At 41.1% G+C, this 123,656-nt stretch overlaps 5 protein-coding genes across 12 annotated transcripts; 3 read left to right on the forward strand and 2 right to left on the reverse strand.

The window, feature by feature from the left end:
• Positions 1–7,789: 7,789 nt before the first annotated feature.
• LOC129185619 (histone-lysine N-methyltransferase ASH1L-like) lies at positions 7,790–51,716 on the reverse strand. Of its 5 annotated transcripts, XM_054782911.1 has the most exons (14): positions 51,228–51,715; positions 44,847–45,634; positions 38,240–42,059; positions 34,539–34,866; positions 34,188–34,364; positions 27,529–27,617; positions 27,373–27,446; positions 24,527–24,572; positions 22,256–22,296; positions 22,119–22,189; positions 21,850–22,025; positions 16,352–16,452; positions 16,089–16,252; positions 7,790–13,442 (listed from the first exon to the last, which is right to left on the reverse strand). In XM_054782911.1, the coding sequence occupies exons 2-13, from the start codon at positions 45,450–45,452 to the stop codon at positions 16,115–16,117; spliced, it is 5,667 nt and encodes a 1,888-aa protein (XP_054638886.1). In that variant the 5' UTR covers positions 45,453–45,634; positions 51,228–51,715; the 3' UTR covers positions 7,790–13,442; positions 16,089–16,114. The 5 variants fall into 5 exon arrangements, 3 of the variants coding, with proteins under 3 accessions (XP_054638886.1, XP_054638887.1, XP_054638888.1); XR_008572104.1 differs by lacking the exon at positions 7,790–13,442 and having other exon boundaries at positions 16,205–16,252; positions 21,837–22,025; positions 51,228–51,716; XR_008572105.1 differs by lacking the exon at positions 7,790–13,442 and having other exon boundaries at positions 16,232–16,252; positions 21,813–22,025; positions 51,228–51,716.
• Positions 51,717–58,247: 6,531 nt separating this feature from the next.
• On the forward strand, positions 58,248–78,892 carry dap3 (death associated protein 3). The gene is made up of 13 exons (XM_054781806.1): positions 58,248–58,395; positions 58,561–58,602; positions 58,707–58,820; positions 58,917–59,018; positions 63,398–63,506; positions 63,577–63,669; positions 66,619–66,749; positions 70,879–70,959; positions 76,032–76,196; positions 76,270–76,329; positions 76,406–76,495; positions 78,481–78,598; positions 78,677–78,892. Exons 2-13 carry the CDS (start codon positions 58,564–58,566, stop codon positions 78,760–78,762), a joined length of 1,188 nt encoding a protein of 395 aa, XP_054637781.1. The 5' UTR covers positions 58,248–58,395; positions 58,561–58,563; the 3' UTR covers positions 78,763–78,892.
• A 1,115-nt stretch (positions 78,893–80,007) lies between these two features.
• On the forward strand, positions 80,008–91,774 carry gba (glucosidase, beta, acid). The gene is made up of 11 exons (XM_054781805.1): positions 80,008–80,322; positions 80,382–80,576; positions 80,753–80,899; positions 84,272–84,405; positions 85,487–85,659; positions 85,736–85,825; positions 85,900–86,047; positions 88,316–88,540; positions 88,621–88,784; positions 88,850–88,966; positions 89,047–91,774. Exons 1-11 carry the CDS (start codon positions 80,208–80,210, stop codon positions 89,162–89,164), a joined length of 1,626 nt encoding a protein of 541 aa, XP_054637780.1. The 5' UTR covers positions 80,008–80,207; the 3' UTR covers positions 89,165–91,774.
• Positions 91,775–92,941: 1,167 nt separating this feature from the next.
• Positions 92,942–103,894, reverse strand: rnf115a (ring finger protein 115a). 2 transcript variants are annotated; one of them, XM_054781791.1, is made up of 9 exons: positions 103,773–103,894; positions 99,421–99,479; positions 99,293–99,347; positions 98,947–99,230; positions 98,803–98,871; positions 98,654–98,726; positions 98,481–98,574; positions 93,838–93,953; positions 92,942–93,766 (listed from the first exon to the last, which is right to left on the reverse strand). In XM_054781791.1, the coding sequence occupies exons 1-9, from the start codon at positions 103,848–103,850 to the stop codon at positions 93,647–93,649; spliced, it is 948 nt and encodes a 315-aa protein (XP_054637766.1). In that variant the 5' UTR covers positions 103,851–103,894; the 3' UTR covers positions 92,942–93,646. The 2 variants fall into 2 exon arrangements, with proteins under 2 accessions (XP_054637766.1, XP_054637765.1); XM_054781790.1 differs by having other exon boundaries at positions 92,959–93,766; positions 99,293–99,350.
• A 64-nt stretch (positions 103,895–103,958) lies between these two features.
• Positions 103,959–116,244, forward strand: polr3c (polymerase (RNA) III (DNA directed) polypeptide C). 3 transcript variants are annotated; one of them, XM_054781786.1, is made up of 13 exons: positions 103,959–104,054; positions 104,157–104,303; positions 105,670–105,934; positions 106,020–106,300; positions 108,094–108,198; positions 109,938–110,111; positions 110,194–110,245; positions 110,330–110,390; positions 110,467–110,617; positions 115,536–115,637; positions 115,719–115,768; positions 115,836–115,985; positions 116,056–116,244. In XM_054781786.1, exons 2-13 carry the CDS (start codon positions 104,157–104,159, stop codon positions 116,138–116,140), a joined length of 1,623 nt encoding a protein of 540 aa, XP_054637761.1. In that variant the 5' UTR covers positions 103,959–104,054; the 3' UTR covers positions 116,141–116,244. The 3 variants fall into 3 exon arrangements, with proteins under 3 accessions (XP_054637761.1, XP_054637763.1, XP_054637764.1); XM_054781788.1 differs by having other exon boundaries at positions 104,157–104,225; XM_054781789.1 differs by lacking the exons at positions 115,536–115,637; positions 115,719–115,768; positions 115,836–115,985; positions 116,056–116,244 and adding an exon at positions 111,081–112,862.
• The last annotated feature ends 7,412 nt before the right edge of the window (positions 116,245–123,656 follow it).

The following is a 123,656-nucleotide window of genomic DNA, read 5'->3' on the forward strand; positions in this document are numbered from 1 at the left end:
GAGACCAGCGGGTAATATCAGCATCGGATTGATACTAGCGCGAAGTGGTCGATATTTTACACTTCTCATCTCGTCTATTACATTATATTGCGATATTTACATGCTGTTAAATTGTCCACAAACAATTTTGTTGATAAAAATGTATATATTTTTTGTTTGCCGATTATAATCATGATCAACAAATAAAAGGCAAATTAAATTCAAGGATACCGAAACGTTTCAAGCATTGATGATATCATCGTCTAATTTGCATAATTTGCAAATTTGCAAAACTTTTCAAATGCTAATGTTTGTGAGTCGATATTATGTCTTATTTTCTTACTGTCAACTATGTTGCATAATATAAGTGTAAAGGTGAGTATAGGGGTGTTATTTCATACCTAATAGTGTTAAAACCTGCATTTAGAAGGCGATAAACAGGTTTTCTGTGCTCTAACTACGAAAATATTCTGTTTATAAATAAGGAATCCTACTTTGCGGGAATTCACTTATCACAGTTGGGAACTGGGTACCAATTAACCGCGATTAATAAGGAATGACTGTATGGGAAACACTGATATACTATTTTTAAATATCAACTTCAGGGTTTTCCCGTCAGTGAAAGACATACAGTGGTGTGAAAAAGTCTTTGCCCCCTTCCTTCCCCTTTCTTATTTTTTTGCATGGTTGTCACACTTAAATGTTTGAGATCATCAAACACATGTAAATATTAGTCAATGACAACACAACTGAACACAAAATGCAATTTTTACATGAAACGTTTTATTATTAAGGGAGAAAAAAATCCAAACCTACATGGTCCTGTGTGAAAAAGTGATTGTCCCCTAAACCTAATAAGTGGTTGGCACGGGTAGAAATTGCCAAAATCCAGTGGAAGCAATTTGTTGCTTGTAGATTTTAACTTTACAAGCAAATTGCTCATCTAAGAAGCAATTTTCAGGCAAAAAAAATCTTGCACGTCATGATCATTGATGTATACTGTACACTTATTGCTTGTGATCGAATCCACTGGTAATCAATCATGGTATATTGTATTTGTATGTTGATGATAATAAAAGTCCAATAACAAACTGTTTTAACATCAGTGCTTTCAGTTTTATAGATATTTTCTTTATTGAACTGTAACTTAGCAAACAATGAAAAGTCTGAGTGCCATGGACTATTGTCTGGGCCCATAAGGCACAGTGTTGGGTCTTTTCATTCTCTGTCCAGAGAGCCACCATCTGTTGACAGCAGGTCTGGGGTCATATTTGGATACATCTGGATCTTCAATCGAGATCCTCATGAGCATGTCCAAAGTCTCAACACTCAAGTTGCACCTCCAATCTGATTTAATTCGCATCATTACAGAGACCGATCTCTCACAAGCTGCGTTTGAGAGAGGGTACAGGCTGGTGAGATGAACAACTTTCAACATGTTCCTGAAGTCTCCCCTGTTGCTATCATCCTGACTGACTCATTGCCAGACCGCCAGAGGATGGATGTTTCTGAAGTGATCACTCTGTTTGACTAGAAATTTGAAATCCATCCATTCTCTCTGAGCCAAGAGCCGGTCACAATTTGCAGACTCCAACAGCGTGCTGAAGTGCTGGCATATCGTTGTGAGTTCATTGGTGCCGAATGTTACAAGGTCCTCTTCCTCCATTGGCCAGTTCTTGTGGTCAAAGATGTTGCAAGACACATAGATGGGTGATTCAAGCATCTCAAAGCGGGAATCAATACAGTCCAGTATTGCTTGCAAAATAGCCGTTTTCTGCCTCTACAGAACTTCCGGCTCCAACTGGTTTCGTAAAGTCTGGTTCTTGAACTGGTTGTTCTGGACGTCGTTTCCAAATTGATGCAGCTACACACCGGGGTTCTGCAACATCTCAGTCAGTGTTCGCCGAACACTTTGCAGTTTGCTCAAAGAGCTTGGAACGTTGATGTCTGCACGCTGAAAAAGCAAACTTACAGCAGCAGCCTCACTCAGAACGTCCTCGGTAAAGTACAGGTACAGGTAAACAAACTTGTACTGCACCATTTTGGTGATAATTCCTTTGGCATTGGCACGATCATCAGCTCTGTTAGAATTGTCCTCTGCATAGTTTGACAAGTGAATGTAGACGAGTTCCCAGTTTTTTATCATTTTGCTGATGGCTCTAAGTTTGTGGTCGACCCATCTTATTCCATTGGCTTTTTCTGGTTTCAAGAAATGGTCTTCCATAACTTCGGCGATTTGTTAAATTTCCTTGTTTCTCTTGGCAGATCCCTTGTAGAAGTAGGTAATGAGCGTGAGCACATCAACTACATTGTCCATGTAAGTCTTTTTGAAGGCATCCTTTACAGCGAGTTCCAACTTGTGTGCCAAGCACCACTGTGCAAGTATCCAATCAGCATCTCCCTGTTCTTTCATTTTTTGGATTACTCCGCCTCTTTTTTCCATCATTACGGAGGCACCATCACTGCAGAATCCGATCAATTTTCGTTTGTAATATGGCAAATCAAATGCAGCAAAAGCATTATTGATGGCTTCGACGATGCCGTTGGCTTTGGTATTGGGTGGCTCCTCCCATCACCTTGACCATGACACATTCCTTTTCCTTTTCCGTTCTGTCTGTGCTTCCATCACAGAAGACACTGAAGTAGTCACCTTCATTCAGTAATGTTTTCAAATCGTCAAAAATAAAACCGGCAATTTGGGCACAAAATTCCTTGGCTGCTTTTTCATTTTGGTAGGTGTCCCCCACATTAGCTCCGTTCAACTTTTGTAGTTCCAACAAGTCGGGGAAGTCAGTAAAAGGCTTTTCCTTTTTGACAATGTAATATGCTGTCAAGAATAATTTGTCCATTTTTTCCAATGTTTTTTCATCAGCCCTTTTCAAGCCGTCTTCCATTGGAGTTGCTTTCTTGTTTGCTTCCAAATATTTGGTGTGCCTGGTTGCTAACGACCGTTGGTGAAGTGTTGATTTAATGTGTTGCTGTATTGCCTCCTTTTTCACCCTGTTGCTACCAGTCACAAGAGCCGACCCACGATCTGAACCAGTACCATGTTCCTTGCACACCTCACACCAAATTTCGTAAACACAATCGTCGTCCTTGACTTTATAACCAATGTCCGTGTTCAATTCTTTCATCCACTTCCAAACTGTTTTTAACGAGCTGGTTATGGCGACATGAGATGCACCAGGTCTCGGTGGCAGCTGTCGTCCATGACTCACCGTCTGCGTCGTCGGCATCGTCGGCGTCGTCGGCGTCCAGGAACTGTCACTGGTGCCTGTGGAGGGGCCTGCTGAGGTTGAGGCCAACTGATAAACCGCGGGCTTATACAAGTCATCGGCCGTTGTTTTTTTTTTTTTTCTTAGGGTTCTTATTGTTATTGTTGTCCCACTCCGAGTGACATGAGTCCACCTTGGCAAAATACTTAGTAATCATCGTGTTCGGTCTGCAGATCACCAGCTAAAACAGCAGCAGGACCACCATATTTGTTTCCAACAGCAACAGACGATCTGCTGCAACACAGATCGTGATTGGATGGGAATATGTCTCACGACCAATCAGAGATCTGCTTTCATACGCAGCATGGCCATCCGTAATACCGTACTTTCCAATGCAATTTGGTTTTCGCAAATTATATTGCGCCCTTATTCCCGTGACCGAACTGACCCGATCAAACGGAAAATAATTTGTCTTAGATGAAAATTCTGCACGATTTTGAGAGTTTTTGCACGCATTTAGCATCTTGCGTCAGGTTAATTTTGGTCCATGGTTGGGCCACCCTTAGCAGCAACAACTGCAATCAAGTGTTTGTGATAACTTGCAATGAGTCTCTTACAGCGCTGTGGAGGAATTCTGGCCCACTCATCTTTGCAGAATTGTTGTCATTCAGACACATTGGAGGGTTTTCCAGCATGAAGCGCCTTTTTAAGGTCATGCCACAGCATCTCAATAGGATTCAGGTCAGGACTTTGACTAGGCCACTGCAAAGGCTTCATTTTGTTTTTCTTCAGTCATTCAGAGGTGGACTTGCTGGTGTGTTTTGGATCATTGTCCTGCTGCAGAACCCAAGTTGGTTTCAGCTTGAGGTCACCAACAGATGGCCGGACATTCTCATTCAGGATTTTTTGGTAGACAGCAGAATTCATGGTTCCATTTATCACAGCAAGTCTTCCAGGTCCTGAAGCAGCAAAACAGCCCCAGAACATCACACTACCACCACCATATTTTACTGTTGGTATGATGTTCTTTTCAAGCGGTGCTTCTTTTACGCCAGATGTAATGGGACACACACCTTCCAAAAAGTTCAACTTGTGTCTCGTCAGACCACAGAGTTTTTTCCCAAAGGTGTTGGGGATCATCAAGATGTTTTCTGGCAAAATTGAGACGGGCCTTAATGTTTTTTTTCAGCAGTGGTTTTGGTCTTGGGACTCTCCCATGCTGGGCCTCATTCACGCCTCATTCACGAAAATCTTCTTAAAAGTCTTCTTAAGAAGTGTACTTAAGAAGGCGCGGGTTGGAAACTGCGCCGCATTCACGACACGTTCTTAAGTAGGGATAATCGTTCGCACCGGTGTTCTTAGGTTGATGAATGCCAACTGCGATGCCCGTGCATGTGAGCCCTAATTTGCATAGGTCACCGCCTATTATTTCCCATACAAGGTAAAAAATGTGCCGTGCGCAACGGGCAGCTGGAGGCGGAGATGGCAATGTGCAAGGGCAAGACTGAGGAGCAGCTGGACAACAAACGAAAGAAAAACTTCAATTCTACAGAAATAGAGGTGCTTTTACAAGGAGTGAGCGAACACAAGACCACCTTATTTTCACGTGTATCCACCAGTCATCAGGCCATCCAAAAAGAGTCGGCATGGAGCACCATTGCAGGAAACATAAATGCCGTTTCCACGGAGAAACGCACCACCGCAGAGGTTAAAAAGAAGTGTTTTGACTTAAAATAGACTAAAAAAAAAAAAAGATTGGACTGCACCGGAGGGATCTGGAGGAAACGGGAGGTGGGCCATCAATCAGAAACCAAACCATTTTGGAAACTCTAGAAAATATTTACACAATCATGATGGAAAAATAAAGTCAAAATGCATAGTTTGTGTGTGACAATGTATTTTTTCTGTGGTTACATTTGATTAGACGCTGCCTAATTAATACAGCAGCCCCGTGCTCTGGCTCAAGACGTGGCTGGGGGTGCATGTCGTTATCTGGGGGTGCTCCGTGCGCAATAGACACACCACGTTTCATTGCAATGTTATTCTGATGATCCTGAACACCTGCAAGAACAGAGAGGGAAGCCTGAAGCCTGAAGCAGGACATCAAATATTCGTGGCTTTCAGCAAATAAATGTAATGGTCCCTTTACATTCTCTCTCTGCGCAGCGCACGTCCAGCCAGGTACTTTTTTTTTTTTTGATGAATTGGGATTTGAATATATATTTATCGATGGAGTATATTTTAGTTGTTTTGATGATAAATAATTGTTGGGATATTTTATTTGCACTACATTTTTTGGGATCAGGTTGCAAAATCCATCATGAGGGCGATTGCGCATTGAAAGTGCAAGCTTTGCTTGTGCGTAAGAGTCCTCCTGAGTGTTCGTAGAATTTGTTCTTAGATCTAAGAACTGTGAGTTAAGAACACGTTTCATGAATGCCAAAAATCTTCGTAAGAAGGCTTTAAGAACAGATTTGTACGTAAGAACGTTTCGTGAATGAGGCCCACTGACCTTAACTGAGGCAAGTGAGGCCTGCAGTTCTTTGGATGTTGTTGTGGGGCCTTTTGTGACCTCTTGGATGAGTCGTCGCTGCGCTCTTGGGGTCATTTTGGTTGGCCAACCACTCCTTGGAAGGTTCACCACTGTTGTTTTCATCATTTGTGGATAATGGCTCTCACTGTGGTTCGCTGGAGTCCCAAAGCTTTAGAAATGGCTTTATAACCTTTTCCAGACTGATAGATCTCAATTAATTTCACTTAAGCTATGTTTTAACAGGGGGACAATCACTTTTCCACACAGGGCCATGTAGCTCAGGATTTTTTGTTGTCCGTTATTATAAAAAGTTTCATTTACTTCATTTACTATTTCAAAACTGCATTTTGTGTTCAGTTGTGTTGTCATTGACTAATATTTACATGATCTGAAACATTTAAGTGTGATCAAACATGCATAAAAATAAGAAATCAGGAAGGGGTCAAACACTTTTTCACCCCACTGTAATTGTCTTATGGTTCCTTCTAGACAAGGGACGTCTAGAACTTTTTCCAGTTCGGACCACATAGTGAAAAATGCAATTTTGCTACTTTGATATTTTGTAAAGCAACACATGTAGATATGCTAACAAGTTATATTTCAAGATCCCAGCTTTGTGATGTAGGTGAAAAAGCCTATTATTAGCACAAACTTCACTCTTTGCTCTTTTTCCCCCATTTTTGCTGTTTTTTAAATTTTAATATTTCAACTTTCTTCTCAAATAATCTTTGTAAATTTTCGTCTTGTAATATTATGACTTTTTCCCCAACCTAGTATTCCAAAAATGACAACTTTATTTTGTTTTGTTTGTTGTTTCTCATAATATGATGACTTTAAAAAAATAATATTTTTACTTTAATATTTAATCTCTATGCTACTAAAATGACATTATTTTTCCTCACAATGTTATGAATTTATTCCCATAAAATTGCGACTTTTTTCCCTCGTTTAAAAATGACTAAAAAAATGTAAGGATGCAACTTTGCCACTTTGATATTTTGCAAAGCAACACATATGCTAGGAAGTTGTCTATATTTCAAGAAAAAACTACATCCCAGCTTTGTTATATAGGTAAAAAAAAAGCCTATTGTTAATATCAACTTCGCTGTTTGCTCTTCTTTTTCAATAAAAAAATCTAGATATTTCATGTTTCTTTTTGTAATATGACTTTATTCCCATAATATTTTGTCTTTATTCCCAAAATGTTATGACTTTTGTTTCCAAAGCTAATATTATAAAAAATGACAACTTTTTGTTTTGTTTTTGTCTTTTTCTTTAATATTTCTCTACACTCCTAAAATGACATTGTTTTTCTCCATAATATTACGAGTTTATTCTCATAAAATTGCGACTTTCTTTCTCGCTCGAATACGACTTTTTCTTGTTATATTTTGACTCTATTCTCGTAAAATTACAGCTGGGCTTTTCCATTTCTGCTGTTATTTTACTGTTTCAATTTTCTTCTTGTCCATTTTATTCTCGTAATTATGACTTTATCCTCATAAGATTTTGACTTTATGCTAAGATTATCACTTTTCCCGGAAACTAATTTTCCAAAAATTACAACTTAATTTGTTTTGTTTGTTTCTCATACGTAAAATCACAACCTTTTCTTTAATATTTCAACTTTATGCTACGAACATACCGTCATTGTTCCTAATTGCACCGTTATGCTTGTAAAATTATGACTTTTTGTCATTAGATTACAACTTTTTTCTCTTCATATTTTGACTTTATTCTCGTAAAATCACTGCTGTACTACAGCAATTCATTTTTGTTGCTGTTTTTTTATTTTCTTGTTATATTTTTAGAATAAGTCAGAATAAAAAACAGCCACGGCCCAGAAATGGCCTCCGGGCCGCACTTGGGATACCCCTGTTCTAGAAGCTCCAATAGCTGCCATGTTTTTTCTTTTCTTTTTAGGACAGCCAAAGGAGAAAAAGTCCCCTGAGTCATCCTCAGCCCTCCCCACCTTGTAGCTATGATTACACGTCCTCTATTGTGGGTCGTTATGGAGGACAAGACATTGTGTAATATGTAAATGAACACCACTAGACAGCACTGTTTGTCCAAGCGTGGTTTAGTTCTGAGACATAAAAGGTTTTTATTATCATTATCGGATATAGAAGCAAAAAAAAAGCTTACTTTCTATGGCAATTGACTTTTTCCAGATGCATTGAGAGGCAGCAGGCAAAGGTTACATGTCATGCAATCTAGATAAATAGCTTTTTTTTGTTGTTTTAGTTGTACCTTTGCTAGAAAGTTAATCATCACTTGCATTAAAAAAGGAAAGGGGAGGAAAAATATACGCAGGATATGTAAACAGTGAAAGAAATTGCACTTTCTTGGCTTGTTCATTAAATAAAAAAGCCACGCTACTTAAGAAAAAAGACAAGAAATAATAAGCACTGATTGTCTGACCAATAAAAAACATGCTTGTCTAAAAAGAAAAAAAGTATACAATCATAGTCTAATGACATTTAATGTATTGGTCAGTTGTAAAAAAAAAAAAAACAAAAACAAAAACAAAAAAAGATGATGTCTTATGTATAGAGCTTTATCTTCTATGTACATTCACATGAAACTAAATATGCCCTAGAAAGTGACAACTATCTATGCATTTGTACACAACCTCAATCGAACATGACAAAGATATACGATATGTATCCTAATATAATAGTCCTTATCACAGGAGATATTGCTTCGATCGACACAAGACAGCATGGCACTTCTACGTCAAAACCGCTTCCTGTCTTTCCTGGACGCCCCGGGACATTCTGATTGTCAATAAAACATTCTCAAAGGCAATCTGATGGAAATAAAGACACATTTCACCAGTCACATGTGGGCAGGGGAAGCAGGTGAGGCACACAAACATAAAATATTCATATTTGTCCATTGAAGTGGAACATAGATGTCTTTTCTTTATGATTCTAATCGTTTTTAACTTTTTATCAAAGCTAAGGTCACAACGGGATGTAGGATTTTTTGGACCGTGCGATTTTTGGTGTTCCGCAAATCGCTGCATTTTGTTTTGTTCATGGAGAACGTAGTTGTGGTGACCATGAAGGAGTAAGATGTTGACACGTGTGGAGGACAGGAAAAATCTGCCGCACTAACTATTGGGGATGGTCGGATAGATCAGCCGCCGATTAGTATCGGCCGCTTTCCGTAAAAAGCATGTGATCGGAAAATCAGAAAAAATTCGACAAACCGCTCGTCGTGCAGCCGCGACATGACAGTTCATGTCAGGACAACACAGACATGACATGAATGTGCAAGTGTGCTGTGTCACGTAGGGTTGACAACACCCATATTGAACCGACAAGAAACGCATTTGTCCCGTATTGCCGTGGCAATCAACACTAGTCTGTAAAACCTCAATGGTTTCAGTTTGACAGCTTGCCACAGGCTACGCCAATCCATGCCAGCGTGTTTGACCACTCCCTTATCAAACCTATCGCTGTTCGACTTCTCTTGCATCTTTCTTTACACGCTTTGCCTAGCTCCTCATCTTCGGACTCCAAATGTTACTTTTTACCACAGTTACATTTTGTTTTTAAAAGAAACAACAATGCTGTTAGTTTGGAGCTCGTTTTTGGCCCATGGGCTATTACGTTCATCGGGTACATACTAACTTTTTCAAGTGTCTATCGTTGTCATAATACTATATGTCTTGTCCTCCAAACAGTATTTGTGTGTGGTTGTTTAATGAATATGAAGTATTTGCCAGGGGCCCTTGGAATTGTCTAACGGCGGCCCTGGCCAATAGCACTCATCATCAATCAGAAATAAATTGCAAAATGTACAATTAATCCATGCGATCGGTATCGGTCGATGTCACTCATGGATGATTGGTATCGGAATCGGCAGCATAAAACCCTGATCGGAGCATCCCTACTAATTACGTATGCGGGGTGCACATGTGGTGCACGACACACAATAGGAGTCTACAAGTGCGACGTACGAAAAAAACTGCCCAAACCTGACACCAGCAAAACGTACGAAAGACACACGTTGGCACGAAGACGTACAAAGTGTCTCAGTTTGTCTTGCAACCTGAAAAAAATATAAGCGCCCGTAGTTTGTTTGACATCCCAAAGAACCTCTGTGGCTTGAAAATCTGCACGTCACACACACACCCTCGCGGACCGGCTGCAGGAGCTCGTACGACTGGTCGTGAGCTAGGCTTAAAGGAAAAGTGCACTTTTTTTTTGAATTTTGCCCATCATCCGCAACCCTTATGTGAGACATGAACACACGTCTTTCTCTGTTCTGTGCGTTCTAAAGATAAAAAAACAGATAAAAGGAGACACGTAATGGGATACACCTATGCCACCGAGACAGCCCACTATTAAAACACCTCCCACAAGGGTTTATGGTTGTTTATACATGCTGTGAGCATGTAGTAACAGTTACATTCATGATAACATATAATACATTTTAATCATCACCAGAACTTCCTTCCGGGCACATTGATTTCACATAGCAACGTAGAAAAGAACATCTACGCCTAGCATTAACTTTTCCAAACTCAAAAAATAAAAACACAGCAGCAGGTCCAATATGTAGCATTACCTGTTGGTAGTGGCCTGAGGCATTGGGAGCGAGTGTGTGGTGAAGCTAGTTGCTAGCCGGCTAGTAGCTAGCTGGTGTGGTGTGGCGAGGTGTCAATAACCTGGGGTCAGTAACATAGTTCGATCGGCGTAACAATGTTAATAATAATAACAATGTCGCTGTAGCTTGGTTAATATGCACGTCACATTGTATGTACAGTAAATGAAGTGTAAATGGAGCGTTTGGATTTTTTTTCAGAAGGCTTTATAGGCGGAACACGTGTTTCCCATTACGTGCATTCTGAGCTGCGTCTTTTTAGTTGTTTTATATCTTCAGAACGCACAAAAAAGAGAAAGACATATGTGTTCATGTCTGACATAAGGATTGTGGATGATGAGCAAAATAAAAAAAAAATGCAGTTTTCCTTTCAGTAAAAATGGTGGAATTTGCAGATTTCCTGATCAAATACAGGGAACAAACCTAAGTTGAGGCCACTGTGAGCGTGCCTTGCCGGCTTAGTGTGCAAGGCCAGCCTACCGTCTGAGTGCACACTGAGTTGGAGCAGGGTGTCTGCCAGTTTGGGTTTGTCAGCATGTGGCCAATAATATAATGTTGCAGAAACATGTTTTACACACCATGACTTTTACAGCCCGTGTAACATCTTTTATGCAAGTGTGACGCCATTATTCTTGCTGATCGGACAATGTGTTTGAAATTATTAAAAATGTTCATCAAATTAATCACAGTTGAACAAATGAATGAATCATGATTAATCACCATTTGCCACTATTTTGCTGTATTTTATGAAGAGAAAGATAAACGACAGGACAGGATTATATATATCTGTATGTATTTACAGCTTCAAATGAACTGAACATTTAAATCAAGATAAGTCACGCTAAAAGATAGCACACATCTGGAAATGTATTTGCCTAACACTAGTCTCTTAATAGTAGCACAACTTTAACCGTGTTATTGTGAGCCATGAAGGGTTGCGTGAAAGACATCACGTAACTTAAGTTGAATTGACATGTTTTGAGTGTAGATGTATTTTCCTGGATTTCCAAGCATACTTTAAATGCAGCAAATTGTACTCTGATTTTCGGAGTGTCAATGAATTCACCTTGCTGCCGTCTAGTGACAATGAGGAAGTGTCGTTTCCATGAAGAGCTGACTAGAGACTTGTGTGTGAGTTGGAGATACTTATACTATATGGCGCTGATGTGTTCAGGTCATAATAAAGCTATTAAAGAGGAGCAGTCTCTGTGTGACTGTGGAGACCCATTGTGGCTCCGTCTGCCATCATACCAGAGAGATGTGGCTCGACATGATGCGCATGCATTAATGATGCTGAAAATTAGGGCTTTCAAAAATAGCGCGTTAACAGTGGTAACTAATTTATTTAATCAATTACGTAAAATTTTTTATGCGGAATTAACTCACACGCATCATGTCAAGCCCCGCCTCTCTGTTATGACGGCAGACGGAAGCATAGTGTAGTTTCCCCACACAGTCACACTGAGTCTGACGCTCTTTTGTAACTTTATTCTGACCTGAGCACATCAACAGCAGTGCAATTCCAACACCATATACTGTATGTATCTCCACACTCCAAAAATCACAATAATGTCTTTATTAGGCGTGTATGTGTGGTCTAATTAAACAGAAAGACAAAAAAAAAACATGAAGTGGATATTCTTATCCACTTACGAACATAACTCTTACGACGGAAGTACAATTTCATGCATTTAAGTACACACGTGAATTCAACTTCAATTACTTGGTGTCTTTGACTGCAACCCTCCATGGCTCGTTATAACACAGTTTAAGTGTGATTCAGATGTTGTGCTACTATTAAAGAGACTATAAATACATTTTCAGACATGTGTGCTATCTTTTAGCTTGAGTTATAGTTTCAGTTCATTTGGTGCTGCTAATACATATAAATGTAATATAATTGTCTCCTGTCATTTATCTTTTTGTTCATAAAACACAGTAAAAATGGCCATATTTAGTTTCAATTAAATGAATTATAATGTTTAATAATTTGTCAGCCCACTTAAAATTTTAACGTAATTAATGAAACAAATTAGTTACCACCGTTAACGCGCTGTGTTTGACAGCCCTAATGAAAATACATAGAAATGTCATAAGGGAGGCACTTGCAGTACCACTGCATCCTGAAGGGGTGGGGGCGTGCGTGAGCTGGAAGGTGCTTGTCACTGTCCTTCCAGCTTTTTTTTTCTTTATGCTTTGCTGAATGAAGGAATTTGACTGCCACGATAGAGGATTACACACCCAAGCTCACCAGGAGGTGATCAAACTTTTACAACAAAGAACTTTTCGCGCATGTACTTCATATACAAATAAAAGGTCAAAACACAAATGTTTTTCAGCTTATGAAAAAAATAAACCAAAGTGAATTATTCTCCTCTTGTTTTGGTTATCCTCTTAATGAGCAACCTGTATTAACAAAGGAGTCAGTAACAGTGCCTCACCAGCCATGAACCTCACCACACGTCACTGCGTTTCACCCTCAGGAAGCAATACTGAAAAATAAACATTCCTAGTCTTCATAGAGTTCTTTAGCAGACAGCACAGAAAAATAACGTCTTTCTTTAAAACCTTATTAGAAATTCTTTTGCATCGATACCTAACCCCCCACCCCTGAAACTCCCACCCCCCAACCCTTGTCTTGAAGTGAAGAAAACCCAAAGGGGAGCTTTTCAGCTGGCGTGCTTCCTCCCTTTCCTCAAGGTGCAATGTGACTTTGGAAGCTTCCTTTCTGACCTACAGTAGTTAGTAGCCATGTTCCACTCTTAGGTCAGTCTTTCAAAGAAAGTGTGTTTTCTTTTGAGCCTGCACACAAGTTTTTAGCGTGCTCCGGCACTAGTGCAAATTCATTTTCAGCTGGCCTGTTTTTCCTTGATCCGCTCTCTCTTTCATGCCTCGCCGCCTGGACAAAAGAGGTGTTGCCATGGTTGCATCCTTGGTGTGATGCCCTTCAAAGCGCGCGGTTCAACATCTGTCACAGTGTGCCATGATGATGTCTTTCTTGCATTTTTCTGGCTTGTTGTCGTATCCCAGTGTCAAAACAGCACCTGTCCATGTGTCCTGGCGACGGGCCTGGTCCTACTTTTTCCTCTCAGTGCTCACACCTAACGCACAGAATGGACATACTGTCAACACATCAGCGTATGCACACGTCAACACACTCATTTTAAACTAGTCACAAATGTACGCCTCTCAGACTAACCCAGTGGAATCGACAGAAGCGCTTTTCGACGTAACCATAAATAGCCAGACAATGGGCAATAATAAAGGATTTTTTAACCTACGGCCATTTGTGCATACAGTAATCCCTCGCTTACCGCGGTTAATTGGATAAGTGAATTTTCCGCCAAGTCGCATTCCTCATTTATAAATGGAATATTTGCACAGTCAGGGCACAGAAAACCTACAATCTTCTGAATATGGTTTTTAACATTATTAGAGCCCTCTAGACATGAACTAACACCCCTATAGTCACCGTTACACACCTATTACCCAATATTATAAACATAATAAGAGTAAATTAGACATTGAAGACTTTATTAAGACTTGTACTCATGTGTGTACCATAAATGTGTTCTTGTGGGGCATGAGGGGCGGACAGGAAGTGACGTCAGGGGATCAGAGTTGAGTTTTAGTTTGGCATGGGTTACCCAACACTAGCCTCTGTTTTAATTAGTGGTTATCTGCCTGTTGTCAGATCATTCAAACCTGCAATGAAAGCTCGTGTGCCTCACCACAAGTACTGTAACATTACTGACACCTAGTGACCAGTGTACAATACTACATATCATCACAACATCTTTGCATGTCCTGAATGACTTATTATTTTAGCTCACTTAGCTATTTTTATGCTAGAAAATGCTTAATTTAGGCAAACAATACATAATATTTGCTTAAATATGCAATTTTTTTTTTACTAATAGTCTGTATTTAACCACACAAACAGCATGATTTAATATGTACAGTAATTGAGAAATCCTGTGATAGAGTGAAGCCGCGACATTCAAAGCATGAAGTGGCGAGGGACGACTGTATTTTTATTAGTATTCTTGTGTTTTCATATATTTTAGAATCTACAGCTTTCTTGACTACTTATATGACAATAAAAAAATAAAATGAATGGGTGCATTTTGGGCCATCTGTTCTCCCTGCAGTGATCTCATAGCCTGCAAAATGGGATGCAAAAAAAGAATAATAGGAGTGCAAAAGTGACTATAGGGGTGCTATTTCATGTCTACAGGGCTCTAGTAATGTTAAAACCCGTATTTAGAAAGTCATAAACAGCTTTTCTATGCTGTAACTATGAAAATATTACGTTTATTAATATTGAATCCAACTTCTAGGAAATTCACTTAACGCAGTCTGGAACCAATTAACCGTGATAAAGAAGGCACGACTGTACAACCTTTTCCACTTCCAATCTGATACCGATATTGCAGCCTTGAACATCGCCCGCTACATACTTTTATTTCTTCTTTTGTGGTGTGGAATGTTACAAAAGGCTTGATTACTCAAACAGAGAATAATAATCAGCAACAGCAGTTATGAGCCATTTACTTCTTTATGCATCTGGGATATAGTTTCCATCCATCCATCCATCCATCCATCCATCCATCCATCCATCCATCCATCCATCCACCCATCCATCTTCTATGCCACTTGTCCTCATTTGGGTTGCAAAGGTTTGTTCTATCCCAGGTGACTTTGGCCAAGAGGTACACCCTGAACTGGTCACCATTCACATTCATACCTATGGACAATTTAGAGTCTCCAATTAACCTAACATGCATGTTTTTGGAATGTGGGAGGAAATTGCGTGGAATATTTTGCAACGTCTTTTTTTGGTCTTTAAAATACACATCACTCCTACTCATTGCTACTCTGTTAACATGTCAGCACACGCTGTTGGCGTGATCATGTTGGCTCTGTCTGGCCGTTACTGGATAGACGTGTTGGGGCGGAGTCTGGAATTGACTGCCTGTATCGGACTGCCAATATCAGGGATTGGAGATGCAGTCCGATATTGATTTTTACCTCCACCAAGCACAGCACAAACCGCAAGCGCAGCGCGGAGGTTATGTTTTTGCCGGTGTTTATCTTTTTGTTTGTGTTCAAAATAACAAGAACCGTTCTACATGGATTTGGATGAAATTTTCAGGGATTGTTAGAAATGGGATATGGAAGAAATGATTCAATTTTGGGGGTGATCCGGATCGCTGTCTGGATCCAGCCATTTTTTTAAAGGATTCTTTAACATTGCGAGATAGGACCATTTTTGCAATTTGTGCATATAACTCCACAAAAAATGGAAAAAAAACCAGGACAAGTTTCCAACAAGTTCTCCAAAATATCAAAGACTGATCCAAAAAAATGTTGGATTATTATTTTGGTGTGAATCACAATACGGGAGCAACTATGGCGCTTTTGGTCTGTGCTCTCTGAGTGCTTCTCTAGTTTTTGCTGATATCAGCCCAATATCTGATATCAATATCGGATTGGGACATCCCTAGTATAAATGGTAAATAGCAAGTGTTTTGGTTCTGGGGGGGGCATGCAAAAGAGATGCCCTTCCGATGTGACACATTTTGAGTGGGCATTGAATATGAAAGAAAATGAAAGTGAATGAAAGTATTTGTTTTACATGTCATATGTGTTTTTGTTTCATTTTCAATGTAAATGTATGCAGAAAGTGCGATTCGTGTTCACTTGATAATGTGCATCCCAGTAGGTGTGCTCTTGTGTACACTTGCCTCCGTGTGTGTGTGTGTGTGTTAGCTTATGAATGCTGAAGGGTCAAAAGTAAATCGTTGAGCCGTTTTCTCCTCTGCTCTCTGCTGCAATCTCCCAGTTTGTCTTCCTCCTCTTCCTCCTCTTCTTCTCCGTCTTCTTCTTTTCTGTTCCGACTCTCAGTGGGCTGCGGATGAACAAGGTCACCACGTTAAAGAAGGAGTGGGGAAAAAGTGAAATGATATATGAAATTAATCATCTACTTTGCATGCATCTATGTACTCACACGGGGGCTGGCAGTGAGTGAGCTGGGGGTGTCGGGAGTCTCGCGGTGCTGGGGGTCACTGCTGGTGGAAACGGTCACCTCCACCACCCCCACTGGTACATCTGATAGGAGTGGAGAAGTTAAGGTGCAGTACTTTAGTGAAGGCGGTCCAGGAGGTAAGGGAAACATGACGGCACACTCACTGGTCACAATAATAGGTACACCTTGAATTCTGCCTGTACCTAATGTTGTGTCTATAGAGTCCTGATTTCCCTCTGATTGCAATCAATCAGGGAGACTCTTGGTGCAGAAATGGAGAAAGCTGATGCTTGATTGCTTGCTTGCTTGGCTTTTAGACAGCAAAGAGTGGGATGACAGAGATGGGGAAACATTTGTGCAAGCTTAGGTGCTGTGGTTGGAAAAGCACTTAAGTTTGTGCTGAGCTGAGTGCGATGCGGAGAGCCAGCTATGGGGATGGTGGCTTGCGAGAGAAGCACAGACATGCTTTTAAAGGGAAAAGACACAGGACACCCACGTCTGCAATCCTATGGCATAGTGTTAGTCCATGCCATTGAATGAGAAGCTGTCTCCAAACTTCTGTTTATTTGTATTTCTCTTGGTGGATTTATAAAGTACAGCAGAACCTCTAAATTCAAACACCCGAAATACCACATATTTGGAACCTGACCAACATTTTTGTGAAGTTCAAACAGCTTAGTGAGCCTTTTGCTTTTCTGTGTTTTAACGCGACGTCACCGCAGAGAGGCACCAGTAATGAGGAAAAATGTGATCATAACCATAGATAGGACCCTATGATTTCCGCGGAAAATCGGAATCGCGGACGGAATTAAAAACAAAATCTACTGTTGCCCATCATCCGCAATCCTCATGTGAGACATGACCACACATCTTTCTCTTTTCTGTGCATTCTAAAGACATAAAAACAGATAAAAAGAGGCAGCTTGTAATGCACGTAATGGGACACACCTATGCCGCCTACAAAGATCGCTATTAATAAACCTCCAACAAGGTTTTATGGTTTTCTATACATGCTGTTAGCATGTAAGTATAAGTAATACTTATAATGTTCTGTCTGATTTTGGTAATTTTAAGAATTAGTGGAACTTCTTCCTAGGTGCATAGCAACACAGAAACGAGTGTCAACATAGTATTAACTTTTCCAAACTCAAAACCAACAACACAGCAGCAGCTCCAATATGTAGCGTTAGCTTTCGGTAGTGGCTGATGCACTGTGAGAGCGGCACCAACGCGCTGTGAGCGAATGTGTGGTGATGCTAGTCGCTAGCCGGCCAGTAGCGAGTCGATGTGGCAAGGTGTCAATACACCAGTAATGTAGTTTGATCGGCATAACAATTTTAATAACAATAATAATAACAATGTCGCTGTAGCTTGGTTAATATGCACATCACATTATATGTAAATGGAGCTTTTTTGGCGCTTTTTGGAGTTTTTTTCAGAAGGCTTTAGAAGTGGAATAGGTGTGTCCCATTATGTGCATTCTTAGCTGTCTCTTTTTATCTGTTTTTATATCTTTAGAATGAACAGAAAAGAGAAAGATTTGTGTGTTCATGTTTCACATAAGGATTGTGGATGATGGACAAAATTCCCAAAAAAGTGACGTTTTCCTTTAAACGCGGAATCTCGTGGAAATTGACGTAATGTGAATGAATTGCTGTCATCGTGAGGAGAAGGAACGTTTGTGTGGGGAAGTATTTCCCCGGTGGACCGCTCAATCGTGGCGGAGTCTCATCACAAGCACAAGAACTAAACGTGTCCAAACAGCGACCTGAAACACTGGCAAAGGTTGGCGAAAAAACTTGGAAACTCCTCTCTTATGGAGCATGAATGGAAGCTAGCAGGGTTAGCTTAACTTAGAAGAGCATGCTAGTGGGGCAGTATGTGTGTGACTCGGGCTGTATGAGTGTGTTTACACAGTGTTTTCTTACTTGGTGTCCAAAGTGCGGCCCGGATGCCATTTGTGACCTGCCCCTGTTTTTTTTTATTAGCCCGCAGCACATTCTAAAATTACAATTAAACAAGAAAACTAAAAAAAAAAAAAAAAGCAGTGATTTTACAGGAACATTAAAAGAAAGACGTTGTAATCTAATGTGAAAAATTCATAATTTTACGGCAATAGCGTCGTATTCTTATGAGGAAAAATAAATCATAATTTTAGTAGCATAAACCTGAGAGATTTGGGTGGGGGTTTCCCGCCGAAGTTATATTATAGTGATAAAATCAAAATATTATGGAAATTAAGGCCCATCGGCCAATTGTGGCCCATGGCTGTTTTCTTATTGGTCTGTTGCACATTTTGAAAATACAATTTAATAATAAAAAAAAAGAAAAACAGCAATATAACAGCAAATAACAGCAAAAAATCTGCAATTATTATCCAAGAATAGTTAAAAGTTAAAATATTAAGAGAAAAAATATATATATATACCGTATAAGGAAAACTGTCATATTAATAGCATACAGTTGAAAAATTAAATAATTTTTTAAAACTCATAATATTACGATAAACAAACAAAACAACAAAATAAAGTTGTAATTTTTGGAAAATTAGAAAAAAAAATACAACAGCAAAAATGGAAAAAAGAGCTGTAATGTTATGAGAGTAAAGTCAAAACATGAAGAGAAAAAAGAGGTATTCTAACAAAATAAAGATTTCTCGTAAAAAAAAAAAAAATGTCTCGTGGGCATTAGGCTTGGGACAATAATAAATTAATTGACTAATAATTAATTTGTTAATCACACAATAAATGAAAATGAACTTGATCATTTTGCCGGGCTCAATATATTGCCATGTCCATGAGTGTCTGTTTTCCTAGTCTCTCTCGGACAAACAGGCAGGAAGAGCGTTCACTCTGTGCATTGGTTTCAGCACCTTGGCACGAATGGCAAGATGAAAACGCTTGCATCTTCTTCTGCTGTGGAACACACACGTAAACAAGATGGCTGCAGCGCTTCGTCGCTGAAGACCAATGCGAAAACGATGAACTCGAGATGTCCAGCGAGCTTCACAGTCACAATTATCTAACATGACAAGCTCGACCACAAATGTACAAGGAAGTTAGACAGACAGTTGCTAAGCCTGATGCAATTGACAGGTTGGTGTTCCTGGCACAAAATAAGGACATGCTTGTGTCTTCTAAAAATGTTTACCTAAAAAATACTATTGTTCAATTTAAAGTATTTTTGAGTTGCTAACATTTTAAAATTTCTTCTTAAACCGGGCACTCCTTCATATTTTTTTCTTTTGTTTTTAGCTGAGGATTTGAGCATAGCTAAAGGTTTGTTATAAAAAAGATTAGATTTGACTTTTTCTATATTTATTTCAAAAAGATAATGGCCTACTTTATTTTTGAGACTATTTTTAGATAAGGTTTTTTTATGTGCAAGCTTTAAAATATCAAAAAAGATTCAAGAGTTTTATTGCCATATGCACAGGAAAACAGGTAGTTCTGCTATGCAATGAAATTCTCAATGAAAAAACATCCTCATGTTAAGTATTTATTTGAATAAATCAAATTGGACAATTTGGCTTTGATTTTGTCTAAACTCACTTTGCGTAAAAAATATCAGGATATATATCGTATATCAATATTCAACCTAAATATATCGGGATATGAGTTTTGGTCCATATCGCCCAGCCCTACCCGTTAATATGTCATCTTTCACTCTGTAAAGTTGGGGAATTGCCGTTTGTGACGTGGACTTTCTCACAGACCATTCATACTGTCTAACATTTGCAGCATTTCTGGAAATACTGTATTGACTGTATTAAAGAGCAGCATTTCTTTTGCGATGACTTTCTGTGAACGCACACCATTTTGTGCTATTTACTTTGCCGACCAAACGTCTCAGTGAGTGTTGATTGTCGGAACAGTGTCTCTGCACTTCAATGTGTTGTCTTTTTACCAGATGGGAAAACTGGGTCGGGTGCATATTTGCCTTTGCAAGCATTTTTTTCCCTCCTAATTCCTAATACATTATTTTGCATTGCTCCTCACGAGGCTTCCTTGCCGCACTGTGTGTGTGTATGCTAGGGGCCCCGCCTCCCCCCACAGAGACAAAGCGACTGTATGACTGTCAAGAGGTCTCACTCTGTTTGCCGTTGTTCTATGAAGCGTCTAGGTGTTGAACCAATGCACAGAATGCCTCTTCCTGCCTTAATATTTATCATTGCACGACAGTTTTTTTCATATTAATCTCGCAAGCTCTCGTAACACCCCTAGTGTGAAGTTTTTTTTATTTTTATTTTGAAATCCAAATATTTACATAATATAATTCGGATTGGAATCGTCTTCCTTGGTGTATACAAATATGAATTAACTATTATTTTATGATAATCATTTTTTTTGTAGCTGACATAACTCCTCTTTAATATTGTGCCCTGAAACACATTTTGCGCATGTCATTGCGTGTGTCATTGCGAGTGTGCATGTGTTTTGAGGGCTAAAAATAAGTGAGCTCGCTTTACTGCTTTAAAAGTGGGTCACCCCTTAAAGGAAAACTGGACTTTTTTCTGGAATTTTGCCCATCATCCACAGTCCTTATGTGAGACATAAACACATATCTCTTTCGCTTTTCTGTTCATTCTAAAGATAGAAAAACAGCTAAAAAGACGCAGCTAAGAATGCACGTAATGGGACACACCTATTCCGCCTATAAAGCCTTCTGAAAAAAACTCCAAAAAGGGCCAACAATGCTCCATTGACATATAATGTTACGTGCATATTAACCAAGCTACAGCGACATTGTTATTATTATTATTATTATTAACATTGTTACGCCAATAAAACTACATTACTGGCGTATTTACACCTCGCCACACCACACCGGCTAGCGACTATCTTCACCACACACTCGCCCGCAGCGCATCACAACACACTCATAACGCCTCAGGCCACTACCGACGGGTAAAGATACATATTGGAGCTGCTGCTGTGTTTTTATTTTTGAGTTTGGAAAAGTTAATGCTTGGCGTAGGCGTTCGTTTTTTGTGTTGCTATGTGAAATCAATTCAAGTCAATTAATTCTTAAAAGGACCAAAATACCATAGGTATTACACGAATGTACCTGTTACTACATGCTCACAGCATGGATATAAAACCATAAAACCTTTTTGGAGATATCTCAATAGTGGTCTTTCTAGGTGCCATAGGTGTGTCCCATTACGTGCTGTCTCTTTTTATCTGTTTTTATATCTTTCGCACACACAAAAAAGAGAGAGACGTGTGTTCATGTCTTACATAAGGATTGTGGATGATGGGCAAAATTCCACAAAAACTGCAGTTTTCCTTTAATGGGAAAATGTTGACACCAGTGGAACGGATTATTTCTTGTACTATTATTTCCTTTGGGAGCAGACTGTGTTCGACCTTAGAGGTTCCATTGTACATTTTTTTTGTCTCATGATGTAGAAAGGAGCACGTATTGAGTGTGTGACACCTACAGAAACAAAAACTAACACACACACTTGCTTCATGGACCTGACTTGATGTGGCTATCGTCTCCACTGGCTCCGTCCCCGCAAACAACTCGCCAGTCCCTCTCCTCCTCCTCGCTGTCCCTCTCTGGCCTCCGCTCCATCCTCAGTCGGATCTGTCGCTCTCTCACCAGCTCCCAATTCCTCACCAGGAACACGCGATGTGTCACCACAAAGCTCCTGACCCACATTGGGAGGGAAAACAAAGATAGCAGCCATTGAGTAAGAGTAACAGATCAGGCTTCAATTAGTGCCGCTGCTTGAGTCCCATACCGCTCACTGCCAGTCAGAGGCTCCATGTCGAGGTGAGGAAAGAGGCTGGCCAGGTCACTGGAGCTCTCCTCCTGTGCATGTAGTTGCCATTAGCTTCACCTTTTGCACACAAAAGCATCAATTGTAGTGAGTCTTACCACTGCGTGCTGAGAGGGTATTGTCCTTTCCTTGACGCGGCCTGTGTGAACAAAAGAGACAACATGTTAGATGCGACATGACGACATTCATTTGAAAAACTGTGTACAGTGGAACCCCTTTATGTCGATACGCCTCAGACTGGCTGGCTCATGTCAACATAGGCGGTTGTTGGCATAACTGAAAGCGAAAGTCACCATTGCTCGCACGGAAGTTTGTTGACATGGTTTTCCTCCTCCTCCTTGTGTATATTTTTACACATTTTTACATTTCACATTTCAACCGATACCTGGTACCTGGGAATCGGTACAGGTCTCAACTGTAACACTTTTTGGTACTTCTGTGAGTGTTTCTGTGGTAAGGAATGCTAATTTAGTAATTTAATTATTACTGTACTTTTTTCAATATAAGATTTATCTCTCGATATATAAACTCTAACAAATATTTGAAAACAACATCCAACTGTTTGCATTGTAGTATCACAGCTGTTTCACAAATGTCTTCAACATGAAAACTCCTACTCCTATTCCTTTCCCTTCAGAAAAATTATGTGGTGGGGTGAATGGAGGGCAAATAAGTTGAAAACAAATGAGCAAAAGAGGATGGAGTAAAAATAAAGGTAGAATATTTTATAAACTGAAGTACTGTAATACAAACTCCGAAAGAAAATGAAGTACACTTGGGTGATTGTGGTGGAAGATGACTTTGTGTGTGGAAGAAGACGCAGCTACATGCTATTAGCTGAGAAGCAGTCCTTGCAGAGGTCGTTGGTCTAACGAATAATATAACTTTCTACAGCTCTTTGGTGTTGTGGGTAATGAACGTGTCATCTGTGACATCTGCTTTGGTTCTTGTGCTTGTGGTGCTCCTGAGACATAGAAAGAAATCGCCACTGAGGTAGATTGAGTTGGTTGAGTTGATATGGACATTCCAGGATTACTTACTAAATAAAGCATTACTAAAGATGCTGGTTGTAAATAGGTAGTGAAACATGGTAGCTTTTGATTTTACATGAATCGGTGCTCAATATTATTATTATTTCAGATCATCAAACTAATTTAAATATTAGTCATTGACAACACAACTGAACACAAAATGCAGTTTTTAAATGGAAGTTTTTATTAAGGGAGAAAAAAATCCAAACCTGCATGGCCCTGTGTGAAAAAATGACTGTCCCCTGGGCCACTGGTTGGGCCACCCTTAGCAGCAAAAACTGCAATCAAGTGTTTGCAATAACTTGCAATGAGTCTCTTACAGCGCTGTGAAGGAATTTTGGCCCACTCATCTTTGCAGAATTGTTGTCATTCAGCCACATTGGAGGGTTTTCCAACATGAAGCGCCTTTTTAAGGTCATGCCACAGCATCTCAATAGGATTCAGGTCAGGACTTTGACTAGGCCACTCCAAAGTCTTCATTTTGTTTTTCTTCAGCCATTCAGAGGTGGACTTGCTGGTGTGTTTTGGATCATTGTCCTGCTGCAGAACCCAAGTTGGTTTCAGCTTGAGGTCACCAACAGATGGCCGGACATTCTCCTTCAGGATTTTTTGGTAGACAGCAGAATTCATGGTTCCATTTACCACAGCAAGTCTTCCAGTTCCTGAAGCAGCAAAACAGCCCCAGACCATCACACTACCACCACCATATTTTACTGTTGGTATAATATTCTTTCTTATGGTGGAGTCGTGAACACTGACCTTGACTGAGGCCTGCAGTTCTTTGGATGTTGTTGTGGGGTCTTTTGGGACCTCTTGGATGAGTCGTCACTGCACTTTTGGGGTAATTTTGGTTGGCCGGCCACTCACCACTGTTCCATGTTTTCGCCATTTATGGATAATGGCTGTCATTGTGGTTCGCTGGAGCCCCAAAGCTTTAGAAATGTCTTTATAACCTTTTACAGACTGATAGAGTGCAATTAAGTATGGTACTGTACAGTATGTTTTAACGGGGAGGGGGCAATCACTTTTTTTACACAGGGCCATGTAAGTTTGGATTTTTTTTCTCCCTTAATAGTAAAAAGTTTCATTTAAAAACTGCATTTTGTGTTCAGTTGTGTTGTCATTGACTAATATTTTGATTTGTTTGAAGATCTGAAACATTTAAGTGTGACAAACATGCAAAAATAAAAGAAATCAGGAATGGGGCAAACACTTTTTCACACCACTGTATGTCGACATCAATTTAAGCGGTACTTTTTAGTAAGCAGGACCAGGACTTGACGAGTTGGTCGACATAGTCAACATAAGTGGGTTCCGCTGTAGTACTGAAAGACTTACAGTAACGGCGCTTCCTCTTCAGCGGGAAGGCAGGTTGCCTTTGAAGCTATGGAGAAAATGACAAGAATATGATGAAAAACTGCAATTCCTTCAAAGCAATCCCCCCGATAGCGTGCAAATATGCCCCCTTGCGGTACTACAGGGATGACTTCAGCGCTATCTGATTGGATGCTATTTTGCCCGTTCTTGCCTTTGATCCACTTGTCGTCCAATTTTTGGTTACAGTAAATGTTATCCAAAAGTTTGTAAATAAATGAAATGACAATTGCTGTTACGGCCCATTTAAAATGTGAGGTAATAATGAGGAACTGCAGTCTCCTCGGAAATTACACGTAAATGCATATAAATTGTAGACAAAAATTAGGGGTGCACGATAATTATCCAGTATGAGGATTTATGATGTCATACCGATAAATCTCAAATAACATAAAAAAATATTGCTGGTAACCAATAATAATAAAAAAAGCTCCAATGAGGCAAAATACCGTACTAGATACCCGTACTGTGCTGTAGGTGGGTTAGCGTGAGCAAATCAAGCGCTCCTTTTCTGTGACGTGCTGCCAACAGCTGAGCTCGCTTGTTAACAAACATGGCATCAATGGTATGAGACTCTGTGTTTCACAGGAAGACAGTTTGCCAAATGCTCTGCATTTTCACAGTTTTGCATTTTCACATTCCACCATGAGGGAAAACAAAAAATTGCACTTCAACAGATCAAAGTTTATCAGCCACCTGAAACACTGGCTACAACGCCCGAGGCTTGTTCCTATCGCTGCACCGTTTGCCAGAGACATTTCCAGAGCTAAGACAATCTGTGATTTCCTCATGGAAATGATGGCGCTGGATGACTAGCCCTTTAACATCATTGAAGATACCGGCTTTTGTCGGTGAGCAAACCACATTTTGTACTTTTGAGCCGCCGCTATTTTTTTAATGTTTTGTTAATAGCATTGATGTCATGATGTTTGCTAAGTACAAATCTACAGGTGCAGTTGGTCAAATCCAACTTGAGTCGCTCTTACTTTCAGGTGTGCACAAACTACAGTTACATCAACATTTTTTAAATAATAGATATAAAAAGTTATCGGTTATCGGTATCGGTCTTGAGAAGCAGGAAGTTATCAGTATCGGTTTGAAAAAAAACACTGTGGATCCCTAGTAAAAAATCCAATATACTGATTATGATCATGAAAAGTTATAGCTCACTTGTCTCGAAAAAGCTGCACATAAAAATAACACACCATAAAAATGTGAGACAGAAACAATGATAATTGCATGTACTGTAAATGCGGTGATCTTTTGAGAAAAATGTGTATGTTTTGGTAAGGATAAGTGCTAAGACGAAGAAATGTAATAGCTCACTTGTCACGAAAGAGCTACCGTACACATTTGACTCTTTATTGAGTTGAAACCCATTACGAAATGACAATGCCAGAGTGTTCAATAAAAACGTGCGGTAGAAATAACGAGAGATCGCAATCAGCTGAGCACTTCCGAGAAAAATTCCAATATTTTGGTAACGATAAATGCTAAGACTAAGAAAAGTAACAGCTCCCTTGTTGTGAATGAGCTACACATATTGTTCTTTATTGAGCTGAAATCTGTTCAGAAATGACAATGCTATTATGCGCCATATGAGAAACTGCAATCTTGCGAAGTGTGTATAAATGCAGAGCGCTTACTAGAAAAATTCCAATATTTTGGCAGCGGTAAGTACTAAGACTAAGAAAAGTAATAGCTCACTTTTCATGAAAGAACTACACTTTTTGTTCTTTAATGACTTCAAATCCATTAAGAAATGACAATGCTGTCACATTCCTTAAGAATGTGGGGCAGAAATAACGAGACATCGCAATCGGCTGAGATCTTCCGAGGGAAATTCCAATATTTTGGTAGTAACAGATACTAGGACTATGAAAAGTAATAGCTCACTTGTTGTAAAAGAGCTGTTCTCGTTTGCGTTGAAATCCGTTACTAAATGACAATGCTATTACTCTACGTTCAATAAAAATGTGAGGCAGAAATAACGAGAAATCGCAATCGACTGAGCTTTTCTGAGAAAAAAGCCAATGTTTTGGTAACGATAAATGCTCAGACTAATAATAGTAATAGCTCACTTGTTGTTTATTGGGTTAAAATCTGTTTAGAAACGGCAATGCTACCATGCGCCATAAAAATGATGACATAATGACAAACTGCAGTCTTGCTGAGTGTGTATAAATGCAGAGATCTTCCGAGAAAAATTCCAATATTTTGGGAGCGATAAGGACTAAAAGAAAAGTAATAGCTCACTTGTCGTGCAAGAACTACACATTTAGTTCTTTATTGTGTTCAAGTCCGTTAAGAAATGACAATGCTATTACACGCAATAAAAATGATTAAATAATGACAGACGGCATTCTTACCAATTGTGTGTAAATGCTGAGATCTTACTAGAAAAATTCCAATATTTTGGTAACAATAAATGCTGAGACTAAGAAAAGTAATAGCTCACTTGTTGTAAAGGAGCCACGCATATCGTTCTTTATTAAATTGAAATCCACTGAGAAATGACAACACTATTACGCGGCATTAAAATAACAGAAATAACGCCAAACAACAGTTTTCTCAGAAATTACGTGAATGCTGAGAGATGATGCGGGCTGAAATGCCATGTGAGTAAATAACCCAGGGAAGAATGAACGATAAAGAAATTACGACGGGCTTTCAGCGGCATTAGAGTGATTGATTCTCAGCATGCACACAAAGAACTCCCAGATTCCCTCAGTTGCCGGCTTTTTCCTCCCATGTTCCTCAGCTCAGGACTTCAATGTCCTAATGCGACGTTGCTTGTGGCTGTGTTGTACCTGGCTGTGCTGCCAAAGCCACATGACGTCATATGGTAACTGGAAATTAATCCTCTTCAGTCTCAAGTACTTCCCTGCAGGACACAAGAAGATGAATGGTCATGCGAGCATCCAACCTCATGACCACACTTTCTTCTTCTTCAGGTCTCCACTCACCAACATGGATGGGTGCAGGTAAAAGGCTGTATTCCCGCTCCCCTGGTTTGTATTCTGTACTCCCTCTGGAAAACAACTGGGAGGGGGGACTAAAGACAGAGGCCCATGTTGAACAAGTGAAGTCAGTCAAGGTATAGTGGAATCTCTAAAGTGGAATGCCCCTAAGGTCGTACATTTCTGAATTTAACCAATAACGTAATGAAAAATATCCTGCTAAAGTGGCACAAAACTTCAAAATGCAACATGGGGGGGATTTGCAGCACACAGCTTGTTTTCTATTGGCACATTCTAGAAATGCAATTAGACAAGAAAACTACAGTTGAGCCCCACTATTCGCGGGGCTTCCCTTCTCAGACCACTTGTGCCCACAAAAATGTCTGTTTCGACATGCTAACGCATAACGAACGCCTCCCTCACTAATGGAGTAACCAATAATAACACATGTGGAGCACACAATGTAACTGCACCACACTGACTATGCAGCTATCGAAATAAACGCTTACACACCAATATACAGTAATCCCTTGTTTATCACGGTTATTTGGCTCCAGACCACACCGTGATAAGTGAATTTCCACAAAGTAGGATTCCTTATTTATAAATGAAATATTTTCGTAGTAAGAGCATATAAAACGTGTTTACAACCTTCTACATACGTTCTTTAACATTATTAGAGCCCTCCAGACATGAACTAACACCCCTACACCTTTACACTCATATTACCCAAAATAGCATATATAATAAGAGTAAATAAGCCGTTTAAGACATGAATAAGACTCATGCTTGTGTGTATTGCTATAAATGTGTTGCCTAGGGGAGCAGAGTGAGTGGCGGACAGGAAGTGACGTCAGGGGTTCAGAGTTGAGTTTCATCTTGCCGTGGGTCTTTTTATTAGGGACTTTTAATAATTATTAATGTGTCTTTTTTTCAGATAATTCAAATCTGCATTGTTCTGGCAATCAAGTGGTGCTATAACATTACTGACACCTAGTGACTAGTGTAGTATACTACATCAACTTCTTTGAATGCGTCTTCTGAATGTCTTATATTTGTATTTTAGTTCATTTAGCCGTTGTTATGCTTGAAAATGCTAAATTTAGGTAAACAAATATGTAACATTAGCTTAAATATGCATCTGTTTGGACTAATAATGCACTAATAGCATGATTTATGAATTAATATATTTTTGAAAACCGTGATTGAGTGAAGATGCGAAATTTCAACCGCTAAGTGGCGAGGGACGACTGTACATGCAAAACAATATAATTTCATACTCATTTATAACCCACAACGTAGCCTTGATAACTTCCTGTAGAGGAAGTGTGCGCCTGGGCTTCCCAGCATGCCTTGTGGGTTATAGATTTGTATAAAAGAGCATTGTTTTCAATGTATATTAGTGTGTAGGCAATTATTTCGAAGCCTGCAGAGTGCATGCGGGAAAATTACAACGTATTTTCCACGTTACTGTTTTTGGTTGCACCGTGTGTGAGGTAGGCATTGGTCATGATAAGCTCCTGTTGGTTTGTGAAATGAAGCTGATTCAAACAAGAACATTTTGAAGAGTTAACCTTTTAAAACCTCCGGCCTCCTGTACTTGGGGGTAGCTACACATGCGGTACATCCACGCACACGGAAGAACGCCAGCGAAAAGCTCAACAAAATCAGTTTCAGGAAAACACAGGACAATTCAAACCACAAGCACTTCAGTGGGCAAATGTATGTCGAAATGAAGTAAACAGTCCAAGACCAGATTTTGTCACAAATCATTTCATGAATCAAAACACAAATCTGGCACAGTTTGAAAGTATCATCCCTCTCACTGAACATGCAGCTTCATTTATTCTTATCCACTAGCATGGAAATGTAAAATATGGAAAAAGCAGTAGCCCACAAGACAAGATGATGCACGAGATTGGGTCCACGAGACGAGATTTTAACATTAACTTGAAGAAAAGTACAATGAAAAAATATGACTGGACAAAGAAACTTTTATTTAACTTATATTTAACATTTTGTTTATGTATTCATTGTCCCACAAATTGACGCTAAATAATATTATTCTCCAAATTTTTGTAGACCAAATAAACCACTTATGCTATTTTAATATTGAATAAATAATAATAATGAATAAATTAAAATAATAATGTATCATAATAATGCAATATTTCCTGTAATATGTCATCTTTTACTGTTGTAAAGGTGTGGAACTGCAGTTTGTGACATGGATTTTCTTACAGACAATTCGTACTGTTAACATTTGCAGCATTTCTTGAAATGCTGGCTTTTCAACTGTATTAAAGAGCATTATTTCTTTTGCGATGACTTTTTGTGAATACACACAATTTTGCACTGTTCCATTTGTATTTACTTTGCCGACCAAGACCAAATATATTGACCGTCGGGACGAAAGCTCTGCATCTTGATGTGGACTTTTTTCCCAGATGGGAAAAGTGTTGTGTTTGAGGTGGGCAAGTTCGTTTTCTTTTATGAATTGATGATTAATATATCATTTATTTATTTATTTATTTATTGTCGCAAAGGAGTAATCTTCAATCCAAGCCAATCCACTTTATTTATATAGCACATTTTATAAACACAGTTTCCAAAGTCCTGCATCTTGTCACGGTTTAATCTCTCGAGGTCTTGTGACATTCCTAGTAACCACCAATGGCATCCATGTAGATCTTAGTTACATGGAAATGTTGTTTTCGAGCAAATTGGCCCTCCTGTGGCCAAGGTTTAGAGGTGAATATTAATATTTAATCCTAATAACACTAGTAGTAACACATATAACATGTTGGCTAATCTACGTGGAATGGCTTGCTTTATATGTATTTTAAAAATCTAACTCAAAATGGCCCCCCAGTCCTTTGATTTTTCTGTATGCAGTCCTTTTTTTTGGACACCCCTGACACCTAAGCATATCAGTTCAGAGAGCATCAAAGGATTGTCATGTTGTTTTGCTTTTTCTCGGCTTTCTGGCAACATTTATTGCAAAGAAGGCGCGGTCTCGTCAAGGAGTGTTAAAAGAAGGAGGACAAAACAAGATTTGACACCTAAGTTACCAAAGTTAAAGTAGATTGCTTTGTTTATTTATTTGTTATGCTTTACAATGGTTAACTTCTTTTTACACTTGTGTGACAGTTAAAGATGTTAAAAAGGGAGACGCATTAGATGCATCTGGGACGTGACTCGGCTTTAGGTTATGCTGTCGCCGTTAAAGGTAAGACCGCAGCGTTTTATTGCTCTGCCGTCCTAATATTACAACTGCTTAACTTATTTTTACACTTGAATGTCAGTTAAAGGTGTGATAATGTTACTTGAAATATTGACTGCACATTTTCATGATTCTGAAACAGATTACAGTGGAACCCGTTTATGTTGACGCCCCTTGGACTGGTTGAGAGATGCTGACTTAACCAAAATCAAAACGGAAACTAGCCACTGCTTGCAAATTTACTTGCGACTTTGTCCAGAGACATAAGGAGAAAACATTTTTTAACCTGCGACAGTTTGTGGACATGGTTTTCCTCCATTTGTGCATATTTCAATTTGAATTCTTCTGTTTTCACATGATATATATAGTCACTCTCCACTTGGCTTCAAATTTTGTGGCTTTACTCTGTCATGTTTTTTTCAGAAATATGTTAATAAATCATTGCTGTTTCATGGTTGAATACGGCCTAGTATTTGTAAAAAAAATAAACAAAAAAATGCATATTTAAGCACAAATTTTCCGTATTTTTTGCCTGAATAAACAATTTCAGGTATAAAAATGGCTAAATGAACTAAAATACAAATATAACGCATTCAGAAGACACATTGAAAGATGTTCTGATGAAATGTAATGTAAAAATGGTCACTAGGTGTCAGTCATGTTACATTGATGAGACAATAGCGACAGCAGGAAATACTGTACAGCAGTGGTCCCCAACCCCCGGGCCGCGGCCCGGTCATTTGGTACCGGGCTGCATAGAAAGAAAAAATAATTTCCATTATTTCATTTTTTTTATGTTTTATTTTGAAAAGTGGCCGTATTCTCTCTGTTCCATCCGTCTCACTTGACGCATGTCCATTGTGCTTTATCTCATGCCGCACACATAGACTACTAATGTATTTTTACCATTTTTCTTACACCTCATAATTGGTGTCAAATGCTGATACTATGTGGGATTGCATAAAGGTAAGTTTTGATGACATATTTAGTGCTAATGTGCACATTTGTCTCAAGTTAATTCATGCTAGCACACTGCCTTTTACCACACACGTCAAACAGCCATGTAATCATCTCTCTGGAAAACCTTGGCTGGAACTTGAACTGGTGGATGGTGGGTCGACATTCATTTTGTGCTTTTAATTTGATGTTATTCATGTCTTAGTTTTACACAATACATCATAAATAAGATAAATTACATCGCTATAATGTGAGAAATCCCCCCCACCGCCCCCCGGTCCGCGGGAGATTTGTGGGAACACAAGCCGGTTCGTGTGTCAAAAAAGGTTGGGGACCACTGCTGTACAGAACAGGAGGTAATAAAAAAAAAAAGAACAACACGGAACTCTCCCAATATTATTATGTGTGAGTCTATATACTCCTGATCACAATTTTAAGAGCAGTTGAAAAATTTAAAGAATTTACATTTTGCATTGTTGGATCTTTAGGAGGTTCGAAGTAGAGCTTCAAAATGCAAAAATAAGAAATGGGAGTGAGACAGAAAATTGTTTGAGTAAGCAATTTATTGCAAACAAGCATTAAAGTGAAATAGGCTGTTCATCAGCTGATCAAAAGTTTAAGAGCAGAGCCTTTAAAAGGCAAAATCTTGGCAAAAATGTGATTGAATGTCATTTTCTGTCTGGTATTTACATTGTCATGATCTTTTGATGGCAAAGGCAAAAAAAGTTTTCCATCTTTGAACGTGGTGGGATTGTTGAGCTGCATAAGCAAGGCCTCTCTCAGCACACCATTGTCAAGTCATTTGAAACTTCTTCAAAGGTCTTGAGGGTTATGGAATAAAAAAGTCAAGTCGTAGCCCCAAAAAAATGTCACCGGCCCTGAGCCGGAGGATCCCATTGGCTGTCCGTCAAGACACGGGACCATCCTCGGCCCAAATGAAGCTTGTTACTGGTGTCGAGTGCAGTCCAATAACCATCAGACGGCATCTGTGAGAGAAGGCTTTTAAGAACAAAAAACGTCTTCAAAGGCCTCGTCGCCTTCAACACCACAAAATTGCCCATTTGGAATTTGCATGAGAGCACCAAACATGGGACACTTAAAACGTGGGAGAAGGTTTTATTTTTTGATGACAAAAAATGTAACCTTGATGGTCCTGATGGCTTCCAATGTTACTGGCATGACAAGGAGATCCCACCTGAGATGTTTTCCACACAGCACAGTGGAGAGGGCGTCATCATGATCCCTCAATGGAAGAAATGGACCTTGCTTGTGCAGGGGCGTCAAACGGCAACTGGTTATGTGGAGATGTTGCAATGGGCATCCCTCATGACTGAAGGCCCTCGTCTGTGTGGTAATGACTGGATTTTTCAAAAGGACAACGCTGCACTTCATAAAGGACGTCTTCCTTAGGAATAAGCTCACTCTTTTGACCATCCTGCATGTTCCCCTCATCTAAATCCAATTGAGAACACTTGGGGATGGATGGCAAAGGAATTTTACAAAAATGGACATCAGTTCCAGACAGTGGATGCCCTCCGTGAAGCCATCTTCACCACGTGGAGCAACATTCCCACTAGCCTGCTGGAAACACTGGCAACAAGCATGCACAACCCCATTTTTAAGTTATTAGCTATGGTATTAAACTTTTGATCAGCCTATTTCACTTTAATGCTTGTTTGCAATAAAGTGCTTACTAAAAACATTTTTGTCTCACTCCCAATTCTTCTTTTTGGATTTTGAAGCTCTACTTAGAACCTCCGTTAGATGCAACAGTGCAAAAGGAGTGTATTATGTCCTATATATGTCTTCTTTTCTTTTATTATGTCTACTAAATTGGGTAGACATAATTGCGTTTTAAGCTCGAACTACAAAAATATTCCATTTAAAAAGAAGGGATCCTGCTTCAGGGAAATTCGCCAAACACAGTCGGGTCTGGAACCATTTAAGCGCGATCAACAAGGGATTACTATGTATACATTTTGCTGTATGTCTTGACTACAATGACAGTACAGTTTTCGCACATGCCCAAATCTTTCTAAAAATCGTTGTGGTTTCGTGTTGTTTAGCAATAATGATGACGTCAACAATACTACAACACATGTTGACCCATTTTCCATTGAAATGACCCCTTTGGCGCTCACATTTTATGTCGACAAAAGAGGTCGACCATGTACAGTATGTTGGCGTCGACTTAAGCGGGCACTTTTAAGCAATAAGATCACGCTGGACCAGGACGCAAAGAGTTGGTCGACATAAACAGGGACAACTTAAGCGGGTTCCACGGTAGTATTTTAGTAGTTTTTCATGTATGCTGGTCACCAGAAATGACCCCTTTAATGATGGGTTAAGCGGGTTCCACTGTATTCTATTAGTTCTTATGGGGGCCACACAAATCCGAGGTCAACTAGCATCCAGGAACAGATGGTGTTCGACCTTAGAGGTTCCACTGTATAAATATGGTGACAGACATGAGTAAAATGCTCACTCTGTAGTTTTGTAATCGTCCGAGTAAAGCCCCGCCCTCAAAAACGTCTTCCTTGGAGGACCGTCGCCCCTCTCGTCTCTTTGGATGCCGACCGGGTGCGATGCGGGCTGCTCCACGGCCGTATAGCTGTAACCTTCAGCGGGTGTGTCGCAACACTCCGGCTCCTCGTCTGCGACACTAAAAAGGAAAGCATGAAGCGAGAGATAGAGCGACAGGGAGGAAAAAAAAGAGAAAGAAGAGGCACTGGTTTAGCACACAGTGCTGAAATGTGGCTGGTTAATATGGGGATGTTACACAGGTGATGAAAGGCTGCTTTGTGAGTGCGAGTGTTTGGGAGTGGTGAGTGTTTACCTCTGGTGACAGGGAGAGGCGTCATGTTTTCTCTTCCGTCCTCGCTTCCTCTTGGCCTGCAGCTCAGAATCCGTCACCTGCTGCACCGATCTGACACCCACTCCATCTCGCTCCGGCCCGTTCCCCTCTCTCCTCCCTCTGGCGTCACTTTTATTATTATTATTATTATTATTAGGCAAGAGGTCAGGTGGCGGCACAGGGGGAGACAAAGCGGAGGGCAGAGGGCGTTTCCTGGGTCGTCCCGGTCTCCTTTTGTTTTTGCCATCCTCTCTGTGTGCTGTTGGCACACCTTTGAGCTGCCCGCGGCTTCTTGAGTCACCTTGTAAGCCTGCAGTCGGTGTAATGGAGAAGAGAGGGAAATGAGGAAATGAGACAGATGTGGCTCAGTGATGAGGCCCGCCGGAGGTGTGAGGTGAGGCCACTCTAGGCTGAGTCATGCAGATGGGCAACCGATTAGATGAGTCACAACCAGATTACTTCTGGGAAAGTAGTGATTTATGCACACGGTCGCTTTGCAGCAGGGAAAAGCCAGCACCACCGCCAGCACATGGTACCGTGGAGAAAAAAGTGTTACTTTTTCTGTCATCCCAACATAAAAGCTTCCCAAAGGAAAGCCTGGATCTCCACATTTTGACAGGTTTTTGTTTAATCTATCCGGAAAGGTCAGCTTATATAACAATATAACAACATAACAGTCTGACTCACGGTGTCATCTTTCAAAGAACACTTTACTAACAACACTAAATTCATCACACAGCAACTTAACACTTCAAAATGTGTTCCTGACAAATAAACAAACATATCCCAATATGATTTTAAATTAAAAAAAAACATTTTAAAGTTTTCCCAAAAGGGAATGCGTCTGAGCAACGCATTCATGGGGGTGCTGCAGTCAGCTTCCCTCTGGGCTTTGGGCTCCGGGTCCTCTGGCTCCCTCTGGTGGACAGAAGCAGCACTGCAGCCATTTCCTATGCTTTCTATGCTCCTCCAATGGTTTTCTCAAACAAAAAGCATTATGGGAAAACTTTAAAATGTTGTTTTTTTTCATATAAAACTCGTATTGATTGATGTTTGTATATTTCTGATGTGTAATGTTTGAGTGCTAGTTGCTGTGTGATGAGTTTAATGTTTGTAAGATGAAACCGTGAGTGACTGTTATACAGTGTTCCCTCACTACATCGCAATGCACCTTTCGCGGACTCGCCGTTTCACTGAATTTTTTTACAGCGTATGAGCGTGCGTTGCGTTCTCCTTCCTGATTGGCTAAGGGAGAACCCATGCATTGTGTTCTGCATCCTGATTGGCAAAGGGACTGTAGACCATTGTCAATTCCATTGACCATTGTCAGCCAAATTGACATAAATGTTCGATCACTAGCAGTCTGACTCTGAAGTGCTGATGTTTGCAAGTGTTATCCCCGACAACACCCACAATGTCGACAAAATTGCTGTACCGTCAAAGGCACCTGCGGTCGCACCCAAAAGGTGCAAAACATGAGTAATGTCGTGTTTAAATGCTTCATCGAGCATGGGGAGCCTCGCTACATTATACCTATTGCGGATAAAACTATACACCACATGCATCAAAAAGTAAATGATATCGGATCCCTGTCGGTATTGGCCAATAGTGGAAGTGAAAAAGTTGTATCGAAACACCCCTATATTTTATTTTGTATTATTTGGCAAATTCTGCCTAGCAACAAGCCAAACAACATGACTTGACATGACTTTGAAATGTATATTTTAAAAAACGTTATTTAACGTATTTAAAGGGACTGTTTGCAACCGCTAGGCAGCGGCCTAGAGGCCGCTAACTTTTGACTGTGCTGCAGTACGTAAAGTACAACCTACATGACACACACGCACACGTACTAGTTATTAGTTGGTTGTAAGCTTATGTTAACTGTCATTATGCAATCCGTAACGGAAGCACGATTGGTTCTGCACATGCGCAAGACCTACGTCACCTCCTCCTTTTGCGGTTTTACGACAGCACTTCTACGACTTCACATGCTTTGGTAGTTTTTTTTGTTTTTTTTATGTATGGACATAAATGGTCAATAACCATACTTCATATACATAATATGTTTTGCGGGATTATTTTATTAGTGACTTTTATTGAAAGACTTCGTTAGCATGCGGATGTTTTACCGGTAATCAAGATTCCTGGTCAATCAAGAGGATTCAGGAGGGTTTTTGTTTTTCTAAACGGAGAACTAGCATCCATCCAAACATATCTTGCTAGCAAATGCTTTTGTCTGTATTTTTTCAGTGGTGAAAAAAAAGTATCAATAATTTATGGAACCAATAAAAGAGGGCTCATAATTTATCCACTTGCACCATGGATCTGACATAAGAAAAAAAAAGATTGATCATGTTGTAATTTCTCAACGTATTGTTGCACATGCGTAGTAGAAATCTTGGTGGCCGACGTTTACGCTCTGCAACTGCCATAAAATAGATCAACGGATGGCGAAGATTTCACATGCGTAGTAGTAAAAATCGGCTTGCCCAAGACGTGACTGCGGAAAAATAGGCTGACATATTCTGTACATGCGTAGAACCGATTGCCTCTCTGAGACTGCTTTTGTGTGTGTGCACGCGCCAGTGACAGCCATGAATGGCAGTTATTTTAGCGAAAATTAATTAATTAATTAATTTGTAGTTCACTTATTAAAATGATATAATAATTGTCAGGGTAAAATTTTCTGCTGGCTTCAGAATCGACAAGAGACAAGACAAGTTCTTTGAGAATAATGAGTGGTACAATTTAATAAAACTTAAAGAATGAAAAATGCACCATGGACATGAGGAAAGAGTACAGAAGTTCTACTGTAGTTTTATGTGCACCACCATTTTTGTGTCATATAAAATTGGGTTTGCACATCCATGTATGTGGAACATATTCCCATGCAGCTGACCAGACTGTGTGCGCTGTATGTGCGTGCGTGCTATGCCTCAAAACACACGTGTGTTTAGTTTTAGATGGCCATCATGTTTTTTCCCAAACATTTTCCCCCCCTCACACGCTCTGTATACACCCCGCACTGACCTGCTAATCCTTCATCAATTACTGCTGAGCTCATCTTGCTTTTTTCTTTCCATTTTTCCACAGTCTCCGACAAGGCCGACCACTTTTTGCTTATTGAATCTCTCCAAGTCAAATAGGCCCTGTCGGCCAGCGGCGAGGGGAGGCGGGCTGGCTTTAAATAGCCAATGCGATGGTTAACTAATGACTGTGCTCTCTGGGTAGCCTTGAGCTACGAAACATTGTGCGGTTCACTCCAGCTTGGGGAAGATTTTTTTGGCTGGTTCCCATCAAGAAAATTGCTCTTATAACCGTAACACTTTTTTTTCTTTAGAATTCCAACAGAGAGCGGTTGATGAGTGGTTATGAGTGTGTAAAACACATCCGCTGCTCAGCACAAGGAGTTTGAACAAGGCTATAAAAAGACAAGAGTCTGATCTCCAGGCTTTGATGTGTGCCGAAAAAACATCTGAGTAAAAACAATGTCACTTTTTTCCCCCAGGTAAATTTGATCTTGACATTGTGCAAATTAAATCACTGTATCACTGAGTAGTGAAATGTAAGTCAAATTGCACAAAAAAACTTGATTGCCATGCTAATTTGCAAAGAAACAGAAGTACAGAACATTCTCATTGCTCATCACGAATAGAAACCGTGTCATTACAGTTGCTCACCTGCTTCCCTCCTCTCTGTCCAAGCCGGCTGGTCTTTCCTCCATAACCTGCCTCCACTCCCCAGGTTCCTAGCGGCTACCGTGCTCCCCAAGCCACGTCCTCCTCTCGCCACGGTGGATGATGTGAACAGGTTGGTGTGCGTTGGGGATGGGGACGTCCTGTTCAGGTGAAGGGGATGAATATCTTCCTCGTCATCGTCCTCATGCTCGGAGGGGATCATTCTTCGGCCTGTGTGCCCACTGAAGGATCCCCAGCTGGACTTTGGGAATGTTGCACCCCCAGGTTTTGTCCAACTGTGGGCCAGGCCGCCCCACCCTCCCCCAAATGAAGACAAGTGAGAGGAGCCCAGTCCCACGGAGAAGAGAGATGCAGGTCTGGATCTCTCTGATAAAGATGATGATGATGTGGCAGCGGAGAAGGAATTGTTTCCATTCTCACGTAGCCAAGGTGACTCTTTGGACAGCACGCCGCCCATTCCTCTTGTCCCCTTTTTTCCGCCTCCTTGTCCCATACTTAACCTTGACTTTGAACTGGAGAAGCTTTCTCTCGCTACCACTTCGCCCTCCTCATGATCATGTAATACCACCTCGTCATCCATGTTTCGTTCAGAAGGCCTCTCCCTATGTTTATGTTTGTGTTCACTCCGCCCACAGTCACATGGGAGGCTTGACGTGTATCCTAAGTTTAGGCCTCCTCCGCTTCCTTCAATCTCCCCCCCTAAAGCTCCCTCCCTCAGCAGCCTGCTCCTCCGCCTGTGGAATCTGGCAGGGTTGAGCAGGAAGTGGGCATGGTGGGGCTGTTGTGGGGCATACTGGTGAGGAGTGGGAAGTGGGTATGAGCCGGGAAGGTGGTGGTACAGCGTTGTGGCTGGAGGGTAGTTGCTGTAGAAGCCCATGTTCTCAATGCTCTCCGGGAACTTTGATGGGCAGCCACACTGCCTGCGCTCTGGCTTCCTGTTACAATGCACCGGCTGACAGGGGTAGAAAGGCTGTGGCGGGAAGGAGGGATTTGCGGCAAAAGAGGGAGGGTGAGGTGAATAGAAGCCATTCAGATTGATCCTGAAGACGTTGGAGCGGTGAGCATGAGAGGAGTGATGGCGCCTGCCCCCGAGCATGTTCCCGCTTCCCTCAAAACCCTGTGTCAGCTCCGCCCTAGCCCAGGCTCTCCGACCGATGTGAACTTCGCTGAATTGACCGATGAGCTCTTCCAGTTCAGTCAGAAACTCTGGATCCTGCATGAGTAGCTGCTGGTGTTTCTTTTTGTGTTTATTTTTCTGTTTCTTCAGTGCGTTGTGACCAAGGCAAGGGAAGAAATCTGAATGAGTGCACTTGTTATTGTGTCCAGGGCAGGGGCACAAGCAGGCACAGGAAGAGGGGCAGCTGTAATCCCTCCGCTTGTGCCTATGTCGGTGTCGCTCCATGGTTGTTGAGTTGCTGACTGGATTCTTGTGTCTGGCCATAAGAAAATGAGAGGAGCTGTCTACAAGAGAAGCATTTTTCGGACCACCTACAATTCCCCCTGACCCTTGACCCAACCTGAGCATGCCTCTAGCACCCCTCATCTCTGCTCGCTCACAGACACTGTTGTTATCCGTTCCGATCCCACTATCGCTGGGCAATGTCTCCTCACTGTGAGATTCACTCCTGGGTGAGGGGGTCGGATCTTTAAGGTGGCCGGGGGAGCCGGGAGTTGGATGGAGTGGAGGGGTGGGAGACGAGAGCTTACATGACGACTGGTGAAAAAGGAAGTGGTGCCTGCCCTGGCATGGACAACTCTTCTTCACAAAGGGGGAGACAGAGGAGCAGGATAGGGGACGGGGTGAAGTGCAGGAGGAAGATGGGGATGGGAGAGAGAACGGGGGAGGAAAGACCAGAGTGGATGTTGGCTCTGTGACACTTCCTTCACTGTAAGGACTCTGGGCCCCACTGGAGTGTGTGAGAGACGGAGAGGGAAAGGGGTGGGCGGGAGGTTGCTGGGACTGCTGAGAAATGAAGAGAGATGTTTCTGTGGGATGGGTAAACAAAGATGACTGAGTGAAGCTGTTGGATTTCAGATGAGCCGTTTGGGCTTTAGGCTTGCGCCCTCTCCTCTTGCCCATGTAGATGGTTCCTCTTTTGCTCACATTGATCAGAGGGCCCAGCTTGGTCCCAAAGGAGGAGGACAGGGCAGAGAGCGTGGGCACTATCAACTCAGACGACTTATATGCTCTTGGATTGTTCTCTGCACCTTTAATTCTACTGGCTTCCTTCCCTGTAAAGCCGGACGTTACCTTGTGAAGCCGCCTCTTCTTCCTTTTCTTCCTCTCATTAATGAGCTTCCTGATCTTTAGCTGCCTGTTTCCCTTTTCGGAAGAAGGATGAGGATCTCTGCTCTCATCTGTGACGTCTGTTGGATTCATAGGTTGTTTGCGAGGACGACCGCGTTTTTTTGGGCTCGACTCCGGTATGGGGTTTTGCGGAACATTGTCACACCCCAGAAAGGCGATTTCCTCAGGTGAAAGTCGAAGAGGAGGTTCATCGTAGATCATGGAGTGGGATTTGGGGCGGCCTCTTTTTCTGGTAGGAGTCGCAGGGCTTTTGGGAGCAGCAGGCGGACTGGGTTCTAATGTGGAATGATTCAGTTTCGGGGATGATGGTTTGATCGGGGAAGACACAGAGGGCGCGCTGTTGGTCGGGGAACGAGTGGGAGACGAGTGAGTCAGCTCATCAGTCTGACGATTAGGTGCCTGGGGATTCTGGAAGAAGCTGGTTTGAGAATCATCTTTCTGATTTTCTGCCCTCTGAGCTCGATGCACCAACTTTGTCCAGCTAGGCCGTCTAGCTTTACGTTTCTTCAGCGGCCTGCTGTCCTGCTCTTGCAAGGACTGGGGAGAAAGAGGAGGCAGAGCAGACAAAGATGTGGGATGTTTTGGCAGCACAGTTGAACGTCTCAAGCCTTCCTTCTCTTTTGACTTATTGTCATCGCATGCTGTTGCTTGGTGCTCAGCTTCTTTGACTGGCTTGCAAATATTATCTCTCACATCCCCCTCATCTGATCTACTTTTATATGTTTTGTCTAATTTATCGCTGTTGCTCGATTTGGCATCGTCTTTTCTGATCTTGTCCTTGTTTTTCTCAGCTTTTTCTCCATTCTTCAGTTCCTCAACACCTTTATGGTCAGACATTGGTCGCTCTTTGCTGTGTCTCGATTTACCATCTTTTCCTTTGTCTTTTTTCTTCCTTTTCATTTCTTCCTTTCTGCTATCACCTTTCACTCTCTCTATTTCCAGTCCATCTCCCTTTGGTTTTCTCTCTTTCCGTTTCTCTTTCCTTATCTTCCGCTCTTTGTCTTTCTTTTTGTCTTTGGAGCGGTATAGTGAAGGATCCCGAACTGGTAACTGGACAGAAGACATATCCAAAGTGGGGGAAGATTTTGATTTTGCTGTAGTCGAGGGAGAGTTACTCCTATCCGGCAAACAGCGCTGTGTTTGAGAGGAACTTGTAGGTGTTTTGGACGTGTCCACAGAAGGAACAGGGGAAGAGCTGCTGTGTTTCCCAGCTTTGATTTTTGGGGTATCGCCAATGTTGTCTTCAGAGCATCTCCCATTCGAAAGCCCTTTCTGGTTCTTGGTCTGCACCACACCATTGTGTTTCTTGTTGATTCCCCTTTCAAGAGGCGTTTCGGTGCATGGCGTGGAAGATTTCTGGTCTGTTGAGGGCAAGGAAAGTTTGAGACCTGCAGGGACTGGCTGGTCATCGATGCTTGGAGTCTTCTCTTTCTTTACGCTCTCAGACGGACCAGCTGACGTTGCCTCTGTGTCAACGGCCAGTTTGAGTGGAACCTGGGAAGTCGGGAAAAAGAAGCAATCTCTGATGATGTGACATCATACAGCTGCTTTTGATAACAATTCAACTGACAATTGTGGGAGGAAGACAATAACAGAAATGCTTTTGTTTTTGTCCACCCATTAAAGTCGAGACTGAGGACAAAGTGACTCAATCAGGCAGAGAAAGGAGGGCACATCGAGGAGGAGACAGAGCGAGGTGACGGAAATGGGAAACGGAGGGGGTGACACAGAAAGGAAAGACGCAAAGCAAGGGACAGAGGAAGAGAGCGGGACGGGGACAGAAGGGGAGTGAAAGATAAATGAGAGCAGGTAGAGAAACGAGAGGATGTAAAAATAGAAGAGAGGGACAGATATAGAATGTCAGGCAAAGAGAAAACGCTTGTGCTATTGGTTACTATAAATTGCCACTAATACAGATGAGAAGGCCTGACATTTTGTACTTGTCCTGTAATTTTGGTACGCAGCAGCTTGAGTGGCGTTTGTGCAGCTCAAGCAATAAGCTTCCCCTTGGGCGATTGTCAGAAGGACTGATGGACCAATGCCTGTAATGGCCAAGCGGTTGCTGTGCCGCCGTCCTATTTATAGGCCAGTTTATTTAAATGTGCTGCTTGCTTTTAAGGACTGAAACAATTGCTCATTTGACCTTATAACGGTGCACCACAAGGCTAAGCGATTTTACTCCATGGGTGCACTCCTGGTGGTTCGCAACAAAAACCAAAGCACAGCTACAGCACATATGTGCCATTAATACTGTCTGAATACTTGTCTTTTTAATCCTTTTGGAACTAACTTCAGCTAACTAGGATTTCCTACTTTAGTTCTAGCTAGCCAGGATTTCCTAGTTAGAACTAGGATTTCATAGTTAGCTTATCCAAAAAAATAATGCATATTAATACATCACAGCATATAACTGCAATCTGGATACCATGCTTTCTCTCAGCCTTCAACAATTCGGAAATATGTGTGGGTAGTAGGGCTGTAACGGAAGAGGGTCTCCAGGCTGTGGCTTCTCCTTGGCACCATCGCTAGTCATGACTCCCACGAGGCAAAGCTTATTTGTTTACCAAGTAGACGTGTGACGCGAGAAACACTTCATGTTCCTGACTTTTAACGATGCGCCTCTGTACCGAACTGAAGGTTCCATACTGAAAAATCTGGTATAGTGAGTAGTATTGGACTGACATTTATTATGTGACAGGCCTTTGACTACATTTCCTGGATTGACTATTTGGCAAATTAACATTTATATATATATACACACACACACACTCAGTCCCCTACTAACGAACATCCGATGTGCGAACTTTCGGAGATACGAACAAAGCCGACTACTCTATATTTTCATGTGTTTTGCCTTATAAAGTCCATATTTATACTGCTACATGCTTGACCAGCAGAGGGCACTGTGACACTGCTAATGGGACCAACAGTGGTAGAGAGAAAGCTACATTGTAGTTGTATAATACAACCTGGACAGAGCGTGTGATTAAAGTTTATGAAGAGTTAATAGGCCTGCTTAATTCTACACCACCCACAGAACACTACCTCTTTTAGAAGAGTCTAACGATGACGACGATTTGTCCTTTTTTTCAATATTTCCTCCTCCAACTCCACCACAACGACGTATGCTCGACCACTCCTCTTCAAAGGTAAATAACATTTATCATTATGTATTATTATATATTTTATTATTGTTTTTTTCATTCATTATCCTCGTTTAATATTACTACTGCATCCAAACTCATATTTACATACATACACATATACTGTATATGTATACACGTACATGTAGTACCTATATCATTGGTAATATTACCTTTTCCCCTACTTAAGAACAATTTGACATAAGAACGGTCGTCTGGAACCAATTGTGTTCGTTAGTTGGGGACTTAGTGTATATTGAAAAAGCTATTACATTACTTATATATATATATGTATATATATATATATATATATACACATATATATATATATATATATTTTTTTTTTTTTACAGTATCTGACATTTTTTTTCCTGAATGTTCTGAACTCCTGTCTCAATGCTAGTGTTGTGTTGAGCAGCTGTGTGTCATTGCGTGGATGTAGTTCAAAACCTAACATCATGTTGTACTTCTTTAGACAGCAAACCAGTTACGACCGAACCAACAGCGCCTTTGCTGGTTGCAACCAAATATGATATTACTCAAGATATGAGTAATAAACAATCAATTCCACGCAATCAACAACCAAAGTCTCAACTTTTAACCAATTATTATGCCCATCTCTAAACATATTGTATAACAAATGCAACATTTTGATTTGGATAAGTAACTAATCAAAAGCAGCTGCACATTTTATTATTTGCATGCTTTTGCTTTCTAATTTGTTGAGAAATGAGTCAGAACATGGTTTTGAGTGCACAGCAGCATTACTGCTAGCCATTAAATAGCTGTAATATCAGCAGCCGCAGAAATGCCACTCATAGTGACGAACCTACAGAGAATTATTGCCCGTCTCTGTGGCTTCCATCAGCTTCGCCGGGCTTTAATAGTGAGTTACAGCTCATTGTTTTTGCTCCATCGACAACAGCTTTATTGTTTTGGACTCGTCTCCCTGCTCTCATGTCTGTGTTTACAGCCCTGTCCCAGTGGGACTTAGACACATGAGTGAATGTGTTCCTCAAATGCTGAATGTAAGCAACAGTTTACATCAAAGGTCAATGTATTGTAAACGGTAACGATTGTTTTGTTTACAGCTTGTTTACAGTGTGTTAAGCCGCCATTGAAGAAGGTTTTAACTCACCTGTTTGGCAGACTTGGTCCCTGAGCTGGCAATGGCTGACGCTGAGGCGGAAGCTGTAGGGCATGCTGCCGATAAAGACGGTGATAATAGCGGCGATCCAAGCGGTGACGAGGCAGCAGTTGCAGTTTGTTTGGATGCGGTCTGCACGCCGTCCGAGCCTGAGAGGGTCTCCCTGTTTGCGTCGTCTAGGTTAGAGCTGCTCCTGCTGGGCAGCGCCCCCCCTCGGACTTGCCTCTGATAGGTTCTGATGGTGGGCTTGCAGACGTAGCTCTCCAAGATCTTAGGCGGCTTCTTGGTGCGCTTGGCCTGGACTCCGATCCGGAGTCGCACATTCCCGTCGGGGCAGCTCGTGTCTTTGCCACATATCTGAAGCTGCTGCTGCCCCGCGCCTCCACAGCGCCCCTCGATGAGCAATTCCAGTACTGCGCCCTTGTCCCCTTCTCTTTTTTTCCCTCGTCTCTCCTCTTTCCTACAAGTGTCTGAATCCTCCCCCTCTACTTTCCGCTTTCGTTTATCTTGGTCCTGCTCCAAGTTCTCAGGTGCAGGGGAGGCATCCAGAGTGGAGTCTGTCGTTGGAGGGGTACCCCCCTTCATTCTCTGGTCCATCAGAGAAGTCAGGGGGGAGGAGGAGAGGGCTGTGCACTTCCCAGTATGTCACCGACCTGAGTGGGCGGATTTGCTTGCAGGTGGAGTGACAGATTGGAGAAAAACACTCTGTCTAAAGACAGTTGAGCTTCTTCATCTGGCAAAGAACGATCTTGTCCTTTGGGCTTGAGCTCACAAAACGCCTATTAAGATAGTGAGAGAGAGAGAGAGAGAGAGAGAGAGAGACAGAAAGAGGGTGGGGGGGGAAGAAAGATAGAATCCAGTGATTAGTCACTTCAGTGAGCACAGATGCTGAGTAGCAGCAGCACAGAAACTGGAAGGAAAGTCCCCTTCCATTCGGGCAGCTGCAGAGTGGCGCGAGTGTGTGTGTCCACAGAGATGATCTCATCACGCAGAGGACCCCGGGGGCTAATCAACACGGCCGATTCCCAGAATGCCTGCACTTACTGGAAGAAAGTCTTAGTCACATTCTTCCAAAACAATCTGCGAGTAAGACAGCAAAAACAAAACAAAAAAAACTTTTGACCTCTATGTCGATTATCATTCAATCGGCACCTCGCTGATTCAAACCTCCGCCCCCACACCCCCTCTTCCCTACTCTCGCCGCCATCTTTGCGCCTTCTGTTCTCAGCTACTCCCACCAGTGCTTCTCCGCTCACCCTTCCCTCCACTCCGCTGTACTTTCTTTTCTCTACGAAAAAACTCCCCTTTTCATTTTTGGCAGAAAGCTTTCGCATGCATTCTCTATTAGCCCCCTCCCCTCTCTCTCTCTCTCTCTCGCTCTCTCTCTCTCTCTCTCTCTCTCTCTCCCCCTCTCTCTCTCTCTTTCTCTCATTCTGTGTGTGTCTGAGTAGACCACACAGCTAAATGGTCAAAGTCATACACTATATTCTTGCTAATCAGAACCATATTTCCTCCTGCACTTCATTCTATTCCTCCTCTCCTACCTAAATCCCTCTATTCACAGTCCCAACCATTCCCCCCTCTTGCCACTCAGTCATGGTAACACCACGTAGCAAAGGGGGGGAAACTTATTTTTGGAAGGGAGCGCAAATTCCTTCTCCTCCCATTGCTTCCTCTGAGTCAAGTAAGCTTTTCATTGACCCCATTGTAAATGGACTTTTAATGTGACATTACAGCAAAGTAACACACCCTAAAATAATATTCTCCCCAACCAAAATAAATGCGCTGTTAGTTCAGCCCAAATTTCGACCCTGCTCAGCAAATGGACACAGCCTCTGCCCATCCTTCATGACATTGCTTCTTGCATCACGGGAGACATTAATTTTCGAATAAAAACACACCTTGCGAAGCATTTTTGTGCTCCTCCCCTGAGAGCCTCTTAGGACATCTACTCAAGCGCCTCCTTAAACAGACAAGAGCATCCCAGATAATGTTTTCATTTAGGAGCCCAGATCAACCAACACATACACACACACCCGAAAACTATCCCTCAAATCAGATGACGCTCAAATCAACATCTGTTCCAGTAAGAGCGTTACGTAAGAGAGTATTCCCACCTCCAAACCCTGAGATGAAATAAAATGAAATTAGCGGTTAAACATCCTAATAAGTGACATTCTCATACACCTCCTAAGTAGGAGAGGAAGATGTACTTTGTAGTCACGTAAAGCAACTTCAACTTAAAAGGAGCCCATTCCACGTCAATCCAAGTGCATACTTAATAGTGCTTTATACTCTCCCGACCATACCGCTCAAACATAACTCTAAATTATTCTAACATTGGACCAGCAGCTATTTCCCATGACAGGATGATGGGTGGACCTGACACCAAAGTGAGCGCGGGCTACTCGGCAGTGCCGAGGCGACGATTAAATCATGATAATGGCCCGCCATCTTTCCGGCCGCCATCAGCATTCAATGAAGGCGTTATCATCATCATCAATAACCGGCATCTGCCTGACAACAGCACCAGCACGGGAGCTCAGCTGGATGTCAGGATGCTGTGTTGATGCCCCAAGCACTTCACACACACGCATGCAAAGTTTATCCTGCCGGGAAAAGAAATAGGGGTACAACAAGAGACCGTTTTACTAGAGATGCTCGGTATTGGCTTTCTTACCGATATACTGATATCGTCCAGCACCTCATTTCCGATACCAATATATGTAGGCAGCAGCTCTTGCCTCAAACTAATGTCAGGTCACAGCTTATGTAACGAATGAACACATTATGCTTCTTTTACTGTGATTTCACAAATAAACTGTTATTAAATAAATAAACTGTGCAAATAAGACAAATACTGCAATATGAAGGTAAGTTATAGAAAAGTATTATATTTATTTTAAACATTTTGTCTCAACAAACGTCAATTAAAAAATCATGACCAATTTTCTACTAAAATAACATGTTCTCCCACTAGCAAGTCAGATTAGTCTTAATAAATTCACAAATAAGAATCCAATTAAATAATGCTAGTAACATAACAATTTGGAAAGCTGCACATTTTTATGTGGCACAAGCATCCATATAAGAGCAAAGTAATGTGAAAAGTATGAAACTCTGGACCAATACAATCAGCAAAATTATAAACTGGGCTCATTCAGCATGAACACAGGCTGAATGAAACACGTTAGAGTGGGAAGTGACGACGCCTCAATCCCCCTCGTATAACCAGTGCTTTCATTGCAAATTGCACATTTACTATCCAAACATGGCCAAACTGGGAAATAATTCCACACCATACTGAGCTAGCAAGATTGTTGCTGTGTCGAGCACATCATCACTCGTGCACCGATATCACTATCGGCAGAAAAACCAATGAACCGATATCTACATATCTATATCGTGAGGTGATCTGTTCCGTATTTATTGTATTTATTCTTATTCTATTTTCTCATTCTTCTTATCTCTCATGTCTTGCCTTAGTTGTTTTATTTTGGGATGAAGTTCATTATGACATTTTTGCAGAGCTGCTGGAAATGTGATTTCAGTTGGCCGATATTGTTGGGCATACAGTCATATTGGCATGCCAAAGGTACAAACTACATCAATGTACCACATTGAAGTCCTCGCTATTTGATTGTATGGGTGTGTCCCCAAGTCCTCCAAAAGGACCATCCATGACATGGCCAATTGGGCTAATTATGACAATTCAATGTCACAGTTATTTGCTTTTGGTACAAGTATGTTCCAAAGCAGTAAAGCTCAAGTAACAATGGTACAAAAGTAGTCCGGTGACAAGCCCTTGTACCCTAAACTACCACTAATTACTGGAGTTCTGGGTAAGTTTGTACTTTTTCTGGGGTCAACAGTCAAGTGTACCCTGTGGGCTACCATCTACACTAATGTAACCCAGAGAAATAATCATTGGATTTAAAAGTTGGACCTTTTCCAGGGGCAATTTGTTACAGGTATGTTCCCAAGCTGTAAGGTCAAGTGGTTGACAAAATCAGAACTTTAAGGGTACAACCTCCAAAGCTATTGTTTGTAGCTACTGTGTAGGAGGAGTATGTCCCTTCACTATCTATTGGTCTTCAAGGCCAATAGTTGTTTTCAAGGCAACAGTTTCTACCTCTTCTTGGGCCAGGGTGTGCATTCCCAACTTTTAAAAGTCAAGTGTCAAGAGTACAAAAGCAGTGGTTTACCACCCTTAGTGACAAGCCGCTGTATCCCTAAGGTTCGACCACTCTACCACTCCAATATTGGACCTTAATGTTTGTCCCAAATTGTAATGGTTCCAACAACTGTGTACTGATGGCACCACCCCAGAGGCAAGCCGTTGTAACCACGGTCAAACAAGGCATGTTCCCAAGTTGTAAAACTCCAAGAGTCAAGAGTATAAAAGTATTACTTTGATGGGACACCACAGTGGCAAACCCCAAATGCTGCGTCGCCTAAAGGTACTATCTACAATACTGTACCCCAACGGTTTATTATTGGACTCTAAGTTATGTGTACACTTTCCTCTGCTGGAAAGGTACAAATCAGTTCCCAAGTTGTAAAAGCCAGTGGTCACAGGTATTAATTCATTACCTTTGGGGGTATCACTTCAGTGATAAGCCCTAAAGGTACTACTTGTATCTACAATACCCCAATAAAGGACTTAATCATCTGACTCCAAAGACAATGTGTATACCCTTTCTGGTGCTGGAAAGATACAGGATCAGTTCCGAAGTTGTAAAAGCCAGTTGTCAAAGGTATAAATGCATTACCTTTCGGAGTACCAATTCAGTGAAATCCCTTAAAGTTATTATCTACAATGCTGTACCCCAATAAAGGACTAATCATTGGACTTGAAAGTAACTGCTTATACCTTTCCTGGTGCTTGAAAGATACAAATATGTAAAGGTGAAGAGTCAGTGGTGCAAAGGCAGAACATTCGACGGTAACACCCTGGGGATAAGCCATTTCACACCTTAAGTTCCCACCTACATTAATGTACCACATACGGTTTACTATTGAAATTGGATGTAATTTCTCTGAAGCAAAAAGGGTGCAGGTATGTTCCCAAGTTGGCAAAGTACAAAAACAGTACATGACAGTGACAGGCCCTATAGGTATTATCTACAATACTGTAGCCCATTATAAGACTAATTACTGGGACTCCAACTGTTTATAACCTTTAGAAAGGTAGAGATGTGTTCCCAAGTTGTAAAAGTGTCGATGCAACAAAGGCTGAACCTCTTAGGCTGTCGTGTCCAAAGTGTGTCCATTTTCGGTCTAGAGATCATTTTTATTGGCCCTCGGCCATATATTAATAAAATTATGAATTTGATATACAAATTTATGAATTAGATATTGTTATATATTGTTATATATTATACTAATTTGTCACCTATAACACAAAGCTAAAATGTTCATGTTTGGTTCAGATAGTTTAGCATATATTGACCTACATTGGATTGCTGTTAGCATTTTAATGACCCCTCGCATCCTTCAATTTGACTGCTGTACCTCAAAAGTCCGTCTAGAGCGCAATAATGTACCTTAAAGTGCAAAATATTGGCTACAAATGTAACTGGGCCAAGGGTACAGGTTTGTTACCATGTTATACAGGTCACAAAAAACACCACCTTTGAGGGTACCACCCCAGTGACCCCAAAGTGTTTAAGTAAAAGTGTCAAGAGTACAAAAGTAGAACATTTGAGGGTACCATCTACCGCATTAGTGGACTTCATTGGAAAATGGGTACAGTATATGCAAGCTCGATGCAGTCTCCCCAGGTGTATCTTTTGCAGGGCACAGGTGTGCTTCCAAGATCAAGGGTATCACGTAAGGACCTTTTAAGGTAACACACACGTGACCAGCTACTGCACTTTTTTACTGAATGGCACACATACACGTAGAGCCCCTTGTAAAGTGTGTTGGCCGTACATTGTGTACCCATATGACAGCTGCGTAGGCTTACTGATATTTCCACTGGAGGTACTTACAGTGAGGGCAGAGGGGGTGTTGCCGCACTCTCTCAAACACGCACACACACACATTATGACTTTGCGCACCTGAAAAAAAAATCACAATCTCACCCACGTCAAACAACCATACACACACGTGTAGTTGTTGTGCCATGAACACACACACACATATACGGAAGTGAGGGCTTGTGGCACGCCACCTTGTTGTTTTTCCCTCCTTTCGCTGCTGCTGGCGGGAAAAGACATTGCAGCGTGCACGGGGGACACACTCGGCAACAAGGGATAAAATTAGCGCAAAGTGCATGATCGCGATCCTGCGTGGCGCTAACAGGCCTGCGTGCACACACACACATACATCGCCTTGACAATCTGCAATAAAGCTACGCAAGCTACTTACCTCCTTTAAAAGCAGTCCCGGAGCAAACTGCGTTAGAAGACGCTGGAGGTGAAGGTGTTGCTGTCCTGATCTCCCCCCCTCTCCTACTCCGTTCACCAGCTCCACCGCCACCCGTGTGAGGCTCCCGCGAAAAGCCACCGCGCTGAGCAAAGACGTGGCGTGGATTAGACGCGTTAAAGGTTACGCGACTCGTCCGAGGAGCTTCCTACGAGGAGCAACAACATTGGCGCTGGTGTTTTTATAATCGTACAGTGGGCAGCTCTGGTGCGTTGCTGCATGTCCGCCGCTAGGTGGCGCGCTGGCTGCTCTCGCTCCAGTCCTCGCTTTTTTTTCTCTCACTTCCCGGCATGAAAAGTTGCGTCGTTTCCCGCCAGTAATAACAGAGACTCGCGCTGCGTGTGCGGGTGTCCCACGGGCTGTGAACGCCTCAGCAGCATACAGTAATGCACTGTGTGCGTGTGTGTGTGTGTATGAGTGGGAATGCACTCAAGGAGGTAAACAGTGAACGCAACAGCACAAGAAACAACAAGGAGGGAGGGGGCGTTATTGAGAGGAGACGTTGGATTAATAAAATGGCGACGATTTGGCTCAAGTCCTGGCCAAACAAAGTTGTGCGTCTCGTCGGGGTGGGCGGATCGATCCAAGTATCTACCACGCCAATACGATGGTGGTATCAGTACTAGATCGATACAAACGTGAGTAGAGCGATGATTATTATTTATAGTATTTTACAAATATTTGTGTTTTGTTGTGTTATTCACATTGTTACATTGTCGATGTTGTTATAGTTGTATATTTCTATTAGTTGTAATATTATATATATAAATATATATAATAAATTCTTGGACACAGGATGGATTTGAATGAGAGCCAGTAGAAGCTTTTGCTTTTGTACTTAAACGAACATGTGCTGTGATACAAAACATTAGGTACACCTGCACAGTTTACAATGCAAAATGCATCCAAAGAATGTTTGATACATTTAACAGTTTTTTACTGTAGTTGTATTTTATCACCACCACAGTAACAAATACATCATAAACTAGCACCATAAAACCTGCAAACAATGTTTTAAGTCACATTTGACACACTTATAATATTATAGTATATATAATACATAATATATATTATATTATTATATTAAAGTATACTGTTCAAAAAAATTAGAGGAACACTTTGAAAACACATCAGATCTAAACTGGGGGAAAAATGATCTTGAATATCTTTCCTGATAATAAGTGGGTGATGTATTAGTAACAAAATTATGCCACATCATTTGATAGAAATGAAAATGATCACCCTATAGAGGGGGGAAATCAAAGACACCCCAAAAATGAAAGTGAAAAAGTGATGCAGCACACTGGTCCATTTTACTAAAATGTCATTGTAGCAACTCAAAATGATTCTCAGTAGTTTGTGTGGCCCCCACGTGCTTGTACGCATGCCTGACAACGTCGGGGCATGCTCCTAATGAGACTACGGATGGTGTCCTGGGGGATCTCCTCCCAGATCTGGACCAGGGCATCAATGAGCTCCTGGACAGTCTGAGGAGCAACCTGGTGGCGCCGGATGGACCTAAACATAATGTCCCAGAGGTGTTCTATTGGGTTTAGGTCAGGTGAACGTGGGGGCCAGTCAATGGTATCAATTCCTTCATCCTCCAGGAACTTCCTGCATACACTAGCCACATGAGGTCGGGCATTGTCGTGGACCAGGAGGAACCCAGGTCCCACTGCACCAGCGTAGGTTCTGACAATGGGTCCAAGGATTTTATCCCGATACCTAATAGCAGTCAGGGTGCCGTTATCTAACCTGTAGAGGTCTGTGCGTCCTTCCAGGGATATGCCTCCCCAGACCATCACTGACCCACCACCAAACCGGTCATGCTGAATGATGTTGCAGACAGCATAACGTTCTCCACCGCATCTCCAGACCCTTTCACGTCTGTCGCATGTGCTCAGGTTGAACCTGCTCTCATCAGGGAAGAGCACAGGGCACCAGTGGTGTAGCTGCAAATTCTGGTGGTCTATGGCAAATGCCAATCGAGCTCTACGGTGCTGGGCAGTGAGCACAGGGCCCACTACAGGATGTCGGGCCCTCAGGCCACCCTCATGGAGCCTGTTTCTGATTGTTTGGTCAGAAACATTCACACCAGTGGCCTGCTGGAGGTCATTTTCTAGGGCTCTGGCAGTGCTCATCCTGTTCCTCCTTGCACAAAGGAGCAGATACCGATCCTGCTGAGGGTTGCAGGACCTTCTATGGCCCTGTCCAGCTCTCCTGGAGTAACTACCTGTCTCCTGGAATCTCCTCCATGCGTCCAGGAGCTCAGTGATGCCCTGGTCCAGATCTGGGAGGAGATCCCCCAGGACGCTACGGACACCATCCGTAGTCTCATTAGGAGCATGCCCCGACGTTGTCAGGCATGCGTACAAGCACGTGGGGGCCACACAAACTATTGAGAATCATTTTGAGTTGCTACAATGACATTTTAGATAAATGGACCAGTGTGCTGCATGAATTTTTCACTTTCATTTTTGGGGTGTCTTTGATTTCCCCCCTCTATAGGGTGATCATTTTCATTTCTATCAAATGATGTGGCATCATTTTGTTACTAATACATCACCCACTTATTATCAGGAAAGATATTCAAGATCATTTTTCCCCCAGTTTAGATCTGATGTGTTTTCCAAGTGTTCCTTTAATTTTTTTGAGCAGTGTATATATATTTTAGTATGTTAAAACAATAAAATGCTCAACCTTAACTTGAAGGAAGAGGTCATAATGACAGTTGCATGTCACACACACACACACACATTGTTGCTCGTTGGATGTTGTGAACACGACAGGACATGCCCCAATAATCCAGACTCAAAAAATAGTATACTGTGTATACCATGGTCAGATTTTGAGAAAATTTCACATAAGTACACTAAGTCCACTACTAACGAACATCCGACGTGTGTAAGTCCATATTTATACTGCTACATGCTTGACCAGCAGAGGGCACTGTGACACTGCTAATGGGACCAACAGATACAGAAGACGAGGAAGAGGAGAGAGGAAGACTAAGAGTTGTATGATACAACCCGGACAGATCGTATGATTAAAGTTTATGAAGATGCTCTGTTATGCTGCCACGTTGTAAATAAAAGCTTGCCTGAAGCAGGAGGAAAGTTTTCCCTCTGACACGTATGACACGTAATATTACAACTTTATTCTGGTAAATTTACAACTTTATTCTCTTAACATTACGACCCTATGCTCTTAATGTTACAACTTTACTCTTGTACAGTTTATGAATTTTTTCTCATAAATTTATGCCTTTAGAACAACTTTATTCTCGTAAATTTACGACTTTATTCTCATAAATTTACGACTTTATTCTTGTAAATGTATGACTTTATTCTCATACTTTTACGACTTCTTTCTTGTAAGTTTATTATCACGAGCTGGTAGCGGCTGCCGAGTGCTTGACGCTCTGCTTGACGTATGCAGAGAAGAGGCGGCGGCTTGCAAACAAAAGACCTTTAGGAACAGGAACAAAAAGCGACAGAGGAAAAAAGGCTCTGTGAAACAGGGTACAGGTAGTTCAGGTGAATATGCTAGGAAAGAGGGTAGCAATGGCAACAATGAACCAGCGCCGCACATTCGACGGCGCTGGTCTTTTCACCGCCACTACTGTTAATTGGCCGCAGCTGCGCGGCCACCGGGCGTGAAGCGGCTGCCTTTTCTTCTCCGGAGAAAGCACAGCCCGCCAAAATAAGAGCACAGGACAGGAGACGCTCGCGCCTGTCCTGCAGAGTGTGACATTTACGACTTTATTCAAGTAGATGTACGACTTTTTTCTCGTGAATTTACAACTTTATTCTTGTAATATTACGACTGTTTTCATGTAATATTATGACTTTATTCTTGCAAATGTACGACTTTATTCTTGCAAATGTATGACTTTATTCTCATAATTTACGACTTCATTCTCATAAATTTACGACTTCTTTCTTGTGAATTTTCGACTTTATTCAAGTAAATTTATGACTTTTTTCTTGTAAATTTACGACTTTTTTCTTGTGAATTTATAACTTTTTTCTTGTCATATATTATGACTTTATTCTTGTAATATTATGACTTTATTGTCATAAATTTACGACTTTATTATTGTACATTTCTGAAAAGTTTTCTTGTAAATCTACAACTTTTTTCTCGTAAATGTGAAAACTTTATTCTGGTAAATGTACAACTTTCTTCTCGTAAATGTACAACTTTATTTTCCTAAATTTACGACTTTTTTTCCTTGTAAATTTATGGCTATTCTCGAAAACTCAGATTTTTTTTTCAATGTCTTAAATAATATTGTGTCCGTTAACTGTAAAAGCAATGTGAACTTGCTCACACCGCAAAATGGCCCCACAGTAAAGCACAACCCAAATGTAGTTAAGGATCAGAACTGACAGGCATATCGTAGGGGGATATTTATCAGTGTGATTTCTAGGAAAGTTATCCCGCTCTGCCTAGCTGGTAATCAAGCCTACCATGGAGGATTAACTATATCTTCAGGAGGCCCCTGAGCAACATGTTTATGATGCTCTCCTCACCCATTGCATCCCAGCTTTTGTGCTACTTGCTCTTTCAGTTACACGTTTGACCAAATATCACAAAATCCAACTGTATTCATGCACTCTGCGTTCTAAATTTATTATTGTTGCAGGTTAACAGATGATCGTTAAAAGAAGGATGCAGTCAAGTTTCCCAACATTTTTCCTTCATGTTTTTACAAGCTGGCATAAAAGCAATGTTGCTTCTCAAACATCATGTAGACGGTATTTCACCGCAGGAAGTGGTATGACATCAAAAAAAGGCAGATTAAAGAGGAAGTGGGGCTATTAACAAAGGAAGACATATTAGGAGTCATAAAAGCAGAAGAATTTGGGAAGAAAGCCAAAAGTAAGTGAGGGGTTCCTTGCAGCAACATAAGGAGTAGATTATGCATCATACATACAAAAACAAAACAATATTAGCAAATAGGAAGCAAGCTGATAAAAGGTACAATCAACACAATACTTTCAGGTCTTTCAAATAATTCATGTTTACATTGTTGTGGCACATATGCAGCAGAACCTTGGTTAGCGTCATTAATTCCTTCTGGAAAGTCCGACTCTAACCGAAACGGATCAAATAAATTCTTCCCATAAAAAAAATCATGTAAATCCAGTTAATCCGTTCCAGAAAGCCAAAAATGTTACCACAAAACACGTTTTTATAGTTTGACATGCAGAAAACAATTGGAAATGCTTATAAATGATGAATGAAAGGGATACGTGAACATTTAAGGTTTAACATTTAACCTTCACTGAAGACGTGGTTCTTGAGGTGACTGAAAACAGGAAGGTGTTGGTGGTTGATCTCGTTGCCACGTCGTGTCTTTGGGAACAGTCACGTCTTCAGTGAAGGTAAAAGTAACCTTCGACATCATTGGTGTCCCAACCTTTTCCAGCGGGGGCCGCATAGTGAAAAAGGAAAGTGCAACTTTGCCACTTGGATATTTAGTAAAGCAACACATGTAGATATGCTAAGAAGTCATACTGTATATATTTCATAATACTGTATATACCTCATAATATTACAGCTTTTTACCCAACCTCATTTTCTCAAAATTACAACTTTATTTTGTTTAGTTTGTTTCTCATAATATTAAGGCTAATATTACGACATACTATAACATGTTTTTTAATATTTCAACTCTGCTCTACTAGAATGACGTTATTTTCCCTCCTAATATTACAAGTTTATTCTTTTTTATTAAAATTGTGACTTTTTCATGTTAGAATGCAATAAATGCAATAAAATTACACCTCTTTTTTCCCATTTCTGCTGTGTTTTTTTTAAATTTCCCAACTATTTCAACTTTCTTCTTGTAAATGTTATAGATTTTTTTTGTAATATTATGACTTTATTCCCATAATATTTTGATCTTATTACCATATTATTATGACTTTTTTCCAACCAAATTTTCCATAAATGTAATTTTTTTTGTTTATTTCTTATAAATCTTTTAAAAAACATATTTTTTTCTTTTATTTAAGTTTATGCTCCACAAATGATGTTATTTTTCCACATAAAAGTACAACGTTATTCTCTTTTTCGTGTTAGATTACAACTTCTTTCTCTTAATGTTTGGATTTTATTCCTGTAAAATCACTGTTGATTTTTCCATTGTTGCTGTTGTTGTTGGGTTTTTAAAAGTTGTCTTGTTTAATTGTATTTAATAATGCCCCCGGGCCACATGTTGGACACCCCTGCCTGAGATGTTCCCTTTCATTCGTCATTTATATGTGTTCACAATTGTTCCATGCATGTAAAACTATAAAAAACATGCTTTTTGTTAACATTTTTGAGAATCAACCTGTGATGACATCATAGACGGGCAACGCAACTTTCGATTCCGATTTTGTTGTATAGGATGCTAACAAGGAAGGAAGTTTTGTGATAGAAAACCATTAACACGGTTGGACTCATAGGGTGTGTTAATAACACAACAAGACATGCGCCATCTTGTACTCGAAATGGAGAATGAACGCAAACCGAGGCAAAATTGTGGCATAAATTTACGACGTTAACTTGACCGGGGCGGACACTAACCGAGGTTCCACTCTAACTGAAATGCCTTTGTAAAACAGAGCAAAAAAATACAGAAAATGAATAATAATAATGTATAATACTTAATAATATCTAATCATATATGTTATTTAAAATAAATACTTAACATTTTTAGAATATGGTGGTAAATGGGCAATAAAAAAACTCACCTGCTAGGCAAAGAGTGGCCCTCGAGCCACACTTTGCCCCCCCCCCCCTCCCGTGACATAGCGTAACTAGGTTCTTTCTTATGTATATAAACATTTTCCAGACATAAAGTTGAATAAGTAAAAAAAGAATTATAATAAACATGCTAAGCTTCATTTTGTTGTTGTTGCCTACTGCGACAGTATTGGTCCGTGTGTTACGTCACTTCCTGTCAGATGGACTGCGTGATGGCGGCGCCCATGACAGGTTTAGCACATTGACTTCTATCGGAGGTCTGCTTGTTTCTCTTCCACGTTACTGTCATAGAATGTAAATAATAAGAAGGAGTTAGTATACAATAAACAACAATTGAAAACCGGACTAGCAGGTAAATATGTGTGTGGTTTTATTTAGATTACAGGCATAGTTGCGTGTGCATTACTAGCCTGCTATTGCTGGTTAGTGTGCTAGGTGCTAAGTGTCTACGTAAGGTTACATGACGTTTCTGCACAAATGCTTTTTGGGCGCGTTTTTCATTTCTTTTGTATTTCAGACGATGGCTCTTCACAGACTGTCCGCAAGTCTTCGACAAACGGTAAGCTTGCAATTGATAGTTGAGAGCCATGCCGTCTAATGTTAAAACGAGACATTTAGGCTTGTCTCGTCCGGTGTCTATTGATTGAAGTCATTCGCTTGCAGGTAGCGCGTGCCAGGTGGCTTCATACAAGTGGATCAAGCCAGCAGCAGGAGGTTTTGGCGGCAGAGCCAGAACCTGAGCCCTTCTCAGTCTTCAGAACAAATGAGAACGATCCAGTATGTAAAGATGCTCCTCAGGGTGTAGTGGAAGTGCAACATCACTGATTGTGTTCATTATGTTTATGTTTTCGTCATCTTGTGTCTCTTGGTTAGGCTTGCCAGTCTGAGAAACATATTGGACAGTATTACACAATATCATCTGCACAAACCCACACCGTCTTCCCTCATGGCCTCCCCCGCCGCTATCAGCAACAGGTTGGTTTGGTACACAATCATTGTGGCTGCGTTGAATGAGTGGAGGTTGACTTTGCCAGATGATATACATTGAAAAAAGGTTTTAATTGTCATCTGTGTTCCTTTAATGTGGCTAAAAGCTACATTCCCAAAGTGGTGGGGTACACGAACCCGCAGGGGTACGCCAATTGTAATAGGGAGTACGTGAAAAAATAAGAAAAACAATTAGCGCCTACCAATTCCGAGTGCGCCTGAACGCCTCACAGCACAAGGAGAATGGAGCAGAAGGGAGATAGAGCACGAAGTTGGTAATTTGCTCTGTCTATTTATCAGTGCTCATGTCAAACTTGATCAAAATGTCACCATGAAAAATACACATTTTGACCCAGAATTACAATAAAAATAATTGAACCATTAATTATGTTCACTATTTCAAGTTAATTCAGATTTTTGAAGTGTGCCGGAGTAGGGTTACAAGGCTTCAGGTCAGATATCTGAAGAGGTACGCCACTGTAAAAGGTTTGGGAACCACTGCCCTGTTCAATGCATGCAGCAACATTTCAGACCTTGTACGGTTTTCTAAATAAGTGTGTACCTATTAATGTTAGATAACAGTAGGTGCCCGGCATTCGCTGGGGTTATGTTCCAAGACCCCCAGCAAATGCTGAACCTTGAATAATGGACACACTAAAAATGCCTATTTTTGGGGCTGTGAACCTTATAATATGCCAATCACAGTTATTAAACATATTTTTGAAATTCAGTTTTACACATTAAGAAAACAAAATGTACAGTATTAGGGGTGTCCCCATCTATATTGATATCAGATATCGGTCCGATATGTATCGGCCTGCCTCACAATTCTGACATTGGCACTCTGATACAAGCAGTCCGTTTCAGACGCCGCACCAGCACTTCTATCCAGCAGCAGCCCGCCTATCAGCATGCAGAAGCCACATGATCGCATCAACAGCGTGTGCTCGCATGTATAACAAGGAGTAGGAGTGATGTCAGCCGTGTGACTGTGTTTTTCGTTAAAGTCCGAAAAAGATGTTGTGGCTAAGTACAAAAGTTTCCTGTGGTGGCACAGAACCGGGTAAGTTTAACACCAGCAACCCCATCGTGCATTTGAAGAAGGACTTTGGCAGCAACACAGCTTCCCGAAACATCCACCGCTGTTTGACACATTTTCAAAGTGTGACAAACTCTTGAGATGACAAAAAGTCACTGACTGTAACTAAAACTATACGCTGCATGCGTCAAGTAAATGGGTCAGTTTTTCTTATACCTGCTTTTGCTATCTATTATTCTCTGTTTGAGTAACATCACTTGATCATCAAGCCTTTTGTAACATTCCACGCTACTAAACAAATAACAAAAGTACACTAGGTCCACAACTAACGAACACAATTGGTTCCAGACGACCGTTCTTATGTTGAATTGTTCTTAAGTCGCGGAAAAGGTAATATTACCAATGATATAGGTACTACATGTACATGTATACATATACAGTATATGTGTATGTATGTAAATATGAGTTTGGATGCAGTAGTAATATTAAACGAGGATAATTAATGAAAATAACAATAATAAAAATGATATAATAATATGTAATGATAAATGTTATTTACCTTTGAAGAGGAGTGGTCGAGCATACGTCGTCGTGGTGGAGGAGGAGGAGTTATTGGAAAAAAAGGACAAATGGTTGTCGTCGTTAGACTCTTCTAAAAGAGGTAGTGTTCTGTGTGTGGTGTACAATTAAGCAGGCCTATTAACTCTTCATAAACTTTAATCACACATTCTGTCCGGGTTGTACAAGTTAGCTTTCCATTTAGCTTTATCTCCCCAGCGTCTAACTCTTCCTCTGTTGGTCCCATGAGCTCTAACGCTGCCTCTGTTGGTCCCATTAGCAGTGTCACAGTGCCCTCTACTGGTCAAGCATGTACAGTAGCAGTATAAATACTGATTGAGTGACTACAAGGGAAAATAAAATAAAATATAGACCAGTCGGCTTGTGTTCGTACCCGCGAGTGTTCACAAGTCGGATGTTCGTAAGTTGGGGACCTAGTGTATGTATTTGTGCTGATATCGGATCGATATTGGTATTGGACGATATTCAAGGCTGCAATATCTAGGGCCCTATGAAATCTGTTTTATTTTTTCCCAAATTCTGTTTTAATTTTTTAGATTCTGGTTTTTACTTTTTACACTTATTGTACCAGCATAGAGTGTGAGCTTTATTAATGTAGGATATTTTTATGATACCCTTATTTTGTTCATAGAGTTTAGACAATACGCTAGGTCCCCATGGACTAGCAAACATTCGCGGATACGAACACAAGCCGACTGGTCTATTAGTATTTATACTGCTACTGTACATGCTTGACCAGTAGAGGGCACTGTGACACTGCTAATGGGACCAACACAGGAAGAGTTAGACGCTGGGGAGATACAGTGTAAAGCTAAATAGAAAGCTAAATTATACAACCCGGACAGATTGTGTGATTAAAGTTTATGAAGAGTTAATAGGCCTGCTTAATTCTACACCACCCACAGAACACTACCTCTTTTAGAAGAGTCTAACGACGACGACCATTTGTCCTTTTTTTTCAATAACTCCTCCTCCTCCACCACAACGACGTATGCTTGACCACTCCTCTTCAAAGGTAAATAACATTTATCATTACGTATTATTATATCACTTTTGTTACTGTTTTTTTCATTAATTATCCTCGTTTAATATTTCTACTGCATCCAAACTCATAATTACATACATACACATATACTGTATATGTATACACGTACATGTAGTACCTATATCATTGGTAATATTACCTTTTCCCCTACTTAAGAACAATTCGACATAAGAACGGTCGTCTGGAACCAATTGTGTTCGTTAGTTGGGGACTTAGTGTATGTGGCAAACGGTGCTCTTATTTTGAAAGCTGGAAGTGTGTTGTGTGTGTTGAGAATGTGACTTGACGGTTAATGAGCTGGGTGCAAGAATAAACGTGCCTTTTGTCTTTTGAACTCAGAACCTGCACGTCGTTAGCGGGCATTGTAAAAGGCTAGCTTACATTAAAGCGGTAAAACACCACACGGTGGGAACACTCCTCCAGCCTGAGTAGCGCACACACAGCAGCACTAGCATGCTCTGGTAAACTAAACTAAACTAAGGGGCAGGTTAGTGTTTGTGATGAGATCCCGCCATGACTCTGCAGTCCACAGGGGAACTACTTCCCCACACGAACGTTCCTTCTCCTCACGATGACAGCATTTCATTCACATTATGTCACTTTCCGCGAGACTCCGCGTTTAACAGTAAATTTAGTTTTTATTGGCCAATTCCGTGCAATTCCGTTAACGCGGAAATCATAGAGCCCTAAATATTGGAAGTGAAAAAGCTAGACACACCTATCCAGTATACAGAATTGTACTTACACAACGTGCAGTTGCGCAGCATCATGTCTTCGTCAAAGCATCTTCCTGCTGGAAAATGCTGAGTAGACTTTAGTAGAAGTCCAGACTTCGCTGCTGAGACTGCTGCGTGTTTCTCGTGTTTCAGCGTATTAAACAATATTCAATCGTCCATGTAGCAAAGTATATTTCTTAGCATTATCCCCTCATTTGCCACTCGGGGTGAAACGTTGGGCGAACTGAAGTCACGACAGTAGTTTTGGTATGTAGACAAGAAAGCCCCCCTGCAGATAGCACCATCAAACTATTATCTATTGAAGTCACCACAAAAAAAATCTTAGAGTTGAAAGCAGAGAAAAGAAATCCGCACTCATGCGAAGCCGCGAATAGACGCCGATATAGCGATCTGCTGTGCATGGAAAGGAAAGTCGTGTGTGTGCTACTACACAAACAGTGAAGCTATGTTAACACATTGGCCTTTAACTGGTTAAAAACGCCAAAATATATTTAGTATTTGATATGTTTATTTTCAGGTTGAAGTATTTTTAAAAAGATTGACTTGTTTTTGGGAAGCTGGCATTTTTTAGTTATTAGGACCTCACGTCAAGTGTGAGTTTGTTTGTGTCATACACGGTACAAAAAAATAACTCTTCATGAAAATCAATTATGCTGACAATTATAGACCAAACTGATGATAATAAGCAAGTACACCCTGGAAGGTATTTTATGAAAATGATTCTTTTCAGTCAAAAAAAACAGGAGTTATGTGACCATACTGGCCTTGAAAGTGTTGCAATAATATTTGTGTATGTGTATTTCAAGATAAAGCAGTTTTAAAAATGGCCGTGTTTAACAGGGAGGAAATATATTTTTGGAGCAGCTTTGGTGAAGTTGACGTTTTTTTGGCATTAGGGACAAATGGGTGAGGATATTTAATCGTATTCAATAGGTTTCTTACAGAGAGATTTTTCCGCTTTGTGTAGGTGAAGACGTTCAACGAAGCTTCTGTGATGGTGAGGCAGCCCGCTCTGGAGGTCATCACCTGCCTGAAGGAAACTGACGACAGCAAACCTGCGCAGCGATATATGTTCTGTATCCTTAACGTACAACAACATCACGCTAATAGTTCCCATCTTCGGAGGATCCTTAGCGAATTGTTCAGATGGATTAAAGGGCGGTGGCAAGACAATGTCCCTTTGTCACGTCGTGCACTTTTGCTACACGCAGGGATGGCTGGTGCTGCACGTACCTGATGGTGAGATCATTTCAAGGAAAACTTTCTTTCCCTTTTCTGTGCATTCTAAAAATGAGTTAGCATGAGCCAGCTAACATTGCATGTCATGGGAGGTACCTATTTCGACTGTGAGGCCATCTTAAAAAAAAAAACCTCTAACAAGGTTTTATTGTTTCATATACAGGTACATTCTGTGATGATGCATTAAAAGTACATTGGTGAAAACATGTAATACTTACAGTATCTTGCCTTACTTTGATGATTTCAAACATCACCGGAACTTCTTTCCTAGGTGCATTGATTTGCCATAGCTCATAGGAGCTAACGCTACTTCCGTCAACAACAGCAGCATAGAAACAGCGACGGCACTTCCAGTGTCCGCTCTCACTGGGATGGCTGTGTCTTCCAGCACTAGACTTGTGGTCCAGTCCTCAGGTAAAAGATGCTGACAGCAAACGAGCATCTTGTCGAGTCTCCGTAGCGAAATTGAGAGCCAGTAGTATCCACTCTTCCGTCTGTCCTGTTGCAGTGGCTTGAGGCGTTGTGAGTGACGCTGAGACTTCTTTCTTTCTTGTGTTTTCTTTCTTTTCTTGGGAGAATGAACAGAATAAGATTTTCATTGCATAGTATAACTGCCGTTTTACCATGCACGTGACAATAAAACTCTCTTGAATCTTGAATCTTGAGACTAGTGAGGCTTAGCGAGGCGTTGTTACTCTGCTACAAGAACAACATCGCTGTAGCTTGGTTAATACACAGGTCAGTTATGTAAATGGAACACTGTTGGCGTTTTTTTTTCGGGTTTTTTGTTTGGGCCTTATCGTCAAAATAGGTACTTATTGACGTGACGTGACGTGCATTGTTAGCTGGCTCATGCTAACGCACAGGAAAGAAAAAGAAATGCGTGTTCAAGTTTCACACAAGGATTGTGAATGATGGGCAAAATTCCCCCCAAAAAGTTCAGTTTTCCTTTAAAGAGTTCTCAATTCTGTTGTTGCATTTGAGGTGTATGTCTGTGTTCCCCACAGGATCGCAATCTATTTGTGGCTGTGGATTGTGTTGGGGCTTAAATGGTGTTATTTTCTCATTTACATAATTGCCCATGACGCATGTAGCAGAGTTACAATGCCATCAAGTAGCGTTAGCTCCTATAAGCTATGTCAAATCAGTGCGGCTTGGAAAGAAGTTCCGATAATGTTTGAAATCATCAAAATACGGGAAGATACTGTGAGTATTACATGTTTTAACTCTTTAGGCACCAGAGTTTTTTTCATTTTAGACATTACTACAGTATTTCAAAAGGTTGTAGCTTGAAAATGGTTAGCAATAAAGGCATACTGTAAATTAGAAAAATCATCAGTATGACCCAAAGTATATGATGGGAGTAAATGTACTCATCTAATTTGCATATTATGACGTCACCAGGCTCAGAATTTGCCAGATCCCTGTCTCCACGATGAAAATGTCTGATCCACTTGTGATACTCATCATCATCATCGTCGTCATTTACAGCGGGGTCTTGAACACCACTGCTGCCTCCACCGCTGTTATTACTGCTATTATAACATACATAGATACAAGGTGTATATCTATTATGCCTGTGAATATTCTCATTCATCCAGGTCATTGTATTCTCAGGTCATATTTATTTGTTAGTGTATTTTTTGTCTCCTGCGGATCGTACCTCATATGCCGCTATTTCTACGTTGTTTTTTTTTTTTTACGTTCCTGCTACCTGCCTCACCATTAGTGATGTTTTGACAACCCACTATGTCCCCTCCTGCCACCCTGAACACGGTTTAGGTGGACTGTCATGGTGAGCCGACTCGCTGCCGCACGCACAAGGGACTTTCAAGTCTATAAATTGATAAACTTTGCAAAGAAACGCCCACAGATGTCGCTCAGATTGAAGTTACAGATGTCCGCCATCTCCCGGTGTAAAGTATTAACTACATAAGGCACCATTCAACAATATTGCTTGTCGCAATTTTGCGACTTTGGCGCTTAAAGGGCCAATCCCTGTGAGAATGTGTGGTCAATCCTCAAGAGGCAGGTGCACAAACAAAAACCTGTAAACTCTGACAAACTCCAAGCATTGATTATGGAAGAATGGGCTGATTGACAGCGTGCCATGGCGAATTGAATTCAATAAAATGCCTTTGCCAGGGATGAAATACTTGTAATTATACATCAGTATACCACAGTAACAGTCGACAAATATCTGAAAACACTGAAGCAGCAAACTTTTTGAAAACCAGTACTTGTGTCATTCTCAAAACTTTTGTCCATGACTGTACTGTAGTAGTGCTGAGATAACAGCCTTGATTATGGTGGCGTTATGTTGGGTTTTTTCCACTGTGTATAAACTAATCAAAATATCTACTGTAAGTATCTGTCCATTTTTGGCTATAAAGTCACAAAATATGCTTTTGAATTTGGACAAAAGTTGAACGCTCAGCTCGTCATGCATGACATGGCGTGAAACCTCACCATACTGTAAATCACCACTAGTGCGTAGTTGAGCAGCCTTTAGGAGTGACTGCTTTTTCTTTGCCTTTTTTGTGGATTTTCTGCAACACTCTGCGGTGTAAATTTTCGTCAGGATATATTTGCTCTCCATGATTTGCTGAGTTTTTGAGTATGTTTGAGCCCTCTAAAAAGGCCATTCATTTGCTGCAATAACCAGAGTCCTACTAATAATAATAGTAAGTAAAAATAAGAAAAGGCCATTTTAAGCGGGTCCCTTTGTCAATTTATGGAACTTCTTAGCATGTCTTGACACACATTGATGTGATTTTTGCATGTTTCATTAAAATGGATTAAAATGTGAATATACAAGTGGCTCCCACATCCTTAGATTTTTCTACAAAAGTTTGGCCAACCCTGGTCCATCTTACAGCTTTGTGTGTGTGTGTGTGTGTGTGTGTGTGTGTGTGTGTGTGTTTGTGTGTGTGTGTTTTCTCCCTGCAGCCCACAGCTGGGTGAAGAACTGCAAGGAGCTGCTGCCGTCGTCCTTTAGCACCTCTCGCTTCGACCAGCCTTTACAAGCCACCAAGTGGTTGACCAACTTCAGAATCACCAACGAGCCCTTTCTTTCCAAGGTGAGCGAGCGCGCCGTTCTCAGCACGGCTCTTGATTAACGGGATGGACAGCGTTCGCATTGAGAGACACTTTAGCACATCTGCGCACAGCAGTTGAGGTCACATGCTGATGATGCACATAAAGCGGCAGGCGCTCCATGGCAGCTGCATGGCAAGATGGGCTCAAATATTTAATGGCCTTTTAATGGGAGGCATTACCTCCCAGTACTTTATAGCGTACTTCAGTAAATTGAAATGTAATCACTGAAATCAACATCATAAATCTTACTGGGTTTAATATTAAATGTGTAATTCAATACATACTCCTGCACCATCTATTTGTATTTGGTATCAACTATATTATTTTGTTCCCCACATTTGGCAAAAATGGTCAAAACATCACAGTACGATGACTTTTTATTACTTAAATGGGCTTTTAGCTGGGAATTACACAAAAGTAGCACTTTTTTTTTTTTTACTTGACAAATTATCAAATGACGGACAATTATTATAAAAATTGCCCCATTCTGAGAGATACAGCCAACATCTCATCAAATATACTGGTTACTTATTTTATTTGTAGTTTGATAATAAACTTCTAATGTTCCGAACAAAAGATGGTTAATTTAAAAAAGTCATAATTATACAAGAGTTCTCAGCATTGTTACAATATTACAAAAAATGTCATTTAAAAATTTCGCTCGCTCGTTTATCGATGTTAGTTGGTTCCAGGGCCAACGTGATGAGTGAATTTCCGCAAAGCCGGATTTCTTCTATTCTAATCGACTTTTGCAGGCTTTTACACTTGTGCATTTCTAATAACAAAATAAATACAAATAAATTGATGCCATCAATACAATTAATACATTCATCAAATCTTAATATTACAAGGAAAAGATTATAATTTAACGAGAATGAGGTCATAATTTTGCAAAAAAGTCATAATTTTAAATGAATAAAGTCTTAATATGAGAATTAAGTTGTAATATTAGCAATATTGCGCAAGGAAAACATTCTAATCACCTCTGCATTTAGAGCAGGGGTTGTCACATACTGTAATACCAATTTCCAGTGGTCATTAAGTCGTGACCCTCTTTTTTTTTTTTTTTAGTTTTATTTATATGTATAATTTTTTTGTTATGTTTAATATTTTGTAATACTTTTAAGTCAAACCAAACAAATGTATACTGTATGTTTTTTCAAATCTTTTGAAACATTAAATCACATTTGGGCAGTTACATGTCCAAAGTGAATTTTACAGGAATTTACGAAGGCATTTTATTAAGGAAATGAGGAGAAACATAACTGTATCCATACAAATAATGCATAACATCGAATTAAATATAAATTGCGATTTTCTGGCGACCAGTCCAGGATGTACCCCGCCTCTTGCCCAAAGTCAGCTGGGATAAGCTCCAGCATACCCCCGTGACCCTAATGAGGATAAGCAGCATAGAAAAAAAATGAATATCTAAAACGCACCAAATAAGATCACAAAATCAGATATTTCACCTATAACTGTCCAAAGATGACTCAAATATTGCTCAGTTTTAATCGATTATAGCTAGGGATGTCCCGATCCGATCTTCAGGCTGCGGATCGGCTGCCAATCCGCTGTATTTTGAAGATCGGATAATATCGGCTTTTTCCATGAGATCTGCTGATCCGGTTGCCGTGTAACGTTCGTAACTCTGGGCCACTCTCCAACATGGTGGCTGCGGTAATGCGCCTCAAAGCTGGTTGCCACTTAACTCCCGCCACCTGCAAGAAGAAGAAAACACAACACCAGGATGCAGACATGTCCACGGTGTACCGTGGTGCATTTACTTTCACGTTGGACGTTGGATATTGGGCTCCGTAGCTACAGTGGTAGTTGCCCCTCACTACTGCTCCAGTGTTCTCAGCGCGCCGCAAATTTATGCAATGCCCCAAATAAATACCAACATGAATGGTGAATAAAATAAACACTTAACAATTCATTCTGTACCATTTTGCAATGCAACTCCACGAGTGACAGGCGGCTACAAGCGGTAACAACATATCACACAATGACGAACACTGTCCAGCCAATGATTACATTTATTTTTACTTATGCAGCCAATCAATGCATTAACACCGCGTTACATAGTACATGTTTTCCAGGTTAGCGTATAGCTAATAGGGCAGCGGACTTAAGGGAGCCTCAGGCTGCTAGCTGTAACCCATGTTATGGCGAAAGAAGTGTGTGGCAGGACCACATGATATGATTACACACCAAGCCAAAGCGGTGCTGGATCTCGGTGTGACTTTTATTTTTCAACTGAGAAAGGGCTGCTCAGAAAAATGTGCTGCAAAGCTAAAGTAGCAAGTGTGGACTGAATGTCATGTGTAGCTTAACCGTGCATGTAGTACTAGCGTGATTTTATTTATTTATTTACCGGTATTTATGCATTTATTTATTTATTTTCTTCCCTGTGTGCTTTTATTTTGATGGCCGGTTTTACCGGAAACATTAAGTTTTACGCCAAATTTTCTCGAGTGTTGCGAAGAGACCAGAAGATATTTTTTATTTTTTTGGTTGACATTTTTAAATTACATTTTTTTATTTAGACAAAAGTAAACATGCACAGCAAATATGGCATCAATTTCAAATTTCCTGGATGAAATAGTGCCACAACAGACTGCTGCAAAACAGAAAGGAAATTAAAGTACAGTGTTCCCTCATTTAACGCGGGGGTTAGGTTTTAAAAAATACCAGTGATAAGTGAAATCCATGTAGTAGAAGTTGATTTTTTTCCTGTTTTTTATAAATGTTTTTTCGTTCATTATATATTTTTTTGTTTTCAGGATTTATTTTTGTTTGTTTTTTTATTTACAGTATTAGTTTTTTTGTTTACAGGATATGTTTTTTCATTTGTTCTATATGTTTAAAGACTGTAAAACCCCTCACCACACACTTTATACACTTCTCTCACACATGAGAAAATACTGTATATATGTTGTACATACAAAGGGCCTTGAAATCGCGGATCACGCCTTGGTCCATTGCCTGAATCAGCGATGTAGTGTTTCCAAAATAAGCTTGTCTCATCCATATTAAAAACTTGTTTAGGCTTATATCCCCCTTCCTCGATGATGGCTTTAAATTTGTTTATGTATGCCGCTGCCCCGGCATCCGCAGAGGCGGCCTCTCCATGGTCTTGTTGCGGACAGTTACAGCCCTTTTTGCATCCTTGTTCAAATGTATTGCTGCTGTCGTCCTTATGTTATTTTCCTCCTTCTTAATGGTACGAACCGAAGATTAATTTATTCCGTAATGGCACCCTACAGCTGCGTAAGTTCTACCTTCCTTCAGCATGTCCAGAATTCCAAGTTTTTCTTGGAATTTCTTTCTCTGCCTTTTGAGTGCAACTGCAGGCGCCTTTGTTGGTGCAGAGGGTTTAGTCGACATTGTGAGTTTTGTCGAGGAGAAAACATGCAAACATACAGCACGAAAGAGCCACACTGTTAGTGATCGAACAGTTATGTAAATTAGGCAAGCTGAACGCATTCTGTACTATACAGGACACATGGCATGGAGATTGATTGATGGTCTACGGTCCCTTAGCCAGTCGGGACGCAGAGGACAATGCGTATTCTCCCTTAGCGAATCAGGACGCAGAACACAATGTGTTCATACACTGTTTAAAAAAAAAAAAAAAAAAAGGGATGCTACACTGACAAGACTATAAAACAAATCGGATCGGATCAGAAGCCAAAAAATGTGAATTGGGACATTCCTAATTATAACTGTCACATATTTGAATGTAATTTTGTACTTGCTGTGTGCAACCCACCCAGAATGGGTCCGCAACCCACCAGTTGAGAATGGCTGATTTAGAGCATTTGCTATGCCTGTATTGGAAAAGGGGTGTGAAGAATTTTTGGACATGTACGTATGATAACATTTGACAAATAAAAAATAAATAGTTTCCCCCCAAATTGGTCATCAGTATGGATCATTTAGGCCTTAACTGTATACAGGTAGGTGGTACAATACATGTTTTATTGGGCTAAAAATAATTGTGAAAGTCTTTATCTTTGTTTTATGAGCCATTTAAAAGTTAGTCAAATGTCTTCTGCAGGAAGTCACATTAAAACATATCAACTTGGACCATTTCCCTCCTTCCAGATAACCACAAAGCAGCGCTACGTGTGGACCAAGAGAGAATTCACGGAGGAGGGAAGACCCCTTGGAGAGCTGGTGGATCAGGTTAGTTTGCATCATCTTAAACATTTCTTTCATGTTACGTTCCAAGACTGAATGCTGTCAACATTTTTTTACAAAGTTATATAAGTAATATGAAAATAAGAGTCTTCATTTATAATATGAAAATAAATTTGCGATATGAGGGGAAACATTTTTTTTTCATTGGACTACATTTGCAATAGATTTGTAATTATAAAAAAATCTGTGGTTGCGGGGGTATGCTGGAGACTATATCAGTTGACAGTTGTACACCCCGTACTGGTCGCCAGCCAATGGCAGGGCACATATAGACAAACAAGCATTCACACTCACATTCATACCGATGGACAATTTAGAGTCTCCAATAAACATAACATAAATGTTTTTGGAATGTGGGAGGAGTACCCGAAGAAAACCTACGCATGCACAGGAAGAACATGCACACTCCACACAGAGATGCCCAACGGAGATTGGAATTTATCCATCCTAGACTAACTATTTACTGGAAAAGGAGAGAAATAATAATTCCGTTTCTAAAACATTACTAAGACTACAATTACATATTGCATTATGTTGATGGCTGTGCATTTATAAATCCTAAACGTAGACAGGCTGACTAGAAATAAGACACATATTCTTTGCAAGATATTGTTTTTGCAGTGTTCAAAGTAAAATGAAGACACCTTCTGTAGTGAAACACATTACACTCAACTGAGTGAGTGAGACACACACTTCATTGTTCCCAGCGCTGTGTTTTTGCAGATGAAATAAACCCTGTATGAAGTTACGTCACCATCGTAATAAACTGCCACACATTCGCCAGTAGTCATAATTACGAGAAAGCTAGCCCTCCACACGGCTAATATTATGTTAGTAAACTTAATCTCACCGATTTACGCTATGCTTGGTTACATTAAAACGCTCGATTACATAACCTAAAACACAACTTTGGCACACACACAGCCGCACTCCGCTAAACCAAGTTAACCCAGCAGGTTTACACTGGCCATTGATGTGAGCTCACGCTCCGTAAAGAGTGTCTTCGCTGACCTGCTTCAGGAAGGGGCTTGTTAGTGTTTGTGAGGACATGCCGCTATGAATGAGCGGTCCGCTGGTGAAATATTTCCACACACAAACGTTCCTTCTCCTCGCAATTACAGCATTTCATTCACAACATGTCAATCAATACCCGTGAGATTCCGTGTTTAACAGTAGATTCCATGTTTATTGGTCAATTCCACAATTCCGTTAACGCGGAAATTATAGGGCCCTATTCAATTCAATCGGTGACATTAGCGTTAGCTCAGTTATTTTTTGTAATTGAGGCACCTGAATTATTCGAGGAATCGTTGCACCCCTAAAATACAGTCATTTTGCTAGAATAAAGTTGTAATTTTTCTCAAAAAATAATATTACTACAAGGTGCTTTTATTACATTTTTTCTGTGAATAAAGTTGTAATCTTACCAAAAACAATTGTACAAAGAAAGAGGTAATTTTTTTTAGCTGAGGAATGGTGAGAAACCGCAAATTATGGAAACACCCACAATATATTTGACACACTAAACAAGTGGTTCTCTACTGGTTTGGCTGCAGGACCCACTATCACCCTCCAATGACAAGCGCTGACCCAAATTGCGGAAATGTTACATTTATTCATTTACATTTTAAATGTAAAAAGACTGCCTTGAGGGCGCTAACTTTTGAAGGTGTTGCAAGCATTATATCCCACCCTCTTCATGCTCCGATCACATAAGCTGCGCCCCAGGTGACACAAGCGCTGGCGGAGTCATTTTGGGCCAGTTGCAAACAGTCCCATCAGCAGTGTACTACAGCAACAGTGACTTACCCCCCAATTGGTCCCGTGAGTCCAGTTCTGGTCAAAGATCAGTGACGAGTAAAGGAGTTCCTTTAGTTGCTGGGGTCATTTAAGTAAAGAGTTTGGCTTCTCAAAACAATGTGTTCAAAAGGGTAATACATTTGCGTCACAAAAATGTCTCCTCAAAAAAAAATTAGACCTCAAAACGCTCAACGTTATATTTGTCACCCGCCGTATCCCTGCACAGAGTCGCCTGTGCATTCACGTGTATGTGATGAAGACGCTTGCGGTAATGCCACTCTTCTTCACGACGGAGCGCCGTGGCCATCTTGTTTACGTATGTGTTCCACTGTGGAGGAAGATGCGGGTGTCTTCATCACAAACACATGAATGCACAGGTGACAGTGCGCAAGGATACGCACAAAATATAACGCAGAGCATTTTGTAGCCGGTACTAAGATTCTGATTCTCCCGGGATTGTTCACATTTTTTTATTTCGATTCCAAGTTTCAATGCCCACGTCGGCGACCAGAAGAAATAGCTGCAAGCACCAACGAAGAGGAAGCAGCTCAAAAGTTTGGCTTAACTTCATTAAAAAATAAAAAGAAGTGGTCGGCTCAGTGCAACACAATGATATCATGCAAAGGAGGATGCACGTCCAACATGACCAACACTGTCAGACTGAACTCCAAACTGAAACCAGCAAAATGCAATAAAATGGAGAGCAGTGAAGCGTACAAGTGTATTCAGCAGTCAAATTGCATGCTGAGTATGACTAATTTATACATGTTGGCAGGTCTGCACTAATATTGAAAGTCCTCCCTGCTTCTCACGCTCCTGTGGCAGTTCGCCGAAACCATGGGGGCCCGCCCCACTATTTGAGAAGCACTACTCTAAGCAGTTAGAATCAGTTAAGTCAAACGATAAGTCATGTCATGCCAACACTGAGGGAATTCAAGTTGAATGCTCTGATACAGTATTTTCAGTGGTGTGAAAAAGTGTTTGCCCCTTCTTGGTTTTTATCTCTTATTCTTATATAGGAGCATGTGCTTACAAAAGGCATGCTGAACATGGCTGAAGACAACACAGGACTGCTTCCAAAATAAAACACACTCTTTTTAATGCACACCAAACGCTAATATACAAATAACAGTTTTGTCAGTAATGGTTTTTCTCATATAACCCGTGCCAAAGCAAAGGACAATGGAAAAAAAGTAGTACACGGTCTTGTGGTGCAATTCTCAAGTACAAAAAAAAAATATTGTGGCGTCATCATTGTTTTAAAAGTACAAATAGTGACCAAAAGTGACACACAAAAAACAACAGCAAGAAAACAACTAAAAAACAAAGTACAACTGTTTTTTTGTTTATCAAAAGAAAATAATTAAAAACCAACAACTGGACTTAAAACACAACTTGTTTCAGTGTTTCTTTATGCTTAAACTACTGTGGGTCAGGGTAGGCTGCCTCATATACACGCTGGTACTTCTGTACTTCACCTGTGAGGATCTCCTGCTCATCTGCCATTTTTTCCGTGTGTCTGCGTCCGCGTAATTGGAAAAATGTGGAAGTTCGCGGAGCGGGAATTTTCCACATGAAAAGGGCCACTCGAGGGGGCGTGGGTGTGAAAATGACGTCATTTGTCCGCACGGAGCCACATGGATCTCGCAGACGCTTCAGTCAGCAAGGACTAAGCGGTAGCTGAGTAACGTGGAGGTATTGGAATTCAGAGCATGTGTTTTTCACCGCCTTAAAACTCCATGCAGTTGACAGGTTGGTGTTCGTGGCACAAAATAAGGACGTCCTCTAAATCCTAAAAAAATACTCTAATTCAATTTAAAGTATTTTTGAGTTGCTGACATTTAAAAATTTCCTCTTAAACCGGGCACTCCTTCATATTTTGTTCTTTTGTTATTAGTTGAGGATTTGAGCATAGCTAAAGGTTTGTTATAAAAAACAAAAAAAGATTATATTTTACTTTTTCTATATTTATTTCAAAAAGAGAATGGCCTGCTTTATTTAGGGGCTATTTTTACATAAGATTATTTTATGTGCATCTTGTCATGAAGCTTTAAAATGACAAAAAAACATCCTCATGTTAAGTATTTATTTTAATAAAACAACTTGACACACATATTTGGCTTTGATTTTGTCTAAACTCACTTTGCTTAAAAAATATTGGGGGAGGAATCACTTTTTCACACAGGGCCATATAGGTTTTTTTTTTTTTTCCCCCTCCCTTAATAGAATAAGAGAATAAAAATAAGAGATAAGAAACACTTTTTCACGCCACTGTGTATGGTGTTGGAATTGCACTGCTGTTGATGTGTTCAGGTCAGAAGAAAGTTATAAAAGAGCATCAGACTGTGGGGACGCTATTGTGCCTTCGTCTGCTGTCATAACAGAGAGGGGTGGCTTGACATGGTGCGCATTTGTTAATTGTGCAAAAAATTTGGTGGAGTTAATGAAAGAAATTAGTTACCGCCGTTAAAATGCTATTTTTGACAGTCCCAGTTTTAATACAACATGTGATTGTGGATACCACCATTTTTGTTAGTGTTCTAGTAATAAGCTTATTTCATTAGTTTGGGTTGAAAAAATGAAAATAAAAATGAGTAGCTCTCTGTCATTTTCATTTTTTTAAAATAACAAAAGGTGGATCACGGGTCTTTGCGTGTGCCACCCCTACCCCAATGAATGCACCTCATGTTCTAGTCTGTACTATTCGCTGCAGTGTTTCTGGGCAACTTTGTCAAGCTTGAGGGGAAGGACATGGAAAACAAATGCAGTGAGAAATTTGAATTGCAAAAAATCCGCAGTTTGGGTTGTCGCTTGTCATTAAGGGGCTGATGGTGTGTCCTGCAGCCAAACCAGTTGAGAACCACTGCTGCTCTCAATCCTATAATATGCCTCTCACAACTAGTAAACACATTTAAATTCACTTTTCCATATTAAGAAACAGCTGTAGTTACAGTATTGCACTTCCCCATAGGAATGAATGTGAGTGTGAATGGTTGTTTGTCTATATGTGCCCTGCCATTGGCTGGCGACCAGTCCAGTGTGTGCCCTGCCAAAGTCAGCTGGTAGGCTCCAGCATACCCCCGTGACCCTAGTGAGGACAAGACTTATGAAACGTGCTGTCACGCAACATCAAAGGATAATGTTGACAGAGTTAAGTGGTGATACTGCTGTATCACAAGCAGATACCTCCATCCTGAAAATAATGTCACAAAATGCATGAATCTCCTTGGATCTCCTTTATTTTTTTTTAACTGTAGGGCATCTCTCGTGTGAAGAGCAGCAGCGACGTGGTGGGGGCGGTGATGAAGGAGCTGAGGATGCAGAGCGGACAGCCGGGCAGCGCCTTCCGTCTGGCTGTAGCTGTGGACGGCGTCAACGCCCTGTGGGGGCAGTCCACCATCAAGAAAGAGGACAAGAGCGTGGTGAGCACCAAATCTACTTGCGACTTTATCACTGAAGCTTCACATCCTCACGTGCTGGTATGCTTCTCACCAGGTGGATCCCGAGGAGCTGACTTTGATTTATAACCTGAGGAAGCTGATGAGGAACGACTGGGTGAGGACAACAACCACAATGAAATGTATAAATTTATATTTGCTTCTATCCCATTCTTACCTTTCTCTTCTTTTAGACGGGAGGCGCCATCATTACCACTCTTTCCTACACGGGCGCTGTCTACCCTCCCAAAAATGCCTACCTACCTCAAGAGCTGCTGGGAGAGGTCAGAGGTCATTTGTGCTGCATTTGGGCTGAGTTGGTTGATTTGTTTCTAACATTAAACACAGAAAATAACAAGCGCTCAACCTGGAGAAACAACATTATGTATAACAAACATACAGTCATGGAAAAAATGATTAGACCACCCTTGTTTCTTCAGTTTATTGATCCATTTTGATTATTGATATAGCTCATAAGAGTTTAATTTAAGAGCTGATATCTACCAACTTCCATGCATGAAGAGCTGTAGCATTGTACTGCCGAAAAATGGAACTCTTATGAGCTATTTTTGTTGTTATTGTTATATTTGTCCAAACAAAGGTACCTTTAGTTGTATCAGGCATTAAAACGAACAAGAAACTTAAACAGTGGTCTAATCATTTTTTCCATGACTGTACAGTGTTGTGTGCGCACACACACACACACACACACACACATAATTGTATGACTTTTAAGTTTGTAATATGAAAGTAAATTTTGCATGTGAGGGGGAAAAAACAGAATTTTACCAGATTGTACTTGTATTTGGAATAAAATCATCACATTATTGAAAAAGATATTCTTGATCTTACAAAAAAAATCTTTATATTACTTATTTTGTGAAAATAAAGTTGTAATCTTACAAACAAAAATTGTAATATTACTAGTAAAAGGTAATTTTATGAGATTTTGTTGTGAGAATAAAATGGTTATCTTACAAAAAAAATCATAATACCAGAAAAAGTTAATTTTATTACTTTTTTTGTGAGACTAAAGTTGTAATCTTACAAAAAATAATTGTCATTCAGCCACATTGGAGGGTTTTCCAGCATGAAGCGCCTTTTTAAGGTCATGCCTCAATAGGATTCAGGTCAGGACTTTGACTAGGCCACTCCAAAGTCTTCATTTTGTTTTTCTTCAGCCATTCAGAGGTGGACTTGCTGGTGTGTTTTGGATCATTGTCCTGCTGCAGAACCCAAGTTGGTTTCAGCTTGAGGTCACCAACAGATGGCCGGACATTCTCCTTCAGGATTTTTTGGTAGACAGCAGAATTCATGGTTCCATTTATCACAGCAAGTCTTCCAGTTCCTGAAGCAGCAAAACAGCCCCAGAACATCACACTACCACCACCATATTTTACTGTTGGTATGATGTTCTTTTTCTGAAATGCAGCGTTACTTTTATGCCAGATGTAATGGAACACACACCTTCCAAAAATTTCAACTTTTGTTTCCTCAGACACAGTATTTTCCCAAAGGTCTTGCGGATCATCAAGATGTTATTCGACAAAATTGAGATGAGCCTTAATGTTCTTTTTGTTCAGCAGTGGTTTTGGTCTTGGAACTCTGCTATGCAGGCCGTTTTTGCCCAGTGTCTTTCTTATGGTGGAGTCATGAACACTGACCTCAACTGAGGCAAGTGAGGCCTGCAGTTCTTTAGATGATGTTGTGGGGTCTTTTGTGACCTCTTGGATGAGTCATTGCTGTGCTGTTGGGATCATTTTGGTTGACCGGCCACTGCTGGGAAGGTTCTCTACTGTTCCATGTTTTCACCATTTGTGGATAATGGCTCTCACTGTGGTTCGCTGGAGTCCCAAAGCTTTAGAAATGGCTTTATAACCTTTTCCAGACTGATAGATCTCAATTAATCTCCGTTAAGTTATGTTATGTTATGTCAAGTTATGGTTTCACACCACGGTATATGTATAAACTGTAATAAAAGAAAAGAAAAATCATTTTACATTTTAAGAATCAGGACATAATTTTGTGAAAACGATGTCATTTCATTTTCAGTAAAAATGATCAAGAATCAAATGGTCCGAAAATATTTTCAGAAAATAAACTTACAAATAATGAGAATCTAATGTAAAGTATGGAAGTTTCTATGGACTCATTGTCTTTTATGTTTACCTTCCACCTGTGCTGAAGTGGAGAATGGTGTGAAGGAAGTTTAAATATTAGTTGATGGTAATATTTTTGGTGTTGCTAAATTCTGCCTACTTCTTTTCAGAGAGGATTTGACAACATGGATCCGTTTATCCCGGTGTCAGTGCCCTATTACAATGACAAAGAGTTTGAGAGCTGCTATCTGTACTACATGGACCGCAATTGGCTGCAACATCCCAAGAGTAAGAATCACTGCTCACACTGCCAAGTACAGTATCTAGTGTGGTTTTATCATTTATTATTTGGGATTTCCTTTTCAGGCCGAACAGAGGAGGGCAAGAAAGAACTTCTCTTTTTGACCGACAGGAATCCTTCGCTTGTGGACAGAATTTGCGCCTTCCTATGAAGTCTCAGACCTCAATACAAATGTCACACTTAAAAGATCATGCAGAAACTCAATATTCATGTCTGTCTGTATTCATGTGTTTCTGTAAATTATTCATTCATCATATTTGCTAATAAAATATATGTAAGTTTTTTTTTTATTATGCTGTTTTAATGCAAGCTCAACTCTGCAGTAGGGGTGTCCAAAGTGCGGCCCGCAGCTGTTTTTTATTGGCACATTCTAACAATACAATTTAACAAGAAAACAACAACAAAAAAAACCCAGCAAAAATTGAAAAATTGTTAGTAATTTAGCAAAAGTCAAAATATGAACACAAAAAAGTTTTAATCTAATGAGAAAAAGTTGTGATTTAACAAGAATAACATGAACGTTTAGTATTATAAAATTGAAATATTAAAGAAAAAAGACTTTTTCATATGAGAAACAAAAGAACGAATAAAGTTGTAATTTGTGGAAAATTAGGTTGCGGAGAAAGTTATGATGTAACCAGAATAAGGTCAAAATAGAAACAGTCATAATCAGGAGTAGAACATTTAGAAAAAAGTTCAAATAGTTGGAAATAAAAAAAAACAGCTGTAATTTTACAAGAAAGTCAAAATATTAACAGAAATAAGTTAAGTCAAAAAAGATGTAATTTTTTTAGAATAAACTCATGAGGAAAAATGTCATTTTAGTAGCATGCAGTTGAAATATTAAGGAAAAATTTAATTTTTAAAAGTCGTAATATGAGAAACAAAACTAAATAAAAGTTGTAATTTTTGGAAAATTAGGTAGGGGAAATAGTTGGATTATGGGAATAAAGTCGAAGTATTGTGGAATTAAAGTCATAATATTACAAAAAGAAAATTTACGAACAATATTTGAAAAGAAAGTTGAAATATTTGGGAAAAAAGCCCCCAGCTCAGGTAGTACATACTGATCGGCTTTTTCACCCATATCACAAAGCTGAGATCCAGTTTCAGTTTCACGTGAGGAACCATCCATCCATCTTCTATACCGCTTCTCCTCATTAGGGTCGGCCTATCCCAGCTGACTTCGGGCGACAGGCGAGGTACACCCTGGACTGGTCGCCAGCCAATGGCAGGGCACATATAGACAAACAATCATTCACACACATTCATACCTATGGACAATTTAGAATCAACGTGAGGAACCTTTAATGCTATTTAATCAGTCTCTTATGTCACGAGTGAGACAGCACCACCAAGCGGCCTGTTTCGTTAATACACGCCTGTTCACGTGACAGATCACTTGACTTTGCTAACCAAAACACGCTGAAAAAGCTAGCGGTAGTAAACTGCTGTCATGGCAGGTACGACAAAGTCGAGACGCTTTAAAACGGAAACGCGGCTAAAGGTCACAAAATGATATAACAGGGAATGTGTGTGTCAGCTAGATTGTTGTTTTGGCCTACACGTATAATATAAAGTCATTTCCGGACTCAAATGACGGTCGAGGAGTGTTCAAAGCTCGCCTGTTCAAAAATGAGGCTTCTATTACCTTGTGCAGTTTTGCTCGCAGCCGTTTTCCACAGCACGACAACGACATCTATCTCCTCAGGTAAAACACCTTTTTAAAACGTGTTAATTACCAGACATTAATGCTTCTTCTCTCAACAGAAGGCAACAAGTGTGTTTCCAGAAGCTTCGGCCATGACTCTGTGGTGTGTGAGTGTAATTCCACGTACTGTGACAGTGTGGGCTCCGTGTCGCCACCACCGCCGGGTCACTACATCTCCTACCTGAGCAGCAGGGACGGAAGCCGGCTAGAGCCAAGCCAAGGATCCGTCAGGCTCAACAGCACTGGAGCTGGTGGTGAGCCAACCAGTCAATTGCTCGTTCGCTCACTCACTCACTCACTCACTCACTCACTCACTCACTCACTCACTCACTCACTCACTCACTCACTCACCCACTCACCCACTCACCCACTCACCATCACGCCGATGGACAATTTCGAGTCTTCAATTAATATTGTGTGTCTCCCTCAGGCCTGAGATTGACTCTGCTTCCATATAAGAAGTACCAGAAGATAAGAGGATTTGGTGGAGCTCTGACAGATGCAGCAGCGATGAACATCCTCTCGCTTTCTGCTGGAGCACAAGACCAACTGCTAAGACAGTACTTCTCCACTGAAGGTAGGCACTGCAAGGTTTGAAAACCTATTCTTGCTACACTCACCTGGCAATTCATTATGTTTACCTGCACACATCTATGACATCCAAATTCTGCCTTTACAAAGCTAAGTACAACTTGATTGTTTTTTCTTTTATTTGTAAAAAGGCATAATATGGTAGTAAATGTATAATCTTGCAAGAAAAAAAAGTTAAAATCTTATGAGCATAAAAATGTAATATTTAAAAAAAAGTGATATTTTAAGAAAAAAGTGGGGGAGAAAGAAGAAAAAAAGGTAAATATTAGTAGGAAAATTATAAAAATTATTAGAATAATGTAATTTATAATAATTATTAGAATAATGTAACTTTGTTAGGAGAAAAAAGGACTTCTTTTAGTATTATTTTTTTATTTTGATAATAATGTGGTAATAGTCCAAGAAAAAGAAAGAAAAAAAAATTGCAAGTCAACAATGTTAGAGAGAAAGAGAAGAAAAAAGTAAGTATTACTTGAAGAATGTATTAGTATAAAGTTGTAATTTTGTGAGGTGGAAAAAAGGATTCATATAAAAGCACTACAGTCATGGACACAAGTCTTGTCATAGGTAGACAGTATGAAGTAAAAACCTCATAACTCCCTAACTAATCCTCCTATTGTTGAGAACTATGGTTCAAAGTTCTCGAAATGTGGCCCGCACAGTCCCCAGACATGAACATTATTGAGCACGTTTGGGCAAAAATGAAGGAAGACACCTGGAAGACAAAGCCAAAGAATCTAGATGACCTGTGCAAGGCATGTGAGGCCGCGTTTTATGCCATCCCAGATGCCTTCATCAACCAGTTGTACGAGTCCCTGCCCAGCCGAATGTCAACCGTCATCCAAGTAAAGGGAAGCCACAGCCGATGCTGAAATGATCAAATCTCTCATGGTAAAAATGTTCAACATGCTTGTTGCTATGATGCTTTGATGTTGTTCTGAAACAAAGAAATGTTTGTTGAATACATTTCAATAAAGTGTAAAACGTGACAAGACTTTTGTCCAGCTAATAACCTATTTGTGACTATTACGTAACTGATTCAAGACGGTTCGAAGACACGTCGTGTCATTTTTACCAGAGACTAAAGACTAAAATAATTCATATGAACCATAGTTCTCAACAATAGGAGGATTAGTTAGGGAGTTATGAGGTTTTTACTTCATACTGTCTACCTATGACAAGACTTTTGTCCATGACTGTATTTATGTTATTATTTTTGTATTATACCAAATTAGGTTGTAATATTTAAAGAAAAGAAAAAAAAGGGATATTACAAGGAAACAGTCACAGAAATAAATAAAGTCATCATCTAAAAAGGTGGCCATAAGTTGTAATTCTACATGAAAAAAGTTGAAATCTGATGAAGGCAAGAAAAAAGGTTTTAAAGAAGTCCTAATAGAGTTATTACAATAAAAATTCTAAGAATTATTAGTATAAGTTGTAATTTTGTGAAGGAAAAATACTTTAAAAATATTATGCTATTTTATTATTATTTTTGTAAAGTTATAGTTATATTCCAAAAAAAAAATTAAAGTTGCACAAAAATATCACATTACAAGTAAACAGTCATAGAATTAAATAAATAAAGTCATAATATAAAAAGGTCGTCATAAATTGTAATTCTACAAGAAAAAAGTCAAAATCTTATGATGGTAAAATTGTAATATTCCAAGAAAAAAGGTTTTAAAAAATGTGAAAATAAAGTCATAATATTACAATAAAAAATATTTTAGAATTATTAGTATAAGTTAAAAAAAGATATTAGTACAAGAAACAAAATGACAAATATTATAAAGGTACTGTGCTATTTATTTTATTTTATTTTTTTTGTATTAGGTTGCAATATAGTTGTAATGAAGTTGTAATATTCCAAGAAAAAAACCTGAAGGTAAAAAAAAAAAAAAAAATCACATTACAAGGAAACAGTCACTGAATTAAATTGTCTAAAAAGGTGATCATAAATTGAAGGTAAATTTGGAAAATTGTGAAACTAACGTCATAATATTAGAATAAAAAAGGCTTACTTGTATAATGTTGTAATTTTGTGAGGAAAAAAAGGAGTTATATTATAAAGTTTAAATTTTTTTTTATTTATTATACAAATTTTATAAAAAAAAGTCTATTATAAAAAAAATATAATTCTTTTGTTAAGGCCCGAGCACAAAAACCCAGGCTGTGCAAGGGTCCGATTGTAACAGTTCTGATGATTATTTTTATTCCTCTCCCTGGGGTACTAAACGTGCACGAAAACTCACCAAACTTTACAGATGCGTCAAGACTGGCGAAAAAATTCAATAGGGATGGACACAAAAGTAACCCATGTTCTAAAATGCACAGGAAGCCGGCTATTTGGGTTAGAACCGGTTGCTGACCAGGGCTCGTATTCTGACCAACTCAACCTACAGACCAAATGAGCCCAAATCTGAGCCATGGATGCTAGGCAGATGGCCGATGATCATTTTCAAACAGATTTGGGCTGTGCCACACTATGTGGGATCCCGTTTTGATGTGTTAATGAGCAGGTCCACAAGTCAGACCCCAATAATCGTTTATCTATGATGACTATGATGAAGACCAGTTCCTGCTATGATGTGTATGATGTCATACTGATGCAGTTCATATGTTCATATGTGCCACCACACGATGGCACTGTTTTCACACTGATATTATAGTCTACCAAACGATAGTATCATCTTGCTATTCCAAAAAAATACTCATGAGAAAAGTATATTGCATTTGAAAGGGTGTGCATGCATTTTTATAATATATTTCATTACATGAGTGTTTAATTTGATATCAGCAAACTTTAGACAATAATATCATTTTTGTGTGATGACAATGATATCCTGGTATGACCAAGCATACGGTGGAAAGGATCCACTTAGTGCTCGTGCCAAAAGCTGCTAGCAGCTTTACAAAATGTACTGGAGACCCTAGATGCCGAAGAGCGGAGCGTAGCGTGGGCCCACGGCATCTAGTTATTATTTTTTTTTATAATGACAATAAAGTTGTAACAATCCACGGAAAGAGTGGAAATATTTCCATAGAAAAGTTGTAATTGTGCAATAAAAAGGCATGTCATGAGAATTGTCGAAATACTCCAAAAAAAAGGTCAAACTATAAGAACAGTTTAATTAAAGTTGAACAATTGTGAGGAAAAATTAGGTCATATGATGAATAAAGTTGTCATTTTTTTTTAGGAAAAAATGTGAAATATTATTCAAATAAAGTTAAATATTTGTGGAAAAAAAGGGTTATATTATGAGAATAAAGTTGCAATTTTGCAAGAAATGTCAAACTATAATGTATAATATAAATGTTGTCAGCTAAGTAAGTATTGTAAGGTTGTGATTGTCAGGTATCGGCTACAGCGTTGTACGCGTTCCCATGGCCAGCTGTGACTTTTCCACTCGTCTTTACACCTACGCTGACACACGGGAGGACTACAACCTGGACAATTTTACACTGGCCCCCGAGGACGTCAACATGAAGGTGCACGCGCACACACTTAGATACAGTGGTGTGAAAAAGTGTTAGCTCCCTTCCTGATTTATTTTTTTGTCACATGTTTCACATCATCAAACAAAATTAAATATTACTCAATGACAACACAACTGAACACAAAATGCAGTTTTTAAATTATTATTATTATTAAGGGAGAAAAAAAATCCAAACCTACATGGCCCTGTTCGAAAAAGTTGTTGCCCTCCCTTTTAAAACATAACTTAACTGAGATTAAGTGAGCTCTATCAGTGTGGAAAAGGTTATAAAGCCATTTGTGAACCACAGTGAGAGCCATTATCCTCAAATGGCAAAAACATGGAACAGCGGTGAACCTTCTCAGGAGTGGCCGGCCAACCAAAATGACCCCAAGAGTTCAGTGACGACTCATCCAAGAGGTCACAAAAGACCCCACAACAACTTTCAAAGAACTGCAGGCCTCACTTGCTTCAGTTAAGGTCAGCGTTTATGACTCCACCATAAGAAAGACACTGGGCAAAAACGGCCTGCATGGCAGAGTTCCAAGACCAAAACCACTGCTGAACAAAAAGAACATTAAGGCTCATCTCAATTTTGCCAGAAAAGATCTTGATGATCCCTAAGACCTTTGGGAAAATACTCTGTGGTCTGAGGAGACAAAAGTTGAACTTTTTGGAAGGTGTGTGTCCCATTACATCTGGCATAAAAGTAACACCGCAGTTCATAAAAAGAATATCATACCAACAGTAAAATATGGTGGTGGTAGTGTGATGGTCTGGGGCTGTTTTGCTGCTTCAGGACCTGGAAGACTTGCTGTGATAAATGGAACCATGAATTCTGCTATCTACCAAAAAATCCTGAAGGAGAATGTCCGGCCATCTGTTGGTGACCTCAAACTGAAACCAACTTGGGTTCTGCAGCAGGACAATGATCCAAAACACACCAGCAGGTCCACCCTGTTGTCATTGACTAATATTTACAATTTTGTTTGATGATCTGAAACAACAAAAAAAAAGAAATCAGGAAGGGGGCAAACACTTGTATTCACTTGTATTATGTCCATACTTCTCATGTCTTGTTTGTTTGGCATTAGATCCCTCTCCTGCATCGTGCCCAGGCCATGTCTCCCCGCCCCTTGTCGTTGCTGGCCAGTGCCTGGAGCGCCCCGGCCTGGATGAAAACAAATAATGCACTAATAGGAAAGGGTTCCTTGAAGGGACAACCTGGTGGGAAGGAGCATAAAACCTGGGCTCAGTACTATATAAGGTGATTAGACTAAAAAAACCTAATTGTAATTAAAGTATTGAATTCTTCACCGATTGCTATTTGTTGTCCCTCTCAGGTTCCTTGAGGAATATTCCAAGTATAATCTGACCTTCTGGGGAGTGACCACAGGGAATGAACCTACAGCGGGCTTCGTGACAAACTACAGGTGTCCTCTCACACACACGATGCTAAATCAGGCAGACTGAGAGGTACAGTGCAGTAGGGTTTTCCTCATTGCAGTTTCCAGGCCTTGGGCTTCACTGCTGAGGAGCAGCGAGACTGGGTGGCCTTGGACCTGGGCCCCGCCCTTCGTGCGTCCTCATTCCCGCACACGCACATCCTCTTGCTGGATGACAACCGCCTGCTGTTGCCTTACTGGGCCAAAGTGGTGAGTTGGGAAGGTAGTTTTCAACTTTTTGCCCACCTCGGGCTGCATCGGTGGTGTTGGACTACATCAGATTGATCATGAAGATGGATGGATGGGCTGAAATACATTATGGATTCACATACATCATCATATACACACGTGGACAAGATTGATGGTACCCCTCGGCTAATGAAAGAACACCCCACAGTTGTCACTGAAAGAACTTGAATGTGACAAAATAAGTATTAACAAATAAATACAAATTAAATGTAAGTGAACCAATGAAAATCAGACATTGCTTTTGAACTGTGGTTCAACAGAATTATTAAAAAAAATAAACTCATGAAACAGACTTGGACAAAAATGATGGTATCCCTAGAAAAGATTGAAAATAATGTTCAGTCAAGGTGTGTCCTCTAGTTAGCCTGACAGGTCAGACGGCCTATTGGAAGGGTGACCGTGCTGTCACCGTGCTGTTTGGTGACAAGGTGTGTACCACACTAAACATGGAGAGAAGGAGAGAGTTGTCTCAGGAGATTAGAAAGAAAATTGTAGACGAGCATGTTAAAGGTAAAGGATGCAAGACCATCTCCATGCAGCTTGATGTTCCTGTGACTCCACATATTATTCGCACATTTGAAGGGATAGTTTGGATTTTTAGACATGAAGTTGTACGACATCCCCGTGAGCAGTGGACTATATCAGCAGTGACTCCTCCGCTGTGGAACACACGTAAACAAGATGGCTGCGGAGCTCCGTCGCGGATGAAGATGCCAGCATGTACACACACGAATGGAGAGGCGACAGTGCGCAGGGACACGGCAGGAGACAAGTATAATGCTGAGCGATTGGTGAGGTCTGATTTTTTTTTTTTTTTTTTTTGAGGAGGAGGCATTTTTATGATGCAAATGTATTACTCTTTTGAACACATTATTTTGAGAAGCCAAACTCTTAACATGAATGACCCAGCAACTAAGCAGAACTACGTTCCTCGTCACGGAAATCCGATCCATGGGACTGTAGCCAACCTTCCTGGACGTGGCCACAGGAGGAAAACTGAAGACCAATCAAATAGACGGATAATACGAATGGTCGCAAAAGAGCCGAGAACAACCTCCTAAAGACATTAAAGGTGAACTCCCAGATCAAGGTACGTCAGTGTCAGATCACACCAACGGTCGTTGTCAATGCATGTTGACGAGCCACAAAGCTTCTGGGAGAATGTCCTATGGACAGACGAGACAAAACTGGAACTTTTTGGCAAGGCACATCAGCTCTACGTTCACAGACGACGAAGCAAATCAAGAAAAGAACACTCCCTACTGCGAAACATGGAGGAGGCTCTTGTTATGTTCTGGGGCTGCTTTGCTGCATCTGGCACAGGTGCCTTGAATCTGTGCAGGGTACAATGAAATCTCAAGCCTATCAAGGCATTCTAGAGAGAAACTGCTGGCCAGTGTGAGAAAGCTTGGTCTCAGTTGCAGGCCACGGGTCTTGCAACAGCATAATGAGCCAAAACACGCAGCTAAAAATACCCAAGAATGGCTTAGAGCAAAACATGGGACTATTCTGAAGTGGCCTTTTATGAGCTCTGATCCAAATCCTGTTGAACATCTGTGGAAGGGGCTGACACATGCTGTCAGGAGAAGGTGATACAACTGCAGCAGTTTGCTCATGACGAGTGAGCCAAAATACGTGATGAGAGGTGCAGAAGTCTCATTGACAGTTACAGGAATCGGTTGATTGCAGTGATTGACTCAAAAGGCTGTGCCAGAAAATATAAAGTTTAGGGTACCATCATTCTTGTCCTGTTTCACGAGTGTATTTTTAAAAATAATTCAGTTAAACCACAATTAAAAAGCAATGCCTGATTTTCATTTGTTAACTTACATTGAATTTGCATTTATTGTTACTTTTGTCAGATTCAAGTTATTTTTGTGACCATTGCGAGTTTTTCTTTCATTAACCAAGGGGCTACCAACAATGTTGTCCACGTGTGTAAACAAGCAACACAGGCAGCACAGAATATCGAAATATCTAATCCACGCTGTCAATAAGAAAATAAAATAAGCCACACTAACAGTAAGAAATAAAACTTAGCTTAGGCAGTAAGACACAAAAAACAGAAAATTTAAAATAAAAAAGCCACGCAGGCACGAGGAAATAACAAAAAAAGCTACACAGGCAGTAGGACATAAAAAAGGCCACACTGGCAGTAGGAAACAATCATCCAGTGATGGAGTATCATGTTATTGAATGCACATGCTGGTTGTCATGTGACTTTTGCAGGTCTTAAGTGATATCCATGCAGGACGTTACATCCACGGCGTGGCGGTCCACTGGTACATGGACAGCTTGGTCCCTGCCGCATCCACCCTGGCAGCGACCCATGACTTGTACCCGGAGTATTACCTGTTTGGCACTGAGGCGTGTGCGGGCTGGCACCCGCTGGACCGAGGGGTGAAGCTGGGGAGCTGGCAGAGGGCGGAAGAATACGCTCACGACATCTTAGACGTAGGACGGATGACTTTCCTTTCCTTCTTGACTTTCTGTGTGTCAGCATCAGGATGATTTACCATCTTTACCACCGACAGGACTTAAACCATTACGTGACAGGCTGGACCGACTGGAACCTGGCACTAGATCAGACGGGCGGTCCAAACTGGGTGAAGAACTTTGTGGACAGCCCCGTCATAGTGGACGCCCGGCGGGACATCTTCTACAAGCAGCCCACCTTTTACAGCATGGCGCACTTCAGGTAGACAATGCACAGCAAGCAATGGCTAGCTTTGCTTTCACTTCCTGGCATTCTTTTTGGCATAGTAAGTTCCTGTGGGAGGGGTCTCAGCGAGTGGGCGTTTCCCCCAGTGGAGAGACGGAGCTTGAATTCTCTGCCTTCATTCGACCCGACAGCTCGGTCGTGCTCATCATCCTGAACAGGTTGTGTGCACGTGTTAACATCCGCCATGTTGACAGTATGTGTGGCTGGTCCCATTCATAAACGTCTATCTGCTGTTTAGGTCATCATCTGCCATTCAGTTTGAAGTGTGGGACCAAAGTGTGGGCTACATCCCCTCCACAGCGCCACCGCACTCCTTACTCACACTAGCCTGGTACACTCAGGGATTAAACCATTAATCTTGTTACTAACAACAAGGTAAGCCTTAAATCATCACTCACGTCCCCACACTAGAAAGCTAACACAAGTTACAATGAACACACGAATTAAAAAAACATTACTGCTGTACAAGAATAAAGTAGTCCTCTAGTGAGGAAAAATGTATTTTTTTGTGATATTTTTCAAGAAGTAGTTGCAATTTTGTGAGGGGGGGAAAAGGCATACCGACATGACAATAAAGTCTGAATATTTCAGCAAAATATGGAATATTAGATTCATTTGTAGTTTTGTCAGGCAAAACGTGTACAATTCTGATAATAAATTTGCAATATTCCAACAAAAATGTCTACATATGAGAATAAAGTCAATTATGAATAATTTCATAAGAAAGACATGCTGATAATAAATCGGGATTAAGATCTATTATATTCATATACATTTTTAACACAAGAAAAGTGTAAAAATTGGAAGAAAAATGACATATTTGAAGAAATACAGGGGAAACATGAGTTACAGGCATAATAATATCATGTCAGTCATTGTGACAATAAAGGTATTATTTTCCTGGGAAAAAAGCAGAAGTATGACAAGTACTGTACAGTGAAGTACATTGAAATACAGCGAAGTACAGTGAAGTACAGTGAAGTACAGTGAAGTACAGTGAAGTATAGTGAAGTATAGTGAAGTACATTGAAGTACAGTGAAGTACAGTGAAGTACAGTGAAGTATAGTGAAGTATAGTGAAGTACATTGAAGTATAGTGAAGTATAGTGAAGTATAGTGAAGTACAGTGAAGTACAGTGAAGTACAGTGAAGTACAGTGAAGTACATTGAAGTATAGTGAAGTATAGTGAAGTATAGTGAAGTATAGTGAAGTACAGTGAAGTACAGTGAAGTACAGTGAAGTACGGTGTTCCCCCGCTTCATCGCGGTTCATCTTTTGCAGACTCGCTGTTTCACAGGTTTTTATTTTTTATACAGCGTATGAACGAGCATTGTTTTCTGTGTCCTTATTGGCTAAGGAGGAACCCGCCTATTGTCTTCTGCATCCTGATTGGTTGACCATTGTCAACCAATCTCCTTCGTGCCAAACTGCTGTGTTTGGTGTTGTCTGATCGCTAGCAAACACCTTGCAGAGACTCTGAAGCCTGTACTGTATGTTTGCACGTTTAACCATCACACAAATAGTTGGCTGAAGGAAGGCAGACGTTAGGGCGCCATTACAGAATAAATGAATCTTCGGTTGGAGGAGGAGGAAAATACGACAACAGGAGGAATATGTTTTAACAAGGATACAAAAAACGCTACAGCGTAACGGCGCCAGGACGAAGAGGCACGGTCAGAGGAGTGAATACGTGTGAGCCACTTAATTTGTGTCCAACCTCAAAGGGTGAGCATTAAAATTCAAACAAAGGTTTCAACTTTGAATGTTTAAACAAGAGAGAAATGTGAGAAAATATTCATGCCTGTCTGATTAAAGTGTATGGTGAGGGGTTTACAGCCTTAAAACAAGTACCGTAAAGCACCGTGTATAAACCGCACCCGTGTATTAACCACACCCCCATTTTCAGGCTCATGGTGGGGAAAAAACATTTTTTAGTTCATAAATGCTTGCCAACTCTTTCATCTCAAATCAACATGCGTAAAAGGTACTAAGCAATTTCAAAAAGAAGAATAAAGGAGAAATCTGAACTTCGGCATCTAGATCTTTAATATTATGGCTAAGCACAGATTAATAATAATAATAATAATAATAATAATAATAATAAAAAATCAAAATAAAGAAATTAGCATTTTCAGAGATGTTTTAATATCTTATCTTTCACTGCTTCTCTTTTTCTCGATTATTATTTTATTGCATTGCTTCAGTGTGAATTTGAATAAACTCCAAGGTTGTATTGTATTTTACATTGGAAGCTTAGGTTAGCTTCAGTGTATATAGAGATGGTTTCACTGTGTGAAAATACAGACAGCCGTCAGATAAGTTAGTTGCATACACAAGCATTTTCAGCAACTGTACAGCAGAGGGCGCTAAAGTCAAAGCAACTGTCTGACCCACAGACGGCTATTCTAAAATGGACTTCTCGTCAATTTCTGCGTCTGGTCACAGACCTGTCATCGTGTATAAACCGCACCCCGACTTTTTGCTTCTTACCAGTGGAAAAAAAAATGCGGTTTATACACGGTGCTTTACGGTAATCATTGTACAAAAATATAGTTGGCTACTTTGCAGATTTCACTTATTGTGGGCTATTTTGGGAACCTATCCCCTGCGATAAACAAGGGAACACTGTATTATTAGAATAATTATTATTTTTATTTTTTTCCTCTGTCTGCCTTGCTGGCGGCGTCCTACCGTTGGGATGGGGTGGCCTGGTGTCCTCCTGCTCCCTGGCGGTCCGCGCTCTCCGCGCCGCGGGTTCTGGGTTGTATGTCTGGGACCCCGAGGTCCCCGGCTCCGCTGCTCCTCGGGTTACCAACGGGGGATAGAGCGGGGCTTCCGGGTTGGGCAGTCGACCACTGTGTGTGTGCGCGCATGCGTGTGTGTGTGTGCGCGTGGGTGTGTCCATGGGTGTGCGTGCGTGCGTGTGTGTGCGTAGGAGTGTGTGCTTTTATTTATTTATTTTAGTTATGGGGAGGGGGGGGGGGGGCATACAGGGGTGTGCTCCGTGGGGTCAGGTGCTGGGTGATACATCTCTGCCGCCCGTGCCTCCACCGGGTGGGTGGGGGGTGTGCATCCTGCATCCCTGGGCGGGGCGGTCCTGTGTCGGGGGTCGGGTGGGGGCTGGCCCCGGCTCCGTTCCCTGGGGGTGGCGGTGGGGGGGGGGGATTGGCGCTTCCGGCGTGGGCGGGCTTCTTTCCGGTTGTGGGGGCGTCTCTGGGCCTGCCGGTGTGTGGCCCCTGCGATTCTGCCTTTGTGGGGTGTGATCTCTCGCTGGTCTCAGGGGTTGGCTGTCCTCCAGCCCGCCGGCGCCCTGTCTTTGGCTGGGATTACCTCTCTGTGGCCCCTTGCTGGTCTTCCCGGGGGGGAGGGCTCTCTGGGCTGGCTCTTGGGGCGCTGATGTTTGTGCTGCCTGCCCCTGTGGGCCTGGTGGCCTTCTGGCGGCGGGGGCTCGGTCTGGCTATTTGGGGCGGGGCTCTCTGGGAGGTGGAGGGCGGCCCCTTTCCTTTCATGCATTCTCAGTGACAATTACACGCCCACACATTCTTGCACCTTTATATATATGAAGTCTTCCCCACATACAGAGATACCTGTACATATGCACACTCACAGTACATACGTACTTCCCCACATTACTCACTGAGTTAACCAGGGTGTTATTATGTTGTTGGTTTTATTACAGCGACGGTGATATCAGCAGTATGACTATAGTTTTTTTTTACAATGATGTGCATTACAGTAATTATCATTCTGTTCACTATCATGGATAATCATTTCATTACTACAATTATGTGTGACTGTTTCAATGCAGTATTGTCATTGTGATCACTATCATAGTTCATCATTTCATGACTACAATTATGTGTGACTGTTTCAATGCAGTATTGTCATTGTGGTTGTTTATTATTTTTTTCCTTTCCGTCAGGGTCTTTATAGTCGTCACAGACATTTATTTGCTTTTTTGTCCCCCTCTTATCCCCCCCCCCCCTTTTTTTTTCTGCCTTCAAATTGTTGCATGAGCATTTTCCATGTTTACCAAATGTGTCAATTTGTGCAAGGATTTTTTTCCCCACATGTAAAATGCATCTTTTGCCAGCAGGAATGAGGACATGAATGAATAAATTTGAGTAATTTGAGTAATATTTTAGAATTGAAGGTATCGTTATTGGGATCCTAATGGAAGTGATTCTGTGGGAGGATTAGGAACTGACAAAAAGCCGGAATGAAACCATTTTTTTGGTCATTTTATTAATACATCATAGACATTTTTTTCCATTTATATAATGTACAACTCGTTAATTAACCACATATTTCACATTTGCGTCTCCATTCTCAATGTGTTTTTTTTCTTTGCAAACCCTTTGTTTTGACTACAGTTATTTACATTAAAAAAACCATAACGGTGATAAAAATATGAAAGTCAGACAGTCATAAACACAGGGATTAAATGACAGGCGGATGACCTCGGATTATTAGAATATATACACCGGGGGGCGGGGTTTTAGGAGGTGCTCCGAGCGCTGAAGATGTGAAGCAGTTGGATGATTTCCCTTTAGGAAATGTTAGAATAGCAACTTAATTATTTGCGTGTGAGAAACTCCCTATTAATAAATAGGAATCTCTGAAAAACTGTAATGCAGCATGACCGTCAGGTACAAAACCTCATTTAGCCCCAAAAAAGCGTCTGCATGGACCATCTATGTTTCTATTGGTCAAAAAGGACAGCAGCTGACCTCAAAAGTGAGGATTTAAGAAGTGTATGTGTGTATGGTGGAGGACAGAAAATAAAGACACAAAGGGATCAAACATGATTATGACGACAACGGAGGCGAGAAGCGTCTCAGAAGGACCATCTCTCCTGTGTGCGGGGGTCCATGGAGAGGGAGGGCGGCTGTGACGGTGGCTGGCTGCTGCTGTCTTCTCCGTTCAAACTTTTCCGACACACTGGACATGTGTCGTGCTAACAACAACAACACTGTGTCACTGCAGTGTGGTCACAATGCTAGCTTGTGTGGCGTCGTGTTGACTCACCATCTCCAGCCACGGTACTATACAGTCTGAATGGAAGAAGTGGTTACAGGGGAGCTGTCGCACGGCTTCGCCCACCTCAAAGTCTTCTTTGCACACGGGACATTCCATACAACAGTCTGCAAGGGGGACATGACAAGTCAGTCCACATGGATTGACATTCACATCTTCACTTTGAACGTCGGCTTCAAAATGCTCATTCTTTGAAGCCACGAAGGCAAAATAGAATGCACTACTTGGCTCCAGCCGTAGAGGCGCTGTTGATTCCATCTCAACTAGTTTGTGGTCTGAAGAATTATGTAATTACTTGTATGTACGTTACAAGAGTTTCGTTGACTTGAATTTTGGGGGGAAAATGTCATTTATGAGACAAACGGGCCATTTTTCTGAGACAACCCTTGAAAAGGAGATGGTTCATCAAGGGGCTATCCATCAATAAATTTGTTCAATAAATAATAAAATAAAATTACAAGAAAAATGTATTTTGTAAAAAAAAAAAAAATGCAACGTTACAATGTGACAAAAGGCATATTTTGTATCGAAAAAAATAGTATTGCAGCAATCCCTCACCACGTAGCGCTTCCTATTTCATGGCTTCACCCAATCAGGGTTTTTCCAAAATGTATTAAAACATGTTTTGTGGTTGAGTACAACCTATTATTAAATATATGCATATTTAAGCAAATGTTATGCTTTTTTTTTGCTTGTATGAAGAACTATGCATGTTACAAGATTTAAAAAACAAACAAACAACAAACTACATGTCAAGATCTGTGTGCTGCTCTGCTGCCCTCTGGCTGTTTTCTGTTGCAGCACACGTGTACTGGCAGGAGGATGTAATTTGGCACACCTGTATGCCATTAAGGACGCTCTTCTTAAGCTGCAGCCAGACACTAGTCCAGTGCCGGATTGTTACACAGCCGACGCCAACTACCTGCTCTTTCCAGCATCTAGTTCTCTTGTATCGCACCTCTCTGGTCAGCTACTACAGTTTATGCCTTCCCTTCCTGCAGTTGGGCATTTCCCTGCAGTGGTGAGTGTCTTTTTCCTGCTTGATTGTTCAGCAGTGTTTTCAGTTGTTTTCTGCCTTCTTTTTGTGCAGCTTTTTGTGTTTTTGTATTTTCCACTCTGCTAGTTTTCCGCAGCACCCTCAGTTATACTACCGTTTTCCCTGTGATTAGATCCAGGAGGTTTCTGTTGTACTTTGTATTTTTGTTGTATGTTTTTCCACGTGTGGACATCTTTTGTTAATAAACTCTTTTTGTTACGAATTTGCTGTCTCTGCATTTTGGAATCCAAGTCCCGGCATAGCCGTTCCTAACACTACATACTTAAAAAAAAATGTATTGTAAAAATATATATATATTTTTTTAAGTTGTCAATTTTAGGGGGGGGGGGGAATACCATTTGAGACAAACAGGACATTTTTCTGAGACAATAATAAAATAAAAACAATGTTTGTTTTTTTAAATAAATAAATGCATATAATGAGAAAAACAGTAATGTTACAGTATTACGAGGAAAAAATACTATCTTCTAGAAAAGAATACTTTACAGTAATCCCTCGCTACTTAACGCTTCCGATTTCATGGCTTCACCCTATGATGGTTTAAGAATACAGCATATTCATGAAATGTAAACGTTTCGTGGTTGAATACAATCTATTAAAATATGTATATTTAAGCAAATGTTATGTTTTTTGCTCGCTGTCTGATGAATTATGTATGTTACAGATTATTTAAAAAAACATTACAGTATTAAGATAAAAATGATTTTTTTTTTTTTTTAGAGATGTCAATGTTGGAATAAAGACATAACATGAGATATAACATATGGGAACATATGACATTTTTCTGAGCCAAGATACATTAATAATAAAAAAATTACATGAAAAATGTATTGTAAAAAAAAAATACTCATGAGAAAAAGGCATATTTCACCATTATATTATAAAAAATATACAACATTACAATAATATGCGATTCAAATTGCACAGCTTCACTCTCACGGTTTTTCAGAAATATTAATAAATCATACGGTTTTGTGGTTGAATATGGCCGTTTTTTAAAAGCATATTTAAGCAAATGTTACAGGTTTTTTACCTAAATTAAACATGTTCAAGCATAAAAATGGCTAAATAAACTAACAGGCATTTAGAAGACCCATTTAAAAAAAAAGAAAAAAAAAAAAGTAATGTTACATTGATGACACAAAAGTGACCACAGGAAGTACTGTGCACAACAGGAAGTCAAGAAAAAAAGAACTCTCCCAATGCTAACGTGAGAGTCTATAAGAGTGAGAGTCTATAATCTCTTGTTTATGTCTACTATAAGGCCGCACGGTGGCCTAGTGGTTAGCATGTTGGCCACAGTCAGCAGATCGGGAAGATTTAGGTTTGTCTATATGTGCCCTGAGATTGACTGGCGACCAGACGAGGGTGTAGCCCTCCTCTCACCTGAAGTCAGCTGGGATAGCATACCTGCGAGCCTAGGGAGGATAAGCGGCATATAGGATGGATGGATGTCTACTATATGGGGTAATAGGAATGTAAGGGTGACTATAGGGGTGTTATTTCATGTATAGAGGGCTCTAATTATGTTAAAAAGCATATGTGAATGTTGTAAACAGGTTTTCTATGCTCTAACTAGAAAGAGTATGGAACCAATAAACCGCCATAAACACTGTACAAACCGCCATTACTGTACAAAAAAAATACTTTTTTAAAGACAAATCACAAGAAAAAAAATGTATGTTACAAGACAAAGTTATATTATGCGGGGAAAAAATTGTCACTACTAGAAAAAAATAATAAAGTAAAATGACATTTTCTTTTGGAAACAAGACTAAAAAAAAATTCTAAAATATATTATACAATCATAATACAATACACTAAGTCCCCAACTTACAAACATCCAACTTGCAAACATTTGGAGATATGAACACAAGCCGACTGGTCTATATTTTCATGTGTTTTGCCTGATAGTACTGTAACTCCATTATTTATACTGTACATGCTTGACCAGTAGAGGGCACTGTGACACTGCTAATGGGACCAACAGAAGCTGGGGAGAGAAAGCTAAATGGAAAGCTACATTGTAGCTTCATGATGCAACCCGGACAGAGCGTGTGATTAAAGTTTATGAAGAGTTAATAGGCCTGCTTAATTCTACACCACTCACAGAACACTACCTCTTTTAGAAGAGTCTAACGACGACGACCATTTGTCCTTTTTTTCAATAACTCCTCCTCCAACTCCACCACAACGACGTATGCTCGACCACTCCTCTTCAAAGGTAAATAACATTTATCATTACGTATTATTATATCATGTTTATTATTGTTTTTTTCATTAATTATCCTGGTTTAATATTACTACTGCATCCAAACTCATATTTACATACATACACATATACTGTATATGTATACACGTACATGTAGTACCTATATCATTGGTAATATTACCTTTTGCCTTACTTAAGAACAATTCGACATAAGAACGGTCGTCTGGAACCAATTGTGTTCGTTAGTTGGGGACTTAGTGTATATTGAAAAAGCTATTACACAAAAAAGGTATGTTACAAGAAAAGGTTATTCAGGCTATTATGATAAAAATACTTTTTTTTCTTAAATGAAGTCATAAAAAAGTAATGTTACAAGATTTAAAAAATGTATGAGAATAAACCAAGATGATAAGAAAAAAGTAATGTCACAATAAAATGACATTTTCTTTTAGAAACAAGACTATTACCAGAAAAATATCCTTTTTTAACATGAAGTCATCACATGGAAAAAGTTGTTACGTATTTCTTACAGGCAAAATGAGAAAAATGCGAGCTTTTTATTACACCAAGTACAAGAAACTTGTTTCCTTAAAAAGCTAATACAGTCATAAAAATTACTTATTAGAACACAAAAGTAGAGTTCCGATAAAATGAGATTTTCCTTTTAAAAACAAGAAGTCATTCCAAGAAATAAAGGAAATAAGAGTGTTAAGAGAATTTAAAAAAGGGGAGTAAAAGAGTAACGATCATATTACTTTATTATAAGAAAATGTTTCTTTTAGGAAGACTATTATGAGAGAAAATTTTTTAAGAAAAAAGGTGACATTACAAGAAGAGGTTATAAGAAGAAAAAAAAGCATTTTTCTTCTTAAAAAAAGACAAGATTTTTTTTTTTAATTATGTAAAGCAATACAAGAATAAAACCCATATTACTTTAAATGTGACAATAATGATAAAAATACTATTTGAAAAAGTAAAATAAAATGATGTTTTTTTAAAGAAGGCAACATTACAAAAAGTCATAATTTGAGAAACTTTTTTTACATTTTTGTATTGCAAGAAAAAATATTTTTTGATAGAAATGTCATAAAAGAGAGTTGCAACCCCCCCAATTGTTTGGCAAGTTATATGTTTTGGCAAGAAAAAAAGACACTGTAGTGTTGAGCCTTGCCTTCCAGCTGGCTAAGTGAAGCGTGGTGACTAATGCATGAATGTAGAATCACACTACAGCATGAGGTGCTGATCCAAATGAGGACTGACTGAAGTTGAAACGGAGCTTGTCGTGTGTCAGTGACAGTGAGTCACACCCAAATAGGAGAGTTACTTTTAGTCAATAAGAGCACGCAGAAAGAAAAACAGTCTGACCTGCTTGTTCCTGAGAAATATTGACAAAGGGTAGAGAGGAGATCTTCTCTTTCTCTGCTGGAGGAGGTCCTGTGTTGTCTAGCTGACCTAGTAACTACACACGCACACACACATGTATGTTAGTGGACATGCATGAGGACAAAAAGGGCATGTTTCATCAGTGTGAGGTGTACTTGTGTAATGACAGCGTCCAAGCCTCCGTGTCCCCAGGCGTAGTCTCCGGGGTTGGAATGCAGCATCCCTGTCCTGGAGGAACCGCTGGTCAGAACATCTGTGTCACATTGAAAAGACAAGAAGGGGAAGGGCGGTGGGGGGTTCTCACCATGACAGGGGCGGCGAACCGGACACACCAGAGTTGGCAAAAAGACCGGCGAGGAACTGTTGTACAATCCTGAGTGAGTTGAGATAAAAATGAGTGATTTTTAGCGCAAGGAAAAATGGTGAAACAGTCAAAACTAACGCTGACCCTTCCACAGCAGGCGAGCGATCGGGCCGAGTGCTGACTCTGGATCTGTATCTTCTCTGGCTGTGTAGGCGAGGGGGCCGTGCCGGGCCCCAGTGGTCCCCGCCGCCTAGTGAGGCCGCCATAGGTCCCCCGAGGCCCGCGGGGGCCGAGCCCCTGATGGGTCCGCCTCCAAACCCGCCAAAGTCGCCGAGGGCGCTCAAGCGCCCGCCGGGGAGCCGGGGCTCCGAGTCGGGGTTGTCGTTGTCGGTGGAAAACGGCCGCTCCATCAACAGCAGGTGCCAAAGCTGCAAGGAACAGAGTCAGTCCGTCCACACCCACGTACACCGTCACCCAGGTGAGCTCATACCTCTGCAAACTCGGTGGTTGTGTCATCCAGCCCGTTGGCGCCGCCCTCCAGGAGACTGCTGGGAATACAAGAATAGGCCACCGCCCACGTTGAGTGGAGATAAAGCACGTTGATGGAGACACGCTTACCTGGAATCGTCTGTCACTTCTTCTATGAAGCCTGAGTCACAGCGAGGACACACGTACTCCTACACAAAGTACACACACGCCTTCAAATATACCACACAAAATGACCGAACACAGGACAAAAAAACCTAAACTGTATACAGTGTAGACGAATGTTGGGATATTACCAGGAAGAAACTGAAAAAAATTGTTTTTAGGAGGAAGTCACTTTTACTTTTTTTTTTTTAAAGAAAAAAACATTATTTGAGAAGGTGCTTTTTCTGACAAAATAATCACAGCACTATAAGAAAAGCGTTGTTGTAGAAGTCATAATTGTTACAAAAAGAATACAAAATTACAAGAAAAAATAGCAAAAGTTTTGTTTGTTTTTTTAAATAAAAGATATTCCTAGAAGATGTTTTTTATTAGAAAAGATAAAATATTTATTGAGTAAAGTAATGTATTCATTTATTTTGAAATGAATACAAATGAATGAAAACTCAAGACAAAATTATAAAGTTACCAAAAATGAGAAAAAGAAGAGAAAAAGATTATAATTAAAACAATGTTTCCCATAGATGAATTTATTTGTGGTTGGACCGGCACAGATAGATTTAAAAAAAAAAAAAAAAAAGAAAAGATTTGGAGTCAGGTGTTCGTCCTTGCTCACATACACATTAAACAGGACTGTCTGTGTAGCTGGTCGTTACAACTGCGTACAGTACGTGGCATCGTCCCTCTGCTTCGTAACACACACACACACACACACACACACACACACACACCACAATCACCTGTGCATGTTGTTCAAAGGCAACCAAATGAAACCAACTCCTGCAAGGCAATAACTTTATTTTCTGTTTTCTGTCAAATCCGGTTTTAACAACAGAAGCTAATGTTGCAGGTTTCTCACAGCACATACCAGGATGCCTGTGTCCAGCCATTCTAGTGCATGTTTCATACATTTTTTGTCACGTGAAATAGTTGACCCATTTTTAGAATGCAAGCTTTGACGTTACAAGACACAACCACGATGGGAATGCTTCCTATTTGAGTTGGAGTGTCTTCCCCTGCTACACAACGCCAGTTTACAGGAAATAAGGTCACGACAGGAAGGCAATGAGAAGGTGTCTACTACAATGATCGAATGTAACCTTGCAGGTGGAGCTGGTCTGCCAACCACACCTAATGTCTTCAACAGTATGCTTGCCAGATCACGTGATTTTGGAGAATCAAGTCACGTGCGTGAGCAGCAATGGTCATGGAAGGCCGTGGTACTGTCGTATTAATGGGTACAAGGCAGAGAGGCGATGACGTAATTTCGCTTAGCCAGGAGGAAATGCCGCTGGATCGCAGGAGTGTGTGTGAATGACACAACAGGTTTGTTTTCAGTCGGTGACAAGGCAGACTGGAATTACCCTCTGCCAGGCCACAAACATAAAGTCACAAAGTCCTATTCTATTAAACCATGAGCTACTGCATCAACTCAGCAAGTACTACAGTACAAGCATCCTACATGCACAATACAGTGGAACCCCGTTTATGTCAACAACATCATCAAGTTCTGCTCCATTGAGTTGGTTTTATTACTAAAAAGTGCCATCTTAAGTTGACATGCCAACATACAATGTGAGCGCCAAACAGGTCACTTCTATGAAAAATGGCTCTGTTTGTGTGAACGTGTGTTGTAGTACGGAAGAAAGATTTGAGCACATGTTGTCATTATAGTCAAGACATACTGCTGAATAACCACAGCAGCTCTATTAGGTAAGAGTAGGGGTGTCCCAAACGATATAGATATCAGATATCGGGCCGATAGCAGCAAAAAAACGAGGATCAGATTACATTGGCCTGCATCCAAAATCTCCGATATCGGCACTCTGATACAAGCAGTCGATTCCAGACTCCACCCAAGCACGTCTTCCAGCAGCAGCCGAGCAGAGCCCACATGATCACAGCAACAGCGTGTGCTCACAAGTGAGGTAGGCCATGTGTATTTTTCGTGAAAGTCTGAAAAACACGTTGCAGCTGAGTGCAAAACCTGTCACAAGTTTCGCATGGTGGCACAGATCCGCTTAAGTTTAATACGACCAAAATCATTTCACATATGAAACTGTGTCACATGGGACACTCCCACGGGATGACAAGAAGTCATTAGCTATAGAAGAAAGGATGACCACCCCTGTCGGTATCGAGTAAAGTCAGGTTTAAACACTTGATTGAGCACCTAAACCTTGCTAGATTATGCCTCGCCGCCACTGCATTGTGAATATACCGTATCTATACCCCCCATGCTTAAAGAAGTAAATAGGTCCATTGTTCTGTTGCTGATCATTGTGCTGTTTGAATAATATCACTTGGTCAAGCTTTGCATAACATTCCACACTACAAAATAAGTCAAATGTATGCATGAGTCATGCTGACATCAGATTGATATCCGTATCAGACAATATTCAAGGCTGATATATTGGATCAGCATTGGAAAGTATTCTCAATGTCAATTGCTAGCTAAACATCGATCGCTCTCACTCGTCTTGCAGTCAGTCTGTCAGTTTCAGTACATAAATCCTTACTTTTTTACTATAACTATTCTACGACTTTTAGAATAGTATGGGTTTTCATGCCAGGGCAAGCTAAGCAGCGATTGCTGCTCACCGGTATTGTATTTTGCAGTGTGCCTAAAGCTGTCAGTGTCTCTTACTGACAGCCAAAAAAACATACTAGCGGCCAATTTTTTGTGTGTGCTATATCAGTCATCACAACACAATATCAGTGAATGAGAGAAATATATCAGTGAATGAGAGAAATGAGCATGAAAGTCACAAGTGTCGAAGCAGAAGAAGCGAAGCCGCGCTGAAACGGCACGGAAACCTGCCAAAATTTAAAACAGATGTATGAATGATAGCACTAAGATAATTCTGGAAAAATGGGAATGTCGGAAAACCTGAGATTGTGGTAATATGGATTATAGCACGAATGTCCTGACTCAGGTGAGAAGTAGTAGCATTCCTCAAGAGGTAATTTGTTTTCTGAAGAAGTGGGAATTTGGGAAAATTTAGAATTTTTTAAATGTGAAAAATAGGCAGCCTCAATGGCTGGATTGTGCTAAACGATTTGATGTTGGACTTGTTAGAATTGGTTGAAAAATGTTGAAGGAAACCCAAAACTAAAACCAAACTGTAGAGATGGTAAAATGAGACTGAAGCCTTGAAAGCTTGTGTCAGGCTTCCTGATTCACGCTGCTTCGAAATAGTGCTTCGGAGCTTGTATCGCTCTGCAAACATCACGTGACCGATTATGTTTGAAGCTTCATACATCACAGCGTGTATTGACGGTTCGAAACGGACTGGTGGATGTCATTGCTTTGACGGGTTATTTTGGCGATAACTTGTGTGTATAGTAACCACCAAGCAATTAAGCAATGCTGGCTTGTAATGAGAGCATTGGCGAGTTTGTTTGTGCGTTTGTAATGGCGACCTGTGTTTCACTCCTTTTACTGACATAGATTGCTTTGACTTCACTCTTCCACCAGATGTTGTTAATGTTGCTTTTCACTGAAGCACCAAAGCTCCGAATCTGTTCCATTACAATCTGAAGGAAAACCTCAAAGTTTCATGAAGCTTCACACGCCCATCTCTACCAATCTGTCATAAGGTGCTGGTGAGTAAGGTGTCTTCCTTACTTCTAATCTGATATCGCACCTCAGGAAGAATCACACGCAGAGTTTTTGCCATTTTTTCTATAACACTGCAGTATTTGTCTCATTTTGCACAAACCATTTTGTGAAATGCATGCAGCGGCATCACTGTAAAAGAAGAATCATGTGTTCATTACACGACAGTTGAAGGGAAGAGCTGCTGCGTATTCGGATATCAGTAAAAAAGTCAATGTCAATCATCTCTCTTATGGATACCATTTGAACTTTGTCGAGTAGTACAACAATTTACTGAGAACACACTTCAAGAACAAAAAAAATCCAAACTGTACCCCATTTAGCTTTACAAGTTATACGTGTAGGAGTTTAAAATAACTAGATTGTCATCTAAATATGTCCAAAATTGGTCTCTAATCAGCATCCAATGTCCACCAACATGTCTCTCCCACGGCTGCATTACAAATTTTGGCAAAATAGTCAACCATGGGTAACTTAAATAAAATATACTGGTATATGTGCTATATTTGGCGAATATGTCCGCAGGTGTCACTGGCTAAATAAGTGAGTTAACAACAACAAACGCCACTGACTGCTAGCAGGCTAACTAGCTAGGGTTTAGCAATGTAAAGCAAAGGGAACACACGATGTACAAGCAAGACGATTCCTTGTCGGCCGAGCACATATTGCGACACAAACACACGTGTAGAAACATCTGGCTTACCGGGAGTTTAGGGTTTACTTCTCCCTTACAACAGTGACAGAAAAAGCGATGCGGGGGAACAGCCGCAGCCTCCGCCATCTTCCCCTCACCAAGCACAAACAGTGACGTCGGTCCTCCGCCAAGTGACTACATGACCCCGCCTCCTTCCCGACATGCATTGCTGTACCTACTGGCCAATCACAGCGATGCAAACCCGGAAGTGAAAGGGTGTGCGTGTTGACAAGCAACACCCGCGTGTGTTTACAAGGAAATTTTAGCTTTAGACCGTAGCCGAATGGAAAGGTTTGTGATGATAAATCATTACATTTTACTGTATATTGTATTAGGACGTGCATGACGTGTAGCTAGCTGATCTTTATTTCCTTACTTTGATTTATTCTTTAGATGACTGCCCAGGAGGTGCGTTTATGTGGTCTTCTGCTGCAGGAGCACTTCGGAGAAGTGGTGGAGAAAGTAGGAACACATCTGCTCAGAAGTGGAGCCCAAAATTTAAGAACCATCCTTAATGAGACCGGGATCTCTCTGGACTTGGTATCACTGCTACTTTTATATCGGTTTTTTTGTAACTTTGGGTCATTGTGGTCCCTTTGGCCTAAACCCAAAGTTGGGAATTGTGTAATGGAACACTGGCATTGCATAATAATAATACCAAATAGCACAAAAGACATAATATTGCCAGAATTAAGTTGTAATTCATGAGAAAAAAATTCATTATTACGTGAAAAAGCAGTGCATCACCAAAGAGGTTTATTTTTTTTAAAGAAAATAAATATTACAGGACAAAAAGAAGTACATTCTTAAGTTACAAAAATGAAATCGTAATTTACATTAAATGCAATAAGTACGCGGAAATGTGATTATTTTAATATACAAATCATATTACAAACACAACACTTGTTTAAGTTGAAGAAGAAATGGAGAAAAAAGTAAAAGTTTTTTCTAGAACAATCAACAAGATTCTCTTTATATTTCTTTGAAAAAAAAGTCATAATTTACAAGAAAACAGTCATGTGGGGGAAAAAGTTTTCCTTTTTGGAGAACAAAATAATATAAGAAAAAAGTATTTTTAAGAAAACATAAGGGAAAAAAGCAGGTCTGGTTTGAGAACAAGAACCCTAATTTGACCAGAAAAAAGTACTTTTCCCACTCAAATTCCATAACAATACTAAAAAGAGAAAAAAGTTTTTGAAAAGTCGAATTCCTTAAGAAATGGCCCTCAGGTTTGTTTTATATTTTACTTTGGAGAAAAAGTCTTTATTACCACAATAAACTCATATTTTAAAAGAATAAAGTCATAATTTAAAAGACAACAGTCGTATCTGAGGGAAAAGGAAAAGAAAAAAATTAGAGAACAAAATATGACAAGATCTTTTTTTTCTCAGAAAAACCATAAGTATACAAACAAAGTTAGATTTTTTTGGAATGAAGGTCATAGTTCATGAGAAAAAAATAAATCTGGGAAAAGAATAAGGGAGGGGAAAAATGATTATCAAGTTAATAAGAGAAAAAGTTGTATTTTTTTCTAAATAAATGTCATGTATGAATCATAAAATATTTGTGAACATATAATATAATTTGTAAACAGTAATATGAACATTTATGAATGTCCTTTTTTTTTTTAAACGTATAAAAATGTACATTCGAACCCTGCCCCCATATTTGTTTTTTGCATACAGAGACAGCGTGTTAGCATTGTTAGACAAACATCTCTGTCATGTGTAAGTCATGTTATATAAGGTAGGTATAATTGTACAAGTATAATATGGACACAGCTCTATAAACACTATATATGTTAGAATAATGTGTCTGAAATATTTTATCAAATTATTAATGCAGTTCAGTTTTTTTTCATCAGTGGAAGAGGATAAAGCATCATTTTCTTCACTTCACTTCCCAGGTGAAAAAGTCACTGTGTGTGCTCATCCAGCACGGCACTTGCACGTTCAGCCCAGGCCGCAAAGGACCTGGGAGCCCCGCCGAGTTCCAGACAAGCTGCAATCTCATTCTGAAAATCCTACGTTACCCTCGCTACATCTACACAGCCAAGACCCTGTATGGTGACACGGGAGAGCTCATCGTAGAGGAGTTACTGCAGAGAGGTCACATGACCATGAGCAGCATTGTTAAAATAGTGGCGGATCGCCTCACACAGACGATGGAGGGTCAGTAACACCAAATGGAAAGAGTGAGGAATATGTTTAAAGCTTACATTTTGAAGAAAATCTGTTGTTGTTGTTGTTGTTTAAGATGGCCATAGCATGGATTACAGTGAAGTCACTTCTGCCTTCTCCAAACTGGTGGAGACACATTTTGTTCAACGCTGCCCTCCAATGGCAACTGCACGAAGTACAGGCAGTGCACACTCCGCTGCAGCGGCCGACACTCCTGCTGTCACCAGTGCCCCCGGCCCAGAGAGCTTCCCAGACTGCTACAGGGTGCCGCAAGTGACGCTCATCGGACGAGGCAAGAGGCAACTGGAGGACGCAGATGAGCAAAGCATTGCAAAGAAGGCCAGAATGGAGACAACGGTGGGTGTTGCATATTTAAAAACACTTCAAATATGTTTCATCAAGGCTTCAAGAACATTTCTGGATTTTTTTTATCGAAAAGTTTAGCTGTAATTAATATGGACATATGAGAAATGTAAAGAAACTGTAGTAGAAAGCATGTATACTGTACATACAAAATACATGCAATATTTATGTGTAAATAAATACATTTAGCGATGTGTGTGTATATACTGTATACATTAAAATATCTCCAATTTGGCCACTTTCTATGATTATTCATGGGAATGTATGGACAGTAATGGGCATTAGAAAATTGTGGTGATTGAAACAAAATGTACAGTTGTCCCTCATTTCGTTAATTGGTTTGAGAACCGCAAAGTAGGATTCAATATTAATAAACAAAATATTTTTGGAGTTAGAGCATAGAAAACCTGATTATGACTTTCTAAATATGGGTTTTAACATTATTAAAGCCCTGTAGACATGACATAACACCCCTATAGTTACCTTTACACTCCTTATTCTTTGTTTACATCACATTCCGCAGGCTATGGGATCACTGCAGGAACATAACAGACGGCTGCCCCAAGGATAGCAAGCTACCCAGCTAACCAGTTAGCCTCTCCAATTTACTTATTCTGAATGTAAGAAAATGTAGAGTGGTGAAGAAGGACAAGGAAGCCAAAAACTTACCACTTCCACACTGAATGAGAGTAGAACCTTTTTTCCACTGGGGCTGGCTCTGCTGGCAGGAGCCAGGTAATGTAATCTAACACCATGTTTCGTAACATTACTGATGCCTAGTGACCACAATACTACATGTAACTTTGTCTTTCAATATTTTTTGACTAATAATAGGCCATAGTCAACCTCGTGCACCATCATTTATGAGTTCATTATTTAAGGAAATACATAAAGTAGTGATATTTGAACCACAATATAGCGAGGGATGACTGTATTATACAAAACATCAATAATGAAATCACCTTTAAACTTGAAAATGTATTTTAACAGTTATAGCAATATAATGAATAAAACATATATAATATTACAATTACTGGTGTAGAATGTTTCTGGAGACTTTAACCTGCTAATTTTGGACCTACTATACAATTGGTTCCAACCGTGATAAGTGAATTTTCGCAAAGTAGGATTCGATATTAATAAATTGAATACTTTCATATTTAGAGCATAGAAAACCTGTTTATGATTTTCTAAATTATATGGGAAAATTGGTCTAATTTATACAAATTTTATCATACAAAAACATAAGTATGTTAAGATATGAAAAAATCTATGCTATAATGAGCTATATACATTTAATTAAATTTTATGTAATATACACTCTATAATAGATATAAGTGCAATATATACTGTAGGTAATGTTACACGGATTTATTAGTTCAATCATTTCAGTGCTATTATGATTATATAATTCAAACTTGGGAAAATATACCGTATTTGTAAATGTAATATTTAATCTTCTCATGAACAGATACATGTGTACACTTATGCAATTTTTTCAAAATGATGATTTTTGATTTTTTTTTTTTTTTTTTACACAACGATCTAAAAATCTGGTTTGTTAACACTGATAGTTTTATTTCACTGAACAGCAAAAGTCAGGAATGCTGAATAAATTGAAGGCATTTCCTATATTTTTGCATTAAAATGATTAAGATTAGGCTTAATTGCTTAACCTAGTTTATTCCTATAAATTCTCATATATCCCAGTAATTACTTTGAAAAGCTTTTCAACTTTTGTTTGACAATCTTTCTCTTTCTGCTTCTTCCTATGTGTTTGTGTTCAGACTCATGGCGATGAGGGCGTTTACTGGCAGGTGAATTTTGAGAGGTTCCATCTCCATTTCAGAGACCAGGCCATCATTGGTGCTGTGGCCAACAAGCTGGACCAGGTCAGACATCTTAACAATGAAATGATGTATCACAATATTACAGTGGAACCCTTTTATGTTGACAACTCATCAAATCCTGGTCCACTGTGTTCTCTTAAAGCCTGGATTATGCTCCTGCAGCAGTGTATGCTACACCGGCTTGTTCCTCCCCCTCCAAACCCTCCTGCCTGGCGTGACGTGTACCGCTAAAAAATGTAACCTCACTTTGCGGCCATGCTGACCGTAAAGGCTGTGGTTGGTCGGCTTGTACTATATTGGTACAGAGGTCCGCTGATACACGATATGGTCCGCCCCGGTTAGCGTATTTTTCGGTTAACATCCAACATTTTTGCTCAAACCTTGGCTTGTGTTCACCCACTTGGTTAGCGTGCAGTTTGGGGCGCATAACAAACTGTCGTATTTGTGCTTGATTTGTTTATACAGCCATCTTGGATCACACCCCAGGATGAACTCTCGCGAGACTTAGTTCACCCTTAGCAAAGGCAGGCACTGATGAAGTGGCCAAAAACAATGGACTTGATGACTCAGTGAGTGCGACAAAGTCTAAATAAGCAGCTGTGAGTCCAAAGGAGGTTGCTAGTGACGGCAACGTTTCAAAGAGAGAGAATACCACTACTGAATTGAAGAAAGAAGTCATCACAAACTTCAAACGTGGCGTCCATGTTGCCGCAATGAAAGTCCTCATCACCAATAAGTACCACCTTGAAGAATAACTACTGTACGTAATCAAATGAGCTGGTGCGAAAGGAGTAACAGTGTTAACAAATCAGAGACCACAAACCATGGAAGGTGCTGCTGTTGTGAATCAACAGATCGCGGGAGCCAGCTGGAGCTAACCTGTTTCAGCGGTGAGGCTAGGATCTAACACAGAAAACGCCTGCAACGAGTGAGTGTGTTGACAAGTTTAAAGCAAGCAGAGACTGGTTTGGAGTTTGCAAGCGCAGACACACATGCCTCCAAACTTTGCAAAGGGCGTCCACTCCTGGTAAAATGATGTGTGTTCATATTCAAAGTGTTCATTTCTCCATTTCATGTCATTATGGTGGCATTCTTTTTTTTTTTTCATGTAAAACCATGCATGTTAAAAAGCCTTTAACAGACCTCTGCACAGGTTTTTTTTTTGTGCAACATGAATGTAGTAACATGTAAAAAAAAAAGGGATCGCACTCCAAGCATAATCTCCTCTTCTCCCTCCCCTCTTTGCAAAGTAGGTAAAAGAGATGTTAAATGTTCATTTGTCAATTACATATGTCATGTTTGTGGCATTGTTTTTTTTAATCTAAAACTTTATGTTTAAAAGCCTTTTACTGCCCCATGAGTGCAATAACAGTAAAAAAAAAAAATCTCCTGCCCTCCCCGTCCCTCTTTGCAAAACTAGGTAGCTGTTAAATGTTCAGTTGTCCATTCGTTTGTTATTTGTAATTATTTTTGCATCATTTTCTGAATGTAAAACTATATTCACCGTCTATAAGATGTGTTTTGTGTTCAAATTTTTGGGTGTCTGGATTGGATCAATTGGATTTACATTGTTTTCTATGGGAAAACTTGCCATTTTGGTTTGAGTCTGACCTGGAATGGATTAATGATGCTAACCAAGTACCACAGTATTTGATGTATAAATAAGGAATCCTACTTTGCGGAAATTCACTTATCAGGGTCGGGTCTGGAACCGATTAACACTTTAATAGGTTCTGCTTTGTAAGTATTTGAATGGTCTGTGTCTGTGTCTTCCACCTCAGACCAGCAGCGAGATAGTAAGGACCATGCTGAGGATGAGCGAGGTGACGACCTCGCCCACGGCCGCCTACACGAAGCCCCTCGCCGCCAACGAGATCTTCAGGTCCCTGCCGGCCGCCTATAACATCCCCAGACCCATCTTAGACCAGTACCTCACTCTGCTGGTGGATGACCCGGTACGACCTCTTGGACGCTCCTCTTTTTTCACTTGTGTAGTTTAGTAATCCACTTAGAATAACTTGATTCTTTGTTTTTTAGATGGAGTTTGTAGGCAAGGCTGGCGAAAGTGGGGGAGGGATGTTTGTCGTCAGTATCTTTTGTGCTTTTTAATCGGCACAGAGCCCTTTTTTGGTGAAACACAAAATATGGCTTATTTTCCTGACGGATGTGTCAGATTTGCACCGAGCGTTGGCCAGTCTAGCGCGGGCCACCGTGGAATCTGTCGTACAAGAGAGGTGAGCGTGTACTCTCATCCTGCTACATGAGTGAAACGTGTGCCTCTTATTTTATTGGCATTGACCTTTTTTTCAGGTTCGGATCCCGATCGGCTCGCATCTTCCGTCTGTTGCTGAAGAAGCGACACCTGGAACAGAAGCAGGTGGAGGACTTTGCCATGATTCCAGCCAAGGAGGCCAAAGACATGCTCTACATGCTTCTCTCACAGAACCTGGTCCAGCTGCAGGTACCAATGTCAAGACCGCCTCTAAAAAACATGATGAAGACTTTTATTTAGAAAGTTAGCCAAGTAACATCACCTGTAAGTGGAATGAATGCTGGACACTGGAGACCTTGTATAGCCGAGGTGTCAAAAGTGCAGCCCATTTTTATTGGCCCTCGGCATATTGTAAAAATAAAAATAATTTATTAATGAGATATATTTGTAAATATTGCACTCATTTGCTTTGTCACATGTAACACAAATTTAATATGTTTTGTTCAGATACCTCAGCATATATTGACTCACATTGGATTCATTTTAGCATTTTTAATGGACAAAATGTATCAAAGGGGCCCCAGCGTTCTTCCATTTTTGGATGAAAACCCAAACATGTATTTTACTCACTGTGTCATCGTACATATTGAAAGCATTTAGAATTTTCTGCATGTAAAGCTATAAAAACGTGTTTTGTGTTAACACTTTTCAGACGTGTGGCCTAACTGTGCTAGTTAGCAAAGAACTACAGAGTCAACTGCTGATGACATCATAGACGGGCAAGGGAGCTGACTTCTGCTTCCTGTTTCCATGTTTTAGCCAGTTTCTAACATGGACGTATTGTGATAAAATACTTTAAGAACACAGTTATTACAGTTACCCGGCATATTCTACGCTAACCAGAAAGTGTACACCAACCGATGCAAAATTTTGGCTTAAATCAAGATCTTGCGAGATTAAAACATGACAAGATTTGTCATTCAGAAAAAAAAATGTGTCATGGTCACTACACCTGGGATAATAATAAATTAATTCATCGCACAATAAATGAGAATGAACTGGATAATATGCCGGCCTCAATATATTGCCATGTGCATGCATGCGCCTCCAAACAGGCAGGAAGTGGATTCACTCTGTGCATCGGTTTTAGCACCTTGGCGCGTTATCCATAGCACAACGGCATGAAAGGAGTGAGCCCTCTTGTCAGTCATACAGTCTCTTTGTCGCGATGGGTGGAGGCGGGGCCGCTAGCATACACACAGAGTGCAGAAGAGTATAATGTAGTAGAAATGATAATAGATTGTAATATATTGTCATATTGTTATATTTTTATTGTAAGTTTTTTCAAAGTAATGTTAAAGTCTCGTCTTGTTGTCATAGACCAAATCTCGTGCAACATCCCAACTTGTGAGTTCGGTGTCTCGTGATACCACTATTAGTTATAAATCTTTTTTTTTGGTCTTGGCTGTGAATCGTTTACAAATTATCAGATTACCCGATATAAAAGGTACCTGAATCGGTACTTAAAAAAAAAAAGGAAAACACACAAATTTTGTCCCCAAACAATGCCTTTCTCTTTCTCTTTACATAATTTGTCATGGTAATTTAAATACTTAAATAATATAAATAAAACCATAACTACTGTAAGTAATACATTCACCAATAGGCATAAAATCCACAACAAATTGCGTGCAAAAAAAAATTGCATACATTTGGCACCATTGGAGCAGAAATTGATACAATTGTGGCGATGTTAGACTACCATTAGAACGATTTTTGCCTGCAGCGCTGCATAATGTAAAATGTAATACATTGTCACCTCATTATGTAATAATGCTGCATTTTGTAATACACTTTGCTGCATTTTTAATAACTAAAAACATGAGAATATTTGTTCTTCAGAGATATTTCTTCTTCCTGTCTCACAAGAACAAGTCAGCCAGAAGTCTGTCAGACTGTGAACTATGGCCTTGCTACTGTGAATGATAATACATGTCATGTGGAAGTGGCAGTGCGCCAGGCAGGATTGGAGGTGCACTATAAACCTTGCAATCCTACCTGCACTTGGCGTACCCAGCATCACAGTCACGATGTGTGGCTGTTTTTTCCATTGGAGTTGAACAGCTGCCGCGCCGTTGAAGTCCAAGCAGAAGCTGTAGTAATTCTACACTTGCTCAAACTTACTTAGGATTTGTCAGATCATAACACTCGCTGCATATGATTTCTATCAAAACATGTGATACTACCATGTATTTTGGAAATTCATTACTGTATTTGCTGCTTCGGCACTCTAAGCATCATGGGAACTGTTCTTTTAGCGTAAACATAAAGCTAATCTCCTGCACTGTATTGTGCATGTGTCTTTCCATAACTCCACGTGAACAGGAATGATTAGTAGTAGCAGCTACAACTGCTTTTTTTGTAGTTTTTGTTTTAATTTGTGGGGGAAAAAAAAGCATTAATGCATGCAAAGTTATAAAACATTTCAAAATGTACTCGCATTGTTTTTGTGACTCGATGAAATAAAAAAAGTCTGTTTATCCAGTCCTATATTTTGTCATTGTAGTTTTCATAAAGGTAATGTTAAAATATCGTCTCGTCTCGTTCTCATGGACCCAATATCGTGTATCAGCTCGTCTCATGTCATGAGTGTATCATGCCACCACTAGTAATAACTTGTTACATATTGCAAAAGTGATTACAAAATGTGTTTATTAATTGAGCAAAATTAAGTTAGTGTCCAACTTGCTTGAGTTGTTTGTCGATACTCAGAATTCCGGTGTTCATGAATGTTAGTGGTAGATAATGAGGAAGTGTTGTGTTGCTGGGGGGACACAGACGGAAAAAAACATGTGCGAGTTACTTTGCCTCAATTCAATGCCACTCAATAAATAGTAACTTTTATTTGGCAACTATGGTGCGCTCAGGGACTGCGGAAAAAAGTGTGAAATCGCAACGCCTGACGGGAAACATTATCAGTGAAGCATAAAGACATAAACATGTAAAAATTGTGGGGTTTTCTAACAGTGGTACAGTTGTCCCTGGCCACATCACGGTTGGAATTTCGCAGCTTCACTCTATCACAGTTTGTCAAAAATATATCATTCTGTTTTGTGGTTGCATACAGACTATTAGTACACCGATGTATAAGCCGCACCCACTAAATTTAGAGGGAAAACCAGATTTGTACATACATAAGCCGCACCGGTGTATGTCCACATGTCCACGTCGTAAAGTGGCATATTGTGGCGCACACGAGTCTGTGAAGACCAGGCAGCGTTTTATTTGACAAGAGCCAATAATGAGCTATGAAAAAACTCACAACGAGCTTGGCATCCCATTGGGAATTGCAGGGGTTCATTACTCAATATAACCGTTTGACTCAGGGTGTCATCTTACAAAGAACACTAAACTCATCACACAGAAACTTAACACTGAAAAGGTTTACCTAAAAAATATATAAACATGTACCAATACAAGGTTAAAAACGAAAACAAAAAAAATGTTTTCACATAATGCATTTCATTGGAGGACAAGTGGCATAGAAAATGGATAGATGGCGCTGCAATGCTGCCTCTGTCCACCAGAGGGAGTCAGAGGAGCACAGAGGCTGACATAATTTTAGCGCCCAATGAATGCGTTGCTCAGACGCAATGCATTATGGGAAAACTTTAAAGGAGGCTGGTTTTTTACTTTAAAGGAGTTGTTTTTTGTTTTAAACTTGTATTGGTACATGTTTATATGTTTATATTTTTCTCAGGTAGGTTGCTGTGTGATGTGTTTAGTAAGATTACACCGTGGGTCATATTGTGAGTGAGTCAGACTTCTATATTGTTATAGTGTTATATATAATGACCTCCTGTGATTTCCGGTGGGACAGGCTCATTTTGAGTGCACTGATAGCTCGCGATTGGTTCCTGCCCTGCAGTATCCTGCAGTAGTTCTGAAGTAAAGGAGTTGTCACAAGATTATAATTTAGCCATAAATTAGCCGCACTTCTATCAGCCACAGGGTTCAAAGATTAAGAAAAAAATAACGGCTTATACACCGGAATTTACGGTAGTTAACAAAATATGCATATTTAAGTCAATGTTACGTATTTTTTGCCTAAATCAAGCATTTTCAAGCACAAAAAAATGGCAAAATTAAGTAAAATACCAATAGAAGGCATTCAGAAGATGCACTCAAATTGTGAATGTAGTATTCTACGCTGGTCACTTGGTGTCAGTAATGTTACTGTAATGGTCGGGGAGACTTGAACACTGGAACAACAGGCTTGTATTGCAAGCTTAAATGATCTCACAACAAGCACAATAATAATAACATAATAATCCTGCTAATAATAATAACAGGGGCTACTCTTGCGCCTTAACCCACGCCTAAACCATGCCATGCTAAAGCTCAACTCTGAACCCCGGCGTCACTTCCTGTCCTCCACACATCTGGAACATATTTACTGCAGAGACTTATTTATGTCTTAAATGTCTTATTTTCTCTTATTATGTCTACTATATTGGCTAATATGAGTGTGAAGGTGACGATACAGGGTTATGTCATGTCTAGAGGGGTCTAATAATGTTAAAAACTGTTTAGAAGGTTGTAAACAGGTTTTCTATGCTTTAATTTAGAAAATATTCCATTTATAAATAAGGAATTCTACTTTGTGGAAATGCCTTTATCATGGTTGTGTCTAGACGCAATTACCCGCCAAGAATGAGGGATTACTGTGCATGTGTGCTGTACAATTTACCAGTATTATCATGTATTTATACTTTAATACTGACTTATGGTGAATGATGTGTGTTTTCTGTGGGGAAAAAAACTTATTTTTGGAGAAAAAACCCCACACATTTGTAGGGTTGTGAATGCTGAATTGCGAATGGGGTCATTATCATTACCTCATTATAGTGAACTTTGACCGTTAAAGTTGAGATCAGCCGCCAACACAAACGTAGCAGGTGAGCGGCTTTCAACTTACGATATGAAACACTTGGATCAAAAGACGCTGAAGAGCTGAATGCATGAACCTTGTTTCCCATGAATTTCAACATTATTGCAGTTTAACGTTTGGAGACACTCGCCCATGCGAAGACAGCGTCTCCAAAGTTTTGCTTAGGTCATTGTGTAAGGTGTATGTCTCACTGTAAGAGTTACATTTTGTCTGCAGGAAATCCCAAAGACGCCAGACTTTGCACCCTCTCGTACCTTCTATCTCTACACGGTCAACCAACTGTCCACTGCAAGGATGCTACTTCAGAACTGCTACAAGGTAAAAAAAACCCAACCAAAACACTTCATAATGGATGAGGACTTCTGTCTCTTTGTGTTAATGAAGGCTTTGTTTGTGCAGACGGTGGCAAACCTCATCCAGAGACGACTATTTGAGTCCACAAACAGCAAGTGAGTGCGTTGTTAGCGGCGATTCTTCTTACATGACTGTCGTAACGGCATTTTGTTTGATCGGCAGGCGTCTGCTAGAGAAGTCCCAGCGCATCGAGGCCATCCTGGCGTCGCTGCAGGCCGGTGGGGCGGAGCCGGAGCAGCTGACGGAGGTGGAGGAGATGATCACCGCTCCGGAAAAGCAACAGCTGGAGTCTTTGCGGCTTCATGTTAACAAGTAGGATGGGTTTGCGAACACGTGTGTTTTTGTTAGCGCTCTTTGACTCCACTTCCTGTTGTTCCTCCAGGTTGGATTCAGCAGAGAACCAAGTGGATGAAACCATCTTTCTGCTAGAATCTTACATCCAAGCCACCGCCTCTTCCTCAAGCTAAGACTGCACCACTGCACTTACTTGCTGTTTGTATCAACCACGGCAAACTTGGCAGTTTTTAATTTCTTCACTTTTAGGGGTCAAATAAAATCTGCTCAGACTGAATTCAATTCTCTTCTACTCCATGGCTGCTGGTGGAAGTACAGTGTCAATACTCCTTGGATGGGTTGTAAACATAACAACCCTTCTGTTGTTATGGAGGCTTTTGTGCCAAAAGTAAATATAAAGCCAAAAAAATAGACAATTTAAAGTATAAATTAAATGTGAACTCATGCGTTAAATCCTATGACAAACAGTAATCCCTTGCCACTGTGCACTTTGAATTATGTGCCTTCACTCTATCACGGCCTATTATTTGTCACAAATATGCGTATTTAATTCATTTTTCACATTTATTGCCTAAGTTGCAAAAGCATTTTCAAGCATCAAATTGGCCAAATTGAAATACAATAATAATAATAATAATAATAATAATACAAATATAAGGCATTCAGAAGGCATTCAAAGGTGTCAAAGAACAGGAAAGAGTGTGGAGTGATTTTTGATCAGGAACAAATTTTGCTTGATTTAAGATTGAAGTATTTCTTGGCAACTGACACGAGAGGGGGACAAAAACAAAAAAAGAGAGACAAGAGACAAGGACAACAGCAGCAACAACAACAATAATGACAGAACAACAGAAACATACAGAACGACATCAGCAAATAAATGTCTGTGACAACTATAAAGACGAACAAGGACATAAGGACAAAACAATATCAACAACCACAATGACAAAGCTGTCAATGACAATCACACATAATAGCAGTCATGAAATGATGAATTATGATAGTGATCACCATGATAATACCGCATTGAAACAGTCACACATAATTGTAGTAATGAAATGATTATCCATTATAGTGAACAGAATGAAAAGTACTGTAATGCACATCATTGTAAAAAAAAAAAAAAATATATATATATATATATATATATATATATATATATATATAGTCATACTGCTGATATCACCGTCGCTGTAATAAAACCAACAACATAATAACACCCTGGTTAACACAGTGAGTAATGTGGGGAAGTACGTATGTACTGTGAGTGTGCATATGTACAGGTATCTCTGTATGTGAGGAAGACTTCATATATATGTAAAGGTGCAGAAATGTGTGGGCGTGTAATTGTCACTGAGAATGCATGAAAGGAAAGGGGCCGCCTTCACCTCCCAGAGAGCCCCGCCCCAAATAGCCAGGCCGGGCCCCGGCCGCCAGAAGGTCACCAGGCCCATAGGGGCAGGCAGCACAAACATCAGCGCCCCAAGAGCCAGCCCAGAGAGCCCCCCCCCCCGGGAAGACCAGCAAGGGGCCGAAGAGAGGTAATCCCAGCCAAGGACAGGGCGCCAGCGGGCCGGAGGACTGCCAACCCCTGAGACCAGCGAGAGATCACACCCCACAAAGGCAGACGGGTACCGGGGGCCACAAACCGGCAGGCCCAGAGACGCCTCCACAACCGGAAAGAAGCCCGCCCGCGCCGGAAGTGCCAATTCCCGCCCACCGCCCCCCCACACCCCCAGGGAGCGGAGCCCGGCCCGCCCCGGGCCAACCCCCGCCCGACCCCCGACACAGGGCCGCCCCGCCAAGGGATGCAGGAGGCACAGCCTCCACCCACCCGGCGGAGGTACGGGCGGCAGATGTATCACCCAGCACCCGACCCCACGGAGCAAACCCCTGTATGCCCCCCCAAAATAAATAACTAAAATAAATAAATAAATAAAAGTGCACACACGCACATAACATACACACCCCTACGCGCACGCTCATACACACACCTACTTACTCAAGCGCGCGCACACACACACACACACACACACACACACACACACACACAGTGGTCGACTGCCCGACACCCGGAAGCCCCACCCTATCCACCGTTGGTAACCCAAGGAGCAGCGGAGCCGGGGACCCCGGGGTCCCAGACATACGATCCAGAACCCAGGCGCGGAGAGCGCGGACCGCCGGGGAGCAGGAAGACACCAGGCCACACCCTCCCAACAGTAGGACGCCGCCAGTGAGGAGGAAAGCGGGAAACTGAGCAGGCAGGCGGGAAAACGGGCGAGCAGCCAGGCGAACCACCACAAAGCGCCAACCGACACCCGCGGGCCAGCAAACCCCGAAGAGGGAGCGGGAACACCACACTCCAAGCCGCAGGGAGGCCAAGCACCAGAGCCGAGAAGGCGAGACCAGCAGCAGACCAGCCGACGGCCCCCACAAACCACCAGAAGCCAGACCAGCCACATGCCACCAGAGCCGACAGCGCACCACCCGCGCACCGGAGCCCCACCCCCGACAAGCCCACAGACAGACTGGGGGAGGCGAGGACACAGACAGCGGCCCGGCAGAGCACAAAGCGCAACGGCGACAAACACCCAAGCGCCCGGCAGAGCACAACCCCCCCCAGCGGGCCCGGCCCCAGGGCACCCGCCCCCCCACCCTCACCCCGCCACCCAGGCCCACAGTACCCGCAAGCATGACCAAGCCCCAACCCACCAGCTGGCCCGGCGCCCCAGCAGCCGCCACAGCGCAGCAACCACCAGCCGCCGCGGCGGCACACGGGCCACCCGCAGCACCGGCACCGCCGAACCCGCCCCAAGAGCGCAGAGGCGCCCGCAGCACGTGTCAGTCCAGGGGAAGCACCGCAAGCCGCCCCCCCCGGCGCAAGCCCCGGCATCAACAGGCCCCAGAGGGCCACCCCAGGAAAGGGCAGGCGAACCAGACAAGGGCACCCCACAGGCCAGGCCGCCCCGGGCGAGCCACTGCGACGGCCAGGCCCCTGGCCACACCGCCGACCCTGGCGGGCAGACGCCGAGGTGCACGAGGCACCCCAATCCAGCCCGCCCCACCCGTGTATGTGATAAGGTGTGATTGTGTCTATAATGCAATTAAAAAAAATAATAAATAAATAAAATAAAATAAAATAAAAGAGGAACTAAAATAAAAGAGGATGGTGTATCTGTGTGCATGTACTGTATATGGGGTGTATGTGGATGATAGCTAATGGTGCAATTAAAATCGGGGGACAGCTGCCGCTCGGAGGGCCCCTCACCTGACCAGCCGCCCCAAACCCTAAGTGTCTACTCTGCGATTAAAATTGGGGGGCAACAGGTCAGTGGCACGGCAGGAGCAAAGGAGCCCCACAAGGCAGCTCCCCTCCCCAATCACGCCCGACCATAGGCCACCCCCCAAAGTCCTATATATATATGTGAGGTGGTGCAGTGGCACAGGAAGGACGGGGGCCCCACACCCCAACGCCGCCCAAACCGAGCAGGGGAGACCAAGGACACATGACCGACCGGCCGCCCACCACAGCCCAGGCTCGGGCGAGCCACAGGCCGCAGGACACACCACAGGCCCTACCCGGCCCGCCAGGATGCCCAGTCCGGCCCACCCAACCCCCCAGAGGCGATACCCCCAGCGCCCCCCAACACCGGAGCCCCACCGGAGGTAGCGTCCGCAGCGCCACCCCCAAACCGCCAAACACCACGGACCAGCCACACGCCCCAAGGCAGATCCGACCGCCACCAGGACAGCGGGAACCGCGCCCACGCGCCCCCTGCATACCACCACGGCCGGCAAGGGAGCAACACCACGAAGACCACAAGAGCACCGGGCCCCACATAGAGCGGAGCACGGCCACAACCACGAAGCACGCAGGCCAGAGTCGCCAGGGAGGGACAAAGAAGCAAGCACCGCACGACCGGGCCCACGAGAGGAGCGGCCCCCCGCCCGGCGCCCAATCAGATGCCCCCGCCCGCCTCGCCCCCCCGCACATCCACCAACACGCCAAGGGAGAAACCCCGGAGGGAGGGAGACAACCGCCGGCCCGGAAGCAAGGACCAGCCAGACACCAGCAGGCAGCAGGGACCGCCCGCCAGCCCCCCGCCAGCCCCACCCCCAAGCCCCCGGCCAAAGCCACCCCCCGACCGCCCCACCCCGGAGCAAGCATCCTCCCGCCGATCACGGGAAGCACCACGCAGATGGTCACCACGCCGCCCGCTCCCACGCGCACCCAACCACCCACCCGCCCATGGCCCCCACACGCCCCACTCCCCAAGCCACAGCGGCCCCGTCCCTGAAGGGAGAAAGCAAGGGATCCCCCCCACCCCAGCACCACGCACTCCCCACCCCGAGCCCAAACCGCACATCCACGACCCCCACCTCCGCGCCCCCAGTCACCCGGGGGACAGCCACAGGCGCCGGAGGATAACAGGCAGCTCCCACCTATCACACATACACCACACACATAAATCGGTAAAATAAAATACTGTAAAATAAATAAATAAAATAAAATAATTTAAAATAAATAAATAAATAAATAAAAAGGGGGCAACCCAAACCACCCTCCCACCCAGGGGAGATAGCCCCGCGGGGGCAGCTGGGCTCAGGCACCCGTGCCCCCACCAGGGGGAGAGGCCGGCCCCCACACCCCACACCGGACGGCCCCACGCGGCAGCCGAGCAGGAGGGCCCAGGGCAGACCCCGCCCCACCCCCAGAGGCAAAGGAGGCGAGGGAGAGCCAGCGCCACCAGCCGCACACGGGCCCCCCCAGCAGCAGTAGGTGCCCGGCACCCGCAGGATGCAGCACCCTGCCCACCCACCACCCCGAAGGTCAACCAACGCCGCCCCCTGGGCGGCCCCCCCGACCCCGCCCCCGCCCCATCACCCGACCCGGACCCCTCCCCACCCCCACCCACCAGCCCCCCCCTAGGCAGGCAGCCCAGCAAAGAGGACCCGGGACACCAAGCCCGCCACCGCCCGCCCCCGAGGTACCAGGCCCACCCAGCGACCAGGACCACACCCCATGCCAGACGAACGAGACCCCCAGGAGCAGAGACAATTCTGCTATTTCCACATAACATTATTTTAGTTTTACTTAAGTTCAAGAATAATCTGTTTTTATCAAACCATGACTTTAATATGACCATTTTATCCTTGACCTTTTTAATGAGTGCTTGTGTGCTTTCCCCAGAACAAAAGGCAGCGGTATCATCCGCAAATAATACCAACTTTAAATCCTTTGTTACTTTACAAATGTTGTAGATATACAAATGGAACAGTTTTGGTCCCAATATTGACCCCTGGGGTACTCCACACGTTTAAACTTGCAGATGTGTATTCTCCCAGCTTTACAAATTGCTTCCTGTTTGCTAGGTAGCTTTTATCACATATTCAGTTCATTTGGATACAAATATATATACTCCTGTCCTGTCATTGATCTTTCTCTTCATTAAATACAATGATAATGGGTGTATTTCACACATAGTTGCTAATGGTGATTAATCATGGATAAGTCATTGTAAACTGTGATTAATCTGATTACATTTTTTAATCATTTGACAGCCATAAAAAAATACGACTTTATCTTGAAAAAAATTGTATTATTGTAAAATTATTTTTGTGAAAAAAAAATCTCTGAAAAATGTACTTTTCTAGAAGCACTACAATTATTTAAAAAATAAAATATTTTTTTCTGAAGAAGCACAACTTCCAAAGCCAAAACAATCATGTCTGCCGTGTGGAAGTTGCTTGTCGTTTGTGAGAGTGATATAAATTTTGCACCAAACATGCCACGAAAAATATCTTGCCGGGGTAGCACGTTAAAAAGCTTTCATTTAATACGGCATTTGAAAAACAAACACTTGACATAGTATGGTGAGTTTTGGAGGCTCACAATGTGATCATCAGTCAAACGGCAGCTAATGTAGCCAAAGCTGGACAACACTCGCCCGTATGTGCGTGACAGTCACAAGTCTAAAGCAAATAACCCGAAAAATAATTGAATTGATCGGACTAGACGACCATCCTTCGTCAGCGGCGGAAGACACCGGGTTTGCAGACTGCTGTCTCACTTGGAACCCACCTCCGTGCTTCTGGAAGTCCTGCTAGAGCTCCACCAGCGTACTCCAGCTCACATCCAAAGTCTCCTCAAAGAAGGTGTCTCATCTTCTGTTCTCTTGAAAAATTAAGTCAAATATGTTTTTGTCTAAATTAAGGTGATTTTATGGTTTCCTTTTTCATATCATATAGCCAATAGTAAATAAAAAAAATGTACACTTAATCGGTACCGGTCGATTTCACTCATGGATGATCGGTTAGACTTCTTCAAAATACATAAAATTATTATATTTGTACCCCCCTGCACAGTTTCTGATGCTATTTGGCATGAAAAAGCCGAAAATCACAACCATTTTGAGCTAAAATGTCAGGAACCTTTGCCTCATCGGACATAAAGATTATAATCCCGTGACTGTAGAAAAACGCCAAATTTTGCAGTTTTTTCACCCAAAACGTTTGATACAATATGGATAGGACAATATAATGGGTATGAAATTGAATCATTTTTAATGTTCTATTTGCAGAAGCAATTCAAGTATACATTTGAAAAAAAAACAAAACAGATCATGTCCACAAAAATATCCAAATTACAAAAATATTGTGGTCATGTCGCAATTAGACATCACAGTCACTTGTTCAGAGTTTGCTTCTTGAAGCTGTCAGATCGCTCACGGTTGTCTTCCACAGCTTGAAGCAGGTCCCCTCTCTGTTGAGAATCTGTAGTAATGATGTTTGCAAAATGGCTCATCATCTTGATTCCCCGCTCAGCAGTGTCATTCACTACTTTCACATTCCGGACATACTCCGGTGCCTTGTTGTAACCACCACTCCCTGACCATGTGGACACAGGTTGCAGGAGCCAGTCGCAGTAGATGACTCTCTGGGCCAATCAGATCAGGGAGAGCCGTCTTGGCTGTAACCTGAGGAAACACAGGTCTCCCTCTCCTGAAACTACCTGGCTTCTCAGTGACGTGCAGCTTAGTGGCAATGTCCTGTTTATCTCCATCACTGAGCCTGGTGCTGAAGAGAGCAAATGGCACAACCTCTTGTGTCAAGTACCACCTGTGGTTCTGAAGTTTCTGAAGCACTGCTTCGGCAATTTCTGGGTCGCTTCTCTTGAATTTGAGCATGTCCTTCCTGAATTGCAGATCATTCACGGGAGCATCAGCAGCAAACGTTGCAGTCATCCACATTGGCGTGTAGAACAGAGAAAGACATTGAGGCGTTCCAGCTTTGCCACAGTGTCATCATCGTAGTGCATCTGCTCTGCTCTCTCATGTTCATTTTTATAGAGTAGATATTCCTGGCCATCCATATGGCCTGATGGATGGCTCCAGGATGACTCCAGTGGATGCCACGAGGAGGGGTCCCACCAAGCAGTATGACTGTCAGCTCTGGCATCTCACGATAATCTGCTCTTGGAGGCTTCTGAGAAGTCAGTATTCCCTGGAGCAGCTCCCCACACTCCATCTTCTTCTCCTTCAGCCATCCTTGTCTGATGGACAGATTCTTGGGGTTGTCTGTAGTAAGATCTGTCCATGCATCCTTGAATGCTTTGAACCATGGATTGTCTGGACTCTTGACCTTTCCGAACAGCTTCTCCCAGGCAGCCCCAACCACAACCTCTAGGAT

This window comes from Dunckerocampus dactyliophorus, chromosome 7, assembly GCF_027744805.1.
Source record: "Dunckerocampus dactyliophorus isolate RoL2022-P2 chromosome 7, RoL_Ddac_1.1, whole genome shotgun sequence".
NCBI lineage: Eukaryota > Metazoa > Chordata > Actinopteri > Syngnathiformes > Syngnathidae > Dunckerocampus > Dunckerocampus dactyliophorus.

What these genes read in the sequence shown, in the direction of transcription:
- LOC129185619 (XM_054782911.1), bottom strand. Translation starts at nt 45,452, where the DNA reads ATGGACCAGAGAATGAAGGGGGGTACCCCTCCAACGACAGACTCCACT. An exon ending in CCTCTGACTGGCAGTGAGCG is followed by an intron (nt 22,026 to 22,118) that starts GTATGGGACTCA and finishes AATGTGGGTCAG; the next exon opens with GAGCTTTGTGGTGACACATC. An exon ending in CACTCACTGCCAGCCCCCGT is followed by an intron (nt 16,253 to 16,351) that starts GTGAGTACATAG and finishes GTTCATCCGCAG; the next exon opens with CCCACTGAGAGTCGGAACAG.
- dap3 (XM_054781806.1), top strand. Translation starts at nt 58,564, where the DNA reads ATGGCTCTTCACAGACTGTCCGCAAGTCTTCGACAAACG. An exon ending in GGTGCTGCACGTACCTGATG is followed by an intron (nt 63,670 to 66,618) that starts GTGAGATCATTT and finishes TTCTCCCTGCAG; the next exon opens with CCCACAGCTGGGTGAAGAAC. An exon ending in AGAAAGAGGACAAGAGCGTG is followed by an intron (nt 76,197 to 76,269) that starts GTGAGCACCAAA and finishes GCTTCTCACCAG; the next exon opens with GTGGATCCCGAGGAGCTGAC.
- gba (XM_054781805.1), top strand. Translation starts at nt 80,208, where the DNA reads ATGACGGTCGAGGAGTGTTCAAAGCTCGCCTGTTCAAAAATGAGGCTT. An exon ending in CAACAGCACTGGAGCTGGTG is followed by an intron (nt 80,577 to 80,752) that starts GTGAGCCAACCA and finishes TGTCTCCCTCAG; the next exon opens with GCCTGAGATTGACTCTGCTT. An exon ending in CCGAGGACGTCAACATGAAG is followed by an intron (nt 84,406 to 85,486) that starts GTGCACGCGCAC and finishes GTTTGGCATTAG; the next exon opens with ATCCCTCTCCTGCATCGTGC.
- rnf115a (XM_054781790.1), bottom strand. Translation starts at nt 103,850, where the DNA reads ATGGCGGAGGCTGCGGCTGTTCCCCCGCATCGCTTTTTCTGTCACTGT. An exon ending in GAAGTGACAGACGATTCCAG is followed by an intron (nt 99,351 to 99,420) that starts GTAAGCGTGTCT and finishes TTGTATTCCCAG; the next exon opens with CAGTCTCCTGGAGGGCGGCG. An exon ending in CAACCACCGAGTTTGCAGAG is followed by an intron (nt 99,231 to 99,292) that starts GTATGAGCTCAC and finishes TGTTCCTTGCAG; the next exon opens with CTTTGGCACCTGCTGTTGAT.
- polr3c (XM_054781786.1), top strand. Translation starts at nt 104,157, where the DNA reads ATGACTGCCCAGGAGGTGCGTTTATGTGGTCTTCTGCTGCAGGAGCAC. An exon ending in TGGCCAACAAGCTGGACCAG is followed by an intron (nt 108,199 to 109,937) that starts GTCAGACATCTT and finishes CTTCCACCTCAG; the next exon opens with ACCAGCAGCGAGATAGTAAG. An exon ending in TTTGAGTCCACAAACAGCAA is followed by an intron (nt 115,769 to 115,835) that starts GTGAGTGCGTTG and finishes TTTGATCGGCAG; the next exon opens with GCGTCTGCTAGAGAAGTCCC.